The sequence below is a fragment of the Phyllostomus hastatus genome, unplaced genomic scaffold (assembly GCF_019186645.2).
Source record: "Phyllostomus hastatus isolate PE091 unplaced genomic scaffold, TTU_PhHast_1.1 phas_scaffold_12, whole genome shotgun sequence".
NCBI classification, from domain to species: domain Eukaryota; kingdom Metazoa; phylum Chordata; class Mammalia; order Chiroptera; family Phyllostomidae; genus Phyllostomus; species Phyllostomus hastatus.
This window is the reverse complement of record NW_025334007.1, coordinates 11,596,424-11,700,343: the sequence shown is the minus strand read 5'-3', so window position 1 is coordinate 11,700,343 and position 103,920 is coordinate 11,596,424. Positions and strand designations below refer to the sequence as shown.

Genomic DNA, 103,920 nt, shown 5'->3' with positions numbered 1-103,920 from the left:
ACTTCTACCTGAAAAAAACAAAACCTCCCCTCTGGACCTCCCAATAGGTTACTGGTACCAACATCTCCCTACCACCAATTCAAAATACCGACTCACTTTTGTCTGCTGTCTTGATTTTTCTCCTACATTCCATCCACCAGCCCCAAAGGTAGTTATGTCCCTCCCTCTTGGAGCTTTCTCGCTTGCCACTTTGATATTCTTTTTACCTCTTTCAGGGTCCACCTCATCTGGTAGGACCACCTTTTACCTTCCCTGTCACTGTCATCTACTTAGTACAATAGTTTTCCTCTCCTTCTGAATTACTGCCATCATCCCGAAGAATCCAACACTCATTACTGAGCAGTGTTTCCTTAACTTCCCCAACCCAGATGACTTACTCTACTTTCTCCACCCATTCGCAGGCATGTGTTCTAGAAAGTCAAGACATTCATCACTTTATACTGCTCCATCTCTAAAACTTGAAGTTTACAAATCCCACTTATTTGGACTCACAATCCTCATCCTTGCAGTCCTGTCTCTCCCTGAGACCCAATTTACTTATTCTTCAAACTCCTCAGAGCTCTGACATACCCTGAGCCTTCTACTTGGCATAAGTCCATGGTCTTTGACTTCAACCACTTTTATAAGCAGGGCCCCTTGAATGGCCCTATCACACATCGTAACATCAAACCACCATCTTAAAATACTCAAGTTATCTGCATTTTCCATTGCTACATCTATGTTTCCAAGCGCTGCTTGGGAGGAAAAAGCCAGGCAATTATAGTAGAACAGCGCCACACCAAATTTATAGACACCCGCCACAGCAGAGAGTCTTAGTGCCTCTCAGGAATCCTCTTTCATTTCCAGGGGTTACTGTTACTAACCTTTACCACTCATTCTCTTCATGTCCCACACCAATGATCATTTTCTCCTCTTCATACACAATTTTACTTCCTGCTTTGCAGGGAAAATTCCTCAGGATAGCATATAGGGCCCTTCATTACCTGTTTCCCACCTCTCTAGCCTCTCTCTGCCTTGTATTCAATGATTTGGCCGAGTGGAAATGTTTGCACTTTAAGAGGAATGCTACTTCTGTTTCCATTCGGTCGCCCATATTGTCCTTTCTGTGTGGTTAAGAGGTATGAGACCTTTTAATCTGCATATATATGGCTTCAGTTCAAGAATGTTTTCGTCCATTTTACTTACAAGAATTGTCTCAGGTCCATTCAATCTGGTCTCTCTTTTTAGGAAAAGCAGTTTGTGGTAGTTCTTATATATATATATATATTGTATATATATAAATATATATATATTTGGCCATTCTGGTAGACCTCAAATTTGCTTTTAATATTACTGATAAGGTTTCCCAAAGCATTATTTCTGCCTCTGTTTTTACTTAAATTCTATTATCGAGATTTTTGTTTCTTTGTGTAGGTTGCTCCCCCTGGCCCCCTTCAATTCATCCTAATGACTTTCCATCTCATCCTTTAATTTCCTTAAGAATTTCTCTTTTTTTTTCTCAAGATTTTCTTTTTATTTTCAGAGAGAGAGGAAAGGGAAAGAGAAAGAGGGGGAGAAACACGGATGTGCAACAGAAATATCAATTGGTTGCCTTTCGCCTGCCTCCAACCACCCTCCCCCAACCTGCACTGCAACCCAGGAATGCGCCCTGAGCAAGAAACGAACCCGTGGTCTTGTGTAATTTGCAGGCCAGTGCTCCATCCACTGAGTCATATCAGCCAAGGCTGTGTTCTGATTTTAAAGGTCTACCTTCTTGCAAAACCATACTAAACTGGTCATAAAATTCTTTTGGGTTTTATAGTCAATTATTTTTATATGTATGCCTATCTATTCCATGATTAGTTTTGTGCACTTAATTTTATATATTGACATCTTCGAACAAGGTGATCTTTGTTCAGACTTATTGGTTAACAGACAGCACAAATAAAATGTTCCTTGCCCTATTTGCTGTCTATTTGTGTGAACAGAAAGGTTAAGTAGTTAGTGCAAGGTCATGTGGGAGAGGAACAAATTTTCCTCTACCCTTCTAAGTTCTTTCTGCTGGTCTAACAATCAAATCCAATTGATATGGGACAGATTAACAGGAGAAAATAACCAAATTTAATTACATACATATGTATGGGAACCCCACATACAAGAGAGTCAGAGACAGAAGGGGAAAAAAGATATACATGGCATTCTGACGTACGGATGGGGTAAGATGCCTTAGGGCTTCAGAGGGGAGGAGGGTCATTCACAAGATGGTAAGAAGAGCAGATGTTTGGTAATTAGAAGTTTGCCCTGCCCTACACATAGGTCCAAAAAAAGGTTTGAACCTACACATAGGTTCAAAAAAAGAATCTGGTAATAATTCTTAAGAACAAGGCCCCAAATTTAAATTCTTTAAGGAAGAGATTAAAAGTTTCTTGTGAACCCTGACTGGTGTGGCTCAGTGAGTGGGGTTTTGTCTCACAAACTGAAAGATTGCTGGTTCAGTTTCCGGTCAGAGCACATGCCTGTGTTGCAGGCCAGGTCCCTGCTTGGGAGCATGCGATAAGCAACTGATAGATTGGGGGTGTCAAACTCATTTTCACTGGGGACCACATCAGCCTCATGATTGTCTTCAAAGGGCCAAATGTAGAGCTCCTTGATCCTACTTTGTGGGGGTTGCTCTGCCTACATTTATACAGTCCTAAAATTACATTTATACAGTCCTAGAATTACATTTTGGCCTTTTGAAGGCAACTACGAGGCTAATGTGGTCCCTGGTGAAAATGAGTTTGACACCCCTGCAATAGATGTTTCCCTCTCACATTGAGGTTTCTCTCCCTTTCTCCCTCCTTTCTCCCTCTCTAAAAATAAATAAAACCTTTATTTAAAAAAACAGTTTCTCATGAGCCTGGAGTATCTCTATTGCCTTTAACTCAAAATAATTAACATGCCCAAAATGACACATCTTGCGGAGGCCTGTTCTGAACTCCTTCACTTACATAGCTCTTGGTGTGTATATGAATAGCACACACACACCCATACACAGAACAAGCCTAAGAGAAATGGACTATTATCTGCCTTTCCATTTATTTTATTTTTCTTTGATTTTTCATGCAAAGCTAAATCTGCTATAGAATGCCAAGTATGCTTAATACAGGATTCTGTATTAGTAAGAATATATTATGCTACAATAGGGATCCCAAAATCTCACTGGCTTATAACAACAAATGTTTATTCCTCACTTACAGGTCCATCATGGGTCAGCTTTGGTTCTTCTGTCCGAGCCTCAGGCTGAAGGAATAGACCTTATCTGAGACATTACTGGTGTTATATCAGAAGAAAAGGAGCAGGGACTTCCAGGCAAGATGGAGGCATAGGTAGACGACACACTGCCTCCTCATGCAACCACAAAAAGAATTACAACTAAATCTCAAAATAACACTCAGAACCGTCAGAAAATTGAAATATACGGGAGTCTGCCAACCAAGAATTTAAAGAAGCCACATTCATCCAGACGGGTAAGAGAGGCGGAGACGCGGAGACTGGGCCAAGAGGTGAGGAGACGTGATGTGACACACAGAGGTGGGGGAGGCAGCGGAACGGTCACCGGCAGCCCCACATGCAAGTGTGGCAGATAAAAATCAGGAGGGATACCTTGGGAGTGAGCAATCCAGAGCCCCAGGCCAGACTGCACAGACCAGGCTTCCAGTGCCGGGAAGGTAAATCCTCATAACTTCTGAATGAAAAAACCAATTGGGATTGGGGAAGAAACTGCTGGGTTTTCAGGAAATTCTGCTTAAAGGGCCCGCATAGTCTTAAAACATATGCAAACCCACCCACTCTGGGATTCAACACCAGGGCAACAGCTGGAAGGGTGCCAGTTACATACGGAGAATGGGTGAAGTGACTGGAAATGAGGTGAGTGCCGGGCAAACCCCCAGAAGCCAGGCAGCATCACGGTCCCCCATCAGCCTTCCCCACACACAGAGCCACAGAGCCACAGAGCTACAAAGTGGTGAAGCAGTTTGCCCCACCCTGGTGATTAGCTAAGGCTCTACCCCACACAATTTACAGGTGCCTTTTACAGGAACTCAAAGCAGCGCCATCTAATTCACAGAAATAAACACAGGGAAGCTGCCAAATTGAGGACACAAAAGAATACAGCCCCAAAGAAAGAACAGAACAAACCCCCTGAAAGAGAACTAAACAAAAGGGAGATAAGCAATCTATCAGATTCAGAGTTCAAAACACTGGTGATCAGGATGCTCGAAGAACTCATTGAGAGTGGCAACCACATAAAGAAAGAAATGAAGATTATGCTAAGCGAAATAAAAATCTACAGGGAACCAACAGCGAAGGGGAGGAAGCCAGGATTCAAATCAACGATTTGGATCATAAGGATGAAATAAACATTCAACCACAACAGAAATAGAAAACAAGAATTTTTTAAAAAGAGGATAGTATAAGACTCTGGGACATCTCCAAATGTACCAACATCTAAATCATAAGGATGCCAGAAGGAGAAGAGGAAAAGCAAGAAATTGAAAACTTATTTGAAAAAATAATGAAAGAAAACTTCCCCAATTTGGTAAAGGAAATAGGCATACAAGTCCAGGAAGCACAGAAAGTCCCAAACAGGTTGGACCCAAAGAGGACCACACCAAGACACATCATAATTAAATGCCAAAGGTTAAAGATAAAGAGAGAATTTTAAAAGCAGCAAGAGAAAAGCAGAGAATTACCTATAAAGGAATTTCCATAAGTCTATCAGCTGATTTCTCAAAAGAAACTTAGCAGGTAGGAAGGGACTGGCAAGAAGTATTAAAAATGATGAAAAGCAAGGATCTACAGCTGAGATGACTCTATCCAGCAAAGCTATCATTTAGAATGGGAGGGCAGATAAAGTGCTTCCCTGACAAGACAAAGCTAAAGGAGTTCATCATCACCAAGCCTTTATTAGATGAACTGTTAAAGGGATTTATTTTAAGAAAAGAGGAGGATCGAAACTATGAGCATTAAAAAGGCAACAAACTCACAGCTATCAACAACTGAATCTAAAATAAAAAATAAATTAAGCAAACAAGCAGAACAGGAACAGAATCATAGACATGGAGATCAGTTGGAGGGTTATCAGCCAGGAGGAGGAAGGAGGAGAATGAGGGAAAAGGTACAGCGAATAAGAAGCATTAATTGGTAGGTACAAAATAGCCAGGGGGAGGTTAAGAATAGTTTAGGAAATGGAGAAACCGAAGAACTTATATGCACAACTCATGGACATGAACTAAGGGAGGGATTGCTGGAGGGAAGGGGATACCAGTTGGAAGCGGGCAAAGGGAGAAAACTGGGACAACTATAATAGCATAATCAATAAAATATACTTTAAAAAAGAGGAAGAAAAGGATCAAGAGTGGGATCATGTGCTATGTCTTAAAGCTTCTGCTTTAAAGTTGAATCAGGAACTCTGGGGGTGGGGCCCAGCATAGGTTCAACAAACCTTCCAGAGGATCCTGAAGCTCACTCAAGTTTGACAACCTCTTCACTGTGGTTTGCATTCCCTGCAAACCAGAGAATAGACATAGAGGCTTGATGAAATTCAGAGTAGTTTAGCCCTAGTTAGTGTGGCTCAGTGGAATGACTGCCAGCCTGTGAACCAAGGGGTTGCTGGTTCGATTCCCAGTCAGGGCACATGCCTGGGTTGCAGGCCAGGTCCCCAGTAGGAGGAATGTGAGAGGCAACCACACATTGATGTTTCTCTCCCTCTCTTTCTCCTTTCCCCTCTCTCTAAAAATAAATAAAATCTAAAAAAAAAATAATTCAGAGTAGTTTTAAAACTACTAATTCGTAAACCAGGGGGAAAAAGTCAAATTTAAAAAAAAAGAGAGGGAATCAGACTTGGATAATGAGTTAGGCCAAATGCCCACTGTTACTGTCATTTTTTGAGGGACACTGCTTCTGGGGAAACCTGCTCTGACATGTATCTCCAGCTGTTCTTCTGTATAGTTTTCTTTTTAAAATGCTGATTGATGAGAGAATAAGATAATTAGGGAGGAGCAGGACAGACAGCTTTCTCATCCCTTAACAAACCCGTTGACCCAGATTTTTGTCATAGTTCTATATCAATAATTATTATTGTGTTGGTCATGTCTTCAGCATCTACTTTAGTCCTTGTAACCCAGAATTGTCAGAACCAGGTGTTTTCTCGTTCCTTAACTACCTGACTTCAGTTCTATTTCTCAATACTGACGGTGAAATGTGATGTATACGAGTCCCCGACTTGAACATTGAAAGTCACATGTGTGGCTCACTTTGTATTCCCATTAGACAGCTCTGGTCTAAGTCAATCGTGGTATGGCAGAGACAGCTAACTATCCACCAGATTACTTGTGCTCTCCCTTGCATAATATAGCAGTATCTTTGGTAAGAAGTAAACCAGCCAGGGACTACACATCTCAGTATCCCTTACATCTAAGAGGGGTCATGTGACTAGTCCTTGCCAATGAAATGTGAGCAGAAATGGTATGAGTCCCTTAGAGGTCAAAGTGGAAGTAGTGTCTCTTTCATACCCTTTCCCTGTTCTGCCGGCTTGATACAGAAAACCGTGATAAGATTGTCAGATGAGGGAGCTAAAGATGGAAGAAGCCTGGTCCCTGAATTACCACTCAGAAAATTGTAATAAGGCACATTTGTTTTGGACCTCACATGAGGGAGAAAAAAACTTACATCGTATTTGAGACATTCTGCATCTTGGTCGGGGGTGGGGGTTGTTATAGAAGCTAGCATTGCCTTAACTAATACGTGTAATCATCACCTTCCTTTGGCCAGTGATTAGCTTAGCTTAGGGGTCAGTATAAGACCTAGTACTGGCCAATGAGAAGCAGAAATCTGCTGGGAGCTTCTGGGAGTTTCCTCCTCCCTGGTGGATGGAAGAAGCAGTACAAGATGGAGCCTGCCACTAACTTCTTCACACCTTTGACCACAGTGGAGTGAGGATGGGATGCTAGTGCCACAGCAACCTTCTTAGGAGCCAAGAGATTCAAGGAAGTGCTGCCCCAGAATCCTGATGTTACTGAGGTACCTTTGGAGCTTGCTATGTATTATGTGTGATTAATAAACACCCTTAATATGAAGCCACTTTCTGCTGTGTGTGGTGGAAACGTTCAAACTGGTATAAATATTCTCCATTTTAAAAAAATTAATCAACATTGATTTATTGCGGGGCTACTTTGTGACAGGCTGTTCTAGGTGCTGGGGATCCAAAAGCAAACACAAAAAACAGGATCCTTGAGACTGTCATCCCATGACAGAATGTGGGTCTGGCAGAAAGATAAACAGATCAGAGGCCACGGATTTTAATCCACAGATTTCCTCAGTAGCAACTGTGCTTCTTCGTTCACAAATATTTACTGAATACCTGTGTTGGCATTAGGAATATGGCAGCCCTATCAGGAGGCTTACAGTGGAGGAGACAGGTATTAATCAAAGAACCAAACAAAGAAATACCTTATTACAAACTGTAATAATACAAAAACACATAACAAAAGACCTGACCTCCTTACCCATCCTAATTGCAAATAATAACTCTGTGAATTGTCTACTGTCTCTCTTCCCTGCTGGACTGTGGGCTCCAGGAACGTGGGGACACCATCTAGCCTCATTCTCTGCTGCATCCCATCCTCAGCAAAATGCTTGGCACAAGGGAGTAGGTATTCATACATAGTTGCTTAATAAATGAGCCTTTCCTCCTGGGTGACCAAAAAAAAATATCTAACATCAACTTTCTGTGCTTCCAGACAGAGGGTGCAAGTATTCTGCTGGACTGAGCAATAGAAAGATAGATCAAATGCCCTCTGCAGAAGATTCCCAGGGATCTGCAAAGTCAGCAACAACTTCTGGTGAGGGAGGCTGGTTGAGGTCAATTGGGAAACTTGCAAAATATAGCCAGGAGTATAGACTGGCAAGAGATTCGGGGGGGTTGGGTACCTACGATTTCCCCAGGCAGGAATTTTGAGGTGTGGTGGGCCAAGGCAAGCACAGGCTCCAAAGGAAATCTTGGGCTTGGAGCCCAGCTGAGTACTTCCTGACTGTATGTGTGACCTCGGACAAGGGACTTCATCTATCTTGGTCCTCATGGTGAAGTGAGCAGGGCAACAACAGCACCTCTCTGAAAGTCGTTCTTAAGGTTAAGAGAGAGAATGTGTGAAGCCTTTAGCACAGAGTGCCTAGCTGGCTCAGGTCGGGTTCTCCAGGAACAGCCTCAGAGACCAATTAGCATGTAGGAAGTACATGGGGAGTGCCGGCGAGTGGAGGAAGCAGGAAGGAGAACTTGCGCTGCACTGCGGTCTCAACAAAGGCCTCAGGTGAACCCACAGGGAACTCTGAAGTTGGGACAGCCCTTCTGAGTTGTCCCACCTCGAGGCAAAACGCCCAGTTATCCAGTCACTGGATACAGGCTGCCTAAGTGAGGGCGTTTGACCTGGATGAGTCAGCCTCTTTCAGTCAGGGGCAGTTCTCAGAGGGGAACTCAATCAACAAGACTCAGAAACTACCTGCAGCATCTGGAAGGCCAAATACCTCAGTCCTAAAGGGGAGGTACATCTGGGTGGCACGCTACAACATCCACTGTACTTAATATGAAGCTTTAAAGCCATTATAGCAGCTGTTTAAAATTTCCCAAAGCCTACAGAGGACTGAAAGCTTCCTCACTGTCAAAGTATAACTTCCAAAGGTTCAAAGCATCATTGTGATGTAAATATAGAGTGATCTAAATATATGTGTCAAAAATGTGCTTAACTCGTTAAGGAGCAGGATGACAAAGCTCGATGAAGGGAGGGTCTGGGAGCTGACGGTTATGTACATGCTGATATAGGTCTACACACAGCAACACACACAACACACAGATGTTACACACACAGTAATACACATATACATTTAGTGGGAGGGGAAATGCTGCAAAGTTAGATACAAAGTTGCTTAGCGTCCTACAGGGACAAACACACATAACCTTTGGAGTTACCTTTTCTACAGGAGGGTCATCTGCAACTTTCTGGCTAAAGTGAGTAACTCCAGAGACTGGGTCCTAGTCAATAGCACATGGTCAGTCATAGGAAGCCATATCCCTGAGACCCAGTAGCCTGTTGAGCTGCCTCATTGAGGCCACGATATGGCAGGGCTTTGACAGAGCGTACAGTCATTTTTTGGCCTTATTTCCACATTCTGCATGATTTCTTACCATTGATGAACACTGAACAGATACCAGCTTATTGGGGCTGTCTCTGTACAGGGTGGCTTCTGAGAACCCTTTAGAAGGCCAGGTCCACTAAGGAAATGGAATTTATCCTTTCTTCTTAGTGGTACCAGTAAGATTCAGCTTTTGTTCTAGAACAGCCTTTGAGTAGCACCATGGGGACTGCATGGGTCCAATAAACTCTTGGCATGTCTACTGCAGATGACCTAGCCCCTTCCTAGCTCTCACTTTTTTGTTGACAAATTTCTGGGTGTTGCAAAGATGGGCCCAGCCCTGGACAGTGTGGCTCAGTTGGTAAGAGCATCACCCTGTGGCCGAACGGTTGTCGGATCGATTCCCGGTCAGGGTACATCTGGGTTGTGGGTTTGATCTCTGGCCCTGGCATGAATGATCCCTGGTTGGGATGCATACAGAAGGCAGCCAATTGATGCTGCTCTCTTGCATCAATGTTTCTCTCTCCCCCTTCCTCTTTTTCTAAAAGCAATGAGAAAATGTCCTTGGGTGAGGATTAAAAATAGATATATTTATATATAAAAAGATGAGCCCATATACTACTAGAAAATGTAATTAAAAGAGAAGGACAGGCACCAGCAAGCTGTTGGCTCTAATCTGAAAGAAGTGACTTTACGTAAAAGGTCAATTCCTTGAGACTCTATTCCTTGCAGTTTGCATTTCTTTTTGGTAAGATAGGGAATGGCTGCCTTCATACTTTCTTGGACATGCAGGAGGCTGGCCACTTTAGAGGCTTCCCCTAACGCCAACCATCCCTGTGCCCATGGGCGCATTTAACACTGGCATTTCCTAATTGCCCCATAGAAGCTTCTTGCTTGTTTACCGCAGAGCTAAAGGAAGAGGTAGGGAGTGAACTCCCCTGGAGCAACACCTGAAGCTGATCTGATTCCTGCGCCTTTTGCAAGGTTCCCCTCGGGCTCTGGGCTGTGGAAGGAGTGATTTCTTTCCACAGTGCACACAGCGCCCATTGTCTTGCACCCTGGCCTAGACCTTAGGAGAAAGAAACAACCTAGGCAGCACTGAAATGCTCTCTCCCTCCTGGTCAACATGGGCCATCTGTCTCAGAAACACGAGGACAAGTAGAGCCAGCCCTCACCCTCCTGTTCTTATGGCAACAGTTAAAAGCACGACTCCAAAGGTTCAGGATTTTTAAAGCGTTTTAAATGTTTCACCCACTCTGTCTCACATCAACCTAGAAGTCCCATGCTGCGTATCTGATAAGTGAGCCTGTGTTTGACATTTAATGCAATATTTATGCACAGAGAATGTGAAACAACACAAAGCAGCCCACATGAATTAGGTTACATACACATACTCCTAGTTTGACCCATCGGAAGGGGGAGAAGAGGATATGACTGGTTCAGGCGATACTATTCTCAAACCCCATGTTCTTGCTTCCAGGTACACAGGGAACCTGAACTCATGATAAAGCCAAGCTGTGCTGGTTTGAGGAGATGAATAAATAAGAAATGCTTGCAAAACCACACCAGATGAAAATATTTTAGAATTGAATGGTGGTGATGGTGGCACAATTTTGTGAAGAAATCGAAGGTGGAGATGTATACGTTAAAAGGGGTAATTGTATGGTATGTGAATGATACCTCTATCTTTTTTTAATAACAGCATACTTACAACTAGGACTCCCCATGGGGGTTGGGGCCCTTCTCGACTATGAGCACCTGCTCTAACAAAACACTCCTCTGCTCTCAGGGCCAGAAAAACGTGTCAGCTCTCCCAGGGTCAATATGGGCCATCTGTCTCATGGGGCCCTAGAGTCAACCCTGGCTCTGCCAAGTTGCAGCTGTGTGTCCTTAGGCACATAACCCTCTTCTACCTACCTCATAGCCCGGAGAAGCCTTAGGACGGTCTCACGCACAGCAGGAACTCAGGATGTGCAGGCTGTCAAGGTCTACTCCTGGAGAAGCTTAGACCACGGTGAGTAGAAGCCACTGCTTCTCACCTCCTGAGGTCACAGCACATCCTGGGGAGAGGGGGCATCACTTTAGAATCTTTAAAGGCTGGTACCAAGCCTTGTATCTAAAATCTTCCCTGACTTAAACCTTGAACCATAATTTGTACCCACACCTTGGATCGCACTCCTGTGTTTATCATTTCCTCACTGACTGCTGAGCCCTTACCCCACCCCACCAGAGATGCTACACTCACTCCCTCGGGAGACCATAAACCCCGTGTTCTCTTTTTACAAGAACGAACGTTCCAACCCTGCCCCATCATGCTTAAATTCTTACAACTCTTGGATATGGCGCCGATCTCTATTTCCATTCCAAATTCTATTTCTTTATCAGACTGCACTGTTTTTGTTTTGGAAGTTTAATCATGCCTTTTACTATTTGATGGGGGAAATTCTCCCCTTTTAAAACTCCCTTTTGCCCTGGCAGGTTGGCTCAGTTGGTTGCAGCATCATCCCGTACAGCAAAAGGTTGCGAGTTCAATTGCTGGTCAGGGCACGTACCTACGTTGCGGGTTTGATCCCTGGTTGGGCTGTGTATGGGAGGCAACAGTAGACGTTTCTCACATCAGTGTTTCTCTCTCTCTCTCTCTGTCTCTTTCAAATCAATAAACATATCCTCATGTGAGGATTAAAAAAACCTTCCCTTTTAAAAATTTTTAAGTCTCTTAGCTGTGTTTCTTTTTAAAAATTTTTTTACAAGAGAACAAATCCATTTTCTTTATTTACTTTTCAATAAGTTTAAATCCTTGAGGGGTACAGCATTACACAGATTCTGTGTCCAAAGGCTTTAGCAAGAAGGTTGCTTAGGCCCTGGCTGGTGTAGCTCAGTGGATTGAGCGCGGGCTGCGAACCAAAGCTTCACAGGTTTGATTCCCAGCCAGGGCACATGCCTGGGTTGCAGGCCATGGCCCCCAGCAACCACACATTGATGTTTCTCTCTCTCTCTTTCTCCCTCCCTTCCCTCTCTAAAAAAAAAAATAAATAAATCTTAAAAAAAAAAAGAAGGTTGCTTCGGAATTTAGCACAAGCCATGCCAGTGTTTCCATGAGCACAAGTTACCTTTCCCCCCAGACTGCTGTGGTTTTGTTCGGTGTGCCACTGGGAATCACTGTGTTCTTCTTTGCTTTGAACACATAAGTGCATCTCTTGCCCAGACAGAATTCAGTTTCATCTTGAGCATAAACACCTTCAATTTTAAGAAGAGCTGTGTGCTCCCTCTGGTTCTGAAGACCCTGCTTAGAGCCGAACAAAATGGCCTCGGACCACCGCCTTCCAGATACATTTGTCCTGAGAAAAGTCCTATTCCCAGCAGTCTCCCCAGGCTCCAAGATGCCGGAAAGAGTGTTTATTTTCTTATATGAGCTACAAAATTATAATCCCAAGTTGTCAAAAAGAAATCCCATTGACTAGACCTTCATTTAGTTCACAAAGACTGTACAAAGGTGAGGGCCACCTACTATTAGTCTTCGCAAAGCATAGGTTTTCCCATTTGGGGACATGGCTTGTGTTTCCATTTACATCTGTGCTAATGACTGCAGTCAAGTTTTAGACATAGCTTGTTATTTCCAGAAATCACATGGGTTTCATTGGGATCTACTTGTTTGCTATTAATCTATAAGAAAACTGTTAACTTTTCTTTATTTAGTAGGTGACTCCCCAGTGAAATAGTTCTAAGAGTTTTTCAGTTGTTTCTCCTGGCTTCCCTCAAAAGAGCCAATCTATAAAGGCTTCTTTTTTCTAATGCTTCTGACAGTTCTCACTCCATTTTATTGCATAATTATGCTTTCTGAAGGATGCTGAAGAGTGGGGATAGAGGTGACCCTGTATTGTGCCCCAAAGCAGTGGGTATACCTCTAGAAACAAATTAGTTCTTTCCATTTGCTTTCTAAATTTAGTTTACCAAAGCCTTTGCTAACAGGAAACCTGTACATACTAAGAAAAATTTAAAATGTTCACAAAATTGCAATTGCTCTTAGGAATGACTGGCCTCTACTGTGACCCTCTGGCCAGGGCTCAGGATGACAGAAGCTACTTGCAATGCTATTGTCAAAGGCCAGCATATGGAAAAGAGCTTGTCCACTTTTGTGCCCTTGCCAAAGCCCTTGTCGGCAGAGGTAGGGAGGGCTGCGCTGACTGAGCCCCAGCTTTGCAGACTGCCACCCGGACGTCACCGTGAGCCTTGCAATATCTCCATGCTACTAGCCCTGCGTCCCCCACTCCTGGTCCTGGTTGGTGCTATCTCCCAGGCTGCAGGCAAGCCATGGATTAGTTATAAACAAGCTGCTCTGGGATTTAGCTTACTGGAAAATAAGGGTCATCATTCCATTATCATTTCGTTTAAATGTCAGATTGCTATGGGGAACATTTTCATAGGTCACACTAATGTTAACTAGCTAGAAATCCCTACCATCCGTGGTCTGAAAGTACAGCAACTTTACTATACTTGGAAGTTCACCATGTCCTAGGGCAGCTCATCTCTTAAGCTTATTTCCACAGTCGGCTTTACTTGCAATGGACAACCGAAGAATTTTAATGAGTTCAACAGGGAAAGGACAGCCACGCAAGATTTTGGGGTTTGTTTTCCACAGGGGTTTGAAAGTTTCTGGTTTGGTTTCAGCAGATTTCTCCACTGAGCCTACAGAAACAAACAAAACACTAGCACGCCATCGAACTCTTCAGTGACGATGTATTTCATGGTAAAGACAACGCGCACATCATGCAGATGAGGCATCACCACATCACAATGGTGCTGTGAGGTACAACAGATCACAACGAAGCAGACCTTTTGCAAAATAAAGCTGCAAGAAGATGGCGAGGCATTTCTTGAAAGCCAGACCATGCTGATTTTCTATGTGCTTATCGTAAAAGGGATCTTCCCTGGCAGTCATCGAGATCAACGGCACTGTATTCCTGGAGGCATATATTTTATTTAGTATATATACATACACAAACATACATAGTTTCCATAATTAATAAAGCCTTAAACTATAGCTGCTTTTGAAAGCATGTAAACAAGATTACTATTGACACTACACTTCCTGGTTGCAAGCCTCAGTCAGAATTATGGATCTTTCCAAACTCTTATTGTACAAGTCAAACAAGAGTTTCAAAGAAGGAAAGGTAATTTTAAATCAGAAAATCACATTTCACCACAAGAAATGAAATAAAAAACAGCACATTATATGGCATAAAATGCAAGGAGTACACATTCTAGTGACATCTGTTTTCCGTTCAGATGTTTTATGTTCAAGTTCATTGCAGTGACACAGTGAGTCCCGTTCAGGGTCCCCTGATTTCAGAGCACTGGCGTTTTCATTTGTGCCTGTTTTTATTAGAGTTGCGCAAACACAGGAGCAAACAAACAAAAGCCTCAATATTAACAACATGAAAATCAACAACCAGTGCATGAGACATACGATTCATTCAGTCCAAAAGCCACTTGATGGTTTGGAGTGACTAGAGCTCGGAGAGTTTAAGGTGCGATATGCAAATATCCTTTCTAGATTCAGCCATTCGTGTCTGTAGGGATATGCATAAGAAAACAGAAATCATTCCATACTGTTTAATGGCTTCGTTACTCAACCAGACTTATTCAGTTAGCTCCCCAAGGAGTAATGTGGCACAGCGCATTTTTGCAGGTGACTAAGCTTAATAATAAAAGAACACTTTCTTGATAGTAACTTCCAACAAAGAAACCACAGAGAGGGGGGAAAACCCTCTGGAATTTCTCCTCCCAAACACAGACAGGGAGATATGCGGCCCAAGTTCGGTGTACATTTAAGTAGAGTCTGGGTAAATGTCTAGAATATTTACAGGGAACGACATCTAAATGTTTATGTGCTCCAACTTTGGGAATACGAATGGTTACAAGGTGAACTTCCCAGCTGGAACGACTGGGTCGCGGGTGATCACTATAACGGAGTAAGTAGTATAGGAAGCACTTCATCAGCAGCTGAAGCTCCTACATAGAACCATGGCATGGAACATCACTAAAACCTCGCAAGGTTTCTACCAAGAGTGGCCAGTGTTTGACAGACTTAACTAGGAATACAGTTACAATTCCATCTAGGAATTTGGAATCCAGTGCTTAAGGACGACAGAAGTTTCTTCCGAGGGCCAGCAGCTCAAATTTGACTACCAGCAGCTTCATGGCTTCTCGAAACACCACCTGTGTCAATTCACAAACAAACCCTGGTGAGACCAACGAAGACACTGAGTGGCAATTTGTAGCATCTACTCCCTTACGCTAAAATGCTCGCACACTATGAAACTTTTGGCCTGCTTGGTGATTTCATTTTCTTTGGCTCACACACTCTCTCAACAGAAGTGCTACAGCATTTTGTGTAAGACTGTTCTTTCGGGGGGGTGGGGGGCGGGCAAGTTTTCTTTGTGTGCACTGTCCTAAAGCTTGCAGGATGTTTAAAGTCCCAAGCTTTGCTTCACAAAGGCCAGTGCTGCCACCGAGCCACTGCAATAATAAAAACCCTCAACACATTTCCAAACACCCTCCCCCCACCCTCTGCAGGGTGGTACCACTTCTGGTTGAGAAGAATTTGAGAACTGGAGTATGAGACAAATGAAAATATACAAGCAGTATGAACGCAATTATTTAGCCAAGATATTTTTTTTGCCCTTTAGGACAGGGATTTTGCACTTTTAGAGATGTAGGAAATAGATTCAAGAAGCCTAAGGTTTGTGGATTTTTTGGTCCTTGCTGGATAGGGAGGTCAGTGAACTGAAGGGTTCCAGGTATGCCAGTAACAAAAGAGAGCTTTTACTAAGCCTTGAGCTGTATGTATGAATGCTCAGTAGAATGCTCAGGTGAATGGCTTCTGTTTTTGAAGTGTCCAAGAAGGCAGCGGCTCTTCCAAACCACAGGTACTCGAAAATGAGCTGCCACGCATGCCCGTGTGTGTGTGAAAGGAGCTTTCCCGAGAGCCAAGAGACAAGAACACTGAAATGCGCTGTCTATAGCCGACAGCTGCGGTCAGGCAGAAGTGTCTCTGGAACACTGCGACCTCGGCCATGCAGCCTCCCCAACCAGCCTCCTCGTTTGAGAAAGACACAGGTGGGACTAAATCATGTCAGGCAGCGAAGTTCTGCTATAGGAGTGGAGCGGCAGCAAAAAACACAGTGGGCTGAGAGAAGGCTGAGACTATAAAAATGTCTAAAAAGAGGGTAAAGTGGCAGGAAATTGGCATTATGAAGTTACAAAAAGTTGATGCTAAATTCTAATTGCGTTTTCATCACTGAAAAACAAATAAGCCCCGGACTGAAGTCCATCTAGTGTGAGGTGTATATAACCGAATCCACACAAATGCAGACTGTTTAGAACCCATAGATATAACTTCCTCCAATGAAAAGAGCCTTTGGAAGGACTCTGGCAAGAAAAAAATCATGGGGAAGAAAAGCTTCAGGGCACAAACTTCAGCTGCCTCCATGCCCCACTCCCTCAGGTATGTTTCTTCCACGAACAAATGTTTGCTTTGGAAGACTCCAGAATGGGTCAATAGAACAGGAAATCATTTGGCTCAACACTCATGGAACGCATACAAATGATTCTGGATAGAATGTGCAATGTTGCTGGGTGAAGACTAGGGGAGAAGTTCATTTCATGAACACCACCCCGCACCACTATAGCATTCTGTCTTTGCTTCTAGGGAAGCTACTAGTCTAGACAGGGGGTGGGTCCAAGTTTTAGGCAGCACTTCTCAACACACACACCCTACACAGCAGGGCCGGGCGTGGTGCTGAAGGCTCCCATGTGAAGGATTTACTTGAAATCCACTCCAGTTCTTGTGTGTGTTGCAGTATATACCATATATTCATATTCATGCTTGCATTTTTCAAATTAAAACCGACCATCCAGGAGGCTGAATGATGTTTATCCTACATTCACGACCCAGTTGGAGAGTTATGGATTTAGACCATCATCAAAAGACTGTACCTTTCATTAAAGAGCTGCTGTATTTGTCAACAGAAGGTGTTCAGAGTATTTTCTTGGCTGGGACTGTTAAATCCTTCGATCAGGTTTTTGTTACAGTCATCCAGGCTGAGATTTTCACTGGATCTCTTGGGGAACATGGGGGGGCCGGTGAAATCTAAGAGATCTTGAAGAGCTCGGGCATTACCAGTTCCGTTTTGGTCCAGAGATACCCCAGGAATCATTTCACTCACTGGTGAAAATTCTGGGATGGAGATAAGCTCTTCTTTTGAAACAGGACTTGGTGGGGGGTGGTGAGGCAGAGAGAGGGGAGAGGGAAAAGGAGAAGGAGAGAGAGACAGACAGATAGAACTATTAATTCTAATATTTTGGTATACTATTCCTTTCTAGAGAAGATGGCTTTTGAGCCAGAACTTGTGTGTAACACATTGTAAAAAATACATGTTAGTTCCGATCTGAGACGCTGACAGACACAAGGACTCCATGGATGAGAGCAAGGGAGGGGGACTGAGCAGGGCTGCGAAGGCTGGGTTCACACCGCCCACAGGAAGGAAGAAAATAAGAACCACAGGCACCAGCCCTCTACTGCAGAGAAGCCAAGAACTTCCCAAACCTTTGCAATGGGAAACCCAGACAGAAGGCAAATGCTGGAAGTTAAAAGCAAGCTGAGGAAGGGCGCTAATCAGCACTGGGGTTCCGGGGGCATGGCGGGGAGGGCTGGGGTGCTGCCCCTCTCTAGCAGTGCGGCCCTGAGTGAGCTGTTTTTCCTTCCCCGGCCTCAGGTTCCTCTGCTGTACAATGGGACGAAGTCATTTCTCCCCACCAGGGCTCCTGTGAGCGGGATGTGCTCATGTTGTGGAAGTGTTGGTGCCATGCCGCCTGCTGTAATGTTAAGTGCTCAAATTGAGGTTGGGGCCTTCACCTACAATGACCCCACCATTCACCCGGTCACCTACAGAGGGAACCTCTCCCACAGCTTCCTGTCTAAAGGGAGACTTCCACTCCACCCCCTGACTTGTGCAGCTCCTGCCCAGAGGGCCTGGCTCACTCTTTCTCCTCGTCCTAAAAATAGAAGGCTGCCTGCAGCAACCAATGGCCTAGCTCAGATGGGTGGTGAGTTGCCATTTGAGAGCCCATCATTTGGAGTCTCTCTTAACAGCCAGAGTAAGGCTGCTGCCAGGTTGATCTGTTCTTTTTGTCCTTGATAAGATCTTAAGAGAAGAATCTGGAAAAACCCAGTGAACTGTAGAAGCTCGGAGGATCCGTCTCCTCCACATTGAGCAGCAGCTGACCTAATACCACTTCTGGTGCCTGGGCAAACTGCCTCATTAGCAGACACCGGCCCCCCACCCATTCCCTGGGTTTAAACAACTGGTCAGAGCTTGGGGAGGAGAGAATGCCACCAGCTTAGGCGCAACCTCCTGGAACCACCCCTGTCCAAAGGCAGAGGTGGCCACCGGGAGAGCTCAGTGCACACACAAAGTCCCTTCACGGTTTTGATCCCTGGCTGGTGCCATATCTTGCGCCCTTCCCCCATGCAGAGACATAAAGGGAAAGGTGGCTCAGCACAGGGGTGGGGAGTGGAATGCTGTGCTAGCCTTTAACAGGCGTCTCCCCCGGGGGCAGAGTGGAGTCAGGGGAGATGGCGGCAAGGGTTAAGGAGGCCCTGCTATCAGTTTGCACAAGACTTGCTCTTCTGGTGGTGGGCTGCTGGACCCTGAGTTTTCACACATCCGGCTCAGGGCCAGGGTGCACCAGCCAGGATATTTACAGTCAGTATGCCCTAGGAAAGACCCTCCGCCCCATGCCCCCAGCCCACCCCCCGACTATGCTGACAATTCACAGCCAAGGACAGCAGAGTAAACTCTGGGAGAGCTTTGGCATGACACTGTCCGACCCTCCGAACTCGGAGAGCACCCCCACCCCCACGCCAACAACCCTGCCTGGGGCTCTCTGTTCTGGTGCCTCTGCCCCAACCCCACGCTAACTGCGTTCTCCTTCCGTCCGAGATTAGTTTGCCTCGTGGCGCCATCTGCAAACATACCAGTTTGGTATAAAGAACCCCTTCCGTTTTTAGAATCTGAAAGCAAATTAGTTCCTTTCTCAAGTCTGCAATGACAGATTCACTTAAACCTGAGACATTAGACGCAGTGGGCCCTGTTGGTGCCCCTCCACCTGCAAATGCACCCATGCCCTGGCTGCAGAGAGCTGGCAACTAAGGATTCAGAGCCACCACCCTTTTTCTGATAATTGCCTTCAGCTGACAGGGGCCCCATGCCCAGACATTACACCTGTATCCCCCCCCACAGCGCCCCCATCTCCCCACCCCAAGTGGCCCACAGCCAGGACTGACAGATAAGGGAGCACTGAGAGATAAGAGGCGAGAGGGCAGTCTGCCTTATCTCCCTTATCTCATTCAAGCCAGTCTGATTGGTATTCATCCTCCAGGGCTCCCATGGCACCAGCTGGGACTACATCCTTGCCTAATGATATCCCTGCCTCATCCGGTTCCCCGCCCCCTCCACTTTCCCCTGTGAACTCTCTCCGATAAATCTCAGGCCCTAGACCCCCTGACCCCAGGATATGCTTCTAAGGAGCCTGACCCAAGACACCAATGTGCCACTAAGAGCTTTCGTGAATGGCAACCGAACCTACTGGAGGTGATCTGGGTGTGTAGAAAATGAAGAGATCAACTACAAGGCAGGGGAGGTGTTTGGAGAAGAGATGAGGCTCAAATGCAAAAGAAACCAACTTACCTGACATCCATAGACTGAACTTCTTCGGCTGAGTGGTCCAGATTGTTTGATTTCCCATCAAGGGTGTCCAGATGAACAGGTCCCCCAACTGCTTTAAGCGCATTGGAGAAAGTGTCTCCGGGAAAAGTTTCTGGGACAGCAGGCTCCACACTATTAACTTCCTGGCAGGTGCTCAATCCATTGATTTCTGATTGAGAACATAAAGCCATTCTGTTAATCATGAAATATCTCAAACAATGGAGCAGCAGAGGAAATATACATATGGACTCAATTAATGTAATCCTCTGCTATACCAACAGTGCAAAATCTTTTGCAAAAAGAATCCCAGGTAATCACTTTGACAGAGGGGGAGGGGAGACAAATGGCATATCGCCAGTGTCTGTGTGGCAGGGCCCATGACCCAGCCAGGGGACTTGGTGTCATACACTGTACAGGTCCCCAGGCTCTGGTAGCAGGTCCTTGAGCCATGAGACAAAGGAGAAATGTGAGGAGTGACTCTGAGATGGATACACGTTTTCTGACTTTGGCTGCCGTGAAATATTCCAACTTAAGGAGTTTTAAGTATACGTGCTAGATGAGAGCTGGACTACCCAGGAGTGTGGAAGGCAGGAGAAACCACCATAGAATAGTACCCAGTACTTTTTAAAAAAATATATTTGTTGATTTTAGAGCGAAGGAAGGGAGAGAGAGAAACATTGATGTGAAAGAGAAACAACAATTGGTTGCCTCCCACACACACCTTGACTGACGATCGAACCCGCAGCCTAAGTATGTGCCCTAGACTGGGAACAGAACCCCCAACCTTTTGGTGCACAGGACAACGCTCCAAACAACTGAGCCACACCGGTCAGGGCCATCCATTCTTAACAGAACCTGCCCAGTAGTTAAGCTCCCTGGAAAGCAGCATGGGCCAGCAGCCAGCTGGCTCCTGTACCGGGGTTACTAGAATAACGGGGGAACCCAGCGCTTTCCACATGGACCTGGCGGACCTGTGCTGGAGATGGAGACTCCACCAGGGAAGGGAAGGTGCACAGGCCCCCCTCCAGCAGACACGCTCCTAGGACCCACGGGTGTTTGTCCTCTGCGGGAAGTATGTCGAGCCCTCCCCTGCTTGAAGGAGGGACCCAAGAACCAGACCTCACACTCACCTATTTTGTTTGGGACAACTGCTTTTGTCTTATTTTCCACACACACAGCAGGCTGAAGCTCCATTTTCAGGTCTTCTTTCTAAAAACAAATAGACGGAAGACTGACTTACATAGAAAGACACGCTTTGGAAAAGCATCACAGGCTATTTGGAACCACGCTGGGCCATCCGCCTGCTCCACGGAATTCTCTGAGTCTTCTGAGCTTATTATTACAAGGCAGCTGTGTTTCTCGTATTAATATGGAACCATTCTCTGTTTTATTCATGACTACTGTGTCTCTCCTGCACCCCCACCCCCATTTCTCTGAGGAAATTTGTAATTACCACCCTATCTCTGAAACTCCTCTTCTCCGGTACCTACAACCTCCTTAATGTAGTCGGGAACAAAGCAGAAAGGGTCCATTTCGTCTGGCCGTTCCTCTCCGAGATTGACAATGCCACTGAATGTATTCTGCCACTCAGCCCACGAACTGTGAAAACGGTATTCTGAATGCCTACCTTCACTTCTGGAGACACATCACTCTTCCTTGTCCTCTTCATGATTTCATCTATTCTCTGGAAACCAAAAAGAATCAGGTAAGAAGAATGCATGACCCAAACCACAAGAAAGTAGCTGGGCCTATATGCAAATTGCACGTTTTTCAGCAAAAGCATAAAAGAGAAACATCAGCAGAGGGTAAGGAGTGTAGAAAGGGTTTCCATTGGTTCTGCAGATGTACACCGTTGCCCTATGAACAAGGTCAAAGGTTTGAAAAGTGAACTAGTATCTGGAATCAACGTTTTGTTTATAGCCCCTCTTCTTCCTTTCTCTTCTTAGGTTACCTAAAGATCAATCAATCACCACTGGCCATATAAGAAGACCACCCTAGACAAAGTGAGGCTGACGTGCAAGTTGGGAAGGGAGGACACAGACTGGTCTCCTGGCTCCCAGGCCTACAGCAACACGAAGCCCAGGCTGGAGCTAGGACGCCAGGAGATTGGACCCTTTTGGAATCTGCCTCCTTAAATCCCACTTCACCCATAACTGCATTAAATGTAAATAGACCAAACACTTCAATTTAAAGGCTAAGACTGCCTACCAAGTCCTGACTATATGCTGTTTATAAGAGATACAGTATAAGGACACACACAAGATCAAAGTAAAAGGATGGAAAAAGATTTACTGTGCAAATTCTAATCCTAAGAAGATGAAGGCTTAGTGGACTTTAAGACAAATATTACTGGCTCTGCAGGGTGTGGCTGAGTGAGTTTGACATCGGCCCACAACCTGAAAGGTCGGTGGTTCAAATCCTGGTCAGGGCACACGTCTGGGTTGCAGGCCCGGTACCTGACTGCGGGCATATGAGAGGCAACTAATCAATGTTTCTCTCCCTCTTTTTCTCCACCTCTTCCCCTCTCTCTAAAAATAAATAAATAAAATCTTTTTTAAAAACTCAAGTATTACTAGAGACAAAGGACATTTCTAATGATAAAGGTGTCCATTCAAAAGGAAAATGAAGTAATCTGAAGTACATATTCACCCAAGAGCAGAGCTTGAAAACATGTAAAACAAAAGTTGATAGAACTGGAAGGAGAAATGGACAAATTCACAATCACAGTTGGAGCTTCTAACAGTCCTCTGTCAGTAACTGATAGAACAAGATGACAGAAAACTAATGAAGGCATAGAAGATCTGAACAGCACTATCAATGAACCCATCCTAATGTGACAATTCTAAGATCACTCTCCTCAAGAACTGCAAAAGAGAATTGGCTTCACCTCACCCTCGGTGCTCTGAATCCCTTAGCTCTTACCTTCTTCCTCTCCAGTCGCTCCTGTTCAATCTGCAGCATGATCTGTTCTCTGTCCAGACGCATCTGTTTAGCTGCCTCCTGGGCCTTTGCTTCTGCTTCTTCCTTCTGCTAGAAACAGGTAAACCAAGCACAGGGTTTACTAAGCTAAGAGAACACTATAGTTATTCCCTGGGGTTGGCCCATGTTCTTCGACCACATCATCTATTCCAAAGTGGCTGCCGCACCAACATTCAATGTAGATTTTACACAGACGGCTCTATGACACAGCAGACATGGCTGGGCCTCACTCATCCACCCTTGGTCCATCGTGCAAATCAGGTGCAGGCAGTTCCCACTGGTGGCCAAGGGCTGTGTCAGATGGTAGTTTCTGGCCATGAAGTGGTAGAACGTGGCTAGAGTTTCAGGAAATTAATTCCCCAACAGGTGACCTTTGAACAGAAGTTGGTAGATGAATAATCCAGTTCCCTCGCCCCTCAGAGGGACAATTCTAAGGCATGTTCCATAGTTTCTTAGTCTCAAAAGGAGTGAGTTCCAGTTGCCCACAGTAACCCACTCATCAATGTGCTTACATTGGCTTTCCCCTGATTCCCTGACAAGTCTCCTGGGATTTTTTCCTGAATCAACTACTGACAAGCAGCCCTGACCGGTGTGGCTTGGTTGGTTGGAGGTTGTCCTGCAAAGTGAAAGGTTCCTGGTTCAATTCCCGGTCAGGGCACATGCCGAGGTTGTGGGTTCGGTTTCCAGCTTGGGGTGTGAGAGAGGCAACTGATTGACATTTCTCTCTCACATCAATGTTTTTCCTCCTCCCTCCCTTCCCTTCTCTCTAAAAATAAATATATATAAACCTTTTTTTCTGTTTTTTTTTTAAAGATCTTATTTATTTATTTTTAGAGAGGGAAGGGAGGGAGAAAGAGAGAGAGAGAGAGAAACATCAATGTGTGGTTGCTGGGGGCCATGGCCTGCAACCCAGGCATGTGCCCTGACTGGGAATCGAACCTGCGATGCTTTGGTTCATAGCCTGCGCTCAATCCACTGAGCCATGCCAGCCAGGGCTTATATAAACCTTTTTAAAAAATACTTCAAGTAAATATTATGAGTCATTCAAATTTAATTTTACCTAATATAAACTAAAGCCCTTAAGGAAAGTCTATATGAAGACAGACAGTACCTGCTTTTCAATCATGGCTTTTTCTTGCTTTTCCTTTTCCTGTTTTTCCTTTTCTTGCTTTTCTTTCAACAGCAACTCCTCCTTGGCTTTCTTCCTGGCCTCCTCTTCCTCCAGTCTTTTCTTTTCCTCCTCCTGCCGCTTCTTTTCCTCTTCCTGTCGCTTCTTTTCCTCCTCCTGCCGCTTCTTTTCCTCTTCCTGCTTACGGGTTTCCTCTTCTAGGCGAAGTCTCTCCTCCTCTGCCTTTCTTTCCAATTCCTCTCTCTCCAGCCTTTTGAGAACACAACTGTTGTTAGAAGACAAGGACGCTCAAAAGGCAAACTGCCAGAGAACCAGGTGCTGACAGGAGGGCGTAGTGCACGACAGAGACACGTGCCCTTCAAGACGCATCCTTCGCGGAAAGCCACTCCAGCCCATGTACTTAGAAAAAACTACTAACCAGGGTTGACTTTACCTTCTGTTATATACAAAGAGCAATCATGTATTGATTTGTGAACATATTGTAATGAAGGCACAGATGTTCCCCAGTGAATCTACAAATGACCACAGCCCCATCATTCTTATTTAATGACAATTCTTTACAAGCAAAGCGAAATAAGGATTTAAAACCAACTGAAGCTATAACACACTAAGTGTCTCACTGGCCCCAAATGTGCCAGGTAGCAATCTGAGAGCAGTGACCATGAGCTCAAAAAGTTCACTTTGGGTTTTAATCACTGTACAACTTCTGAAGCAGCAAACGGAAGCAATGCTCTAAAGAAACTTGACATTGAACACAGAAATCAAAATATCTATTTCCTGTTTATTTTGGGAATCTTTAAAAATCTGTTCTAGCTTTAATTCTTTGCCGTAGAAAATTAAATGGCATTTGGACAGTTTTCATCCACAGATGAAGCGTTGGTGATGTGCTAATAAAGAGCTCTAGGCAGTGAGGGAAAATTCTGTAGCATCTCAGCGTCTGTTTCTACATTTCTAATGTGCTTCTCGCTCACACGTGTGCCCCCTTTCTCATCTGTGGAAAAACGCGAGTAATCACACTCACCTGGCAGGGCCCCTGACCACAGTGCGACATATGGGCAAGACCAAGACTGCGTTCTGATTGTGCCACTCACAATATGACCCTTCCTTGGAAAGTGACTGAACATTTCAGATGCCCATTTAAAAATGGGAATAGTTATATTATTGGCTCCGTGACATCACTGTGAGGATTGAATGAGATAACACATGGGATGCACTCCGTGCAATGCCAGGCTCCGGGCAGATTCCCAAGTGCTAGTGTGTCTTATAATTTTAAATGAATCCTTTCTCCAACCTTTGAGGTAAATCTATAAATCTATATGTGTTTCAGAAACTACCTTTATTTGGAAGCATGGGTCACTGGCTCACTAGATGCTGCTATATTGTTCGAAAAAGATCAAGACTGACAAAGAAGATCCTTCTATCCTAATGGTCGGCTTCAGGAATTGTGTCAGAAAAGAGGTATTTTAAAAGGTAAAGAAATACTTGCAGACAGGATTTAGCCTAAGACTGTAATAGTATGTGGTCAACGTATTCTACAGAAGCAGAGGTGGCAGTGCCTACAGGCATGGCTGCAACAACCACAATTATTCACAGATATTCTGGAGACCTTAGACTCCTCGTAACTAAATACACCCAGTCCAGGGTGATCACAAGTGGACATGCGCAGAACAAGATTTCTCCAGACGTTAAGCAGAGCGCTGTTTCATCCTTCATCTCTTCTAAGGAGCTGGCTGTGATTGTCCCAGGTAAGTTAATACACAAAGGATATGTTGTGTGTGAATACATGCCCAGGTTGCTTCACCGTTCTCTCTATCTTCAGAATCTGAAAAGCCATTGACATCAGCCACTCTGTTTCTCCTGTTTTACCATGAGGACTTCAGAGGTGCCCGGGGCACACACACACAGTAACTAACATATCCTCTTGCCCCCAAGTTTCCATAATCACCCACGACACAGATTCCTCCGCACAGGCCCAGCAGCCTCTGCTTGTCCCTCCTATTAGACAAAATTCCATCCCTTTGCCACGCTCTGCTTCCCCCAGAACTGGCTTCACTGGTGTGAAACCGAGTCTCTCAATACCCTCTCCAAGAATGAACATCCTTACTCTCCCTGCTTAAAGCACCGGAGAGAATATGGATTTGGTCATTTCCCCACCTCATCGGCCTTATCATCGTTACCCAGTTCCTTCCTGAGTTCACCACACCTGTGTACAGTTCTGTCACCCTGTCTGTCCTTGTTCCTGTCACCTATCCCAAACCTATCCCCCTTCCTCACCAGGAAGAAAGTACCAGAAAACTGCACCATGATCATCACTCAGCAGATGCATCCTTATGCCCATCACCAGCCACTGGTGAAGATCTTCCTTGAACAACCCACAGGTTCTAGCACTCTTCCACCCCGTCCCACCATTTTACACTTATGCCACATCCCTGACACGTGCTCAGCCTTGAATTTTCACTATTCTCTCTTACTTAAGTGCTTAAAAGTTTTTATTTTAAAAAGTGTAACCTTTAATGTGCTAAACTTCACATTCTATCATCTGCTGGCACCCCATCCTCCACCGCCTTCTCTCCTGATCTGTCTTGGGTAGCACGGTGCAGTCACTTGTGTCTGCTCCCTCCGCCCTGTGCCCCAGGCCTCCGATCCCCTCCTGAGCCCTTCTGGGATGGCATGGAACCCATGCTGCCACCCAATTCCAGGCCTAGGTGGCCCCAGGAGCACCTGTGCCCCACTGGGCTGCCAACATTGGTTAGAGTAAGGCCCAAATGAAGCTGACTGGTCATCTGTCCCTGGGCCTCAGCTGCCACTCCAGCATTTTGACCTCATCCGTTCTCCTGATGCCTGTAGAAACAGTCCAAACCACCTTTTCTCAGCCTTCACAGTCCTGCTTAGTGGAGGGCAGCACTGCCTACTTCAGAGAAGCCCGGGACCACTGCATGTGAGCTGCCTCAAGTTTTCTCCTCTATTGCATCGCTACTCATAAATTTCCCCCCTTTTTCCTCTGCTTAGAGGCAAAGGAGTGTAGATGCCACCACTGGTGCTATTAATTCCACTCTCTCCCGCACCGTGTTCCTACCACTCTCCCGTGTCTTCCTTCCATCATTTCACCCTCCTACACGGACCTTTCCACGGCCTGCAAAGACACTCAGGTCTCAGGCATCCCAAACCACTTCCCCCATCCACGCACGGCCTCGCAACATTTAACTGTTGACAATTCATATTGACTGTTCAGGGCCCCCGCCCTGTCACCTCTTCCAAGCTGGCTTAGGTCTCCATCGTTTCCAGTTTCCCTGCAAAATCTCAGTTCATCTTCTGACCATCAAGTCCAAGAGCTTTCTCTCAGCCTCAACATGTCTTGCATGTACAGACAAGATTAAATGTCCCTCCTGTGAGGACCTCTCCCCAGCCCTCTGTGCATGAGGCTCTCCCTTCCTGCCTCAGCTGCTGCCACACCTGCCACCCACATCCCTGCAGCGGATGGGTCCTGCCTGCCCCATCTCTCTCCCCAACAGCCGATCCCCTGGGGGCTCAGCCAGAGAGGCGCCAGGTCTGAGCTACAGGAAGATCTCTTGTGTGGACATGGCCACCTTGCTCACGGGGGCTCCATAACTTAAATGTCTTTCTGCGTGGGCCCCTAGCAGCTATTTTAGCCTCCCTTTTAAATTTTTATTTTTATTTATTTTTAAAGAGAGGAGAAGGGAGGGAGAAAGACAGGGAGACAAACATCAATGTGCAAGAGAAACATTGATCTGTTGCCTCCCACACCCCCCCAACTGGGGACCTGGCCCACAACCCAGGCATGTGCCCTGACTGGGAATCGAACTGGCAACCCTTTGGTTCACAGGCTGGCACTCAATCCACTGAGCCACACCACCCAGAGATATTTTAGCCTGTTTAAAAAAATTTTTTTAATCCTCACTTGAGGACACTTTTTCATCTCTTTTTAGAAAGAGAAGGAGGGAGAGTGGGAGGGCAGGGGGCAAAGGAAAGAGATGAATATATATGTATATATTCATACACATACATATACATATACATCTCCCTCTCCCTCAAGAAACATCAACTGGTTGCCTTCTCATGCACATCCTGACCCAGGATCGAACCTACAATCTTTCAGTGTACGGGACAACCCTCCAACAACCAACTGAGCCACACCAGCCAGGGCTATTTTAAATGCTTAATGTGACTTAACAGGCTCTGCCTGGGAATCACAGTAAGATCTCTGGCTTGCTAGTTGCCATCAGTGCCTTCCCCAGGGTGGACTGTGGGCTCCAGGCTTCCTTGCCCCAACTCCAAGAATCCTGATGTACCTTCTTGAGCCACCCACAAGCCCAGGGGCTACACCCTACTTTGTGTGCTTCCAGGAGAATCCCACTGTCACTGCTAGTGGTGAATGGACCAGCTTTTGCTCTGCGTCCTCGGCCCCAGCTACCTGGACTCTTGTCACCCCTTCTGTTCTGAATAGTGTCATCCTTAACGTTTCTCTCATCAGTTTGGGCAAATAATTGGCTTTCCATGGTTTGACTCAAGAGTCTTTATTTTGCTCTGCGTTCTTGTATTTGGTCACTGCTTGTGTTTGGTTTTGACTATTGAGTGTAAGCACCAAGGAGTCGTGGGATGATCTTATTCCCAGTGATATCCGTTGTGTTCCAGCCCCAGGTTGTCTGGTGCTTTCTCACCTCCCACATGGTGCTATGCAAAGCTTCACAGTCTGGCAAGAGAGAGGAAAACTGGTTTTGGGTCAAGCGTATGACTGTCATTTTTATTTAGGCCCTAGGCATCAACTCCATTTCCAGTCACCTGAACATTCTGTACATACCTTCAACTGAGTTTACCTAGAATCAAGTTGATAGTTTTTACCTTCTAAAACTAATTCCTTCTGCCCTTCCTTTATCTCTTATTGGGCCTACTGTTCTCCTAAGTCTTTAGAATCAAACCTCAGTATCAACTTTGAATTGGCCCATGTCTGTTGGGTTGTGGGAGTCTGCAGACTGCAGCTAGACCACCTGATATGAACTCACCCTCCCTTTTCCAGGTCTACCTTCCCCATACTGCTAGCCCTCGCCTTCTCTCCTAGCCCATAACTGCACTGGAGTCTTAGTTGGGCCTCTTCTCTCTTCTCTGCCTTCCTTGTACATGTACTGGGCACCAGCACTGGTGATCCACAGACTGTACCTCAGCCTTTTAAGGTGCTTACTAGGGGGAAGCGGGCCTGGGAACAAATGAAGCTGTGTTAGTCAGCCCAACAGCTGGGCTCAGGAAGAGGGAACAGGCCAGTTGTCTCCTAGGTGCAGGGCCAGAAAGGCTGCAGACAGGGAGGTAGGCTTGACTCGAGCCTGGAGAAAAGATGTGCCTGGCAAGGAGCATGAGTCCATGCAGGGTGGAAGGAAAGCGGATGTATGGGATCACATGGTTGGGGCATGGTAGGGAACTCTGACACCGGTGTCTGGAATGCTGGAGGCGGAGGAGCAGGTGGTGGTCAGGTCATGGCCACCCTTGAAGGCCTATGGATGGGTATGGATGGATCCTGTAGGCACAGGAGTTGCTAGCTTGTTAACGAACAGGAGCATGACAATGACACTTATGTGCGGATGGCCATTGGGGACACAGTGTGAAGAGTGGACAAGATCTGGGAGACCTAGAGCAGGGAGCTCAGCTCGGATGCCACAGACAGTCCAGGTGAGAGACAACAGGGGTCAGAGCTCAGAGGAGAGGACGGGCTGGAGGGGAAGGAACAGGAGACAGATGCTAAAGAGGTAGGCTGGATGCACCTGACATCTGATGGGACACCGAGGGGCAAGGAGAGGGAAGAGCTGAGAGCTGGCTGGGACTTCTGATTTGGGTGCCTGCAAAGATGGGGACAGAGAGCTTGTGATAGGAAAAGGAAGGTTGGGAGAAAGAGAATAAGGCCTACTTTGGCAATGCTCGATTTGTGGTGCACGCGGCACACACGCAAGCACACGTAAAAGGCAGTTGGCAACAGGGCCTCTAAGTGCCATCCAATAGAACTTTCTACAATGAGGGCACTGTTCTAGAGGTTGGTGCTGCCCATGGCAGCTAGTTGCCATGCAGCTGCTGTGCACTTGAAATGTGGCTAGTGCTGCTGAAGAAGTACAATCAATTCTTTCAGGAGCTGAGCTGTGAAGAAAATGTGAGAGAAGGCAGTCGCTGGCAGGTAAGGGACTTCCCCTTCCTCAGCACACAGCTACAATCATATTACTCACGTGCTCAGGGCCTACAATCACCAAGGCCTGTCATTTGAGGTCCTGGAATTCATCTTCATCTCCTGCGACCTCCCTTCACACGCCCTGTGGCCCACCCAAACCAGCCCAAGCACACCACTCAATGGAAAGACCTGCCGCTGGAGGTGGGGAAATCACCAGAGAAAAGTCTGGAGTTTGAAGAAGGAACCAGCCAGACCTACCCAACCCCTCCCCCTGCGCGCGCACACACACACACACACACACTACTTGCAAAAAAAAAAAATCATTCAACCTGTAATCAGAGACAAAAGACTTGTCAAGGTCACTTCAGGCTTGAGAATACTACTCTATTATTTATTACCCTCAATTCAGTGCCGGTCTAGAAGTGCTACATCCTGTCATGTTAATTCTCTAAATAGTATTGGATTGCACTCTGTGATTATCCTAAAAGCTTCCCTTATCAATTTAGAGGGAAAATCTACCTTGTCCTTCAATGTGCATTCCTTTCTGAATACAGAGATCTGAAAAGGCAGGCTGTCTAGATTTGGACCAAGTGCCCGGTACTAGCAATGCAGAGGTCCTCAAACTTTGGGGAGTGGTGAGGCAGAACAGGGCCTGGGCCGGTGTGTTTTCAGTATCTTTTTGGGATCATTTGGACAGCCTCCCAAGTTTAGGGACCAGTCTTCTGTCTTGCTGCAGGGTGGGAGCCCCGTACCTCATAGCTCGTGGACTGTGAGGTCGGCTTTCACCCCTTCCAGGAGCCCCTGCTAGCCCCTCCTCTCTCTCACGTGGGGGTACAAGTTAGGGTCATTTGGGTGGGGTGGGGGGGCATGATTCAGGAAGCAGAATCAAAACCCTTACACCCAGAACCTCCTGTATTCTCAGGGACAATATCATTCTCTAAATAAAGCTCAAACTGCTTTGATGGCTCTGCAAGGCCTGACTGGTCCTCCAGTCCAAGAGGATAGTGGGACACTGCTGGTAACATTTAGATCCAGGAGCTACGAGTTTCCAGGTGGCCTGAAAAGAGCAAAGTTCCATTGATGTTAATGACATCTAATAAAAGGCGAAGTCTCTCAACACCTGCCAAGCAGACCTAGACCTCCGCTGAAGCTTTGTTCATTCCACAACTCCAGAAAGAAAGGCCAGTTGCTCTTCCACCACAGACTTTTGCATGAGATTCTGACAAAACTCTGAGCTTCCCCTTACCTGTTTTGTTGGATCATTTCCATCTTCTCCGGCTCTTTTAGCTCTTTCTGTAGCCGGGCCCGTCGTCTCTTTGTGGTTAGGATCTTTGAGGTTTCCTCTGCATTGGTGGTATCTGCAGTAGGCTTCCCTGAGGATGCACCAGAGGAAAAGATCATGGGAAATAAACAGCGATTGCACTCACATGGCAACTGCCACTTGAAAGACCCTACCCAGTGGGGGATGGGAAATGCTACAGGACTGGCACAATTAGCGACTGAGCAGAGATGCTGCAATGGGCAGCTATAACCCTCACAGTGAAGGGCAGTGGAAAGACAGGGAGGAAAGACTGGGTCGCTGCTAAGTCCCACAGCAGCCACCACTACTGCGCCCATCTTGAATTCGCTGTAGCCCTCAGGGCACCTTACAGGACTACAGGAAGAGCCTCTCCACGGGAAGTGCTGAAGCAGGAGACACTCTGGAGACTGAGGGGAAGGCCTCGGGGGCAATATGCAAACCTGAGAGAACACCGGATGTGCAGCTGCCTGAGGTAAAACTCCTCCCCACTCTTTCCCTCAAACACGAGACTCCCACATGGATTGTGCATCAGGCAGAGGGCGAACCGGCCAGGACAGCTGAGGCTGGGTTGGTGTCAGCAAGAAGACCCTACCTGTATTGCCCTCAGCTTTCCCTCCTGCAGCCCCCTGCTTTTCGGTGACATGCTCATCCATTATGTCCTTCTCTGGGGCTTTGTCCCTGAGTAGGCTGCCTGATCGCTGAGCCAGGCTCCCTTCCCGATCCTTGTTGCTCTGCTCTTTCATCTTGGGCACTTCGTCTCCGGAAAAGGCAGATAAACGGTACTTCACAATAGGCTCTGGCTCTGGCAGTTTCACATGGGACTTTGGGTGTAATTTAGCACTGGTCCTGCAAAATCAAAAACAGGCCTGAAGACAATTACTGCAGCTGACCACGGAACTCTGTTCCTAAGACACCTGGTTCCAAAAAGTTGAATAATTTCATCCTTTCAGAGGAGCAAACGTAAGGCTTAGCATACACTCAAAAGTCCCTGGCGCACTATCATCCTAACAGGAACATATGGTATCTGTAAGATGTCCCTGGTGGAAGGGACAACATTGTAGGAAGCCCATTTGGGGACACCATGTCCTAATTCCACTTCACTTGGATGACAACATAAAGATGGAGTGCCAGGCATTTTCCCACCACTTCTTTTTAGATGGACACCAGAGCTGGATCTGGCTTTAGGATGTAGCAGTGGACAAGTCAAGTCCTTTTTTCTATTGTAGCAAAATACATGTACCATAAAATGTACCTCCTTAACCATTTTTAAGTGCACAGTTCAGTGGCATTAAACACATTCACACTGTGGTGCAACCATCACCGCCATCCTTCCACAGAGCTCTGATCCCATAAACACTAACTCCGCATCCTTCCTCCCTAGCTCCTGGCAACCTGCTCCCTTCTGCTTTCTGTCCGTGAATTTGACTATTCCAGGTACCTCACAGAAATGGAATCACATGGGATTTATCCTTTTGTATCTGGCTTATTTTGCTCAGCATTAATGTCGTAAAATTCCTGGTTCCTTTTTGTTTTAAGATTTTATTTATTTTTAGAGAGGGGAAGGGAGAAAGAGAAGGAGAGAAACATCAATGTGGGGTTGCCTCTCAAGCACCCACCTACTGGGGACCTGGCCCCGCAACCCAGGCATGTGCCCTGACTGGGATTCGAACCAGACACCCTGTGGTTTGTAGGCTGGCGCTCAGTCACACTGAGCCACACCAGCCAGGGCCATGGTTCCTTTAAAAAAAATTTCACCTTTACTGAGATGTAATTGACATCTGGTTCCTTTTAAAATGCTGAGGAACAAAGTCAGTTAACAAGTGGGGAGAGATGTTTTTCTGGAAGGTCTTCAGGTTTAAAAGAAGCTCTCTTGTTGCAAGGAAGATGTAAAAGGGGAGGACAAGCCTGTTTCTACCCAGGAAAACACTGTTTTGTTAAAATCCAGGAACTCGTCTTATCTCTGGTGGAAGAAGGCCCATCCCAGGTGTGCTGGGCTAGCTCTGGCCCCTGGGCAACAGTGGGCGTTCACGACTCAGGTAACCCATTAGATGCCAGTAGCAATCTCCACCCACTACCCCCAGGTGGTGACAATCAGAAATATCTCCAGACATTGTCAAATGTCTGCCCTCAGGGGCAAGGTCCCCCCCAGCTGAGAACTACTGACAGGAGACATTTGTACAGTGCCCCCCGCCACACACACCTTCTGCTTGTGTAAAGCAGAGAGAGTATAACTGCTGTGGTTGAAGGGACAGCGTCCTAATCTGCACAGTGACTCTGGCGTGCAGCCATGGGCTTCCTGAGAGCCTGAGCTGAAGAGGTGTTTACTAGGGCCCTGTGTGTTTTAACAGACAGGGTCACACCTGATCCCTCCCCTCATGACCTGCAGCTCAGACTTCCATTAACACCCATGGCCAAAAACTGGGTCCATGCTTCCTGGGTGCTGTCTACACACTGGCCATTGTGCTGGTGTGTAGACCAATTAGTGTACGTACTTGTGTATATGGGTGTCTTTTAGTTGTGAAAACACAATATGACACAGGTATTACTATTAGGGTCACTTAACAGGTGAGGAAACCAGGCTGAGCAAGGTGAAGGAGGCCACGGAGCTGCGGTCTGAGCCTACGTCTCCCTGACTCCACTTCTCACAGTGCGGCCCTATTCCATGTTGCAGTGGTAGCCAAGCCTCAGTTTGGTGAGGTCACCTCAGGTGTTCATTTTAGAACTGGCACAGAGTAAGCATGCAATAGCTACCTGTGTTAATTACATATATGATCCCCAAAATCTGAATTCTCCACACAGATAAGAACAAACTGTCACAAAACCAGGAGGAACTGTGCTGGGCCGAGACCTGCCCTATCATGATGACAATGCTCCACTGAGCACAGTTTTCCACTCAGCTGAAAAACCCTGTGTTTAGGTTCAAATCAACTGTACAAACATGGCTGGTGATCTTTTGCTGAGCAACGCGCTCCTTACACATTGTTGTCCGGGACAGTACTATTGCCAAAACTGCTAGCAGAGTGTCTCGAGAGACCAGGTGTGATGCCTTGTGAAGATCAAAATGAGTCACCCACTCCCTGGAGTATTGTGTGCAGGCTGAGTGCGGCTTTGGTCTAACCACGCTGTGTGGCCAGGGAACAGCAAAGAATTACTCTGGATTTGGGATTTGGAGAGAGGTGATGGAAAGAGTGCCGTTTGACAGTAGATGATGCCAAACAGAGAGAGGTTCCCCTCTGTAAGCATTCCTACCTTGACACATGCAATAAGAATTGCTGGTATTAGAAACACTGACAAAAAGCCTTTTGTTCTTCTTCCTTGCCTTCCTCCTCCTCCTCTGTGATCAGAGCTGGGCACCTTCAAGTGCTGTCACTGGACCTGCCTTTAGCAAGCCACACCCCTGGGGGCCTGCAAGGTAGATGGCTGAGCACCCCTTTTTCTACAGACACAACTCTCACCATGAGGGGCCACAGGGCTGGACCAGAGGGAGTTAGGAGGCCAGAACTGGCTGCAGGCCAAATCCATTGACAGCTCTCAGCAGCAGAAAGCCAGCATCTGAATCCCAATATGACCCCTTGGATCTGGTTTAAATAGCTCACTATCAGAAGGGAATGGAGCATGATGAAGCTACAACCCTCCATCAGTGAACCTAGAGCCCACAAAGGGCAATATGCGGCAGGATTACAATCCCAGGGAGCAAAGGCAGGACTGGCCTGGATAAAGAGGTTCTGAGAGCTTGGGTCAGCTCAGCCCCAAAGCAGCCTTGCTTCCACTCACTTTAACAGGACAGTCACATAGGTTCCCTTCACACCACACACTATTATTCTAAGTAAAACTAGGCCAATTATCCACGAGCACACATCTAAAGATAGTTTCTACCTGGAAAGTAAGGATGGGCTATTTTAGAAAACAGCTCTAAACATTAAGAAGTCTGTTTAGAATCCCCTATCCCAGCTCCTGCTTAATAAATAGAAAATTAAAGAAAACACGCACACCCTTCAAATGAGAGTACAGGCAACTCATTGACTTTTTTTTTTTTTTTCACAGTGAGTGACCAAAACACTGAAGAAAATCTTATAAGTTTCCCGTTTTATTTTTGTATCTTTCGAGTTTCCTGCTCATCCTGTCTGTTCACTTCCGTAGGTGTTAGTCCCCTACCAGGCACCTTCTAAGCTTGGGCATCTTGAACCAGGAGGTGATGTGAGCCTCACAGCCCTTAAGGCCCTCTGGCCAGCCCTGCTCACACAAAGTATTGCAAAGTCATCCTCCTGCCAATTTCCTAGAAATAAGTATCTTGGCTGATGAAAGAAATTAAATGCCATTTAATCAAGGGGAACTCACTGTGCTCTCATAGAGTTTTGTTTTGAAGCACTTCATCTATTTACTTTTTAAAGTTTATTATTTTTATTTTTTAGATTTTATTTATTTTATTTTTAGAGAGGGGAACAGGGACAGAAAGAGGGAGACAAACATCAATGTGCGGTTGCCTCTTTCGCACCGCCAAGTGGGGACCTGGCCGGCAACCCAGGCATGTGCCCTGACTGGGAATCGAACCAGCAACCCTTTGGTTTTCAGGCTCGTGCTTGATTCACTGAGCCACACCAGGTAGGGCTATTGTCTATTTAATAGGGATAATAAGGATCTATTTGACTGCCACGAGAACCCAGTGAGGTAGGTAGGAAATTACTGTTAACCATATTTTAGATAAGAAAACCTAAGTCTTAAATGCTGAAGTGACCTTTCCCAAGATATGTCAACAGATGACATAGCCAGGGCTGGCATGCAAGTCACTTCATCTTGCTTTGTAATAGATCTTCTACTTTGTTTTTTAAAAGTTCAATACCCCCAGTGATTAAAAATCTAACAAAGGGGGCTTACAAGTTTTGTTGGGGTAGTAGAGCTACCCTAACAGGTGTGCAAATGAGAATTATGTAACATTTTAAGGTTCCTGACTGCAGAAAACATGAACAAACACCTCTGTAAGTAGGGCAGCAAGAATAACTCTCAGGAGAGGGTTGTCACATTTCTGAACATGAGCGTACTGCAAAGCAGAACCCCAGAGGACTTCTTTTCTCCACAGCTTGGAATCTAGGTCCAGTTTATCCAAAGCCCCTTGACTCCAGGCACAGTGAACAAAGCACACGCGCCACATGGGAGGAGTCTGTGGCCTTGTCAGCACAAGTCCGCCAATATCCTTTCTTTTTTTTAAGTTTTATTTTTTTTATTCGAGAGAGAAAAGAAGAGAGAAAGAGGAAGACAGAGAGAGAGAGAGAGAGAGAGAGAGAGAGAGAGAGAGAGAGAGAGAGGCAGACAGACATGTGAGAGAAACATCTTACCAGTTACGTTTCACACTAGGTTGTGGGTTTGGTTCCAACCAGGGACCAAACCCGCAACCTAGGCATGCACCCTAACCAGGAATCAAACCTGTGACTTTTCATTTTATGCGACAACATTCCAAGTGAGCCATGCCAGCGAGGGCTTGGCTAGCATTCTTTAAAATCTATGTTTATGGTCATAGCTTGTTCCTTCTTAGAGAGGAAAAGAACAATTCTGTACCAGACAAACCTGTGGATACCACCTTAACACAGTGATGAAGGTTTCCATTACCAAGAATGTAACCACCTGACATGCTGGCCTCCTGATGTGATGCACTCAGAAGGAGCTGACATCCCTCCTGTGGGATTCCTGCCAACTTTCAACTTTGAAGAAAAAGCACAGAAAACTGAAATGTAGAGAAGGATTCAGAGACTGGGACCCCTCCCCTACTGTGGCACCTGGTATCCCCAGTGGGTCAAGGGGAGGAAGAGAGAATGCTGCCACTCACTGCTGAGCCCCGGACAGAGTCGCACCTAGAGTGGCAGTGCACCCCTACCTCCAATGGGACTTGGAGAGCCATGTTCTCAGCACATCACCTGCCAAAATTCTGCCTTTACACCAAGTCCTGTCCTTACCAGTCTTAACACCGCTTTAAATTTCTTTTGTAAAGTTGGCAAGCAAAATACCCTTTCCCCTTTTTTGGTAATACAAAAGCAGTATGTGATTTTTGTCGATAGTTTTGAAAATGCAAACACAAGCAAAAGAAATGGAGGGGGTGGATAAAAGACCTCACTGCCCCAAGAACCACTGACTGTATACACATATATACATTCACCCATGTGACCAGGCATATGCACATTAAATACCTATCGATCTTTTAAAAATAATTTATTAATCCTATGCCTGAAATCCATCTTAAGGAAATATTCATAAATATGGAAAATAATGCAGTTGATAAAAATGAAACCATGTTCCACATACCACTTTATAACATCCTGATCACCTTTCCATGCAATTACATATTGTTCTTCATGGCTTTTTGTGGCTGTATAGTATTCCATTATTTGGATGTATCATAATTTGTTTAGCAATGCCCTACTGAGAATAGTTATGTTGCCTGCCACTTTGCACTATTAAAACAAGGCTATCCTTGTAGCATTAAAAAAATATAGCACAGAGCCTACTGAGAGCTTGCCTCCAAAAACTGAATTCTTTTTCTACAGAGAGGGCAAGCAACCCCTTGTTCATCTTAGTGAAATTTACAATGATGATGATGATGAAGCTTGCCAGCTACTATCCAGGCAGAGAACATCAGTCAATATCCTGGAAAGAGAGGGGGAAGAATCTAAAAAAACCCCAATGTGAATAGGCTTTTCTCTCTGTTAATACCAGTGTCCCAAACTATCACCACAGTAAGTGACCTGTGAAGGCAAGACTCAGAAATGAGACAAATAGAGACCTTACAGACCATCTGAGAGAGTTAAGAGTTTACAAGAGAGCAATACCATAGCCAAAGGCAGGCAATACAAGCACAGAAAGGATGCAATGGGCTTAAAAAATTAACAAACCAACACACTAGTCATTTAGCTATGCACTGTGGAAGGCAGATACAGCAATAGCAGGAATTCATAGTCTATATAAGCCATCGTGATCTCTGAGCAAAATAATAATAGTGAAAATGTCTATAGTAGAAAGCAACAAATTAGAAGTAAAAGCTGCTATCACCCTGAAATATTTTTAAGAAATTCCCAAGTGTTCATTCAATTTGTGTTTTATCCTACGTTCTCTGAGCCAAACTGATGCGCTGAGCAAGTTTTATATGATTCTCTCTCTATATAGAGTTTCTTATTTTCCCAAATTAAAATCCTATTTCTCTTCCTCTCTCAGTCCCACTGAAGATGTTTCCATTCCACTGCTGGGTTGTGTTACTTACTGAGTCATTCTTGTCAGTACTATCAGTAAAATATGTTAATGACTTAAGTAAGACACAGCTACAAGGCAATTTGTTTTTCAGCTACAGTTTCACTGGTGAGTTCACCCAGCTCTTAATTTTAAAAAAGAGCTTTAGCCCTGGCTGGTGTGACTCAGTGGATTGAGCACCAGCTTGTGAACCAAAGGGTCCCTGGTTCGATTCCCAGTTTAGGGCACATGCCTAGGTTGCAGGCCAGGTGGGTCCCCAGTAGGAGGCACGCGAGAGGCAACCACACACTGATGTTTCTCTCCCTTTCTCCCTCCCTTCTCCTCTCTCTAAAAGTCAATAATTAAAATCTTTAAAATGAATAAAAAAGGTCTTCACTATAAATAATCATACTGCTAATGATGGCTGACAAGTTATTATTGCCTCTTTTAATGAGACAGACACAAGTAGAATGGAATCACTTCACTCCAGATGCAGAAGGAGAAAGGACAATGCCAGAAAAACAGAAAGGGATTGATGGACCTAAAGAGGAAATGCTGGCTAAAAGTTTAGAGCTCAAAAGTCCGTAGCCACGGTCCTGAACACAGGAGTCCTCTGGGCCTCGGGGATCACCTGGTATCCGGTCTCATAGCATGGTTCCCAGGGCGGTGTTACGCTCCCCTGGGGTTCAGGTAAGCTATGGACTGAGCATGGTGATTCCTCTCTGTCATGAGCTCTCGGTCCTGTGTATTTTCAGCTAGGGAGAATAGTGGGGGCTGGAGATTGGGTATTGGGGACTTGGCGATTGGGGAAGGGGGTGCAGATGAAAGCTTAGCTGCAATGTTGGGAGGCCTGAGTGTTGATAACGGGATGTTAAGAACAGCCGAACATAAACCTGAACACCTGGGCGGGGAAGTAGAACTTACAGGGAACTTTCCGGAGGCCTAGGGGTTCTCCCTACCTAGCATTCCCATTCCCATCCCAGTGCCGGGTGTAGGGAATCCTGAAATCAGGTGCACAAAGCATCAGGGTCTGAAACTTTAGGACCTCAGAACTCACGGCTGTAGATTTTAAAGCACATAGCATTCTGGTGGAATCTCGGGGGACTACATTCTGATATTATTTGGGGTGATCTGGGAGTCCACGCTGCTAAGGAAGGTCCCATGACTTCCAGGCCTTTGTCTTTCCTGGAATAAGTTATCAACCAGCCCCCGGCTCCGGCTCCGCTAGACGGAGAAAATGCAATTCAATACCGTCAGCCGGGGGAGTGGGAAGTGCTAAACGAAAGGTTTACCCGCGAAACCAGGGATTATCCTGGTCCGAGAGGCCCGGAAGCCCTGTAATTGTTTGGCTCTACATTCACATTTCTGCCACGTGCACTACCATTTCCGGTTTCTTTCTTCGGAGCAGTTCATACTTACTTGATGAGAGGGAAGGAGGAAGAGGAAATATCTTTCAGTCTGATTCCTATTACTTGTGGAAGGAGGCTGATAACCCCCTCCCCGACTTTTTGTTTTCTTCCTGGAGTGCTTAATTACGGCTTTAAGAAAGGGAGAGTGTTTGTTTTGATGGAAATTTCAGTCGCTCCCCCTCTCGAATGGTGTGCTCCAACCAGAGGGACTCCAATCTCAGTGGACGCTACCATTGCGTGGGACCTTTTTTTTTAAAGTGTGCACAGGGCAAACCCTGGGTATTTTCGCAAATGGGTACATTTGAGAATTAACAATGAAAAAGTGTAACGACGGGTCATTTGTGACGGAGAAACAACTCTCGTATCCGGTTTTGGACTAAACCATTTGAACCTCGAACGCAGACGGAACGTCGTGAAAGCGGAAGGGGCGGGCCTTGGGGAGGGGCAGCCGGTGGTCCTAAAGGCCTCCCACTCCGGCTAGTTGTTGCCTGTGAGAGGAGCTCGACCCTTGCCAAGTCCAACGTTTAACCATTTCCCACGCATCTTCATCCCTTAGGCCAAAGTCATTCCATTCAGCAGTGATTTGCCACGCACCTCCTAAGACCCAGGCACTGTGCGTGGTACCTAAAATTTGCTTTTTTTTTTTATAAATTGAGGCCTCATTTACACCCACTGCAATTAGAAGATTTCAAAATATAGAACATTTTCATCGCCCCATCGTGATTTTTCATCGATTTTTCACCGATGAAAATGATACAGAACATTTTCATCGTCAAGTAATTTTTCTACAAAGGCCCCAACGTGAATCTGTGGGGAAAAGATTATTTTCTTGTTGTTTTTATTTAGATTTTTTTTAATGCAGACAAGTACAAAGATAACACTCATCCCCCCGCCCCCCAAAAAGGGAGGAAATGCTGAATGGATCATCTCAGTAAGCTAGAGTCCCATATTTACCAGGCAACAAGATCCCTTAAACGCCTATCATTTACCCAGAAGGTACTCAGAGAGAGAAGGAGGTAAATCCAGCATTCCTCCTGCTCACCTCTCAGGGCCAGCCATGCCTCTCGGTGGGTGGGGGTGCACGAGGCACACCCCACCCTGCATGGAGCACCCCCCCAAACTCCTTTAATCATACAACTGTGACAAAGGGGAAAGATGCTTACCTGGTTGTCACAGGAGAAGATGACCTCTTAGCATTGCCCTTGGGAGAATCGCCTATTTTTGCAAGGGACCCAGTGCTCCCCTTGGAAAAAGAAATTGATGTTAGTGAATCCCACTTGATCTTCTCCACTGTAGGGGACACAGAATAGGATGCCATGACCCACAGCTACAATTTCTAAAACTACCCCAGATGGAAGCAATGCACAACTTTCTTTCAGAAGGATCTGTCTGAAGCTACAGTGCTTCCCACAGTAGGAGTATCTGCAGAGAAGCACCATGAGGTCACCAGAGTTAGGTGACTCAGTTAAACAAAAAATAAATTCAGCCTCCAAATGCAAAGATTTCCTTGTCCTTGTCATCTTGAGAACAGCAAACAATAGAACCATACTCTGGTCCTGGATGCAGGGGTTAAGAAAAGTAGGTTAAATTAACAGCCATCATTACCCAAAAGATAAATCATAAGTAAGGATATGAAATAATGACAATAAGACAAATAATCCAAATAAAGAATTTCAATAATAAATAATAATACACAAATAAAGTCTATTTTTCACATACTCACAACTGCAAACCTACTTGTCCCCACCCCTGTATATAGAAACTGGAAGGAGTACAAAGATCTAAAATCGCTACAAAAACTTGCAGGTGGTTGCAACTGTAGTTATAACACCCAAGACCCTGGGACCCCACCCACCCCTCGATGTCTTCCTCTTGGCCTCCCTCTGCAGGAGGCTGGAGACACGGGCCTCAGTGCTTGGTCCACAGCAGGCGCTCCACAAGGGTGGCCCCTTTTCTCTGTACTGCACTTTTTTGCGGCAAACCCTCACCTGGTCCCCACACGCACACACATGGGCCTCCTTCCACAGTCATCCACCGTACAGTAAAAGCCAAGGATCTGAAACATTCACTTTTCGTGTGAGAACCGCAGGGCCACACTGGATTTAAAAAATAAATGCCTGACAGTACTGTAAGGTGGAGGTTTGAAAAGAAGTGCACACATCACTGGGTGTTCTCCCTTCAACCGGTAGAGCCCAACTCCCGTGTTCCTGAGTGTGGGTTGGTCTCAGTGACTTGCCAGAGTGATGTTGTGCCACATCTGGGTTATAAACGTGTTACAGCTTCCCCCGTGCTCTCGGAATCTCTTGCTCTGTGGGCGGCCAGCTGCATGTCATTTGGACACTCAAGTAGCTCTATGGAGAGGTCACACAGTAAGGAACTGAGGCCTCCTGCCAACAGCCATGTGAGTGAGCAGGCTGCAGCCCTGGCCCCGATCGTGACCACACCCTCACGGGCGACCCTGAACCAGAAGCACCCAACTAAGCCAGCCTCAGTTTCTGACCCAAAGAACCAGTGAGGTAGTACACATTTGTTTTAAGCTGCTAAGGTCTGGAGTGATTTGTTACGTAACAAGTGACAACTAACAACATTACAGCATGTGTCATTTCTGAATAGATACACCTAATTGGGGGTATCTGCTCAACATCTGTTTTGCTGACGGTGTCAGTGTGCCAGAAAAAATGTTTCAAGGCCACTGTTGTGAATGAAGGCTGGCTTAGAACCTCAGTTCTGGTTGCCTATAGAGGCAAGACTGGCCCAGATTCCGATGCCCTTAAAGAAGCAGAGAGAGGACACTAAGAACATTTCTTCTGACTCATGTCCTCTGGAGGGCAGGCTGTAAGGAGGACAAGGTTTTGCGCCAAGGCACTCAGATTTAGGAGGGGACGAAAAGTTAAATGACTATCAGAGGTGGGGTGAAACGTTCAACCGAATCTGGCCCTTGAGCAGTTGGACGTTGGCAAACAGAGGCCCAACACAGGCCAAGTGCAAGGGGAATTGTACTATGAGGTAACAAGTGTGTCTTGAGGGTGAGTGGTGGGTGTACACATACCTTAGAAGAGTCTGCTCTTGCAGGAGGTGCTTTCCCAGTGTCTCCTCCAACAGAAGGCAGCGTAGTCTCTTTATCCATGATCCAAGCAGGGGAAGACTTGTAGAGATATTGAAGAGGCTTGGCAGCACATATACGAGGACCAGTATGGAACACTGGAGTTACAGTACAGCAGCCAGAGACACAGGGAGCACAGGCGGACAAAGTAGGATGAGCCAGGAGTTGGAAAGAACACATTTCTGTTAAAACGCGGCATGGGCAATCCACAGTCCCAAGACACCACCAGACTTTTCTCATTTGCATAGCAAGGACTCCAAGGTAAAAGACTCCCGCACTCAATGGTCAAGAGTCCAGCTCATTTCAGGAGTTCAAAATCTGAGCTTTGGAGCCAGACAGACCTAACACCATCACCTAATAGGTGGATCACCTTGGTCAGGTGACTTAACCTCTCTAAATGTCAAATGTACAAATGTACACTTCCTTGTGTACAGAGACTTAACACAGCAGGCGTGACTACTGCCTCTGGAAAGGCCTGCTTACAAAGTTGGCCCTTGGTCGGCATCTGGGAACTTCGATTTCAGGAGAGTTCCTACCATGCATGGAGTAAAGAGTAGCTCACTATACCTAAGCTGCTTGTACAAACATGGCTTCTCCTGCTTTCCTTCTGAGAGTTTAGAATTTGGGTATGTGCCTGGCAGCGGGTGCCTACGTGACAAGCCCCCAATAAGTGACAAGCCCCCAGTAAAAACCTAGGCACATGTCACAGCTCGTTGCTGGGAAAATGTGTCCTGTGTCACTATTCTGGGACAGGACTCTGGAAGCTTGTACCTAGTCTTCCCCAGACTTTGTCCCATGTGCCTTTCCCTTTGCTGATTTTGCTCCGTAGCCTTTCCCTGTGGTAAAGGATAGCTTTGAGTTCTCCCAGAGAATCACTGACCCTCAGAGTGGTCTTGGGGACTTCCTGATACATCCCTACCTCCTGTGAATTTTTTATTTGTTTGGGAAATAATTCACATACCATAAAATTCACTGTTTTAAAATTCAGTGTTTTTTAGTATATTCACAAAGTTGTGCAAACATAACTACAGTTTAATTCCAGAACATTCTCAACACCCTCAAAAGAACCGCATAACCTATTAAGTATTTCACTCCTCCCCCCGTTCCCTAGCAACTACTATTCCAGACATTTCACAGAAATGAAATGCCATTTCACAACTTGTGGCATTTTGTGTCTGGCTTTTTTCATTGTTTTCAAGGTTCGTCATGTACCATGAACCAGAAATTCACTGCTTTTTATAGCTGGGAGAACTCAAAGCTATCCTTTACCACAGGGAAAGGCTACGGAGCAAAATCAGCAAAGGGAAAGGCACATGGGACAAAGTCTGGGGAAGACTAGGTACAAGCTCCCAGAGTCCTGTCCCAGAATAGTGACACAGGACACATTCTCCCAGCAACGAGCTGTGACATGTGCCTAGGTTTTTACTCGGGGCTTGTCCCATAGTTCACTTTATGGATATTTCACATGTATTAATTCACTTGTTGAGAACATTTGGGTTGTTCACACTTCGTGGCTGTAATGGAAAATGCTGCTAAAAGCATTCATGTACAAGTTTTGGTGTGAACATATGTTTCCAATTTCCTTGGCTCTATACCTAAGAGTGGAATTGCTGGGTCATATGGTGACAGTGTGTTGAACTTTCTGAGGACTCGGCCAGGCTGTCTTCCAAAGCGACTGTACCATTTTCATTCCCACCAGCAATTTCTCTACATCTTCACCAACACTTATTTTCCTTTCTCTCTCTGAATTTTAGCTATACTACTAAACTGTGAAGTATTATCTTAAGATTTTTTAAAAGCATTTTGTATTGACTGATTTTAGAGAGAGGGAGGGAGGTGTGAGAAAGAGAGAGAGATTTGTTGTCCACTTATTTATGCATTTACTGGTTGATTCTTGTATGTGCCCTGACCAGGGATCCAACCTGCAATCTTGGCATAGTGGGACGATGCTTTTAACCAATAGGGGTACTAAGCCAGGGCCTCGTTGTGATTTTAATTACCATTTTGCTAATGACTAATTGTGTTGAACAGCATGTCATGTGCTTATTGGCCATTCGTATATCTTCCTTGCAGAAATAGCACAACTACTTGGAAACAACTGGAACTAGGTAGAGAACTATATGTCATTCATATGACATCTCACAGGATACACTATCTTGGGAACTGAGACCAGACCTATCCTAATGTGGATATGTGCAAACAGAGGATGCCATCCCTCATTAACCTTGCCGTGATGATCTGACCCACTTTGGTCAAGAAAGGGCTTTGAGCCCTGGCTGGCATAGCTCAGTGGATTGAGCACAGGCTGCGAACCAAAGCATCGCAGGTTCGATTCCCAGTCAGGGTACATGCCTGGGTTGCAGGCCATGACCCCCAGCAACTGCACATTGATGTTTCTCTCTCTCTCCCTCCCTTCCCTCTCTAAAAATAAATAAATAAAATCTTTAAAAAAAAAAAGAAAGGGCTTTGATGGCATGGCCCAGTGTTTCTCAGACTACAGTGTGCAGGTCTGCTGGCTCCAGACAGTCTGTCTTCCTAACACACTCCCAGGCGATGGTGGTGCTGCAGGTGCACAGACCAGCCCATGAGTAGTGAGGCTCCAGGCATTTGTTAAGCTCTCTTACTGTGCCAATCATTGTGCTATCTCATGTAATCCTCATGAGAATTTAAAAGAAATTTATTTTATAAATGAGGAAACTGTGGCCTAGGCGGTTAATTAACTTATCCAAAGTGGTTAAAAAGCAGTAAGTGGTAGATCTGGCTACAGGATTCCAGAGACTGTGGTTTAAAGGCTACTTTGCCAAGCCATCTCTAATAAAAGCTCACTAACCTCCATAGCTCACGAAAATGATTTTTCCATAATTGACATGCCCGCAATGATGAAATAACTCAATTGCCTTTGTGACATTTAAAAGAAAAGAAACAGCCCTGGATGAGTGGCTCAGTGGATTGAGTGCTGGCCTGCGAACCAAAGGGTCATTGGTTTGATTCCCAGTCAGGGCACATGCCTGGGTTGCTGGCCAGATCCCCAGTAGAGGGTACACGAGAGGCAACCACACACTGATGTTTCTCTCCCTCCCTTCCTTTCTCACTAAAGAGGAATAAATAAAATCTTAAAAGAAAAGAAAAGAAAGAAAAGAAACAGAGCAATATCAAAACACTGGTGGGTAGAAAATGTTAGTAATAGTTGAAAACATTCCATGAAGCCAGCAAAAATGAAGCAAAATCTAAACATTCCAGAGTAACTCAGAGGCTGACTGATACCACCTCTGGCGGTTTCCTTTGTGTCACCGGCTTGGCCTCTTTTACCTGCTTTTGTGCACTGTACACCAAACATGAATGGACTTGTGCTTCTGGACTGGGTGGGTGCCAGCGCTCGCGCAACGGGCAAGACTACCATGGTAGAAATGGGCATGCGATGAGCTGAGGAATGGAATGGGGTAAAGAATTTAACAAGCAAAATAAAAACAAAACAAAATGAAATGTTTAAAACAACACAGCACATGATGCAAATTAACATTTGGGTGGTAGAACGTATGTGGAAAAGAAAAATATTCTAGCACAGGATAGCTTCAGATTCTGTCATAGTAAAACAAAACAAAACAAATGATATGGCATTTAGAGTGTGAAAGAGTGTGTTAATTGTGTAGTGGTGCCAATATTCATTCAATATGCTATTACAGTATTACCTGTATCGCTGGAAGCCCACCTCCCACGACATACTATGGACTCAAGAAACCATTTACTCTCCAAGTAGATCTAACATTGAGAAAAGGATTACTTTTACATAACGCTTGTTTTTAGGTCCTTTGTAAAGAAATATTTTGTAATACACGGATTTTGCTAATGTGTTTCTTTCATACCTTTTCCACGTAAATAAGGGCAAAGGTAAAGAAGCACAGAAATGAAAATAGCTAAGTGCTTATCAGCTTTCATGGAAGCAATAATATTCATAATCCAAAATTCAGGGACTTCAATGTCATTCTGATGGTTTTGGAATGTATTATAAGGTAATGGATTAACTTCCACATTACTTTGTATTCTTTGGATACCCAGGAGCCAGTAAATGGTTTTGGAATTAAAATTTCCAATTTATAATTCACAAGCAGATAATTCAGCTGCCAACAAAATAACACAGCAATATCTTTTCATATTAATCAATGCAAATATGAATTCAACATCAGTTTGTAAGCATGTGAACTCATGAAAACATATGGAATCCATTCACTAATGGAATAGCTAGGGATACACAGTTAAAAGCATATAGATGTTTGCTTGTCCAGCTCTTAATTCATTCAAGGTCTCCCGTGCTTACCCATGAACTACATGAGAGATCAGCCACACTGACACTTAGAGGTCTCTGATACACATGACAGACCTCTGTGCTGGAGGTGCAAGGTCAACGCTGCTGAAAAACAACCGGGAAGAGACACTGGCTTCTTCAAAGTCACAAACATCCTTTCGCTGGCCCTTTGGTGATGACTTGATGTGTTAAATACACCACTGGCACCCGACTCTTCATTGACACTTTAAAATACACGTTTGATGCATGGAGAGCGTCCCTACCTTCCTTAACCTACATACTCTGAAAGGTCTCAGTTCAGACTTTTAGTGACCTACCTGAGCCTCTACTGAACTCTGGCAGTTTTAAATCTATTCAGATTGTAGCTCTGGCACATGTTCTGTAGAGGTCACCCTCCCAGCTCAAAGCAGAGTGCCAGAAAAGGCCATCTATCCTCTTCCCCTTTTAAAGGGTTCATATTAGTTCTGAACTGTTGGGCAGGCCTGCAAACCACAAGCAGTAGCAGAGCTAAGTCTCTGCTACTTTTATTTTCACGTAGCTAAGTCTCCCACCGTACCTCTATCTCACCAATTGTGCTGTTTCTGGCTGACCAATGATATCACATCAACAACTGGGCAGTTACTTTTTTACTGGTCACATCTACCCACTGGCCAATTAATTCTGGGGCAGGCTAACTCTTGCACACACTGCGGAAGATGAACAGTCTCAGGCAAGGAGAACAACATTCATTCCTGTCTCTGTACAACTACGACCTGGCTCTAAAGGGTGATGCCACTTTCCAAAGTTCTGTTAGTGAGGCCCTGGGGCTCTCACATTCACGCCACAGGAGTAGGATGACGGGGGTGTTTGCAGAAGGCTCAAGGGGGCTCTCACGAAGACCAACAGTGAGGACATTAAGACACTCACACTAGAAAGAAGAAAACTGGAGAAATCAGGTCTATATTCTCACTTGCCTCGTTGTGGGGAATACGATTTTGTCCCGGTGGATGACAATGGGCGCTTACTCATCGAACTCTCCATCTGCTTTGACAAATGTGTTGCTGATGCCGACAAGCTGTCACGTGCTGCAGAGAAACACATTGAAGACATTGGTATGCACACCACTGTAGAGCGAGAAACACATACCCCAGTGTTCTTCCTGTCCTCATCCCCATGCCTTCTAAGCCACGGTGACTCAGCACACTGCTTCCAGCATCCTCCTAGCTACCAAGCCTATCTAGAAATGCCCAGACCCCAGCAGCCATCAGTGTGAAGCACAATGTTTTCTTCTGCTTCTAAACTTCCTCTCTTCAATTTCATCCAACCTCACTCAACTGTTCAACTAAAGCCATGCAAATCCCATCAGGAAATCACTTATTTCCTTGTGTCCAGGGGCTTTTATTTGGTATATTCAGACCACACGAAGTCACAATGAACCTGGACTCAGAGACAAATCACCACCAGAAAATTTCTACACAAATTTCTTATGGCCTAAGCTGAAACCGGACTTTTTTCTGAAGGTTATCTATAGCTCAGGTTGGAGAGAGGAGTTGTTTGTAAAGCAAGGAGCTCTAGTTACAGCAGAACAACCTATAGCAATCGGTTTCTTCCTCTTAATCAAGAGATGGGGGCCACCGTGGACTTTTTTCAAATGTTATGATTGCTTATGGTTAGGATGTCAACAAGTGGTCCCAGGTTTGGTGTTCTTACTTTCCAGTTGTTCAGAGTGGTCTCTAAAATGAAACCTGTACAGCAAATGGAGAGGTACAGACAGCACCCTGCCAAGCCATACTGGATCTTAAGGCAAAAGGAAAGATGTGTGCCCTGGCTTAAAAAGGAAGCAAGCTCATTAATGAGATTTTCAAAATCTACCCCTCTCCTCGTGTTTTCCAGTGAGAGAACTGCCATGTTCGACTATGTCTGCCTTTTTAAAAAGATTTTATTTATTTATTTTTAGACAGAGGGGAAGGGAAGGGGAGAGACAGAGAGAGAGAGAGAGAGAGAGAGAGAGAAACATCAGTGTGCGGTTGCCTCTCATGCACCCCTCGCTGGGGACCTGGCCTACAACCCAGGCATGTGCCCTAGACTGGGAATCGATCCCACAACCCTTTGGTTCACAGGCCGGCACCCAATCCACCGAGCCACACCAGCCAGGGCTCGACTATGTCTTCTGACCAAGTGATGATCTTAGCAAATTTTTTAATTGAGTTAAGCCAAAGTAAAACTATGATAAATTCTGTTTTTGGTATAAATAAAACACTTAAAATTATTTCAGTTTTACTATATGTACTTTTCAATGTTTTTCAGCATTTCTACAACTGCTTTAATGTTCTGGAAAAAATTAACTATTGGAAATTACCTCAAGCCATGCATATAGATTGGGGTACACAGTTCTCCCTTTGTCTCAGGCTCTGCTATGGCTCAGGATGGCACTGCTCTTTAGAAATTTGATATTCTCTTGATAAAGTAAGATTTTTGGTGCCCTCTTAAATTGCATGTCCAAGTTAAGTATACTTGCCTCACCCTGGCCTGGGCCCTGAGTGATTCCCAATGGGTAATTACCAATTTTCTGTCCACGGAAGGCCAGTGCCCACACTACAGTTCACTTGGCACGTGTAGCAAAGCCTCTGCTTTTCAGTAAGGGCAATAAATATTACTCTTTGTCAAAGGAATGCTGGGAACCAGGGATGTTTCTTCCTACTGCTCTCAAGTGACCTTCTGCGTTGCTGGTAAATAGTGCATCCCTTTCACCTCTGCTTTTTTCTTTGCCGGCCAAAGAGGGATTGAATTTCTAAAGTTTTGCTAATTCCCGGGCCTGTATCCAAAGCAGAGAGCCTATCAGAGAGGCGAAATCAAGAAGACAGCCCACTGATCGCCTCGTTTGCACCCCCAGTGTTAGTACTGATAAACTCCCTACCACTCCCTCTCAAATGCCTCTCCGGGAACCCATGGCATTAACACCCAGAATTCTGTGCGATTTACCCGGAGGTGACTGAAGCACAACATTTCTTAATGCTCAGACCGATGACTAATGAGAGTGTGAAAGGTCTGAATGCACAAAAGTCCAACACTGACAAGATTTTCAAGGCGGAAGATAGCAAGCTGAGGATGAAATGTCTCCAGGCACTGGGACGTAAGGCATGCAGATGTCCGCAGTGACAGGAACAAAGAAATATGAGCATGTCATTCACATCGCCAGAAACCAAATTCTAACGAGTTGGACTAAGCAATCACTGGTAAAAGTGCTTGAGACACACACGGTGACGGAGGAGGGTGAGCAGAACAGTCATCACAAAATGCCATGGCATGGTGATGCTCAGATATACCATTGGTGGACTCGGCGGCGGCGGTGGTCCCTGGGTCAGGAGGGAGGGTGCTGGCTGCTAAACCTAGAGGAGGGGGTGGAGTATTTTCTGATTCACCTACACAGCAAAAGATCAGAGCAAAGAGAGGTAAAAGAAAAAGTCCCAATTTCTGGTTGACTTAGTTTCTACATAGGAAATTAGAAAAAGTAACTGAAATGTGTTGACTTCTCCAAAACACATACACACACACACACACACACACAAAACAAAGTATGTTCCCTGATAAAAGGTTAAATGCACAATACAGCAAAGTCAAGAAACTGTAATATAAATGTAAACCCATCTGCTTTCAGAAAGAGCCAGTATACAACTCCTGCATAATAGAATGATAGGAAGTAAGACACCGAAGGGGAGAGAGCCACCCAGACTAGTAACAATCTATAGTTTAAAGATTTGAAAATGTAAAAATGAGTGTGAACTGGATAATGAAATGAATAAGTCATCTTGAAACAAAACTGAAAGAGCAACAAAAATTAATAATGAGGGAAAATCCGTAGCCCCCCTTTTTAGAGGGTAACTGCTGCTCAGCCTTTGCAAGGTCACGCTCGCTGCAGTGGCAGCTTAGCCTACTGCCAATTGACCTTCCCTGAAATCCGATTGTCCCAGGGCTTGCCAGGTAGATCTGCTTAACCAGACTGTGCGTTCGGTTTTCTCTGTTTTTCTTTTGCGTTACCTCACAGCCCGGGTATTGCGCCCACTGCTGTTTGCTACCAAAAGGAACGCACAGATCCCCTTCATGAGAAACGCAAACACAGGAAGCTTGGCAGTTTGAAACATCGCACCTGAAAAAGGTATCTGCCAATTGGTACAAAGCATCCCCCAGACCCTGCAGGCTGAGCTCAGGATCTCCCGACTGCCCTGGGGTGCTGCAATGCAGGCACAGCCCCAAACTCACCATCACGTCCTCCAGGCGCCAAGGCCTGTGATGGAACTCCAGACCAGTACCGCTTGCTCGTGTCCAGCTGTTGAGTGCGCTCCAGGGACCTGCGTAGAATTGCCTCCATCCGCTCCTGCCAGGTGGTGCAAGGGAGAACAACATTAACACACCAGCCTCAGTTCCAGGGGTGAGGCACCAAGCGGGGCTCTGGGCTCAGCATCCAAAGCCCAGGCACACGTGCTCTCAGCTATACGAGAACCTTCTCAGTGGATGGAGAGTCAGCTATGTGGCTGTTACGATCCCAGCCCCAACAGCTCATCTCTGGGAGGGGCTGCCTCAGCCAGGTCTTGATTTAATAATAATGCTAGATAAGCATTAACTCCTTGAGGTCTGTTTCAAGTGCCAGTTTGCCCCACCTAGTAGAAGAATGGAACTGGGCTCTAGAACCAACTGAATGCTCTTTAGCTGAAATGCATAAAACATTCTGATTGGAGAACATTTAAATTCAAACATAATTTGAATTTTACAACCTTAAGCCTAACTTTTTGGGGTGGTACGTGACTGTGAGATTTATTTTGCAAAGCCCTGTTCTAATTTTATAATCTTTTTAAAGGGGGAATCCATTGTTTTCTACACTGTAACGTTTTTCTGCTATACAGTGTTGGGGGGATAATGCTACATATTTCAAAATTTAAAAGAGACAGGAGTAGGGAACCTTCTGGCCACACACTGAAGTATCTATGCATTCTCAGAGTTAGGTGGGACAAGGGGAAGAAGTAAACAGTTTTCAGCCAGAAAAGAAAAACAAGGAGACTTCTCTATTAAATGGAATATTTATCAATGACACTCTCCTGTATTAACGCAACTGTCACTCTCATAAAGTTGGGCCTGACTGCAGGCAAGTATCTCCTTGGCAGTTGTAGAATTCAGCCCCAATGACACTGCAAATACCAACCACTCTCCCTGCCTCCTCATGGAGGAGACTGAAGCAAGGTAAACAGTTAGACCCTTTCAACCTCATAAAACCCACCTTGAGGTGCTCCAGGAACTGCACTCATCCTAGCCTAACTCCAAAATAAAGCTACTCTTTACTCCTGGCTTAAAAAAGCAAGCCAAATTAATTCAGGGCAGCACCAACTAGTAACCGTGACTCAAGGTTTGGGGAAAAACTCTGTTATTTCACTCCCTAGAAACACAGAAAAGGCACTCAGGACGTGCCTGGACCTATCCTTTGTCTACACTAGAGGGATGAGTTGAGCATGCTCCACATCTTGGCCTCTTCTGCATAATTTCTTTCTGAATGATCATTTGCTAAGAGACAGCCTCTCTGGGGACCTGAGAGCAAAAACAGGATTTTTTTTTTCCTCCTATGAATGTCAGATTTGAATTTGCTCTACTTTTTGGCTGAGATTCTACAATCGTGAGTGTCCATTTCCTGAGTCCCGTCCTCAGATCTCTGGCCCGTTAAATTCTGACAGCCAACTCTGGGGGTCTGTCAGAGAAAAGCTGGGGCATTGGGGTGGGGGGGATTTGAATATTTTGACTATTTGTCACTTGAGGTATGGTTGATCCAGACTGGGCTGAATAGTATTTCATTATATGAATTTAGCATAACAAATTTTAACCAATGATTTAATTTAAGTGTTGAAACCCTGTACCTGAGAGTAAATTTATTATTAAGTCAGTTATAAGAGACTTTGTATGTTCCAGAAGGACCTCACAAGGTAGTCTCTCATCGACTAGGAGTTCAATGAGAAGAAAAAACACTAAGAATCTTCAGGCCAACCTTATCTAGGGGCATAATTAGAAGGGAATGATCCACCCAAAGCCAGACCTACTCTTGGACTGGACAGTTACCTTTAGAAAAAATACCTCTCCATCTACTGCCAATCCACTGAGCGGCTCCAAATTCCACCATTAGAGATTCATTTCTTTGAATAGTTAGTAGACTTATAAAAATAAATCCATCCTTGAGAGAAGACACAATGACTTTGTGTCATCTACTTTTGGTGAGACGATGAAGGTAGGTAGTAACCAAGCTCTACAGTAAGGGGATTTATAGAATCAAAAGTTGTCAGAATGGGGTGATTCAACATCAAGCCAAACCTGGTTCCTTTCACTTTTCTCAGAGGTTAGTTTACATAGGCACCTTTCTGTTCCTTCATGGGACAAAATGGAAAGAATCCTAGATTTGGAGTCAGAAGATATGGACTGAAATGCCACCTGTGCCTGCTAGATTTTAGCTCTGTCATCTTGAGTCCATTGTTTAACTTCCTGGGGCATCAGTTTCCTTATCTATAAAATGGGATATTACCTAGATCAGCAGACCACTCCAGTCTACAGGGTCCTAACTATCAATAGCATACTAAATCCTGAGCCCATGCTAACTGAACTGGACCCTGAAGACGATCACCAGTAGGGCAGTTTCAGCAGTGGCTCTCAAACTGGGGGACTTGTTGGAACACCACTGCTGGGCCCCAGCCCCAGAGTTTCTGATTCTGCAGGTTTGGGGTGCGATCTGCTGGGAACTTGCATTTATGACAAAGTCTCAGGCACTGTCGGTGCTGCTGGTCCTGGGGCTACACTTCCACAAGCACTGGTTAGAGGAAAGGCTGAGAGTGAGGGAGCATTGATATTATTGTCACTGATATTGATATTGATATTATATCAATGACATTAATATTAATAAATATTTGAGCTGTATACTGTATCCCTCAGTTCCTGCCAAGCTCTGCTTCTCATGCCAATTGATAGAGGATGGGGAAAGGGCAAGGCAGATTCTTTTTTTTTTAATATTTTATTTTATTTATTTTTTAGAGAGGGAAGGGAGGGAGAGAGAGAGAGAGAGAGAGAGAGAAACATCAATGTGCAGTTTCTGGGGGTTATGGCCTGCAACCCAGGCATGTACCCTGGCTGGGAATCGAACCTGGGACACTTTGGTTCCCAGCCGTTCTCAATTCACTGAGCTACGCCAGCCAGGGCTAGGGCAAGGCAGATTCTTGTCCCTAGAATGTCCCCTATTGGATCAATCTTAGTAGAAGGAAGAAATAAGGAGATCCCACCCTTGACCCCTTGCGCTCTAGATCTGCCTGGATGAACTCAGAGGAGAGTCATGGCCAGGGTGACCTGGTGAGCTGGCCTAGCAGTATACAAGGAGTCCAGCAAGGCCCGGTCTGGGCACTGCTACCCACACAGCCAGCTCTGGTAGGAAAGGAGGGCTGGCTATGTCTTTTCCAATGCCCTTACTACATGTGTTCTGATGGCAGTATGGGACAAGCCCCTAAACGGTCCTCAGCAGAGTTCTATAGGGGGTATTGCTCTCTACAAACAGATGTCCACCTCTGACCAGAAAGGCCATGCAGTCACTATGACCCCACACCAGCCATTGCCTGTGACAGGCCAGCCCTCAGCTTAGTGAAGTTTTTGTTCAGGTTGAGGTCAGAGATTTATCATTTTACACTCAGCTTGCTGGGTCTTGTTGGATATCAATCAATGACAGTCTGAGAAGTTGTGATGTGTCCAAATAACTTACAGAGATGCAGCTACTCTTTGAAAAAGGCCTTTCCTGGTTGTCTGTGTAGCATGAGGAACAGAGTTGGCTTTGCCGTATCCCATTTCCTGGGACCTCTAGGCAGGAAGCCATCCTCCCCAAGTGGACAGTGGGTGACCGCAGTGCGCTGTCAGCCCTAACCCAGGTAGGGTTACAAGGGCTTCTCTCAGAAGCTTGATTCTTGGAGTATGAAAGGGTTGGAGAAACCTGCCTCGAGGAAAAGGCAGCCTCCGGTGGACACTGGGCTGCCCCTTCCTCAGCACAGGCCTGACCAGCCTCCAGCCTTCCCAGCCCTCAAGACCCCCAGGGGCCAGGCTGTCTGTGGTGCCCACTTCTCTGCTGGCAGACAGGAGGCCTCCTGGCCGAGCCTGGCGCTTACCCACACAGATGTGAAAAGTTCCTGAGAGCAATGTCATGGCAACCCTAAGGGCATGGCACCAGGACAGGGCTGGGGGCAGGTGGGTAGGCAGTGGGCCTTTTATGAGCTCCCAGTATGAGACCATCAGAGGCAGGACTTGGTAGGCAACCCAAACACTTTCCAATAAGCTAGAGAAGCAAAAGGAGCTGCAGTGGACTGGACCCCTGCAGAGGTTGCTCTGGGTGGCAGAGACAGAGTGTGACAAAAAGAACTGGAGTGTGCCACAGCCGTGTGCCAGGCAGGCAGCAGCCCTCCCACTGATCTCCAGTGAACCATGGGGCCGCTTGCCGTGTACAATTATCCGTTCTCTCCAAAGAGAGAACGCCACAAGGACGCCAAACAGGCCTCTGCACAGGTAGAGCCGAAGCCAATGTGGTTAGCAGGCCAGCCTGCATGTGCAAGTCCCTCGGCTCCTCTGGGCCCTGAGGGTGGGAGCAGGTGGCAGCAGGAGGCTACTGCCTCCCAGTGTTGCTACATTTCTACACAATGGTGGGAGGCCCAGCTCTCAGCCCTTCCCTGCATGTCTGGGGAGAACAGGGAAGTGAGCTCGGCTAGAGTTTTTGCTGACGAGGGCCAGGTAGCATTCCTTGTTCCCCACCATTACCACGTTAGAGATAAAAGGGAGCACACAAAGCAAATAAAAAAATTCGCTGGATATACAACCAACTAAAGATTCAGCTACATCAGGCCCAACCACCTGGCATGGCGTTCCCTCATCTGCAACAGCAGGAGTCTGAGATCTTGATTTAAAATGCCTCCGGCACTACTGTTCAATGAGAAATGGAACACACAGGAAGTGCCTCAAGGGAGGCCCATGTGACACTGTAGGTGTGTCACAGGCTCAGGAAGTGTCTCTGGTGACTGCGTACTGACCCCTCGTGGAAGCAGGAGTAGCAGACTTGCTCTGGAATCAGCAAGCCTGCAGGATGTGAAGATCAGAATGGAGAGAGCAGGGAGGAAGAGAACCAGGTGTGTGAGTCAGGGATGGAGGACGGGAAGAAAACGGGTGAGTCCAGGGACTCACCACACATACACACAGGCTGGGAAAGGAGAGATCTGCCCCAGGTTACTGAAGCGGCCTAGCACACTGTGGCTTTGTTTTGAGGTCTATAGACTGCGCCATAATCTTTTCTGGGTAGCTCCCTCTTGACCTTGCTTCAGCCATGGTCGCCTGAAGTCATTGAAGGGAATCAAACATTTCTGAGCATTACTCTGTGCTAGGTGCTTTGCTGGGCACTTTCACAAAGTCACCTCCCTTTTTAAAAATTTTTTATTTATTTATTTTTAGGGAGAGGAAGGGAGGGAAAAAGAGGGAGAGAAACATTAATGTGTGATTGCTTTTCATGTGCCCGGTCCTGGGGGCCTGGACCGCAACCCAGGCATGTGCCCTAGACTGGGATTCAAACCTGCGACCCTTTGGTTCACAGACTGGCACTGAGTCCACTGAGCCAACACCAGCCAGGGCACAAAGTCACCTCCTTTAGTTCCTGTGATCACCTGTGTTTTGGGGTGAGGAGGCCCAGTTAGAGGGTCATGAGGGGCTCAGCAACTTGGCCCTGGCTACCAGCTGGCCAGTGGTAGAGCCAGGGTTTGTGTCAGGAGCAGCTGAAGCCACACAGCAGCCAGGCTGCAGCCAGCAACAGCGAACCATGGCTAAGACCCTTGCTTAGACCTTTGCTGGTTAAGAGGAACAAAGAAGTTACCATGTAAATGAGAGCTTTGTGGGCAAAGACGAATGTAATTGTGTGTGTGGGCACATGTTCATGGTTTTTAAATTTTATAAAAGGAAAGGGGGAAAGATGTATCATGATAAAGTATTCACAGACTTGAAACAGGCTGAATTTATAGAAACATTTCCATACCCCATAGTGCTGGCAATTAACAAACCTCTATGTTGTCCATGCTAAATGATGAGTCATATACCTTATGAATACAAAATGATCGTCACCTGACACAAGGCTATGACTACATACTTAAAATATACGTGTTAAGAAAAGCTATACCCTAAATATGCTTTCTACATATATTTTCAAAGTTTAGTAGTAAAAGGCTCTATACGGGTAATTATACGACTATTCCATTTCTTTGTTAAAAGGTAATTGGGAGAAAAAGGATGATTAAAGCAAGGAAATCATTAAAGTTTAAATACACTAGCATATTTGGATTTGAAGGTAGACCATTTGGTTTTTCCAACAGTGCGTAACTGTTGGAAAGTTCTCTTCTACCATCACAGCTGTTCCTCAAGCCTCATGTCTGCACTGCAGGCTCGGACCCTCAGCATAACCTCCAGGTCTGCATCACCTGGCCCCTATCCGCAATCCCCTCGGAGTCCTAGAGTCAGAGGTGGTTAGGCCTGGAAGAAGCCTTGGAGACTGCCACCCACTCACTTCAGAGACAAGTCATTCAAGGCCCAGAGAGGCCAAGTGGCTTGTCTGAGGTCACACAGCAGATGAAAAGCTGAGTGGAATAGATAAGTCTTTGTTCCTAGTCTAGTGCTGCTTCCACTGTACAGTGGCATGCTGCTGAAAGATGGCACGGTGGGCCACCCAGGAGAGAGCTTCGGAGTGAACCACTTTTGTACCACGGCGCAGGGCAGGACGCACAGGTGCCCTGAGCATCACACCCTGTGTGAGCCGCTCAGATGGCCTAGGGGTCCCGAGACCTTACCTTCCGCTCCTGGAGCTTCTGCTCCCTTTTCTCTTCCACAGCAGCCCTCTTCTCGTTCTCCCGGCACCGCCGCTCCTCCAGTTTCCGCCATCGCTCCATCACTTGCTTTTCATACTGGAGTGCTGCTCTCCTCTGCTTCTCCAGGAACTGCTGCTCCCGTGCAGCTGGGGGAAGAAAGACAGAAGAGAGGTGGCATTACCAGAGCACTTTACACTGTTTGGATCAAGAACACCAACAGAGAAGCAAGAGCGAGACCAAAAATGAGCCCAGCGGGAGCTCTGGCTGCAGTAATTGAGAGGAGGGGTTCTGGCCCCTCTCTTGGCTGGCGACCCTGGGCATGCTAACTACGCGATCTCTTTGGTTTCCTCCTCTGTGACGTGGGGATGGTCATATTTGCAACACCATGGTGCTGTAAAGATCGAATGAGACAATCCATGGGAAGTGTACAGCAAGTGCCCCTACACATGGCAGCTATGACTATCATTGTTATCACTGGCTGACAAATGAGAGTTGTAAGGGTACGTTCATTCAAAACACATTAAGTATGCCTGCACCTCACCCCAGTCACTGAGCTAGGCAAGGGGGTAAACACATGAATAAGATTGGCCTTCCCCACAAAACAATTAATAAAGGGGCCTTAACTCCACCTGGCCTAGTAAGAATAGGGTTCCCTGGAGGGTGCAATGCCTGAGCTGACCAGCAGGAGGCAGTGAAGGGGAACTAGAAAGTTCTTCATTTGTCCCAACTCAGGGGGGAGATGACTTGTGTATGTAGCTCAGAGCACTCTGTGGGGACATGCCCTACTTATCCATATAAAGCACAGGTAGCAAACATAAGGCCCGTGGGCCAAATCTAGCCCTCCGCCTTGTTTCATCCAGCCCAGCACCTTGTTTCTTCTACCTGGCAACAGCACTGAGCTCTCCCTTAACAGTTAAGGAGTAGTTACATTTACACAGTCCTAAAATTATATTTGGCCCTTTGAAGGCAACCGTGAGGCTGATGTGGCCCAGGTGAAAAGTAGTTTGACACCCCTGACTGCAAGAGGTAAGACAGCCTTTCTCAACAGGGTTCCCTATCTCAACACAGATAATGTCTCAGCTGGCCCTCTTAGATGCCCTGGAGAGATAGAGAAGCCTGAGTGAGTTCACACAGTGGACACCTGAGGGGCGGGGGTAGCAACTGCTTTTCCAGTTCTCGTTCTGCGTGCTATCCACAGCCCCTAGCATGGTGCCTGGAGCACGGCGCATGTCCCATGTTCTCCAGGAGAGTCAAGGAACTGTTTGGAGAATTGCAGAATTGTGGACATGACAGCTGCAGTGTGGATTCACCAACCCCCTCCCGCCCCCCGTTCTCCACATTCATCTAACTATCGTCCTAGCTCTCTTGCAATTCGGTCACAGATTTCTAAGGCTCTTTAGGAAAGACACCACCACATCTCCACTTCCTTACACCTAAACCGCCAAGTACACAACGTACCCATACTTTTTTGTTTTTCTTCACGTCGTTCTTTGGCCTGCCTTTGTCTCTCATCGGATTTTAAGTTCCCGTCCATGGCTGCAAGAGAGAAAACATGATGAAACATTTCTTCATTCTTTCCCTACCTGCTGAGTGCCAGGGGCTACTCTGAGCCTGTGCCCGGGTCTGGCCACACGCGCACATCACCCATCAACATCAGAGGCCTGATCCATCACTCCCGCACGGGTGGCTGGCCCCGCACACAGCTGCCACACCCGTCCACCAACAGCAGCCCCGGGAACCAAGCCCTTTCCCTAGTCTTCTGTCCCGGGCCTGACCCTACAGGGGCCAGAAAGTGTAATAGTGACGGGGAGCCCTGGCAGTGTGTAGAAAAGCCCACTAGGCCTCCCCAACCCTGGCTCCCGGGGGAGGGGAGAAGGAGGAGAGTGGACATGATGATCACACAGAGGAACATTCTAGTGTCTGTAGGTGGCCAACGGCTGTGGGAAACACGCAAGCTCCTCAGGTGAGCAATGAGAACCACAACACTCAACACTGACTTGGGTTTGCTCTGCTAAGTTTGCTCTGATGTCAGTCTTAGTATTTTAGAATCACAAGGAAGCAGCATACTTCTGTTCTCCTGTTTGTCACTGAAATATCTACAAGAAATAAAACGGAACAAATGCAGTCCCCTCCCCAAATGCCCGGGAAGCATCCCAGGGCTCCTCACTGTCAGCCATTTTGTCAATCTTCTACAGAGTTCTAAAGGGCTTTCTCAGTCAACAATGAAACGACTTTCACCATCCTTGCAGGATCAGAAATAACTTAGAGCACTGGGTCACCATCTGTCATTCATAACGATTATTTATATGATGTACCAGCACAACATCCGGGATCAATGGGTTTCAGTGTTAGCACAAACATCGTCTTCTGAGCTCCCGAGCCCTTCTCTATGGTAACGTCGCACACACTGACTTCATAGTGCCCGTTGCCATGGCAACCTGTGCCCCACCCCTCCCATGAAGGTTCCTACACTGTCCAGGAGGGACCTACAGGTTTAGACTGCACGGTCGGCATGGCAACAAGGACAGGGATGGATGGGAAAAACACTGGATTCCCCACCATTATCTGCTTTTGCAGCCTGGATCAGAGATAGGGGAAACTGATGCTCAAGAGACAAACACTGCAAAAGTCAACCCTCGACAAGTACCACTGCCCATGGTTGGTTTCAGTCAACTGTTCATCATTACAGTGCTCCCAACAACATGGATGCCATCACGCCTTTCGAGTCCCTCCCCCCAATAAAAGAATTTCAAGGCCTGACTTCTCAGCTTATCACTGGTGGCCTCCCACAATCAAACCCCAAACTTTCTTCCCAGCTTGACGTCAGCACTGCTCTCCTCCCACACACCTTCCACCTGAAACCACCCCTTCTCCCACCACCCCTGCCTATTTAAACCCCACCCGCCTTCAAGACCCCACAGGTTTCCCAGGCCCCAGGTTGCTGTGAACTCCCCCACGATGGAGGAAGCCTAATATCATTCTGCTTGGTCGTTGTGCTCTCCTCTAACTTGGTCTCCCTGGACAGAGAGCGGCTACTGAGCTACGGTGGCCTAGGCAGCTCTGGGTCACCCAGCTCAGGCCACTGCCCCCTGCTCCACAGCGGTCCCGAGGTACATACAGTGTTCAAAGGTAGGCACATAGTCGGCAGAAGGGGAGTGGGGAGATAAACGCAGGTTTCTCTTTTTCTCTAAATACCTCTAGGCCCTCATCTCTACCACATGAGTTTGATTAGTAAGACTAGGTTCTGTGTGAAGAGCCACAAAGAGAAGTCCAGGAACCCTGGACAGATGCTTACGTCCTTCCAAGGAGGACATTCACCTCTCTGTACTGCCCATGTCACCCTCCCGGTGTTCGAAGGCCTGCCCCATATCTAAGGTAGGGCCCAAGAGCCACTGAGAGGGCGCTTTAAACAGAAGGAAGCAGAACTGAGGGAAAGGGGCCAAGCACAATGGAACTGGCCACATTACCTTGAGGTTTTACAAACAGAGTGCAGGCTATTCCACGGACATACATGACTGCAGGCTGCCTCCTTGAGGGCACTTGTGACAGAGACAACTTCAAATCATTTCCTTCCCATCAAGTCTTCACGGGCATTCTGAGTCATCAACATCTGTTTCATCATAATAGGAGGTGACAACAGAGCAGTTACTAGGAAACCAGTGCACTGCCCGGATCACTGTCATGACCCTCGCCTTATAGGTGCAGAACGGGAGGCACAGAGAGGTCAGTTAAGTTGTGTGAGGTCACACTGTCAGATGTGGAGAAGCCCGATTCCAATGTAACAACCTGGCTCCAGGACCCACACTCTCTTTTTTCTTAATGTCGTATTTTAAAGAGTTTGTTTTTGATTATATTGTCTCCATTACCACTTAGTGCCCTTATCCCCACCCCCCACAATCACCACACTGTTGTCCATGAATCCTTTTTCTTTCTGCTCAATTGCTCCACCCCCTCACCTGCCCCTCCCTAGCTGCCAGCCTGCTCTCCATCTATGAGTCTGTCTCTATTTTGCTTGTTAGTTCGGTTTGTTCATTAGATTCCACTTACAGGTGAGATCGTATGGTATTTGTCTGCCTCTGCCTGGCTTCTTTCACTGAGCATAATGTTCTCCAGGTCCATCCATGTTGTCGCAAAGGGTAAAATTGTCTTCTATGACCGAGTAGTATTCCATCGTGTAAATGTCCAAGAGCTTTTTTCTCCACTCATCTACTGATGAGCACTTGGGCTGCTTCCAGATTTTGGCGATTGTAAATAATGCTGCAGTGAAGGTAGGGGTACTTATGTTTTTTTCAATTAGTATTTCGGGTTTCTTGGCATAAATTCCCAGAAGTGGAATCGCTGGGTCAAAAGGGAGTCCCATTTTTAATTTTTTGAGGACACTCCATACTCTTTTTCTAGTGGCCTCACCAACAGAACCCACACTCTTAATCACTGCTTTCCTATGTGGCTCTCCAACAAAGCAGGAAGTGTAACAGCTTGGTCTTAGTGCCCATGAATGAAAGCTGTGACCCAGTATCCAGGACAGGCAACAAACCCCATCCCTGTCCCAGCAATGAGCCTGCAAATGTGGGGAGAAGTGCAAGTCTCACTCACCACAGCAGTATCAATAAGCACTACAGTGAGCCAAGCACGGGCCAGCTGGACACACATGTGGCTGCTGCCCAGGCAAACTCTTTGTTTGGAAATACTTGCTCAAGGATGTTTTAGAGAGGCTGATGATGCTGGATGGGGAGAGCAGTAGCCACAGAACCCTGGGAACAGCTGTGGCAAGCCATTCTGTCTTGTCCCACTGAGGAGGGTTGAGGGACACCAATAGCCCGACATGGGTAAACCTGGAGTCTCCGTGCTGTCATATGCCGGCCATCGGCCATGGGAAGCTATTTAAATTTTAAGATAATCAGGATTAAATGCAGTGGAAAGCTCAGTTCCTCAGTCACACTGGGCACATTTCAGGCACCCACTAGCCACATGAGGCTGCTGGCTCCCGGACTGGACAGCTCTGAGTGAGTGGCTTGGTGGCTCAGTCCTGTATTCTCTCCCTTCGTGTTTAGCTACTCTGGGACACGTGTATAAGGACACTCTCAGAGTTTGATCAGGGTTGAGTTTTGCTGAGTAACGCTGGGGTAGGACCTCATCCTTCCACACAGCATCTGCCTCTCTTGATTCAAAGAATTGTCAAACACTCTAACGACAAGGAAAATAAACACAAAAATAAACAAGTGGTACACTGTTGGTGGGAATGCAGACTGGTGTAGCCACTGTGGAAAACAGTATGGAATTTCCTCAAAAAACTAAAAACAGAACTACTTTTTGACCCGGCAATTCCACTGTTGAAATTATAGCCTAAGAACCCTGAAACACCAATTCAAAAGAACCTATGCACCCCAATGTTCACAGCAGCACTATTTACAACAGCCAAATGCTGGAAGCAACCTAAGTGCCCATCAGTAAATGAATGGATCAAAAAACTATTGTACATTTACACAATGGAATACTATACAACAGAAAGAAAGAAGGAACTCCTACCCTTCACAACAGCATGGGTGGAACTGGAGAGCATTATGCTAAATGAAATAATCCAGGCGGTGAAAGACAAATACCATATGATCTCACCTGTAAGTAGAACCTAATCAACAAAACAAACAAGCAAACAAAATACAACAACCAAAGACACTGAAATTAAGAACAAACTGACAGTAAGCAGAGGGGAAGTGGAAGGGGATAATGGGGGGGGAGGGTTTTCAGGAACAACTGTAAAGGACACATGGACAAAACCAAAGAGGGGTACAGTCGGGAGTGGGAGATGGGGGGGTGGGGTAGTGGTGGGGGGAAAATGGAGACAACTGTACTTGAACAACAGTAACAAAATTTTTTTTAAATAAACAAGTGGGACTACATCAAACTAAAAGCTTCTGCCCAGCAAAGGAAACCATCAACAAAATAAAAAGGCAACCAACCAAATGGGAGAAGATATTTGCAAATGATATTTTTGATAAGGGGTTATAAGAACTTAGACAACTGCACAGCAAAAAAACCAAACCTGATTAGAAAATGGGCACAGGATCTGAATAGACATTTTTCCAAGGAAGATGTACCGATGGCCAACAAGTATACAAAAAGATGCTCCAATTCACTCATCACCAGGGAAATGCAAATCACAGAACCACAGTGAGATGTCACCTCACACCTGTCCGAATACCTGTTATGAAAAAGACAGGAAGTGTTGGAGACGATGCGGAGAAAATGGAACCCTTGTGCACTATTGGTGGGATTGTGAATTGGTGCAGCCACTATAAAAAAACTAGGAGGGCTTCTGAAAAAATTAAGAACAGATCTACTGTGTGATGCAGCAATCCCACTCCTGGGTATTTATCCAAAGAATATGGAGACATTAACTCAAAAAGATATATGCACCCCTGTGTTCACTGAAGCATTATTAACAATAGCCAAGACTTAGAAACAGCCTGTGTTCTTCCACAGATGGATAAAGATGTATTTATATGCAATGGAGTACTATTCAGCCATAAAAAATAACAAAATACTGCCATTTGTGACAACATGGATGGAACTTGAGGGGATAGAGGGGTGTAGAGAGGGCGAAATGGAAAAAGGGGGTCAATTATATGGTACTGGATGGAAATGAAGACTTTTGGTGATGAGTATGTTACAATGTATACAGATATCAACTTATAATATTGTTTACCTGAAACTTACATAATGTTATTAACCAATGCTACCTCAATTTAAAAAAATTGTCAAGCAAACATTCTCAGAACATCCATTTGAAGGGAAGCCAAATAATGAACTCACTTCTCCAACTTCCACCTGTGACTCTGGATGAGCCTCCAAGGAAGGAGCCTGGTGAGAGGCTCTGGGCTTATCCTGAGGGAAGAAATGGTACAGCCCAACCAGACAGCTGCTATTTGTTAGGGGCCATGGACCTGACCAGTTATTACCGCTACGGCAACACGGCCAGAGGAAGCGAAGTAGAAGATGATTAACAGACCCCGAGCAAGTGACCTTACTACCTGAGCACTGCTGATACCAGGAGACGTCCTTTACAGACACAGTATACTCAAGAATTGATGCTGAATTTGGTTCCAAAAGGAAGCCTTCTTTCTGTATGGCCCAAAGTCTTCAAGTATATACTTTTCCTGCCTAATTGTCCTTTGTCTCTTGTTCCTTGTATTCTATGTGCACACTTATCATCTCTCTTTTATTAACCCAGACTCCCAGCTTTAACTTTAAATCCCATGGGAGCAGAAGGGGAACCGTGCTCACCAGGGGACAGGCAAGAGGGGCTGTACAAGCGCATTGCGACGGGTCCCTGTGGTGGTGGAAACGTTCTCTACCTTGACCCTCCCAGTGTTGGCGCCCCGGCTGTGACAGTGCACTGCAGTGGCGCCACTGGGGAAAACCGGGTACAGGGTGCATAGGGTGTCTCTGTGCTGTTGCTTATAACTATATGAATCTATAGTGTGACCTTAACATAGAAAGTTTAATTTTAAAAAAATCTGGCCCAAGTATGAAGCCCTGGGAAGGATTCAAAGACAAAGGGGGTGGGGAGAGGGAGCAGAAGAGGTGTCCTACCCAGAAGGACAAGGGCCACCCATGTCAGAGACATGCCTGCCCCATTCTTGATGCAGTCTCGTTTCCCAGGACAACAGCATTGAGGTGATGTGCCCCCCCCCCCCCGAAACAGAGGCCTTTTCCTGGGCAGTTCATCCTCACAGGAAATGAAAATGAAGCAGGGATACTGAGCTGCTGAACAGCTATCCTGGGTTGACAGAAGAGCATAAAAAATTCCATACTTCGCTGATTTGCTCTTGCTTGGAATAACTTCTCGTTTGTTGTCCTTGGTCTGCAGCAACACATTTTTGAAAACTAATTTGAAAATAAATTTTATTAGCCTGAGGCACTCTCCCACTAGAATATTAATGAGATGATATTAGTCAATTATTCATGGTACTGGTAATAACCATTAGCGAAACACAAAGTTTTCAGGGGAAGCCAGCTGTGTTCGACTTTTAAAAATTAATTGCGTTAAATGAGTTTTAAAGTACCCTTCCCAATCATACTCACATCCATGCAACTGCAAAGTTCCAAAAAAGAAAAGGGACCAGAATGAAGGGTTCATCAAATGGGAAGTCCAATGCCAGCTGTGATGATCTAAGCGCAAGGAGACCGCTGCTTCTGAACTGCGGCCACACAGCAGAATCGGTCACTTGGGAGCTTAAAACTTACAGATGCCTGCATCTCCCAGAGGCTGATCTAGTCGACACAGGTGCGGCCAGGGCATTGGTGCGCTCAAAGCCTCCCTGTGATGCTAAGGTGCAGCAGCAGGACTGAGAACCATCCTTGGCCTGCTCTTCCCATTGGAGCTGCACCAGAACTGCCTGGAAGGCTTGTAAGCCCAGACTGCTGGACAGCACCCCCCTCGAGCTTCTGATGGAGTTAATCACATCTGTGGCCTTCTTCCAAATCCCCTGTTACCGATTTTACTTTTTCCTCTCAAATATCCAGATGATAGATCTGGTTCCAAGAAAGCAGTTTGAAAATTAAATTTATTGGAGTAATATTGGTTAATAAAATTATATAAAATCCAAGTATATAACTTTATAATATAACATCTGTACTCTATCATGTGCTCACCACCCAAAGTCTGGTGTTCTTCTGTCAAAATATTTTTTCACCCCCTCCTTTCCTTTGGTAACCACCATTCTGTTGTCTGTATCTGTGAGTTTATTTATTTATTTATTTATTTATTTATTTATTTTTTGTTTATGTTGTCTGTTGCTTTTTGTTTTATATCCCATATATGAGTGAAATCATGATTCTTGTCCTTCTCCATCTGACCTCACTAGCATAACACTCTCAAGATCCACCTATGTTGTTACAAATGGCAATCATTCATCTTTTTTATGGTTGAGTAATATTCCATTGTGTATATATGCCACACCTTTACCCAGTTGTCTCTTGAGGGATACTCGGGTTGGTTCCATATTTTGGATTTTGTGAATAATACTTCAATGAACATAGGGATGCATATATTTTTAAGAATAAGTGTTTAAAAACATTTGGGGGTATATACCCAAAAGAGAAATTGCTGGCTCATATGATAACTCTATTTTTAATATTTTTAATTCTAGTTTTTTTGAGGAACCTCTAGACTGTTTTGCACAGTGGCTGCACCAGTTTACGTTTCCACTAAGAGTGCACAAGGGTTCCCTTCTCTCCACGTCTTCACAAACACTTAGTTCTGGTCTTACTGGGAATAGCCATTCTAACAGGTGACAGATGGAATCGCATTGTGGTTTTGATTTGCATTTCCCTTATAGCTGTGACCCAAGAAAGCATTTTTAATAGAATGCAAAGGTACGTGGTTCATTTGAGTGCAAAAATCATGTTCCTGTAAAGTGTCTTTGCCACGCAGTTACAAGAGCTTTGTTATTAGATTTTATAAAACTGGGGAGCAAGACTGAATGTTGGCAAGTTGAAAGAAAAATAAGTCTGCTACTGTTTGTTAAAAAGGGGCAAAGGGATGAAAAAGTGCCAATAAATGATAATATGTTGTCATAAAGTTACTGTGATTACATGAAATTATGTATGTGAAGAACTTCTCATTATAATAAATGCTCATTAAATGTTAGTAGGCATTATTTTTAGGGGGGAGGTTATATTTCTTTTCCTTTTTACAGATTTTATTTATTTATTTTTAGAGACAGAAGGGAGGGAGAAAGAGAGGGAGAGAAACATCAATGTGTGGTTGCCTCTAGTGCTCCCCCTACTGGGGACCTGGCCAGAAACCCAGGCCTGTGCCCTCACCAGGAATCAAACCAGCAACCCCTTTGGTTCTCAGTTTGGCACCAGTCCACTGAGCCACACCAGTCAGGGCAATATTTCAAGATTAAAGAAACAGACACTCAAAAAAGTCAAGTAACCCACCCAATGTCATATTAAGTGGACTCTCATCATCTCTCTGATCCTTTAATTGGTTGTGATTTCTCCTAGACTCTGCTGCTTTTTAGGGCAGTAGGGGGATGGGCAGGAAGGTGGAAATTCCAGGAAGTGGTAATGGTATATGCCAACATGTGCTGGAGAATAATCATCAAAGTGGAAATCTCATTGAACTCCAGTGCTACCAGTGGGAACAGAAAATCAACGGACAGAATGCAGAACCTTTTCCATCTTTGCATGCAAGTATACTGTTTTTATTCAGAAAGCATTACATATTCCCACCTCATATTTTCAATTAAAATCTCAAAACCAATTCAAATCCCAAAGGGTCAGTAAATGTTCCATTTAAATTTATTTCCTGGTGGAGCTAAATCATAGTTGCCAGTAGCTCCTGTCAGAGTCCACCCACAGCTCAGGGTGACTGCTTCAGTGCAGTGGGCCGTGATGAAAACCAGCAGCACTCACAGCAAAAGATTCTTGTCTGGCAACCTGATTTTTCTCCAAAATGAAATTCATATCCACTAAAGGCACTCTGAGTCCTGGCCTGGTGGCTCAGTTGTTTGGAGTATTGTCCCATACACCAAAAAGTTGCAGGTGTCAGGGCACATATGGGAGGCAAACCAATCAAGTTTCTCTCTCACATCAATGTTTCTCTCTCTTCGTCTCCCTTCCTCTCTCTAAAATCAATACAAACATATCCTTGGGGGAGGATTAAAAGATCAATTAATTAAATAGAGGCACTGAGAATATTAAGAAATTAACCCTTAATGCTGTTAAAAGTCATACCAGTGAACAATGCAGCACAAAACAGAAAACCCTGAATAAAATAAAATAAAATACTAGTTTCTAAATAAAAATAAAATAAATAAAATATTAGTTTCTAAATAAAAAAAAATTTTAAAAAACCTGAAAAGTTCATTTAATGCATGATTGGCACTTTCAAAATCCCAAATGATGGAATTCCAGGGGGAAGAGCTCTCAGCAGCCCAATTCGGTTGCTCCCCGTCCTCCACCAGAAACAGAACTGTCTTTATCCTCTCAGCTTTCTCTATTCTGCTCATCCAATACGGTGACTCAGTTCTTGGGCTTTTGTTGTACAGATGGGGACATTCAGGTAGAAAGGGTTTCAGAGCTGCAAGAAGTGAATCAGCTTTGATTACTGACATTGGAAAGGAGAGCAAAGACTGTGTGAAGGGTGGAGAAAGAAGGAAGTGAGACATGGAGGACAAGGAGCCATGGCAGGCTGCCTGTAGGGAGGATTATGGCTGGAAGCTAGCCACTGGAAGGGGTTTCGAATGACTCCCAGAAGGTATGGGTGTGTGTGTGTGTAATATGGGGAGCCGGAGGGGCAGGCAATGAGCGGCAGGTTAGAAGTCAATCCTGACACATTTTGACATCTCTGTAAAGATTCGAATTGCTTTTAATTTGTTTTGACTACTGAATTCTGTTTCTTTGGCTATCACATGGCATTCTATCATTTGGATACTGATTTTTTAAAAGATTTTATTTGTTTTTAGAGAGAGAGGAAGGGAGGAAGGGAGAGAAACATCAGCTGAGAGAGAAACATGATCAGTTGCTTCTTGCACGCAGCCCGACTAGGACCAAACCCGCAACCCAGGCATGTGCCCTGACGGGGAATGAAACCGACAACCTTTTGCTTTGTGGAACAGACAACACTCAGCCAAGTGAACCGCACCAGTCAGGGCTGAGATATTTATTTTATATCACAGGGTTACAGAGACCCTTCGAGCGCCATTTATTCCATTTTCTGAATCTACTAAGAGGTGAAGCAGGTAGCTGCAATTGCAATTTTTGTCTTTGCAACATGCCATTTCTCCCAATAGCTTAGTATCTCAGCTGAGAATTTGGGCAGGGGACACTAATCCAGCGATTCTCAGACTTTAGCGTACATCAGAAAAATCCCCTGGAAGGGTTGTTAAGACTGATTGCAGGGCCCCACCTCCAGAGCCTGTCACGCAGCATATCTGGGGTGCAGCCAAGAATCTGCATTTCTAACAAGTTCCCAATTGGTGCTGTTGTTACTGTTCTAGGAACCACACTCTGAGAACCGCTGATCTAATCCACTTCTCACCTGCCATAACCCAGGTATCAAAATGCATTCAAAATATGTACACAGATGCCAAAAAGTCCTTAGAAAGAAAGAAGTGGAGAAATAGGGAACACATAAGAATATACACGAATCTATGTGGTTATCATGGTTTTTGTAAAACGTGCTTGCTAAATTCCTACAGGTTTCCTTTAAAACGGCTAAATTATATTTTCCAGAAATGCAGATGTGATAAGGGCGTTACTAAAGGACTCAAATGATTCCTAAATGATTCTCTTCAATCACAGTTGCATAGCTGGGACAATGACCAGTTTTTGTTAGGGGCTTTTGTTTTTAGTTTCGAGCTGAGTGAAGTCCAAACAATCATGAAGAGCATAGCAGTTTCACATCAAAGTCAAATAATAAGAATGGGTCTACTCCTCTTCACCCTGGACCCCGGCTTGTAATCCTCACCAATCTGTCATAAAACCCTCTGCACGGGGTTACTGGAAGAAGGTACACCAGCCAGTCTGCTCCCAGTCTCCCCTTCCGTAAAAGGGAGGTTTTGGTTTGGTAGTGCCTGTCTGAGTTGGTCGGAAGCACTGCTTCATTTCATCCAGCTCACAGTGGGAGTTGCACAAACCGATCTAGTCCGCGTTAGCTACTCTAGCTCGCCTGTTCCTATTTGTCGCTCTTCATCCTCCACAACTGAGGTCTTCTGCACACATGTCTGAGGACCAAGCATGCTAGCTTTCCTAACGCGCGATCAGATAGAGGGCACGCGATACTGGCAGGGTAAATCCAGGGCAGGCGCTCTTGTTCCATAAAAATTGTACCAGAACAGGGATGTAGCCCCTTGATTTTTCATCTTCTGCCACGGGTATCAGTTACTGAGCATTGTTAGTGTCTGCACATGTAGACACATGCCCCTTCTGGTAAATCGGTAGAAACGAGATCCTGTCTTTGGCAGGATAATGTCTTACTAAAAAATAAAAATAGATGACATTTCACACTCACTGTGAAGGTGGGGTAGGGCCACGCTGTTCTTTACCACTTCACGCAGTGAATCACCTAATTATATTCACACCCGTATCTACTCATCCCAAGAACTCCTGCACCAGCAACTCTGATGAGCTTCTCTAGAACCAAGTAAAAACTTGCCAAGTTATAAAATTCAACTGTGCCTAGTTTGGGGAACTGTACGCATATTGATGGGCCAGACTCTCTTTCTCTGAAGGTCCCATTTATCAAGTATCTATCTCCTGCCAGGCATTACACTCTCCAAATGTTATTTAATGTTCCCAATGATCCCAAGAGGTAGCAGGCATCCCCAATTTACAGATGAGGAAAATAAGAGTCCATGAGGTTAAGAAATCCGTCCAAAGTCACAGTCTGACTGACACAAGAGCGGACAGCATCAAGTCAATTCTGAGAGGGAAGGAAGGGCACCTAAATGACTAGGAATCTCGATGTCCAGAGGCTAGGAGCTATTCTTGCTGGGGTGCGCAGGGAGCATGGTAAGACAATGGGCTTAGCCTTACATTGGCTGAACCCCTGCTCAGCACACCCTGACAGCATAACCACAGGAGAAGCATCTAAGCCTCAAGTTTCTCATCTGTTAAATAGGTATAATAGTAATATCTGTGTTGTAATGGGAAGAGTGAAGAAAATTATATGTTAAACTCTTAGCGCATATTAAATGCTTAATAATTATTAGCTAATGGTATCATCATCATCATCGTCATTGGTTTAGATATGGTCCTTTAAGAGAAATGTACATACAAGTGCTTAGGGCATATTAAGCTCTCAGAAAGAAAGCATTAGCATTCACTACTATCTACATTATCACCCTCACCACCATGGCTACTACTGCAGTCTAGAACTAGACCCTGACCCCCTCCCATCTTTAAACCCTGCTTTCCAATGAGCAATGTATCCGCCAGTGGGGAACCCATGGGGGTATCTTAGGAACTGCTGTTCCTGTCTGGGACCCTGACAGTCTGAGGACTTCTATGCTAATAGAGGCAGGGCTGGGCCAAGGCAATGTACACATCTGTCAAAAATCACGTGACTGTACACTTAAAACATGTGCAGTTCAGTTTATGATACTTTTAATGCTACCATAACTGCAACAACAAATAGAAAAGGCAAAAATTCAGTGCTGGCTGATCTGTCACATGTCCTTAGTGCCCAAAGCGGCAAAGAATAACTCTGGAATTCCCAGGCAACCACATCCTTACTGTGGCCCTGTGAGTAAGCGAGGGGACCCAGACTCTAAGCCAGCGTGGAAGACAGGAGGTATGCCTGGCTAGGGTCACCATGGAAACTGAAGTCACATCCAAGGGTCGGAGGATGAGCTCGAGCTGCAGGGCTCTTAAAGAGCACCTGGTGTTCAGGAGATAAGGAGGTGCAGCAAGCCCGCTCCTTGGGCCTGGACCTTGACAAGTGTTCTCTTCCAGGGCCACTGTTAACCTGCCTTTCTCACGATGTTAACCACCTCTGTCCCACACCGGATCCCAGCCGCCAGTGCCTAAGTGGACTGACTCTGTCTACAGCCACCAGTAACACTGCCTCTGTCGGATCACGTCCCCCTCACGCGTAAAGCTCAGCCCTGGGGGCTGCTTCTTGGCTCCCTCTGCGTGGCCTGCCCAACAGTACCCCAGTCAAGGGACCTGAGTAAATTCCTTAACATCTTAAGAGATTCGGGCTCCTCTTCTGTAAAGCAGGAATATTACTACCTACTTCTCAGGGTTATGAGATGTGGGGTTGGTGCTTGTGAAAACACTTGGCCACAGGTGGCTCCCTTCCCCTGATGAAAAATGAGAACACAGAGCAAACACGCTGTGGCAGATGCTCACTGGGGCCCTAAGTCCCAGGCCATAGAATCGTAAGCTCCATATTCCATCCAGTCTTCCCAAGAACCCCACACAATTCCCCCAGGAAACCCTTCCACAACTTCCTATGAGGTGACAGTTTCCATTTAAGACTTGCTCTGACTAGCTGATCATTCACTTAGAAGGTGAGATGGACAAAGTCAAAGGTAGCAAAAAGAAGACAATGATTGGCCCTGGCTGGTGTGGTTCAGTGGATAGAGTGCTGGCCTGAGAACCAAGGGGTCGCTGGTTCAATTCCCTGTCAGAGCACATGCCTGGGTTGTGGGCCAGGTCCCCAGTAGGGGGTGTGCAAGAGGCAACCACACATTAATTTTTCTCTCCCTCTCTCCTTCCTGTACTCTCTCTAAAAAATCAATCAATAAATAAAATCTTTAAAAAAACAAAGAAGCTGACAAAAAAGAAGACAATAATTGGCTAAAAATTTCAACTTAATTATCTACTGAGCACCGTGATACACAGACTTCACTGGCACCCTGGCTCCTCACACAGAAGGCAGGAGTTAACTGGATTCCTGTGCTTCTACAATAAATTAAATTCACGGATGTATTAATATCAGTTCAAAAGGACCCATATCTATTCACAACATGATTTGCTAGTTAAATGCAATCTAATTTTCCCTCTACCCTTCTGAGTTCTTGGCTGGGACCCCCTGTAATACAAAGAGAGGTTAGTTAACGTGAATACCTCCTGTAAACACAGGAGGGTCCAAGGAAAACAGTAAAACTCTGAGATGGCTCATACCACCACCAGTCTTCAGCAAAAGACAAAAGAAAGGGGAGAGGTTACAATTCCTGGCTGGTAAGAGGAGGAAATGTTGGTTAAACAAAGGCTGTCCTACTGTGCAGATAAATCAGGTGCAGAAGTGAACTCTGGTGACAGCTCTCTTCCTGGTCCAGGACCATTTCTAATGTCTGTTTTCTTCACAGATGTACACCTCCTTACAAAAGGGTAATGTCTACTGTTTTTGGAGCTTGTCTGATGTCTGCACTTTCTCAAAATAATCCTTATGCCAAAGGGGCGTTATATTGGGTGGTGCATTTGGCCCCCTTTAATAGCTAAGCACATGGCTTGCCCAGCTACCTGGGTGGCTCTGTGCTGAGGTTTGCTCGCCCAGCCATTTTTGCTGCGTGGTGGCTGCACCATCATCTCTCTTCTGCACCCGTGCTGCCCTGCTCTGTGCATCTCTGGTTATCACAGAACTGTTTGCAGCCACAAGAGTTTGGAGTCTACCCATCTCATCAAGGGTGATCACACAAAACAGTTAAGTGAGAGCTGGCAGCAGAGCAAATGTACAGGTTTCTACCATGGACAGAGCACACAAGGCCAGGCGTCTGAACTTGGTCTCGGGGTCCTCTAGAGGTGGAGGGGCTCTGCCATGTGAGGCTTTGGCAAAAGTATCCTGAGGCTCACTTGATGTAGGGCCCTAATCAAGGGGTTAGGCTCCAATCTGCAGGCAGAATGACCCTTGAAAAGACCTCCCACTCCCCAGGAAGTATGGAGATGGTAGCTGGGTCCAGCGTCTAGGAGCCTGAGCTGTGAGAGCTCGGGGAGCCAGCAGGCCTGGGTGCCATTCCCTCAGAGATCATGGTGCATCAGTGGAGAGGAAGAGAGACAGGGAAGGGAGAGAGAGTGTGTGAGTGTGTGAGTGTGTGTGAGTGTGTGTGTGTGTGTGCTTGTGCTGCTCAGAACAGTGCCTACTGCAGAGTCACTGCTCAATAAATGTCAGGCACTGTTATTTCTAAGCCCAGCCCAACCCAGCCCAGCCAGGAGGGTCCTTCAGCAGTGGGGCAGAGGCGGGTTCAGTGGCTGCACACCAGGGAAGTGGTTTTTTACAGTGTGGGCTGTGTAGTGTGAAAATACAACCCCCCATCCTCCCCCATCCTGAGAGAAGACTCGGAAAGGCCTGAAATCTGGAAATAGGGCCAGAGATGGGAAAAAGATGACTGTTCTCCTTCGTGTTTTTCAACAAGAAAGTGCCAGACGCTTACAAACCTCTCTTTGGAACTGGGGCCAGAATCCAGCTGGTAAAGAAAAATTAACCATGGCCTCCCCTTTATTAGCACTGACATTTGATGCTCTCTTCAGGGTGGTGTGTGTTTAAAGACCATGAAAGCAAAAGATGTATAAAGAATCCCTGAGGGTCGTGGAAGACCTTCTGGACGATCTTTATGCCACTCTTAGCCCAGTTACTCATAAGGTCCTTCCTGTGGGAAGAATTGTGCCCATGAGCATGGGTGAGGCAGGCCAGAGAGCTCCCTGTCCCAAGCCCCTTATTTTTTCCTTGTATCCTGAGTATTTGTACACACGGACATGCTCATGGGCCCTTGAGGTCCTTCCACCGTTGCTGTTACAGAACTGGCTGCACCTGCAGGTCCCCTCCCTAACACTCCCAGGTTCGCAGGCTGCCTCCTCCTCCCTGCCATCTCACTTGGGTACCAAACCTCAGCTTTGACCACTGCTGAGCAACCCAACCATCCAAAGTGAGCCCTCCCACTCCTGGCCCTTCTATTCCCAGTTTCAGCTGGCGGCAGCTCAGCCGCACATCAGAAGGAGCCGCAGTTAGCGAGCCAGTGAGTGGGGGGCCCCTCACAGGGCCCCTGAAATCGAATCCTAGTCATCATCGTGGTGCTCAGGTGTGCTTCCTGACCAGCTGGCCTCGGTTCTGAAAAGATCCCTCAGCCTAAAAACACAAATACAAAGGGGGAATAAAGAGCCTAGAAAATAAATCACTCTTGTATTGCAAACAATCTGCAGGCATATTAAGAACTTTGAAATTTGCAACCTCCTGTTCCGTTTCTCTCTGAGCAAGGTTGTAGCACCCTGCCCCCACCTGCAGGCTCTGCATCTGGCCTCTGCAGCTCAGCCATAATTCTTAAACAAGGACATCTTCAAGGGCACTTTGAAGCCTTGAGGCAGAAACAGCTTCTCGGCTCAAATAGATTCTTTTCAAACCATAAGAGCAGCACAAAAACGTGTGCCCCCTCCCTCACCGTGTTCAGGGCAGTCTGGCTGCCTCTTATTTCTTTTAATCCTCAGCCAAGGACGTTTTTTATTGCTTCTGGAGAGAGGGGAAGGGAGCAGGGGAGACAGTGAGGTACAGAGAGAAACATCGATGTGAGACAGAAAACATTGATCGGTTGCCTCTTACGTGCTCTGACTAGGGCACCTGAACCTGCAACCTGGGTGTGTGCCCTGACCAGGAATCGAACGGGTGACCTTTCGGTCAAGAAGACAACACTCCCACCATCTGAGCCACAGCAGCCAGGGCGTAGCTGCCTATTAAAACAGCCTTGCAGATATCTCTTGCTTGTTGATGACATTTACCTCACCCCATTCCCCTCCAAGCTCACCACCCTCCCCCCGCCAAGCCCATCCCCTAAACACCTCTTTGTAGAAACACAAGGCACATGAATTTTCAAGCTCTACTTACTGCTGCTGGTGGTGAAAAGTTTATTTTAAAGACAGTAAGATTAAAAAAAGAAAAAAATTAAAAGATACAAAATAAAAACAGATGACAGATTGCGATAGTAACAAGAGCAGAATTTAAGTATGAGCCTTGACATTTGTGTCTGGGAAAGGTTTTTGCAAAGGAACAGGACAAGGCCTTCAGAGGTGAAGTCCCAAGGTTTATGGACATGCACAGGTTTCTCCTTTGGCTGTTCCGCAGAGAAGCCGCCCACCATGCAAAGCAGCACAGAAGGAATGCCCCTTTGTGCACCAGAGCTCCGTCTGAGCATAGGGGCCTTGCCTGTCGTGGCTGTCACTGAGTCTTTCCTTGTTTTTCAAGGCGGGGAGATAAAAACGGATGATACACGTATTTTCAAATCGTGCCTGTTGCTTTTTACTCGCCAAAACCATCATCAAAGAACAACAATATACTGTTGCTATTGAAGCTTGCTAGCCCATTCTGGCAATCCAGTTTAGAATCACCCCATCATTTTGAATTGGTCAAATTGTCCCATTTCTGTTACGGCTGACCCAAAACCAGTGTTTAAATGACCACTGCCTTTAAAAACAGCATGCTACACAAACCTTCCATCCTAATACATTGGTTCTCAACCAGCAGTGATTGTGCCCCTAGTGGGGACACCTGGTAATGTCCAGAGATAGTTCGGTTTGTCAGAACTTGGTGGGATGCTACCAGCGTCTCAGCGGGTTGATGTCAGGGAAGCTGCTAAATGTCCTAGAGTGCACGGGACACCCCCCTCCAACACACACACACACACACACACACACACACACACACACACGGACCATCCAGCCTAAGGCGGCAGCAGCGCCACGCTGGAGAACCCTGCTCCAGTACGCTGCATGCACTCGACGAGTAGCAAAACATCCTTACACTGCATATACCTTGATTTACACCATTATCAATATACAGCACTCAGAAAAAAAGCTACTAAAAAGCATGATAGATACAGAATAAACACGATTCCCACTTGGGTAGCTCCATTAAAAAACTATAGCAATTTGTAGTAATATCCATTGTATTACAAAAATTTGTATCTCTTCGAAAATAGAGAGCCTCTCAAACTCTTATAGGTGTTGAATTTGTTCGCTAGGTAGGACTGTGACTAAATGCATCAGTAGTAGCGGTAAGGGTTTTAGAACAATCATGATGGAAACAACTGCCCCAATACCACTTTCCTGGACAGCACTGCAGTGAAAACGGTGTGAATTTGCAGCAGAGGCAAAGACAACCCCGCTGTCCTTGGGACGTGGAGTGAAAAGGCTTACAAGGCATGGTCACCCCACAACAGGTTGGCCCGGGAGGCAGAACACTCCTCTGTGCCTTCACAGGCCCTGTGGGCAAAGAGGTTCTCTCCTAAAGAGTTTACTACAAATTACACCCTTAATCATAATCGCTGCTGATGGAAACGATTCACAAATGTCCTGCCCACTTACCGGGGGCACCGGGGAAGAGAGATGGATGGAGGCAGCTCTGATTCCTGCAAAATCTAATAAGCATTGGAAAACTAGGTTTACTTGATTTGATCAGTTCCAAAAGGAAGTCTTAAGTATCTGATCAGAGTTATTACAAAATACAGAATTTCCCTTTGGGCACTTTTCTACCACAAAGAATCTATAAAATAGAGGCTGCCTTGCGACTGCAGCCACTGCATCCCTTTTTATAGTAACAGGAAGGACGTCTGTGTTGCCAAGGCAATGAGAGGTTTCACTCATCCATCCAGCACTGCGTCCTGTCATCCAGCACAGCAGCAATCTCGTGCAGCTTCCAAACTGAGCCCAGGACAGGGCGTGACATCCCCTGCACACCAGAGCCGAGGTGGTCGCCAAATGTCAGAAACAAAGATAGAGAACAGCTATTGGGGTAAAACACTTTCGGAAGTTTATCTCCAGGTGATCATTCAAGCTGACGATAAGGCATCTCTCCAATTCAGTCTATGGCTTTCACTCTATGTAGACAGGCGGCCACCAGAAGCACGTCAAAGCCTAAGGCAGTTCGAATACATGGGGGCCCTGAGGTGCAGCCTAGTCCATTTCAGAGCTCTCTCCCCACTGTCTGTTTGCCCTGCCCCCTTAGGCCCAACCTGCACCTAATCTTGTCTTCCCAGTGCACCCAGGTGGGTCCAGGGCCCAGCCCTTGGAAATCCTCCATGGTGAATAAACAATGCAGATGAAAGTCCATGAGGATTTGAAGCACAGTGGAATGGAACACAGAGGGTGGATTCGAGCCCAGACAGGGGTGGGTGAGCTATACACACAGGTAACAGAATGCAGGCGGGAGGTCCTGGGCCTGCGGACCCAGGACCACGGCGTCTGGCACCATATGCACAAACAGGGAAGTAGCCTAGGGACACTTGAGGGGCAGGTGACAAGCTAGGTCTGTTTGTTCAAGAATGTGGGGAACTTGGAAAATATCTAAATGGGAGATTTCGCCAGCAGCCAGTGTAGACACTAGAGACGACGATAAGACCAGCCTTGACCATGCCAGGCCCAGTTCTACATTACATTGTTCGGCTCATTTCCTTTTTCCAACAAATCTATGCGGTAAGCACTGTTATCATCCCCATTTTTCAGGTGCTAAAACCGAGAGGTTCATCATTTTCCTGGGGTTGCAAAACTGGTAAGTGGCAGAGGTGAGATGCAAACTCAGCCAGTCTCACTGTAGAGCTGCAGGTTGGGGGAAGGGGGGAGGGTGACGGTTGCCTAGAGATGAAAGGCAAGGTGTTGCCTTAAAAGGCATGGGTCACAGAGGAAAATACATTCCACATTCACCATGGAAACCTGCGGCATGTACTCAAGCTTGGACTTCTACTGCATGTAAGGAAAAGACTTTCAGAACTTGCCTTGGATGATAAAACCTCACAAATCTTGCCCTCGGTGTTTTTACAATTGACAATACTTCACACACATGTGACTGACTATTGCTGTGCAAACTGTCTGAAATCATTTCACCTGTGTGCACACTGTCACGGTCTAAGTCACAGGTGGCAAACACAAGGCCCGAGGGCCAAATCCGGCCCTCCACCTTGTTTTATCCGGCCCAACACCTTGTTTCTACCTGATGGCAGCGCCAAGCTCTCGCTTAACAGTTAAGGAGTAGTTACATGTATACAGTCCTAAACTTACATTCAGCCCTTTGAAGGCAACCGTGAGGCTGACGTGGCCCCCGGTGAAAATGAGTTTGACACCCCTGCCCTAACTCACAATCAGCCAGTCCAGGCTCAAAACTACATACATAAAGCAACAAGGGTTTAAGAGGGTCAGGCCTCTTTTCATTTATAAATTCTACACGTTGAAGTGCCAGTCAATATATGACGGATTACTATGTGACAGAAATTTAATAAGCACAGCTTTCTGTGTAAGAATGCTTCTGTGCCTGGAAGTACGCCACAGGACCCTTGGCCAATAAGGAGGCACTTTTAGCCAAGCGTGAGCATTGCTGTTGCAGGGCTGGTCCGCTCGAGTCTGGGGCTCTGGCACATTGTAGGTATTTTGTTAAAAATCTGCACCCAAGGATATGTTTTCCTGATTTTAGAGAGAGAAGAAGGGGCGGGGAAAGAAACATTGATCCATTGTCTCCCGTATTGAACCTGCAACCTCGGTATGTGCCCTGACCAGGAATTGAACTTGCAAGCTTTTGCAGTACCAGGCCAGGGCTAGCTGTCATTATTTTAAACAAATAGCATAGGGTTGACTGCAAAGAGGCAAACATGAATGTTTTAGGACGATGGAAGTGTGCTAAAACTTACTTGGAGAGATAGCTGAACAATTATATTAAACTGTTCACTTAGAATGAGTGAATTTTACAGAATGTAAATCATACCTCAAGAAAGCTGTAATGGGAAGAAAGAGAAGAAGGGAGAATAGGGAAGGAGAAGAGAGGAAAGGAAAGGAAAAGGAACAGAAAAACAAGTACAAATCTAGGAAGGGTAGGCATTTGTAAAATCCTGTTTCAGCTGTACCAATATGTACACTGCAATATGTGTCTAGTTGTGGAATTATGCATGACTCAAAAAGCCCCAAAACTCCTGCTTCAGGAGAATGACATCCAAGGGGGTGCTGTGTGACCTTGGTGGGAATCCCCTGGGGATCTCCTTATAACCTGGGAATCTCCTTATAATGCAGGTTCTATTCAGCAGGTATGGGCGAGGAGAGAGTCTGCATTTTGAAACCCCCTCGGTGATGCTGACATTGCTGACCATGGACCACACTCTGAGAAGCCCAGGCTTACACAAGTTAAACCACAAAGACATTTGTGACCTCATTTATGAGGTATTTAGGAAAAGAGTCTTGGGGTTCCCTTCAGTGGCTGGAAGATGAAGGACCCCCAAGACCCTTTTGCTCCTCACTCAGCCATCCTCAGGGTGTCCTGCCTCGTGATCACAAGATGACTGGCACAGTTCCAGCATCACATTCTCACAGGAGAGCAGGTGGAGCGGAATGAAGAGAGTAGGAGCCGAATCAGGGAGAAAGGGGCTCTCTCCTCATACTAATTCCTCTCTGGTCCCAGAAAGCCCCCTAGGCATCTTCCCCTTAAGTCTTCTCAGCTGGTACTGGGTCAGTTGGCTGAAAGGGAGGCCAGGCGAGTGAATACATGGCAAAGGGGTATGGAACCACCAAGAATGACTTAAGCATGAAGTGACTCATAGCCTGGCCCCACTGCTGTCTGCCCCAATTGCTGGGCTCTGTAGGAAGAGAAGAATGGCTGTTGGGTAGGCAGTCAACAGCCTGCCTCGCTCATGCTCCCGTGTGGATGCCCCACTGCCAGCCAGTAAGAGGGTGGCCCCCAACAAAGCCCGCGCCAGCATGCTGCTGACAACCTATCTGCCTCCATATACTGTCTAACAGACTTAGCTCTCTCTGCCTCCTTTCTCCTTGTAAAAGGTTAGTTCTACCTTTATCACACGGTGGAGGGGAGACGTAAATAAAAGAATGGGTTCGCCCACTTTTTATCTTTACCATACTGAGCTTTGGAAAGCAAGGGACTGTGTTGGCTCTATCCCGGATCACAGGTTGGCACAGGTCAGGCAACTCAGTGAATGCTGCAGAGTGGGACCAAACCTTCTTTTAAGCACCTGTCTACTCTGCCAAGGCCGTTAATGCAAATACCTTCTGGGGATTTTCACACTAGAGGAAGTGCTGCTGCCTTAGAAGCTGTTAGGAAATGAGAACCAACATGGATGGTAAGTAGAAGGGACTAGCTGCTAGAAAAACAGAGCCGTGTTCCAGGGCTGTGATTCAGCCAGGCTCATGTCTAGATGGGACATTCAAAAGACAGTGCCGTGGAGGAGCTGGGGTGGAGGTCAGCAACCTCACCTAACCCACACGCTCCAGGGGCGGCAAACTGGGCCACGTCTCTCCTGCTGACCTTGATCAATATTGAGGCCACATCCAGGTGATGACTTGAGACAGCAAGGGGTGGACAGGATAGGGGAGCGTCACACATTTCACTCTCCCTGGGTGAAATAACCATGGGATGTTTATCTTGACCAAAAGAATCAGCAGCCCTGGTCTTTGTGCTCATTTGAAGGTGCACCAAAGCAAACCCATTAGTCTTTTCTAGGCCTGGAATGGCTACTTAAGAGCTCTGACCCAAGCCCTAGCTGGCGTAGCTCAGTGAATTGAGCACAGGCTGCGAACCAAAGTGTCGCAGGTTCAATTCCCAGTCAGGGCACATACCTGGGTTGCAGGTCACAGCCCCCAGCAACTGCACAGTGATGTTTCTCTCTCTCTCTTTCTCCCTCCCTTCCCTCTCTAAAAATAAATAAATAAAATCTTTAAAAATATTTTTTAAAAAAGAGCTCTGACCCACAAAAGGCAGTGGGCTGCATGCTTTAGACATATTTTTTTCTAATCCTTAATACAACCCCAAGAAGTCGGTGTTATTGATCTCAGTCTACTGACAGGAAACTGAGTATTTCTTTCCCAAGACAGCACTATGTTAACGGGCTCAGGCTATACCTGAAGGTGCCCCTGGGAGGCGCTCTAACACCTGGCCACTGGCCCTGTCCTTGGGGGTTTGAAGGCTGAGCCTGCGCCAGACTGCTGCTGAAGGATCATCTGGAGCCAGGTTGCAAGTGGTCCTTCCAGGCTGAACCTGGTAAGAGCCTTGTCAAATCACGATGCTCACCATTTTCTATTTTAAGAAATAATCAAAGCCCCAAAGTTCTCCCTTCCCCAACAAACAGGAGCTTATTCTATTTCAACTAATGTATATTCCAGAACACAAGGAGAGTCAGGACAGATCTTGTTTGAAGAGTCGGCTCTGCTTCTCTCTCTCATGGCTCGGGAAACTCCATAGGAAGGGCCTGCTGGTGCTCGCCCATCTGCAGCAACGTGCAGTTGGAACAGAACAGGAGATATATATAGCATGCCTGGGAATGACACCGCTGATGTCTTTTTAACACCAAAAACACTAAGCAGAGTCATTAAGCTGGACCCTGACTATTCTTTTTTGTTAAGGTTATTTGTTTTGAGCAAGATGGTTTGCCTTGATTAAAGCAACCAGCTGCCAACAATAAATGATAAAATGTTTTAATTTGCCCACAAGAAATTACAATATCGCCCTGGCTGGTGTGGCTCAGCGCTCACAGAGCACTGAGTTTGCAGAGCACCGACCTGCAAACCAAAGGGTGGCTGAGTAATTTAGACAAAGAGGAGACAAAGTAATTTAGTGGCTGGGTGCCTAGGGCTAGGGCTAGGGAGGAAATGGGGAGTGACACCTAATGGGTGAGGGTTTCTTTTAGGGGGTGTGAAAATGTTCTAGAATTGACTGTGGCATTATTGACTTTACATTGCTCAACTGTGTGAAATGTAAAACAGAACATTGAATTGCACACGCTGAATGGGTGAACTGCATGTATGGCATTAAAAAAAGAGAAAAGAAAGCTGGCCAAGTATTAGAAGACCACAATGAAACCATCCCCAGAGCATAAAAAACTAAAACCACCACTACATGGCAAAGCAAGTGACAATTGGAGTACTCTGGTCCCTACGAATGGCACTGAATCACAAAAGGGGGTGAGTTTGATTTGCTTCAAACCAGAGCAATCTGAACTCGAAAAATAAAATATGAAGGCATTTATTATAAATGATCTGCTTTGTTTGGACACGTAAGTAGTTGCAGAATTTGGAATCGGAACCAGAGAAGAAGCAGAGCCAGTACCAGGCCAGGGAAGGACATCTGACAAAGCACACGACAGGTGCGACAAAGCAGAAAGAAGCCACCTAAAAACCTGCCTGATCCTACAAAACCAGGCTTCCAGGGCATTCCTGAGGACTCTGACCCATTTGTGAGGTTATTCAACACCCCATTCCATAAAACAAGGAATGAAAATATGTCAGGTAGCAGGGGAGTCTTTCTGAAGTTTGGTCTGAAAGCCTCACACTGGGCAGAGTATTCTTGCTAGACTGCATGGCATTTCAAGGATTTGGTAAAAATATCCTCCTTTTTAAAGAGGCTCATAGAATCCTGAAAACTCCCTTCCTTACACCCAAGCCACCTTCAAGACTCTCTCTCCCAGCCCCTCTGGCTCCCAAGAGAGGCTGTAAAAATCAGTGACTACTGGGGATGACTGCTCAGGCTCGTGATTATACTAAACACCGCTGAACTGCACACTTGGTCACAAGGGTGAAGCTGGTGTTATATGAATTATATCTCAATAATAATTTTTAAACTGTTTAAAAAAATCAATGCCAGCCCTGGCTGGTGTAGCTCAGTGGATTGAGCATGGGCTGCGAACCAAATGGTCAGCAGTTCGATTCTCAGTCAGGGCACATGCCCTGGGTTGTGGGGGCTGTGTGAGAGGCAGCCACACATTTATGTTTCTCTCCCTCTCTTTCTCCCTCCCTTCTCCTCTCTCTAAAAATAAATAAATAAAATCTTTAAAAAATCACTGCCAAGCATACAATTACCATTATTACCCAGCAATTCCACTTGTGGTTATATACCCCCAAACACTGACAGCAGGAACTCAAACAAATACTTGTGCAGCCACGTACATAGCAGCACTGTTCACAAGACCCATAGCACGGAAGCAACCCAGGTGTCCATCAACAAGTGAGTGGATAAGCAAACCGTGGCACATCCATATAATGGGATCTGATTCAGCCTCACAAAGGAATGAAACATTCTTTCACGTGGATGAACCTTGAGCCCACTATACTAGGTGATATAAGCCAGGCACAAAAGGATAAATATTGCTTCATTCCCCTTACATGAGGTACCTAGAACAGACAAATGCATGGAGACAGAAAGTGGAATACTGGTTACCAGGGACTAGGGGGAGGAAGGGGTAATGGGGAGTTACTATTTAGTTGCTGCCGAGCTTCTGTTTAGGATGATGAAAAGCTCTGGAAATAGTGGCGATGGTTATACAGCATTATGAATGCATTTAATGGCACTGAACTGTACATTTGAAAACAGTTAAAAAGACAAATAAAAAAATCAGGACCCTCTCATCCAAGATTGCACACTCAATATCTGCTGCAGGGTAATAAGACAATACAAAAAAGACTTCAGAAAATGGCACCCTTTTTGTATTACAAATCTGAGATCAAAACATTTTCATTGCATTAGTCAAGTTTCAGTTGATTAAGTAGCTTAAGATAACCCTCTAGAATCATCACTGTCCCATGGAACTTTCAGCAATGATGGAAATATTCTGTATCCGTGCTCTCCAATACAATAGCCACTAGCCACATGAGGCTACCGAGTACTTAAAATGTGGTTTGTGCAACTGAAGAGCTGAATTTTAAGTTTTACATAATTTAAATAGCCACGTGTGGCAACTGGCTGCCATACAGGCCAGCAGAACATAAATCCTAAATTTCAATACTTACAGCATGCCATACAACTATCTTATACTGCCAAAAGCCACATGCAGTTTCCACAGTTCCAGTAACTTGGATGATCTTCCTTTGAGCTCTGGCCCATTTTTGTGGGGTGAAGCTCCTAGCAGTGACTATCAAAGAAGGGTAGAACAGTGACTATCAAAAACATGAGCATGTCCCTCTATTCTCCTGTGTTCTCTGTGGAAAAATGCTCAGTGCACAACGTGGGAGAAGAAAGCTCACGTGGGACAATGAGAAACTGGACTCAGGACAAGGCTCTGGCGTACTTAAAGGAAAAGGAGCCTCGCTGTGCAGGCTCCTGAGTAGGGCATGACTGTATGCTTTAAATATTTGAATATGTAAATTAAGCTCTGAGAGGGAGAAAAAGCACCATTCCTGCTCTGAAACAGGAGAGCAGGGCCAATGATGGGCCTCCACTATTTGCTGAGTACCTGGCAGTCCCGTCCCGCTAACCATGGGGCACTTAAGGGTAAATGACTATGGGTGGCACAGATGCACAAAGAGTGTTCCTTCTCCTCCAGCAAGAACAAACTGTTTGCTCCTGTATGTCCTCACGGTCCATTCTTCTATTTTTCTGTATGGTACTTTTCAGTGTTAGACTTAGCTCACAGTAAGTTAGAGAAAGCCTATTTTCACTAGGTCACTAGCTCCTAGGAAGGCAAAACCAGTACATAAATATATCCATGTAAATATATTGATGTAAATGTATACTATACACAAAAATACAGTTTTTGGTATTCACAGGGGATTGTACCAGATGCATCAATGATCACGCTACCTCACCAGAGCACCACCTATGGGCAAGACGCTTTGCCTGCACTGCCTCATAGAATCCTCCTGTCGACCTCCCCATGAGTTTCTGTTATTACTCCCATTTGATAAGCGAAGAAACTGAGGGTAGACTACACAAAGAAACTAACCCATGACCCCATTGCTAGATAGTGGTCAAGCCAGTATCTGATCAGATTAAAGTCTTAAGTGGTAAATTCTTTTCAATTGTTTTCAAATTTTTGTGTTAAGAACACGTAACATGAGATCTACCCCTTAACGGACTTTCCAGCACAAAGTACAGTCTTGTGGTCTCCAGGTATGATGCTGTGTAGCAGGTCTCCAGAACGGTCTCATCTTGCTTAACTGGAACCTTATGCCTGTTAGTTAGTAACTCCCCATTCCCCACTCCCCCAGGCCCTGACAACTATCATTCCACTCTTTGATTCTATGAATCTATTATAGAGACTTCACATAAGTAGAATCATGCAGTATTTGTCTTTCTGTGACTGGCTTATTATTTCATAATGTCCTCAAGGTCCATCCATGTTGTCACATATTGTAGAGTTTTCTTCTTTTTTTAAGGCTGGATAGTATTCCATTGCAATTTGTGCAAAAGGTTAGAGAAGGGAAACGCCAATGTCACAGGAGTATACACCACACAGAAAGTCACATTGGGAGGGTTCAGGGAACTGGGCTCCACAGAAGGTCCCAGGTCTCTTTACGGAGACTGGGAGGTTTTCTGCAAAGGATGCTGAGTGCTTGTCCTGCCTGTCCACAGAGGGCATGAGCAAGAGGACAGGCCTTTAGAGGACAGATGTTTGTATGAGCATAAAGGACTTCTTGACCCAGGAGGCGAGGGGTGCCCCTGCAGCCTCAGAGAATGTAGAGCTGGGTGGCATCTCACCCCACATTCTCTCTCGAGCTCTTCTTCTGACCTGGGATCCACAGAGGGAACTCCAAAAGGCCAGGCCCTTGGCCTTCTTGATCCAAGATAATGGAGAGTGAAGAGCGAGCTAGGGCCGGGTCTTGGAGGGACAGTTGTCAGCAGGACTGCCATTACTTGACATTCCCCACAATGTGAATACAACAGGCAGAGAGGAGAACGTCGAGGAAGTCACCAGGACTCCATAAACACAGGGCAGTGACCTTGTTCAGCCCATCCCAACCCTCCTGGTGTGTGTCCTGGCCAAACCCCTCGAGGTGCAGATGTGCCTCCACTCTGGCACAGCTGGCTTGTTTTCAGGTCAGCCTGTGAATCACACGTGTACTGACTCAAATAACTAAATCTGTGACAGTCAATATGTCTTTAAAAAGGGACCAATAACCCCACAATAGGCCTGTCACAGTATCTCCTACCCTGAGATGAGATTTTTCTCCAAAGACCAATTCCTTTATGATCTAAAAATATCAACCAGCCAGCTCTTGGTTGACTACAGAGATTTTTCTGTGGGGGCTCAAGAAATCCTCCACTACATCATCAAGGGCAAGGCCCCCCCGACCCCACCCCCACACACATATCCCATGCCAGAGGGTCAAAGTCATGCCAAGCTGCAGGAATGCTGCCACCACTTCAGCAGCCTGCAAAGATCAGACTGAGGCCCTGAAACCTGCCGGCCCTCCTGAAACCAGATGTGTATCCAGCAAAGTAACCTGGGAAAAAAACTACAACACAGAAAGTGGTTACTCACATAAGGATGTTCCCAAATGAAGCCATGATCCTGCCTGCCTTTTGTCTGATACTCACCGCCCTTCCAGGTTTATCTCCCTGGCGCCAAGACAGGGGCACCCACCACCATGCCTCCAGGGGCAGTGGAAATGCATTTCTACTCTGGCTTCACCTTCCTCAGAAATTCCAGCCTCAAGTTTCCAAGGCAGGTTTGAGTCTACACACATGACATTCCAAGAGATCTAGAAGGCCTACTTACCTTCCAGTCCTTCCTTCTGCAAGGGAGACGCTACAGTATGTTGGTACGTGAGCAGAGTCCAGGAAAAGGATCCAAGATTCCACTCCCCAGAACTGCATTTCCCTCCTTATTTACATACGTGATAAAGTTACTGCAGCCAATGCCCTCAGGAGTTGGGGCCCACACCTCCTTCTAGGGCATTCATTACTCACTTATGGATGAACTACCTTACGAAAGGCAACAGCATGCAGAAGCTAGAAACCAGGTTCTTTGCTCTGGTCCTGTTTTTATTTCAGAGAAACCCTACCTGGAGCCAGAGGTGGGGCTGTATGCATGGGCTTTCACTTCCATCTTTAGCTCTGCTCACATCCCCGTTGAAAATTGCCCTCAGATACTTCTTACCATCCAAGGAGCATGTACTGAACCAGCTACTATTGACTTCTTCACGAAGGAGTGTATAGTTTGGCCAGGACAGAGGCATGTAAACAAATATTTATAAATATACTGGTGGTAAGTTGCAATAAAGCTGCATTGGACCAAAGGAAGACACACTGCCTGCAGGTGGTAGCTGTGGCTGTGGCTGTGCCCCCACATTCCCACCAGAATGGCTTAAATTTAACAGACTGACAATACCAAGTGCCGACAAAGATGTGGAGGAACTGGAAGTCTAGTGTAAAATGCTAAGGCCATGTGGTAGGCAGAATAAATAACCCCCCAAAGATGCCCACATTCTACTCCCTGGAACCTGTGAATGTCACCTTATGTGACAAAAAGGCATTTGCAGATGTGATTAAGTTAAGGCTCTTAAAATGGGGAAATTATCCAGGGTTTTCCAGGCAGTCCCCAAGTAATCACAAGGGAGGTAGGAGAGTGAAAGTGAGAGAAGAGATGTGACAATGACAGCAAAAGTTGGAGAGAGAGAGATCGGAAGATGCTATGCTGCTGGCCTTGACGGTGGAGGGATGGGGTCATGAGCCAAGGCGTGCAGGCAGCCCGCAGGAGCCAGATAGGACAAGGAAACAGATTCTCCCTGCAAGCCTCCAGAAAAGGCTGCGGTGACCCCTTGATTTTAGGAATTCTGACTGCCAGAATAAGATAATAAAGTCATGTTGCTATAAACCAGTACATTTGTGGTAATTTGTTATAACAGCAATAGAAAATTACTTCCAACTGTTTAGAAAATGGTTCGCACTATCTGCCAAAGCGGAACATATGCCTATCATAATTCCCAGCAAGACCACCCCTAGGCATGTCCACAACAGAAGTGCATCTGTATGGGCACCAGGAGACGTGTGCGAGCACAGTCATAGCACTTTTAGTCAAAAGAATAAGGAAGGGAAAACAACTCAACTGTTCATGAGCAAGAGAATGAATGGATAAAACAAATATAGTACAGTCACACAATGTGAGGCAGTGAGATGCAAGCACGTACGTAGTGTGCTGGACACTACTAGCTGGGGGTGGACACTGGACAGACATGGGGCTAGAAGGGTAAGCGGGAGCCCATGCCCACACACCTGGGAATCCCCGACAGCAGTTTAGACTGTACTCAAGCTAGGCAGACATCAGAGGAGGTTAAGCCAGAGAGTGACATGATGGATCCATGACAGAGAGGGTGACATGTGGACAGAGGGACAGAGACTCCTAAGGCTCTTGTGATAATGGTCCGGCCCTAGATGACAGGGTCAGACCCAGATGATAGGGATGGGGTCATGAGAAATGAAGGAGGCAAAACTCCCCGTCTTGGATGTAATGGGAAAAGGGGTGGGAGAGGCTGTTAAGTTTGTTGCCTCCAAGTCTACGTGGCTGGTGATTCCACTAACACAAAGGGTGAAGACCAGACTACCAGACGGCAGGGGAGGATCGCGGCATCTCAGAGTTGGAAAGCACCAGCCAGATTTCCTAGTGTACCATCTCATGTATAGACTAGCAACCAGTTCTTCTCATAGGCCAACATCTGAGGCCACAGTCTGTGCAAAACAAACTAGAATGAGTGAGCTGAGGCTTATCTACTTTAGTAAGCACATCCTAGAGAAGAGCGAAGAGGACTCATTTGGCTGTGGTGCCCTATGCCCTCAAATGCCCTCAACCAGCCTCACCTCCCACCACAAGGTTCTCCAGCGTAGGCCTGTGGTGTCCATCCCTGCCAACCTCTCACTGGAAAATCTCTCCCCACAGCCCACCCAAATCCTGTACAGTTAACGGTTCCAGGTAATGGTTTGGTTGTCTTGTAAGTCGATTTGGTTTCTTTTGCAACCAAGCTGTATAACCAAAACAGAGGCAGGGACAGAAAGGGGTTAGCTGACCAGCGCTACCAGGAGTCAAACATAAGTCTCGGCTACCAGGTTCCACCACGCCTACAGACCTGGTATGAAGCACAGGACCTAACCGCTGGTTCTGTTCTTGGTGGCCTGCGCACATCTGAGCGTGGCTGAGTGACAGGTGCCAATACCAGAGCTTGCAGAGGAGAAACCAGAAATAGATAGATTTGAGGTGACTTTTTTGAGGCCTGAAACTCACTCCTCATTTTTTGTTCCTCATCTGGCAAGGTAAGTCAACATCTAGTTAGCTGTACAGTCTAATTCAGGAGCCACGAGTACATGTGGCTATTTAAATTTAAATGATTTAAAATCAGATACAATTAAGCCCTGGCTGGCATAGCTCAATGGATTGAGCATGGACTGCGAACCAAAGCATCGCAGGTTCGATTCCCAGTCAGGGCACATGCCTGGGTTGCAGGCCATGGCCCCCAGCAACCGCACATTGATATTTCTCTCTCTCTCTTTCTCCCTCCCTTCCCTCTCTAAAAATAAATAACTAAAATCTTTAAAAATGTTTAAAAAATCAGATACAATTAAAAAATCAGTTCTCCAGTCCTCAGTAGCTACATATGGCTAGTGGCTACCATATGGAACAGACACAGAACATTTTCATCCTCACAGAAAGTTCTAGTGGACAGGGCTGTACCCCATGTGTGGTATCTCCTTCTTGAATTGGCCTGATCATAACAGCCGCTCACTCTGAAAATCATCTTTACATGCCAAAGTAGCGAGAATTCTTTCCATTTTTAACTAATAAAGATAAAATTGTGTACCGCCAACAACATTCAACACTCCTTAGTTCAAAGGCACCGAGTCTTCGGTCCTTCAGTGGAAACCGAGAGAAAGTCAAAGACAACTACGGGAAACAAGAGCTGAGCAGAGCAGAGTGAAACAGTCCACGTTGCTCTCTTGACTGCTCTGCTATCGGAACAGGTAGTCTTATCCTAGAAGATTAGGAATATGTGCAAATTAATGGATCATTAATGAGAAGCAACTATTCTTTAGAAATAATTTGTGACTGATGAAAACAAAATCAAGTGAAGTGGAAATCAGGGTGGCTGAGGAGGGAAACAAGGAGAGCAGGAACATGCTTTGCAGTGAGAAAACTGTAATTACAATCAGTAACGTTTTCAAGAGAGCTTTTAAGTCTAAAGATGGAACTAAAACTGTTTACATAATATCGGTTACCCAGCTAATAAAAATGATCACTGCTAAATTGTGTTCATAACACAGAACTCCACTGGGGGAAAAATTACCCAAGTGCGAGGAACGCGTCCACTGAAGGCTGTCACAATATTTCACCACCAATTGTCACCCCTGACTGGTCCTCAAGAGAACTGGATACACAATGACGGAGAGAAGAGGAAAACCTGCTAGGAGACAACACTACCCCCACACACACAGATAGTGGAATGCTGAAAATACATGCCCACGTGCTACGAAAAGAGAACACACAGGAATGGTGGGAAGCGGGGGAGTGTAAAAAATAAACACAGCAAGAGAATCCTGTTTTGCCCAGTTCACAATTCATACAGTTATTTCAAGTGAAGGGCACGTATTAAAGTTGTTATGAGCCTTGGCTGGTGTAGCTCAGTGGATTAAGCACGGGCCTGTAAATCACTGGGTTGCCGGTTCGATTCTCAGTCTAGATCGATTCTCTCTCTAAAAATAAAATCTTAAAAAAAATAAAAATAAAAATAAAGTTGTTATGAAACACGAGCAGAATCCTGCTTTCTTTTTTTTCCTAAAGATTGTATTTATTTATTTTTAGAGAGAGAGGAAGGGAGGGAGAGAAAGACAATGTGTGGTTGCATCTTACATGTCCCCAACTGGGGACCTGGCCTGTAACCCAAGCATGTGCCCTGACTGGGAATCGAACCAGCAACCCTTTGGTGTGCAGGCTGGCACTCAATCCACTGAGCCATGCCAGCCAGGGCTGCTTTCTTTTTATTTAAATCTTAAAAAATTTGTTTTGTTGTTGTTCAACAAAAGAAAAATATCTTGAGGTTTTTGTATTAACTTACATGGTCATAGATACATTCTTATTCAAAGAAACAGGAATACGTTTTAAAGAGGATACAGAAATACTGTGAATAAGATATATTTTATGAGATTATTAGCATAATCAGATGATTCACACAAAATTAATAATAATACAAATTCTCATCTCAAGCCAATTATGTACGAGATTAGAACTAATAAACACACACACAAACAAGCAAACAAATAAAGAGCCCTGTTGAGCCCTGTTTAATGAAGGCCTTTAAGTGCCTGGTGAAAGACTCGAGCTGCAGGAGCCTTTCCTGCTCTGTGTTTCTCATATTCATTCATGCCCTCCTGCATACACAAAATATAGCAGAAATAAATATGAAAAACGAGTGAGGAGAAAAACATTAGTAGGGATACAAAGTTGGAGACAAGAAAGAAATTAATCCAGTGTATCTACCCCAGCGATTGGGGTTCCACACTGGTTGACTTTGGCTAAAACATTTTATTTTTTTATTTTTCAACTGTAAACTCTGAACCGTTCACATTCAATACTATTCTGCACCAGCTTCAGATGTATAGCAAAGTGGCCAGAAAACCACGCACCCTACTGAGTGGTCCCCTCCTTTGCCCCGAGCTCCCATCTGCCCCAATACCCCGTTATCCTGACACTATTGACTATATTCTCCGTGCTGCAATCAGCACCTCTGTGGCTATTCCGAAACTACCAATCTGTACTTCTTAATCCCTTCACATATTTCACCCAGTCCTCCCTCCCTCTCCCCTCTGACAGCTGTCAGTCTGTTCTCTGTATGAGTCTGTTTGTATTTTGTTTATTTTATTTTGTTCATTAGACTCCACATAAGAGTGAAATAATATGCCCTGGCTGGTGTCACTCAGTGGATTGAGCGCTGGCCTGTGAACCAAAGGGTTGCCAGTTCAATTCCTGGTCAGGGTACATGCCTGGGTTGCAGGCCAGGTCCCCAGTGGGGGGTGCACAAGAGGCAACCACAACACTGATGCTTCTCTCTCTTTCTCCCTCCCTTCCCCTCTAAAAATAAATACCACCTTTTTTTTTTTAAAGTGAAATCATATGGTACTTGCCTTTCTCTGACTAGGTTATTTCACTTAGCATACTGTTCTCTAGGTCCACCCATGCCGTTGTAAAGAGTAAGATTTCCTTCTTTGTGTTGCATAGTTTTCCATTGTGCAAATGTACCACAGCTTTTTTTATCCATTCATCTAGTGATGGGCACTTGGGCTTCTTCCAAATCTGGCTACAGTAAATAGCACTGCAATGAACATAGGAGTGCATATATTCTTTCAAATTAGTGATTCAGGTTTCTTTGGTATATTGCCAGAGTTAGGGCATCTGTCTAGTAACAACATGAACTAGTTGCTCACAATCGGTGAGTGGTATCTGTGAACAGGTGCTAGGAAGGCACAACACTAGCCTTGGGGGAAATGACCATACCTGACCTCACAGAGCCAATCTCAAACCAGGCTGGTAGACCCCACAAGCAGAGAAGATTGTTACTGGTTCCAACACGGAACCTGGAGACCGGGGCCAGCTACTACACCCTCTCCTCCTGCCATCCATCAGTCACATACCATGCTTTCCCTGGATATCAGCTCAACAATGACCACCAAGTCAAAGCCACTCCCTTTCCACAGCCTGTCAGGACCCCAAGACAAAGATCTGTGTGAGAACCTTGCCTTCTGCCCACTCTGGGGAAAACAAAAGAAGCTTCTCTCCCTGAGGGCCTAGGGGTCTGGCCACTTTGCCTTACTGTAGGTAGGAGAGACCACTTTGTGAAAGCGTCATTCCATTTCCACTAAGCACACGCCCCGCAGAGATCCAGGGTGGACTGAGTACCACCGCACACTCTGTGCTTCACCCCGCATGTGACTGACCACTTCAATACCTCCGTGCCCTATGTGACCATGGGGCTCGTTCTAGAGCAAGAGAACTTTCTGCCAGGATGGAAATGTTCCAGATCAGTGCTGTCCGATATGCTACTGCTGGCCAGGTGACTGCCCAGCACTTGGCCTGTGGCTGGAAGGGTAAAACACACACTGGTTTTGGATGACTTGCTGCAAAGAACAGAAGGTAAGAAATCTCATTCCTAATTCTTCATAATATAATAATTACATGTTGAAAGAGTATTTGGATACACCAGGCTAAGTAAATTATATTATTATATTAATTTCGCCTGTTTGTTTTACTTTTTTAATGCAGCTATTAGAAAATTTAGGATTGCATATGTGACCGGCATTCTTTTGTAGTAGCCAGCTCCAGCCTATACTATTATTTTGTATTTCTCTTCATGTTGAATTTTCACTTTTAGTCATTCTGAAAATATACATGAAATGACAGTGCAGCCCTGGCTGGCGTAGCTCAGTGGATTGAGCACAGGCTGCGAACCAGGCATCGCAGGTTTGATTCCCAGTCAGGGCACATGCCTGGGTTGCAGGCCATGGCCCCCAGCAACCGCACATTGATGTCTCTGTCTCTGTCTGTCTGTCTCTCTAAAAATAAATAAATAAAATCTTTTAAAAAATGACAGTGCGGTGTACTAGTTGTATTTTTACAATTAAAGAATCCACAGAACTTTCCGTCTAAAATGTAAGAGAGAAGTTTGTCCATGTGGAACCGAAAACCCCCTTGTGTACCACACCACTTGGGAAATGCTGGCCCAGGGACAGGTGCCAATCTCTTCGCTGTTCCTTTTCATCCACAGTAAGGACAGAAATTGAAAGTGTGCATTTAGAAACGTTTATAGCAATTTGACACAGTATTCTGATACCCACTGATATTCTGGAACCTAATATGTAATCTCATTTAATACTTAAAAATTGGGACTTGTATTTTCCATGTCTTTTTTATTTTATTTTTCTTGTAAGTCTTTTTATTGTGTTTTACTAGGATATTGGTCAACAACAGATTGGAAATTCAAAAAAAAACAAAAATGAAAACAAAAAAGGTCCTTCTCCAGACTTAGTTTGAGACCCACGGGCCTAGACTACAAGAAAGAATTTCCGTGGGCTTTCCAGAGTGGTGCGCGAAGAGCCACAGTCAGACCCAGTGCAGTGTCCCATGACAAGAAAGAGTGCTAAGGAGATCTCCCAGACCCCACCAATAAATGCCGGTGGAGAGGGGAAGGGGGTGCTAATTCCTAGCAAACCAGAAATTCTGTTAAATGGAACTTCTCTTCCTGTAAGCATTTTAGTTAAGAAAATTTTTGCTCTAAGAAACGAGGGGCCCTATCACCTTTGAGGAGAAAAACAACGGTGTACCAAGGAAAAGGCACATGAAATCCTCATAAAATGTGGACTGATAGTAGCGAGCTTGATCTTGAAAGGGTGCCGGAGACATGGGCAGCATGGCCCATGTATGAAAGGCGTTGGTTACAATCTGTTAGGGAAGGCACAGCAGCATAGAAGCTAAACCTACTTCACTCTGGAGCCAATCACACTTGGGTGTGAGGTCTCGCTTGCCACTTAACTGTGTGACTTTGAACAAATTACTTAACCTCTCTCCATTTCAATGGACTTACATTTTGCAATAGAGAATCTCCAAAAAGTTGAGATTCCTCTTCTCCTAAGTAGGCACTTACCACTCTTCATATCATTAAGTGGAGAATGTTTCCCTTCCTCTTGAATCTGGGTTGGCCTTGTGACTTCCAAGCTCAAGCCTTAAGAGAACTGACAACTGCTGCTTCCTTACTCTTGATGTGCAGCTGCTGCAACTGTGAGGGACGGACTCCCTGGACTGCACTGTGAGAGGCCACTTTGGATACTTCAAGGTCATTGAGCCCCGAGATGACTACAATAGCAGGAGCCACTCAGCTGCTACCAGAGGGACCAGATGACCGCTAACTGCTCAGCTAAAGCCAACCAACCCCAGGATCCTGAGAAATAATATGCTTGCAGTGGTTTGTTACATAGGCATAGATAACGGAAACTTCACTAAAAGGAGGATAAAAGCAGTATAAAGGGCCCTGGCCAGATGGTTCAGTTGGTTGGAGCATCATCTCATGCACGAAAAGGATGCAGGTTTGATTCCCTGTCAGGGAACACACCTAAGGTTGTACGTTCAAGCCCCAGTTGGGGCACATATGGGAGGCAACTAATCGATATTTATTTCTGTCTCTCTCTCTAAAATCAATAAACATATCATCAGGTGAGGGTTAAAATAAACAAATACATAAGTAAATAAATAAAAATGAGTTGTGATGAGTGGTTATAATGGTGCTTGGCACATCACTGCTTGACAGTGAGCGGCAGTTGCTATCTGAGGAGCCAAAGTTAGACTGCCCGAGGATGAACATTCAGGTTCAGGGGGCTGGGGGGCCCTAAGCAACAGCACAGGAGGTGACAGGGAAGGCTTTGTGGGGGAAAGCCAGGCCTGGACCTGAAGGATGGACAATGTAGCATGGTGATTTCTAAACCTCTGGTGCACGAAGACCTGTGGACTTCCGGGCAACCACATCATGCGCATACACCAGAGGCTGAAGGCCACCATGGCAGAAGCCCTGCGGTCACTACAGAAACACAGTAGGCAGGGGAGCTGCCAGGGCCTGGGAGCAGACAGCAAGAGGGAATGGGGAACAATGGCTAATGGGGACGGGCTTTCTCTGTGCAGTGATGAAAATGTTCTCAAATTGACTGTGGTGATGGCTGAACGACTCTGTGAATATACTGAGAACCATGGATCTGTGCGCTTTCAATGGCTGAAATGTGTAGTGTGCGTGGATATTGTCTCCATAAAGCTATTGTTACAGAAAGGGGGAAGGGAGGATAAAAATGAAGGGGTGAGAGGACAAAGGATCAAGAAGCATTACATAGTGTCACCTGGGGGCTATGAGATGCTAGACTATTTGGCATCGGGATGAAGAGCCGGGACCATGAACCCTGGGGACACATCCTGCCATTCTGAGGGGTCAGTCGTTTGGCATGACCACTGCCAGCCGTTCTCTCAAACACTGTGTGTGTGTGTGTGTACGGCTCACTCATACCTGGTTTTGTTTCACTTAAATCACAATCTGAACTCGGCAAATCACAAGGCTTTTAAAAAGAGAACTTCCTAGGCAAAAGGAAAGCAACCCTTCCCGACAGAAAAGCAGATGAGGCCTACGTTCAGGAGGAGGGGATCCGGAGGCCTAGCACACCCCACAGCCTCACGTGCTCAGCCTGCACACTCCACATTCACAGGTGGTTCCCTGCTATGAGGCGGGCAGTGAGCAAGCACTCCCAGACCACGGCGCCCCAAGGTCAGCCACCCTCAACCATTGCCTCTCCTTTCTTCTGGTGTAATGTGTTCTCAAGAGGCTGCAGGGCAGGGCCATGCAAAGTTTTCAAATCCTTGAACTGCTAACAGAGCCGACTCAGCACAGGGATGGCCCCACACTGCCAGGCAATGTCATCATCAGCGTCATCACACCGCTTGCCCCGTGGGCGCTTACTGGGCCGAGCAATACAAGCTACAGCTTTTTATGTCCTCCCAACAAGGCCCACCAGGCCATGTACCAATAACCGCTCCTCCCAATCCCCATCCCTCGCCTGCCCCAGTCAACCTGTGTTATAAGTCAATCCTTTTTGCTTTATAAGTCTATCAGCATTATTGATACAGAAGTTGAGATGCTCTCTCAAAAAATGCACTAGAGCAGAAGATTGGGGCATGTGAATGAGGGGAAAGCATGCTTTAATCTTAAAGAGGAAGAAAGATTAGAAATAGAAATGACAGACTTTGACAGTTGTGTCACCAAGGGTCGGGACATCAGAAGAGAAACCACTGATGTCAGGCAGACTTTTAGCAGTTTGCCCTGAAGGTGCTGCCAAGTTCAAGTCCTCGGTGCCACCACTACACAAAGCCAGAAGCCCCAAAGCAAACATGACTGTGTCTTTGCCTACTGACCTGGGGGTCCTTCCTGCACCCAAAGGGCCTGGAGATGTTAATCCACCTGCACAAACTGAATTTGCTCTTCCTAGATCCAAGCAGCTTTAGCATTCAAGTGTTCAAGAACAGTTTTAAATGCAACTTTGAGAAAGGATGAAGAACCCTGATTTCTTGGGGACCCACTCTCAACCTTTCCTACTCAGCCCCACCCTACTATGGGCCTGGGGGCGGGGGGGGGGGGGGCGGCGCTCTTGAACTTCCTGCTTGCATCCCTACATTCTCCTGATCTAGGGGCAAGGGATGGAAAATACACAGGCCAAAGGATGGCAGGGACCTTCAACTTACCTCAAAGCCATCCTTCCTTACTAGGGAACAATGGGCAACTCAGTAAACAATTTTGACCCACAGAATGCCTTGGAAAGTCCAACAGGCCTCACGAAACATGCTCCATAATTGCACGATTTCAAACTCCTCTACCTACACACTTGACACACTTCCCTAATCCACCTTGTGAGTATCTGCTGAGCACTCTCAACCCGTGTACCAGGTGTAGCTGCTGCTAGCAGAATGCAATTGCCAAACGGCAGTTACATACCCACTACACGCAAAGACTCTGAGAAGGGGCTGGATAAATCACCCAGCCTCGCTCTGCCTGGGGTGGCACTGAGGAAGGCACACATAACCTGGACCCAGTCCTTGCGCTCAAGCCAGTGATCTCATAGAAGATAAAGGCTAACGAGCTTGAGCGCGTCCTATGCGTCAGGCACTGACTTATGGACATTAACTCCTTCATCTTCAAAGCAGTGCCGTCTCCCTGTGTTCTTCAGCTCATTTTAAAGGTGGAAAGGCTGAAGCTCGGAGATGTCAAATAGCCTCCCTGAGCTGAGGCAGCAGGAAGGTAATGAGGCGGCATCATACTCAGGCAGTCTGCATCTCAATCTACTAGCCTCTAGCGAGACAAGCGGCAGAATACAAAGTGTTTCACGGGAAGTGCAGAGACAAGACAATGCGCCTTAATTCAGACCGTGAGGAGCCCAGAAGAAGTGAATCCCCAAAGGGAAAGGGGGATGGAGACCCGGGCATTTCAGGCTGAGGGGAGCACAGGAACCATTGTAACACTGAGGCAGTCTGGCAGCTGAGACGTGGTGATTCTACCTGCTGGCCGAAGGTATTTAACCAGATCCAAGCAACAGGTGCTTGCTCCTCCTTCATTACACCGTGCACATAACACACGCGTTAAAAAGAACAGTACATTAGGTCATTTCCATGCAGGGAGGTAATTAAAAGGAAAGAAAACATCACTGGTGAATAAAGGGAACATGCACCGGATTTCCCTATCACAACAACTTGGGCTAAAGGAGACGACCAGAGGTAGTCCTCTGTGGCCTTCTACACCAGCTCCCAGGAAAACCACTCGCCAACTCATATCCATCCCCCAATGTGCCAACTCATATCCATCCCCCAATGTGCCCACATTGTTACAGAACAGACCCGGGGCGGGGGTGGTAAACAATATACTTCTACTGAATGGACACCCCCCTGCTCCGGGGGTGCCCCCCAACCTGTACTAGGTCCACCTTGCCTGCCACCAGGGAAAGACGCGGCCTGCCACGTCTCTCAATGCTAGAGATTGGTCAAAAGGAAAGGAATTGTTTATTCAAAAAAGTTATACAGACTTAGAGTAATGACTTAATGTCTTCATTAAAATACTCAAGTCCTTTAGAATGCCCACAAATGAACACAGTCCTTCCTTCTCCCTCTGCCCACTCTGGGGTACCGTATCTCAGGAAAAGAAGTAGAAGTCCGTGGCTCAGGCAGCCCCTAGGTTCCCGGCACCATCAGCTGTGTCGCTGCTGCAATCTCCAGTTAATCCAAAACCATGTGGCACCTTCTCGTGGCCCATCAGTAAGAGTCCTTTCACCCTTTTGCTTCCCAACAAGGTCTCTCCTGCCTCCTAAGCCACAAGGCAAAAGGGAGCACCCCAAAGCTGCGTGGTCCCCAATTTTCCTTCTTTTCTCTCTCATGCAGGCACTGTAACCAGAGGTAGTTGCCTCCCAGCTCCCTCCTGGGTTGAGGTCACTCCCATCTCCCTGGCTCAAAGTGTGGCCACAGCTATTTAACATATCCATGAAACCAGTTAAAAGTTATAGATATGTTAAATGACCATGCTAGAGGTTATTTGCAAAACTGTTGCTATGCAAAACAGCTCTCGATGGCCCTGCTGCATGCATCCCATCCCAGCTCAGACTTGTGGGGGGTGAGGACATCCTATATATATATGGAGATATATCCATCCTGGACACCCTGAGTTCTGGGCCCCATTACAAATCCCTATTTGGGGGCCCCCTGGCTGTACCCTATATCAACATGACATCTTCAGAGAGCCAAGGTCTTTCGGTCTTTTCTGGCCGTCACAGTCACATCACTCAGGCCAAACCTAGGATCAAAGGTTGACCCTCAAGAAATGCAGGGTTGACTTCAGGAATGATACGGCCTTGGGTGACCAAAGAATGATCAGATTCTGGGGTGGATTATAATAAAACCTCAATAATCAGTACTTTTCTGATAATGGCATTCGTTTTCTAAGGACGTGACCTCACAAGCCCTCAAAAGAACAAACCACGGTACTACCTGGCCCCAAAACTGAACACTCCAATTTTTCCATACCAACCCTAATGCACATAGAAGTTTATTTCACATTTTAAACGTTCACACGTCTCCCCATATTTCCAATTTCAAAGGAAGGAAAATGGCTTTAAGCTAATCTTACTATCAGTACAGAGTGCATTACACGGTTCTACAATAAAGTTTCCAACTAGAACTTGCTAAGACTGGCCCCTTATTAAATTCCTTCAAGTAAATTAAAATCCCTCTAATAAATTGCAGGCCCAACCAAACAGCGTCTCCCTGCCTATAAACACTGAAATCACCTATTATTTAAACTCTCAACCAAATAAAAATGTAAACTTCAACAACCTCCCCTTTCCAATGTTTGATTCTACTAGGTCCCTCTCCCTGACAGGTGGCTCTGATGGGCAAGTGGGTGGTGAGGCGAAACCAAGTTTTGCCACCCCAAAATGTGCCTTTTGGGATACTGATTTAAAGAACCTTTGACTCTCCCCCTTCCTACTAAAGGAATTCAAATAGAAAAACCTGCACTAGGAAGGGAATCAACATAATCACCTTAGCACGTATTAATTAGCACATGTGAGGGACGGGAAGAAATCTAGCAAAGTGTGGTTTCCTTTGTGTCCCATTGTTTCTGGGTGGCTCAGCAAGACTTTGTTTACCATATGTTTGCTCTTTCTCCTACTTGTGAATTACCCACTTCTCCTTTGGGAGAAATCCCGATCTCTACCCGTCTTCTCCTTTGTCCAGAATGCCATATAAGCCTCAACTGGGGTCTCATACCTTATGGCACTCATGCATGTGGATCCATAATAAACTTTGTCCATTTTCTCTTGCTAATGTGTCCCTGTTAATTTGTTTATTAGCCCAGCTAGAAGAATTTAGAAGGTAGGAGTAAAGTAATTTTTTGACACCCCACCACAGTGCATTCTGGATTCTTCCCTAGCAGATGCTGCAGTTTCTCAAGCAAAAAACAATGAAAACAGAGGTAATATAGTTATAGTATTAATATCACTATCCTGTGATGTTTGTTAAATTCTGCCTTAAAAATATGCCTGACGAAAAATGCAAACTGGGAAAGATTTAAGCCACTTCCTCCTTCAGGAATGATGCAACTGAAGGCTCAATCATACATACCTCCCCCCAATTAAAAACATGTTTTTACTGACTAAAGAACATTTCCCTTAGGCCCTGACATCTTCCTGATAGCCAAGGTTGCAGTCGCTTCCCAGTCACTACACATACTAAGAAGCAACCAATGAATGCATCAATAAGTGGCACAACAAATAGATGTTTCGAGGTCTCTCTCTCTCAAGTTTTTTTTTTTAAAAAACTGAAGGTTGTTTTTTAAAAATAAACCTTTCCCCTGATTTGTTTCCCTTCCTTTGTACAATTTTTATAAAATGATCAGATTTTCACTATGCAATAGTTCTTCAAATCGTATACTTAAGATCTGTGCGCTTTGGTGGTACGCATTTACTGCAGTGAAAAGTGTTTTTAAAATAGCTCACATTAACTTAAAAAAAAAAAAGGTTCTGCCAAGAAAAACAGCATGAAATTAGTTTCCATGTTGCTTACACCTCCACATTACCTGCAACCACTTTACAGATTAAAAGACGAGAGATTTGCCTATCTAAAATTCTGCCAAATGTCCTCAAATTTCCCCTTGCTCCTCTCATTAACGGGCAGCCAGTCCGGGGACTAGCCCTCCATAGGTCCTAGCAGCTGCCACGTGAGTGGCCCGCGGTCCCACCAGACCCCTGGGGAGCGCACGCAGGGGGTAGGGGAACCCGGCCAGGGGCTTACGCCCCGCTGCCCAGGCAGCGCTCCACCCACCCCTGCCAGTGGGTGACCCACGGGTTCTGCCCCCCCGCCCCCTCCGGGAACGCCGCAGAGCACGCAGCTGGGCCACCTTTGCAGGGAGATGCAGCCGCCTCTTGCGCGTTTCCCCAGACGCAGAGTGGGCGGGAGCACAGGCTGGGATGATCCCCCAAAGCCCGCTCGGTCTGCCCCAGCACCCCCTACACCGGCTGCTCAGGAGGAGGGCCCCCTGGGCATCAAACGTGGGCCTCGGCAGCCCGCGTTAAACACGGTTGCCACCCACCCTTAGCCACCCCCAAGCTCACCCACTCAGGCCAGCCCAGAGGGGACCCTGCCCCCCGCGCCGCGAGGGGCGCGGCCCTCCGTTCAGTGTCAGGAGGAAGGACGTTGATCCTACCTCCACGCCGCGTCCCCACCCCAACAACTCCAGATCAGTGCCTGCGCGGTCTGTGGCGGGTCCGCCCCGCCCCTGGGGTCCTGAAGCCCAAGCGCCCGCGGAAACCAGGGGCTCTACCTGAACACCGATGGTTGGACGGCGAGGTCCGCACCGCACTTTGTTCAGCCGTCTTCCCGTGGAGCGGAGAGCCCCGCGCAGTCCCCTGCGTCCGGGCTCCGGCCCCGCAGCCCCCTCCGCGCTCCATCCCGATGTGCTGGCAGCACAGGCCCACTGACAGAGCCGCTGCGCCGCACAGTTACCGAGCCTCACGCGCCCGCGCCCGCACCCGCCCGCGTCCTCACACAGCATGCGCATACGGCGGGCAAGTGCGAAGTGCACACCGGTTCTCACGCTGCGCACGCGCACCGCGTGCACAAGCAAAGTGCACAAGGGTCCTCATGCAGCAGGCGCGTACCTCGTGCACTTGCAAATGTGTGCAATAGTTCTCACAGCGCGTGCACATACCGCGTGCACGTGCGATGTGTACACAGGTAACACAGCGCGCCTGCACACACAACGTGCACACACCAGTATAAATATACTT

General features: G+C 46.1%; 1 protein-coding gene across 5 annotated transcripts; it reads right to left on the bottom strand.

The window, feature by feature from the left end:
- Positions 1-14,084: 14,084 nt before the first annotated feature.
- On the bottom strand, positions 14,085-103,618 carry MAP7D2 (MAP7 domain containing 2). Of its 5 annotated transcripts, none has more exons than XM_045856048.1 (17): positions 103,455-103,618; positions 59,850-59,927; positions 58,374-58,537; positions 51,757-51,871; positions 50,823-50,918; positions 48,471-48,581; positions 43,161-43,312; positions 41,275-41,354; positions 32,083-32,336; positions 31,437-31,563; positions 24,007-24,274; positions 22,839-22,946; positions 21,544-21,600; positions 21,047-21,125; positions 19,899-20,085; positions 17,146-17,421; positions 14,085-15,366 (listed from the first exon to the last, which is right to left on the bottom strand). In XM_045856048.1, exons 1-16 carry the CDS (start codon positions 103,579-103,581, stop codon positions 17,172-17,174), a joined length of 2,253 nt encoding a protein of 750 aa, XP_045712004.1. In that variant the 5' UTR covers positions 103,582-103,618; the 3' UTR covers positions 14,085-15,366; positions 17,146-17,171. The 5 variants fall into 5 exon arrangements, with proteins under 5 accessions (XP_045712004.1, XP_045712005.1, XP_045712006.1 ...); XM_045856049.1 differs by having other exon boundaries at positions 22,839-22,943; XM_045856050.1 differs by having other exon boundaries at positions 50,823-50,885.
- Positions 103,619-103,920: the final 302 nt, after the last annotated feature.

What these genes read in the sequence shown, in the direction of transcription:
- MAP7D2 (XM_045856048.1), bottom strand. Translation starts at nt 103,581, where the DNA reads ATGGAGCGCGGAGGGGGCTGCGGGGCCGGAGCCCGGACGCAGGGGACT. An exon ending in GAAAGCTGAGGGCAATACAG is followed by an intron (nt 31,564 to 32,082) that starts GTAGGGTCTTCT and finishes GTGCATCCTCAG; the next exon opens with GGAAGCCTACTGCAGATACC. An exon ending in ATGTGTCTCCAGAAGTGAAG is followed by an intron (nt 21,126 to 21,543) that starts GTAGGCATTCAG and finishes ATTTGTTTTTAG; the next exon opens with AAAGAAGACCTGAAAATGGA.